The sequence below is a fragment of the Bos indicus x Bos taurus genome, chromosome 15, assembly GCF_003369695.1.
Source record: "Bos indicus x Bos taurus breed Angus x Brahman F1 hybrid chromosome 15, Bos_hybrid_MaternalHap_v2.0, whole genome shotgun sequence".
Lineage (NCBI taxonomy): Eukaryota > Metazoa > Chordata > Mammalia > Artiodactyla > Bovidae > Bos > Bos indicus x Bos taurus.
Window position 1 is genome coordinate 25,556,371 of NC_040090.1, and position 144,179 is coordinate 25,700,549.

General features: G+C 42.2%; 1 protein-coding gene across 5 annotated transcripts; it reads left to right on the forward strand.

Moving 5' to 3' along the window:
- Window positions 1-7,794: 7,794 nt before the first annotated feature.
- BDNF (brain derived neurotrophic factor) lies at window positions 7,795-68,371 on the forward strand. Of its 5 annotated transcripts, none has more exons than XM_027562786.1 (2): window positions 7,795-8,390; window positions 66,596-68,371. In XM_027562786.1, the coding sequence occupies exons 1-2, from the start codon at window positions 8,388-8,390 to the stop codon at window positions 67,367-67,369; spliced, it is 777 nt and encodes a 258-aa protein (XP_027418587.1). In that variant the 5' UTR covers window positions 7,795-8,387; the 3' UTR covers window positions 67,370-68,371. The 5 variants fall into 5 exon arrangements, with proteins under 5 accessions (XP_027418587.1, XP_027418592.1, XP_027418591.1 ...); XM_027562791.1 differs by lacking the exon at window positions 7,795-8,390 and adding an exon at window positions 9,019-9,375; XM_027562790.1 differs by lacking the exon at window positions 7,795-8,390 and adding an exon at window positions 9,378-9,458.
- Window positions 68,372-144,179: the final 75,808 nt, after the last annotated feature.

Below are 144,179 nucleotides of genomic sequence, written 5' to 3' on the forward strand. Positions count from 1 at the left end.
AGTACAGCCAAATAAATAAATAATAAATAAATAAAAGGCCTGCCCCACACCACCTCCCCACCTACTTCCTTCCCTCAAGCCAGAACTACCTAGCTAAGCTCAATAAGAATTCCTGACCCACAGAAAGTATGGGTATAATAAATGTTGATTTTAATTTTAAGCTACTAAGTTTTAGAGTGACTTGTTACACACACTAATTAAAACACCACCTCCGGGGCTTCACAGAGGCTAGTTTCTCTTCTTGGAACACTCTCTCCCCATCTCTTCCTCAGGTTAACCCTTATTCAGGACACAGAGGAGGGCAGGGTAGTATAAAAGTGGGAATAGAGAATTCCATGTTGTCTTGGTGCAGGAAGAGGCAGGAAGAGAGAATAGCATCACACCTTTGCAAGGAGAAGCTAGAGAGAACTGCTTCCTTCTCCCAGTGACTTCCTGAACTACCGACCATTCACAGCAGTTTGAAATCACTTAAAGCAGCGGAGTGTTTGAGTGTTAGTCACTCACTTGTGTCCGACTCTTTGTGACCCCATGGACTGCAGCCCTCCAGGCTCCTCTGTCCATGGGGGTTCTCCAGGCAAGAATACTGGAGTGGGTTGCCATTCCCTTCTCCAGGAGATCTTCCCAACCTAGGGATCGAATCCAGGTCCTCTGCATTGCCGGTGGGTTCATCATCTGAGCTACCAGGGAAGCCCCCAATATATTTGAAGTGTTTATTTAATGCTGGAAATTCACCCTAGGGGACAGAAGGATGTGAAAGGAAAAGGCACTGTAATTAAGCCATTCTTGGAAATGATGAGGGTTTTTTTTTTTTTTTTTTCTTTTTTTTCCCAAATACCTTCACATTAATGTAACTTCAAGCCCAAACATTCTGGGAGGTAAACAGTCTGGTAGCTACAAGGGATGAGAGGCAGGATGTGCCCCGGGAGGAGGGGAGCACTGGTGTCTGGCCACTCCATTGACTCTACAGCAGGGCCTCAGACACGAAAGCCCTGAGCAGCTGGAAGACAAAGGACTCCTCAGGTTCCCACATGAAGGCACTGTGCGACCTAGAGTAATTTCTCTTGCATGGGTTGACTTATTGAAAAGACAGGTCATGGTATGACTAATATTTTCTGGAGAGTTCACTGGGGAATTTTCAAAGTTTCTGGAAAGTGTATATGCTCTAATACCAAATAGACAAAATTGCATGATTATCAACTCAGTGAGTTCTATATTCCCCTGCTATAAAATGATGGGGTTGACAAAAGTAGCTTGTAAGTGCTTCCATCTCTGAGTTTCAGGGATCAGATGAAAATGTTAGGATCTCATATGCAAAACCATGGACAGTACTTTTCTCCCAACTGAAAAAGAATGTTTTCCAGGATTGATAAAGAGGAAAAAGTAAATTAGAGGAAGAGCCTTGCAATTGTAATTGATTATTTACCTTTTTTTTTTTTTTGCTGAATTTATGGAACCACTTGAGGGTGAAGAGGAAGCAGAAATGTGTTACAGAAGCAAAGTCCTTGAGCCTGAAGAGTGTCAGAAAACTCCATCATGGGCTATGAGTGCAGTGCTTCTGTGGGATTAATAAATGCCCATTTGAAAATTTTCTCAATGAAAAAAAGAGATAAGATGCCTCTTTGTCTCCTTATTTTACATCTCTCACTTATTTCCTGATCTAAATTCAGTGTTTACCGCTCCTTTTGTGACCAGTGGAATTTTGCCAGTAGGAACACTGCTAGCTGAAGGCCTTTAGAAAAGCTAGAGCCATTCTTCTGGCCTTCATTCCTTGCCAGAAGCCTTCTACTCTTGTTTCCATAAGGCACTCTTGTCGCATCCTATTACTTCCACTACTTTCAGAATGATATCACCTCAGTGAGGTACCATCTTTTCTCTCCTTACAAAAGAAAACAGACCTAGTTTCTTTAACCTTTCAGCAGAAGCAAATTCCCCAAATCCCTCTGTCATTCTGGTTGCCTTCTGCTATGCCTTCTCTAGTTCCAAAATATCCTATTTATAGAAAGAAACCCAGAATGAGCTCAGGACTCAATATGACCTAACCAATCCTCTTTACATGACTAGAATAATTTTCTCTGACTGCTTTTCAGTTGTGCAATGTGCACAATACATTCCAAGCTGATTCTCTTTTCTTTTATTCCAATACATATGAAATGACAAACATTCAAACTACGGCAGTGTGACTGATTGATGTGAGAGGCTGATGCCCATTATATTCAGGAACTTTCTGGAATTAATGGATTGAAAAGTAAGCTAGACTTTGTGATTTGTGTAACATTAGGGTTAAAGGAACAGGTCTCTTCCTTGAATTATTTCTTGTTATTTGGTATTCACTTCAGTTAATAAAGAGATAGCTAGTTTTCAATGAAGTCATAATGCAAACAATACCATAGGCTGAAGTAGCAGTCACAAAGAGTCATCCAACCTCATCACCAGGGGATTTGTTAAAAATGCCAAAGCTTCATCTTCAGGATCCACTTTTAACAAACTGCCCAGAACACTCATATGCACACTAATTATGAGAAGCATGTTTTAGCATCTATGAACATTTCTTTCCAGATACTCTAGGCAAAGTTGATTTGAAACATACCTTGTTAGGCCCAATCACAGTTTGGACCCTTTTACTAGTTTTTAATTGCCTTTCCATGGTCCTAAGTTATATGAGGGTTTCCCTGGTGGCTCAGTGGTAAAGAATCCACCTGCCAACGCAGGAGATGCAAGTTCCATCCCTGGCTGGGAAAGGTCCCCTGGAGAAGGAAATAGCAACCCACTCCAGTATTCTTGCCTGGGAAATTGCAGAAGAGTCAGATATGACTTAGCAACTAAACAATGACCACAAAGTTATATTACTCCTTCGGGATTTGCTTTCTCTTTTTATTCAATTTCTAATATGCTCTTGTGTTCTTTGGAAGGAATGATGCTAAAGCTGAAACTCCAGTACTTTGGCCACCTCATGTGAAGAGTTGACTCATTGGAAAAGACTCTGATGCTGGGAGGGATTGGGGGCAGGAGGAAGAGGGGACGACAGAGGATGAGATGGCTGGATGGCATCACTGACTCGATGGACGTGAGTCTGGGTGAACTCCGGGAGTTGGTGATGGACAGGGAGGCCTGGCGTGCTGCGATTCATGGGGTCGCAAAGAGTTGGACACGACTGAGCGACTGAATGGAACTGAACTGAACTGAACTGAATATGCTCTTACATTTAGCTCAATGTATTTTCTCACAAGCCCTGAACTGACATGCTCTTGACCTGTCTTAATCTCCTATCAACTTTTTTTATTAACAACATCACTTCTCCTCTACTTGCCACCCAGACTTCCTCTTATTCATCTCTTGTCTGTAGGATGGTTTAGACAGCGTCATTCAGTTCTTCCTCAATATTCCATGTGGTCTTGCTTTGGCCTCATTATGGGGTTGTCTGGTTTTCCTGAAATTGAGTTAAGACATATCCAGATCTTCTGTCTCATGCTTACTTGTCAGGCTCAGGAATGCACAGAGGTTATTGAAACTACATCATGACTTTTCTAAGGTTTTCTCTTGCTTGCTTTCTTTTTGATGCTTGGATTGTTTCCTTTCTAACTAAACTAGGTTTGTAGATGGAAGATTCCTTGAGTTCTTTTTAAATATAAGCTCAACACCAGGTTCTTGGCAATCGCTGCCTATTCTTGTTTTCAGAAAGCCTTCCAAATTGTGCATCGTGATTCTTTGCTTCTCCTTCTATTGCCTGTGGAGAACCATTAGAGATCAGGAAGTGACTAAGAGAGCCAATCTTTCTTCCTACCTGGTCAGAATCACTTCTTATATCATGAGAAGAACTCTTTTGCTACCTATTTTTTTTTTTTTTCCTGAGCCTCCCAGACAGTAGCTATGTCACTATCTGAGGCCTTTCTGTGAATACTTTTCTTCACTGATTACAACTGATCCTTAGGTAATGGCTGGGAGAAGGCAACTGTTGACATCTTGGCAATAATTAACCATGTGCGATGCAGCTGTATCATCTTCACCTGACTCATTGACTCTTTATAGATTAGATATTGGGTCTATTAGACTCTGAGATTCTTTAGGGTAGGCAATTATTAATACAGGGATCATCAGCTTCTATCAAAGTACCTGGCATAGAACAAGTACTGAAGGGGAAGGAGAGGAAATATAAATAAGGGTGAGGAAAGGAAATAATCTATCCAACACATGATGAGATGGAAAGCTCAGTAATTAACTACTAACAGATTTAGGAGGGAAAGCTGGGAGAAAAGAATAAAGTACTCTCGTCAATTCCACCTTGACACAGGGGAGGGAGTACCCAAAATATTCTTTTGAATGTGGCTTGCTGAATTTCCTTTTAGAAATTGAGATAGAGGGGACTTTGTCTCAAGAGATATTCCAAGCATCTGCTAATTGCCTAAACAAAAGAAATCCTTTTTCATTTCTGATTTTGTAGACTCCTGTTTTGTTACCTCTCTCCCATTAATTCCGAGACTCCTGACACATCGACTTAATGATATTTTTGTGCCTCCTAGTCTTGATAAGCTCCTTCTTATTAATTTTTGTACCATTCTTCATAAAGGTACAGGCAGAGGATAAACTTTATGGCTTTGATAGAAAACTGCATGTGAACATCAGACCATGCACTGATAAAGAACACAGTACTCCTGGTCTGAAAACAAAAATCCTTCCTTCTAGGTTGTATTAATACACTTGCCTTTAAATTTGGCTACACTGTTGCATTAGTAATCTTTAAGAAAGCAAGCTTTGTTTACTGTTCAGTTTGAAATGTTCTTACCAGTACTAAAAATGAATGGGGTCAGATGAACCTAGAGAGGTGTGATATTCATATCATAGTTGACCAAGGCTTTGTGGAGAAAATGAGATGATCTCAGGAATAAGTGCTCCTGAGATGAACACTGTGGAAGGTCCAGTGCTTGGCATCTATCTTAACAAATTAAATGAATGCAACTTTTGCTTATATTAGAAACTGGATTTTTTTGCAGATGTAAAAAAAGAAAATATGTAAGTGAGTGGATGGAGAATAAAAGGTGGAAAGCTGATAACATATCAAGAGAAGAGAATTCTTCTTCAGATCACTGAGAAATCAAGAAAGGAAAATATATGTATGTCAAACACCATCTCTTAACTCCTTTCTCCAACTCTCTATAGCAACTCTCTTTATATAACAGCTCCTGTCTCTCACCAAGGGGCTTCCCTGGTAGCTCAGACAGTAAAGAATCTGCCTGCAATGCAGGAGACACAGGTTCCATCCCTGGGTTGGGGAGATCCCTGGAAAAGGGAATGGCTACCCACTCCAATATTCTTGCCTGGAGAATTCCATGGACAGAGAGGTGGTCACTAACAGTTGGACATGACTGAGTGACTTTCACTACTTTTTCGTCCCTCATCTTGATCTATGAGTTATAGGTTTTAGTAATGATTCCGAGAAAGAACAACAATAGTCAAAAATATTCCTTGGGAAATATTTTCAGGACCATCATGTGTTGTCTAAATCATTTCAAACTAATCAGTCATTCATGCTTTGAGTCCCCAGGAACCCAAGCTCACAATTCAAGATATCCCACGTAGTATCATACAAAATATGACATTAATTTTCAGAACAAGGATCCATCAGAGAAGTAACTTAATAGTCTCTATACAGACCACAAACTGTTGAGGAAAAAGTCACATAAATATATCATAGATGATGGGGAATAATCATGTTTATACAGTAATCATCGCCTTGGGTTATTTCAAGATTTCAGATCTGTACATGAGATATTGAATACTTAATAACAGTATTATGAATTGCATTCTCAGGAAACTGGTTTTGTCCACAAAACCTGTACCCCAAGACCTCTGAGGATGGCGTGTGCCAGCTGTTCTAGTCTTAGGGCAGCATCTGCTGGCTAATTCATGGATCGACAAAAAGTGGCAATTTGTGGACAATCTGAACAGTCCTTTTAGTTGGAGGGAACTGTTACACTGGCGATTGTGTAGATGTGTGGCATCTTTTTATAATGACCTATTTCAGGTCTCCAGGAGCCTGGCAAGTCTAGAACTGTCCCTAATGAGGTCTGACAAGCATTTGTAGAATACGTACTTTGGCTGGATCCAAGTATAAGCTAGGTTGGCTCTGGAAACATCTCTTGAGCCATCATCAACTCAACACTGGACTTACTTGTAGTAATAACAACGCAGTACCAATGGAGACTCCGTTTTCCATAATGAAGGCATTTCTGGGATGGGAGGGGCAGGGGAGAGGACCTTGAAGCAGCCACTGAATGCTAATTTTCTCTTGCTTCTAATCATCCTATCGTGTAACTGAGGTTTATTCACCTAAGGAAGCACGAATGTCATTCAGACTCAGCACTTTTGATCGGCATAAAGAAACTGGAAATTGGAAAAGGTTGGATGGTCTGAAACTTAAGAGCTATCCACCATCTTCTGCAGCATCTCTCTGCCTCATCCCTGCAGTCGATAGCGCCGCGGTCAGGGCCTGCGACGCCGTTGGTGGGCTTCCCCTTCCTGGGAACTCTGGGTGGAGAGTAACATCTTGGTGTTGGTGCCAAAACGGCGAAACCTGAAATGCGTCTGGGGACTTTCCAGGGCACTTGCGCTCCTCAGAGCGACCAGCATCTCCATAACAACTGGTTTACAGTCGTCTTCCGTTCCTCTGCTCGGCTGTGGAGGCGCCGACTGGGGGTAGGCAAAGGGCAGCTTCAATGGAAAGCTACCTTGGGTTAGCGCCTCCCTAGGCCCGGGGGACGCTGCGGATGACCGGGTTATACGGCTCGTTGCCTGAAATTTCGCAAGCTCTCCGCAGGTCTCCAGCAGAGAGCCGCGCCGCCTCCCACCTCTTCCTCCTTTACCTTTATTTTACACATGGGGGTGGGGGGGCCCGAGGGAGGTGCGGGTGAGGGGGTGGGGAGGTGGTTTGTTTTCTTTTGCTTTTTTCTCTTCTCCTTGAAGTTCATTCTATCCCTCCTAAGTTACTTTCCGCCAACACGTGACCTCTCCAGCGGGAAGCGCGGGTGCTAACCGCGGGGCTTCCTGGGAGAGGCCCCTCTCGCGGAGCTCAATCCCATCTCCGGCTTCTCAAGCGCCGCTCCGCTTCCCCGTCGCTCTCACCCGGGCACCCTGATGGCCCGGGAGCCCCCGGATGATGCGGAAGCGACTCCGGGGAAGAAGCACCGAGCGGACGCGGAGCGTCAAACCGCTGCGGAGGCACCCCTCCCTGCCTTTGCCCGCGGCTCCACACTTCGCGGTGCGCCATGCCGACCTAGCTGCGCACCCGCGCTGTTAACTCACATTGGAGAAGCCATAACCATTAGAGCAAACGCAGTCAGAACTTCATTCAACTCGGCCGCTCGAGAGCTCGATTTACACAGGTTCCTGTGGGCAACTAGTGGCTCGCTCGGGTGCCTCTCGCCTAGTCATCAATCCCTAAGAGGGAAAGGGAAAGTTGCCGGGCTCATGCGCGCTTCCACGCATGTGGTTGTTCCCAAGGACAAGTCACTCACCCACACCCCCTCCCCGCTTATCCCCCCATCCCCCCACCTCCGACTTGATCGTCACTCACGACCTCATCAGCTGGGGACCCTTAGTCATTGGGGGAAGGGGGAGGGGTACGAACTTTTCTAAGAAGTTTCCTTTTTACCAAAGGAGTCACAGTAAGTTGGTCACGTAAACAACACGGATAGTCGTCGTCGTTGCCGCCTCCCCCGCTTTCGCCCCCCTCCCCCTGCGTTTTTCTGGTATTATTATTAAAGCGGTAGCCTTCTGGCGCTGATAAGCAACAAGTTCCCCAGCGGTCTTCCCGCCCTAGCCTGTCTAGGCGAAGGTTTTCTTACCTGGCGACAGGAAAATCTCCCGAGCCGAGCTCAGCTATGCCAGAGCCCCAGGTGTGACCTGAGCAGTGGGCAAGGGAGCGGTGTGCAGGCTGGGTTATTTACATGAGGGTACCCTGAAACTCCCCACTTTCCCCGGGAACTTTCTGTGCCAGGACCCAGTGACCGGCGGTTGGAAGGCAGCCCTGGGAACCACCGCTATATAGCAGGGCACTTGGGCAGTCATTGGTAACCTCGCTCATTCATTAGAATCACGTAAGAACTCAAAAGGAAACGTGTCTCTCGGAGTGAGGGCGTTTGCGTAAATCTATAGGTTTTTCAACATCGATGCGAGTTGCTTTGTCTTCTGTAGTCGCCAAGGTGGTTGAGAGTTTAAGCTTGCGGATATTGCAAAGGGTTATTAGATTCATAAGTCACACCAAGTGGTGGGCGATCCACTGAGCAAAGCCGAACTTCTCACATGATGACTTCAAACAAGACACATTACCTTCCAGCATCTGTTGGGGAGACGGGATTTTAAGACACTTGAGTCTCCAGGACAGCAAAGGCACAATGGTGAGTAGCAATAAACCCTGCATTATAATTGAAAAATCTTGACATGTTGCTTAACAACGGGCATATCACAGCTCTTCCTAGCACTTCACACGCCAAAGAACAGCAGCTACTCAGGCCAGGAGAATCGGGTTTTTACATAGTGCAACTTTAATTGGAATCATTTGAGATTTAACACAGCAATGTGGAACTGCGTGGAACAAACTTGGAGTTGGAGGGAGGGTGTGTGTGTTATATTGGCTGTTCAAGGCTGATGCTTCTCTCCCAGCCTTCTTGCATTCCATTCTTTGCTTCTATGTGTGTGATATATGAGCATATTCTATGATTTATATGTGGGCATGTAATTGACATTCGCAAGAAGATTAATTTCCATCTAAAACAATAATGCTATTAGAGTTTGGGGTCAGGGGGTGGAGTGGGGGTAAGGATAGGATAAAGACTGGGAGTTTGGGTGCAGATGGGGGTGGGGTTGGTGGGAGAGAAATAAGTCAGAAGGGCATATTGCCGGTAATGAAATGGGTAAGCCTCTCATAGGAGAAAAGGGTCTCATCAACATGTGATCAACTATTAACAGGATGGCTTTGGCAAAGCCATCCGCACGTGACAAAACGTAAGGAAGTGGAAGAAACCGTCTAGAGCAATATCAAATATCACTTAATTACAGATTTTTTAGTCTTTTCCTCCCGCCGCGCCGGGTGTGTAATCCTGGAGATACGAGCCCATTCAGCACCTTGGACAGAGCCGACGGATTTGTCTTAGGTGGTGGTACCTCAGGTAGCTGTCTCGGCCCCGCAGTAAGCCAGCCCTGTGTCGCCCTTAAGAAGCGTCTTTTCGGAGGTTCGGCTCACACTGAGATCGGGGCTGGAGAGAGAGTCAGATTTTGGAGCGCAGCGTTTGGAAAGCGAGCCCCAGTTTGGTCCCCTCATTGAGCTCGCTGAAGTTGGCTTCCTAGCGGTGTAGGCTGGAATAGACTCTTGGCAAGCTCCGGGTTGGTATACTGGGTTAACTTTGGGAAATGCAAGTGTTTATCTCCAGGATCTAGCCACCGGGGTGGTGTAAGCCGCAAAGAAGGTAAGCACCGGGGCGGGGACCCCCTGCAACCCCAATTTTTGAGCTATTTTGATACTCGATCTTCCCGAGAGGACGCGCGGTGGAGGGGAGGAAGTAGAAGGAGAGTATGAGAGGGGGGTTGTTTCTTGGTATTTGCCCAGTTTGAATTGCCCTAGGTGAGAGCCTTAGGGTAAAGCGAGAAGGGGGGTGGGGAAGCTCAGTTTTCCTGCGGATATAATGAGTTTAGTTAACTTGGACCTGCAAATGTCTGATTCAAATGTAAGATTTCTCTTTTTCTCCCCTTCATCTCCTTCTTTTCCGTTCTCTGCTGGTGTGTGTGTGTGTGTATGTGTGTGAGTGTGTGTGTGTGTGTGTACAGTAGGTTCATTACTAATTATGAAGCTTTTACTCAACATTCGATTTCCTAAATTTTGACTTTGTACCATTTAGAATTAGGCGGTGGAGGTGGTGTGCGGTGAGGAAAGGGGCGGTGGAGGTTGGGAGAGGGTAGGAGGTAACGCTAAATCTCCAACACAAAATGCATCAAGGTAATTTCAGCTCTTCTAGGCAGAAGGATTCATTCTCTCTGTATCCCTCCCTCCCTCTCTCTCCCCCTCCCTCCTTCCCGCCCCCCCTTCCACCCCGCCCCCTCCTCCTGCCTCCGTCCCTTCCTTTTTCTCTCTTTCCCTCCGTCGCCCTCGCGCCTGGCTGGATGTTTCTGTTTTTGTTCCCCCCCCACCCTTGCCTTCTTTCCTCCCTCCCGACGAGTTTCGGGTGCTGGCTTAGAGGGCTCCCGCTTTCTCAAGGGAAGGGGAGCCTCCGAGACCGCGCTCCGCTCCCCGCCGGACTGGATGCCTCTCTGAGCCCAGGTCCGAGTCAGTCGGGGTAACTAAGGAAAAGGGGGCCTCTACTTGGGAGGAGAGGTCCTTTACGGGCCGAAGAGCCAGGGAGCGGGCCGGGGAATGGGGTCTGGGCGGCTGGAGGAGGTGGAGGAGAACACGAGTAGCTCCGCGCGGCGGCTGGACCCAGCTACCAATCAGCTGGGTGCACAGACCGCCCAGCACCGCGAGGTTGCACCCGGAGGCGCGTGTGGAGGGCGGCCCGCTGGCCGCCGCCCGGGTGGGCCAGGGGGCGGGGGTGATCAAAGCTGCTCAGAGCCTCCCAGTCTTCCGTTCCACCTCCCCTCCTCGGTCCCAGGGGGACAGAGAGCGGCCGGAGCGCGCGACAGCGTTGTCTTGCCTCCCCTTTGGGAGTCCAGGGACTTGCGCGCCCCTGCGCAGGGGCCACCATCCTCTCCACACTCCTACAACCCTCAACCAACCCACTTCCCGGCCCCTTTGTTCCGGCCTACGAGCCAAGCCGGGTGGTAATTTTCACCCCAGGGCTTGTGCGTTCTGGACTCCTCCTTCCTGGATCAGCCCTCTTTAATTAAGAGACAAGGCTTGAGGTGGGGGTGGGGGAACGTAGGGGAAAACCTATTTCCGAAACTCACTGGACTGTTTTAGAGAACGAAAAAAAAGAATTCCAACTCTGCTCAGGTGAAAAGAATGGATTCATAGGCAACGCGAGGATATTGTGGCGATTTAGAAGGAAAAAAAATAAAAATAAAAACCAGGCACTAGGATCAGATGACGGTGATAGGCTGCTACGCACACAAAGGGAGCGTTGGGCAGGGTTTACGGAGCAAGCCTGCAGCGAATGGGGCACAGATTGTTCCGAGATCCAGTCATTTTCTCAGTCAGATCTACGCGTAGGGAGGGGAGGGGAGGGGCTGGGAGGGGAACGGGGCGGGAGGGGCTGGGCTTGGGGGCGGGGGGATTTCTGATCAGTCTGATGCAATTCCAAGCGTGCTGCAAAGGAACTCCAAGGAGTCCGCATCACCGTCGCCGCCCACCCTTCCCAGATGGTGCTGTTTTAAATACGGATCTGCAGGGCTGAACGCAGAACTGGGAGATTTATTGCAAAATCCCGAGAAGGGGGGGAAACGGGGAACCGAGGGGCAGAATTTAAAGGTGCAACACTTGCTTTTCCCCAAATCAAGCGGCAACCGGTCGGCATTTTTTTTTTTTTTTCCTCGTCTGCCTGTCTCTGGATTCTAATTCACCAAGGAAGAGGTGTAAATATTGTGACATTTTGAGGCGGTTTGATGGATGAGAAAAAAATCATCTGTCACTCTAAATTGCAGAGTTCCCTGTCTCCTCGAAATGCTTTGCTAGCGAATACTCGCTGCTGCCTAATACAGTTGCTAGGGCTTCAAATGAATGCACCGTTAAGGGAATATTATCCTTTTAGTCGACTTGCCAATTTATCTGACAGTCAAATGGAGAAAATTGTAGATTTCGAGTCTTCGGGAGACAAGGAGGGAAAATGCTTACCTAATTCTTGTAACCTCGGGATCTTTAATAACTTAAACCTCAAAAGTGTCACGTCATCCTCTCTCACACGCGCTCACATGCTTATCCTTGACTTGTAGGTGAAATGGTTTCGCCTGCTGTTGTGAAAATGAGTGTCACTTTAAGTATAGTGCACCTGATCGTCACTGTTTATGTGTATTTACATAGAGCTCTTCAGTACGAACGCAAGAAATTTCAACTGTCCTGTTTGAAACTAAAGAAAACATTAGAAGGTGTTAAAGAGAAGAGGGGAAGAAAGAGGAAGGGGGTATTTTGACCTTAAAAAAAAACGAAGAGTGAACTAGCCTACTTTTGTGCCCCCTGGTCTTGCATGTTAAAATTTCTGTGTGAGAGACTTCAGCTTGGTCTAGCTCCCCCAATGGAATATATCAGTATTGATTCAGATGAAAATATATTCGTTTTGCCTGTAGCTTTTTCAGTGTCATTGATAGTAAGACCTACAACACAGCAATTTTTGGAGGATAGAAGAGAATGTCTGAAAGAGCTTTGCAAACTGGGAAGAAGACACTCCATAAGGGGGAGGTATCGCTATGCCATTCTCTGCCTACAGCATTTCCATCTCAACCAGAGTGCTAGTTATTTTTAAATATCATCTAATGTGTATGGTAAGGCAGTAAATGGGATTTGAAAAGCAAGTTCTTGTTGGCTTACAAAATATTGTTTGTAAAATTGCCTATCTGTAAATTGGAAAGAATACCTTTAAAAGATCTAAAATCAACATTCATATGCTGCTTCGTTCATTCACCAGACTCTTTCCCTATCGAATCTGTAATATGTATTCTTAATAAGAGGAGAAGCTAGTGAATTTAGTTTCTTTCCTTTTCCTGGCCTGTCCTCTAGGGGAAGCTTAGTAAGAAACAACATTCCAGTATCAGGCAATGTGAGAGGCAAAGGCCTGGATGACCACAAAATAGATAATAAGCCACAAAAACCAACAAATAGAAATGAGGAAAAAATCATCACTGTGGCATGACTTACAAAGGATTTTCATTTCTAATTCTGTGATTTAGGGACAAGGCTCCAACTTGCTCAAATGACATTCATTTAATCAAACTGCTTACAATATGTCAGTTAAAATGATGTCTAACTGAACATAGTTTTTATTAAATATACTTCTATCAAAGCCAGGAAAGCTAATTCTTTTCTTTAATTAGGAAAAGCTAATCTAACCATCTAACTGATTCTAGTGAATATGAACTGATATAATCTGATTTTAAGATTCTGCTTAAAACTAAATTTGTTCTAAAAAGCACTGACTTGCCAGAAAAATATCTATTTTTGTAGCTTTCTTTTCACTCTATGGATAATTTAATGAGTTGCCTATTTTAATTTTACAACTGCTACCTCAGAAGTATCTCAAATTATCTTTCTTTGGCTGGTGTCTTTCTCTGCTGATCTGCTACTGCTGTGTATGTGTGTGAGTGTGCACTTGTGTGTATGGGTGTGTTTGTGTGTTTCTAGAGAATTTAACAATCGGTGAGTCTCTTAAATTTACATGCCTTGATCCATGTAAAGGATACTTCGTGGCATTTAATAAATAACAATAAACATTAACATTTAGTGAGAGCTTACTGATATTGAGTCCTATGGAAATGGGGAGAGAGGCTGTTACTTTTAAGGGGAGAAAGATTAAATTCCTAAATAATAAAAAGAAAATTTCTCTCCTTTTTGGCCAAAGAGTGGCCATATTTCAAAAATATTAAATCTTCTTTTACTTTGGATGTTAAAGCTACTGCTTGAACAAGTGTGTCTTGAGAGAAACATGTAGTCCCTAAAGACTAATACCCCAAAACACCAGGGTGCAAAAATGAAAATGTCAAATCTTTATCCCTGCCTCCATTGTCAGTTGGCAATTTTTGGAGTGTTCATTCTGAGTTTTCTAAAGTTCAGATTGACGTTTCCCCTTTTTTTCTAACATTCTAAAGGAGTCCTATAAAGAATTCAGGATAATGCAGACTTTATGTGTATTTCTACTAATAATACTTTATACGCACATAGTGGTTTGAAAGTTCTCACAGGTTTCCTAATCTGATCTCAGCCAGGAGGGAAGGGTAGGAATTATTAGTCACCTTTCACAAATGAGGAACCTCAGGTTCAGGGTTTCCCAAGAGCACATTGCCAGTAAGAGGGAAAGACTGACTCAGAGTCTTTCTTCAGATTTCAAGGACCACACTTCAGCTCTCCAGCCCATCCTGCCTCAAACCCCACTCTGGCATCTGAGGGGCTTGTAGGCATTATTTTCTCCTGTTTTGATTTCTTTGATTTAAAAGGGGGAAAAAGTTACCTACAAATCATTCCCACAATTCTATAGGCCAATGAAAAGTTTTTGCCAGTCTATGACCTTTTCTTTCTAAGCCATTCTTTCACTCTCCCATAATTGGAGGCTCAAAGAAGGCAAGGATATTTCTAGGGTTGATATACTGTCTAAGGAACAGGCACTAATTCCCCCCAAAACAACACAGAGAATAAAAACAGCTGAAGACAAAACAGGACTCTTGTGAGTTGTAGAATCTGGGGCCTGGGAAGGTTCTCAGGGGTCGTTTCCGATGTGTGGATTCATGCTGGCGTATTTTCTTCGTGTTGTTTAGTTGTCCAGTCGTGTCCAACTCTTTTGCAACCCCATGAACTGCACCTGGTCAGGCTTCTCTGTCCATGGGATTTCCCAGGCAAGAATGCTGGAGTGGGTTGCCGTTTCCTTCTCCAGGGGGTCTTCCTGACCCAGGGATCAAACCCATGTCTCCTGCATTGGCAAGCAGGTTCTTTACCGCTGAGCCTCCTGGGAAGCCCTGTTTTCTTTTAACCCTCTGGAATTTCATCCTAGTGTTGAATGCCTGGGATCTTGCTTCTCTTAGTAGGTACTCTGATATTTATGGGGATCATGAGCTTAACAGGCCATTTTCCATTTGCCCAAGAGGAATGCTTTCTATAGAGACTCTAATGTTCATAAATTTATTTTGTAAGCATTAACTGACAATCTACTATGTGCCAGGAACTATGCCAAAGTCTGGAAATTCAGCAGTGTGTAAGACTAAAAGGTGTTTAGCTTGGTGGACTTACAGCTTAGAGACCTGATTTGTCCTTTAATTTCCCTAGAAGAAGATAGACTTCTGGATTCTTATCTTTTCCAAGAGAACACAGTGAAGTAGATTAAAAGCCTGAGTTCAAGCTCTGCTCCCAACTAATTACCAGTAGCTAGAAAAATCAATTAGTCCCCCTTGATCCATATTTCCTCACACAGAAAACAAGGAGGATGTTCTTAGGATAAACTCTGAGTTCCATTTTAGCTCCAAGTTTGAGTGATATGATGGCTAACTTATTTCTTGGGCCTAAGTTACCCTAATCTTTGATGATGCACAATTTTGGGTGTCACCAATTTTTAACTTTTTTGTTAGGAAGTACATTATGAAAAATCAGAGCAACTTACTTGAATCTAGCATAGAAAGAATCTGGATATTGAACCAATCATTTTTTGAGAAACAAACTTGGAAAGTTTTCATCTGAATGATGATCTCAAACTTCTGCAGGTTATTTTTTAAAGGGATGGGCTGATGAGAGACTCACTAACAAATTAAATGCTTATTTTCTTTGTGCCAGCAGAAGTTCTCATTTTTCAGGTCATTTCCTTTTAAAATCAAAGATATTACACCCTGAAATTGTCTGGGCCTCATGAATAATGCATTATATACACATGATAATAGGTAATTAGATAGACCAACCAGGAGAAACATGAAAGGGAGCTGGTAGCCCAAGGATTGCAGAAGGTGTGTGGGCATTTTGACATCCAGGAAATGCTATAGGTCTGTCCTTAGCTAACTCAGCCTGGTGGAGATAATTAAGAAAAATGTGGGTGTAGAAAGGCTGCAAGCCATTCCTTGGGATTGGCTAGATCGCTGCAGTAGTTCAAAAACAATTGGCACAGCCACCCACACTGGACATGATTGCCCTTTGATGAGGCAGCTATTGACTTTTATAAAGATGCCATATTTAAAATAACTTCTGATGCACTCAGGATGACATGCATCATTCTCAAATTCTATTTTAGACAAATGGGAAAATATATTCCAAAGTATTAATTTAAAAATAAAAAACTTAAAAGTCGAGTTGCTAAAAATCAACAGTTTAGCAGTGTGTGACCTCCAAATTTAACTTTCGTCTGTAGCTAGGAGAAACCTATGGCCTGTGTGAGGCACTTTTGACCATTTGTGAACATTTTCTGGATCACCCCAGGAGGTAGAAAGTACTTTGCCACTGTTTTTAACCTCTGAGTGAATGTTAAATGCACTTAAAAACCTTCTCACACTGGAAAAGGGAAACCCAATCAATTGCCTGTAACAGCAGAAGAAGATGCTTTGAGATCTTTGTGCCCAGAGTGCATGCTATGATGGTATGGAATTCAGGATTCCTTCAGAGTATGCTAAACCCCATACCCATCAGCACCAGCAGGAGTTGGAACTGACTTGTCTTATCTCCCTCTTCAAGGACAATAGCAACTATTACTATCCCTAGGTAATAACGTGACTGTGGGAAAAAATACCTAAACTGAGGGATTGCAGAAAGGCTCCATAAACATCTGAAGCCTGTGGGATAGGACATTACAGGGCAAGTGAATGGGAAAAAGAGAGGGAACATGGGAAAATTTGAGCAGATAAATAGAAAAGAAAACCAAAACAGGGTTAGTATTAGAATACTGGATGTGTTCTTAAATAGACGTGTCGTTTCTCAGGGTAATCTTCACATCCATTTGTCCACTGAGCTAGATCTCTACCATCCTTACTCATTACCGTTCTGGTTGTGTTGATAGGAAACAATGATTTCTTCTACTCTTACCTTCCTCCTCCAGTAAGGGCTTCTTTCTCCCCCAACAACTTCCATAGCCAGTGTTTGAGAATGGCCTTGCTATTACTTCTCCTTCGGGTGTGTTGGATTCACAGCACTTGGATTACCACCAAGTGGTTGGTAACCACTTCTGTGCCGTGGACTCCCCTCTTTTGGCAGTTTGGTCAAGCCTATAAACCCTTCTCAGAATGTTTCTAAATGAATAAAACTTAAAAGTATACAATCACAAAGTCAATTACATTGAAATATCATCATACAAATATTTAAAAAGTCAATTTGCATGATACAGTAATAGATACACAGTGCTGTGCTTAGTCCTGTCTGACTCTTGCGACCCCATAGACTATAGCCTGCCAGTCTCTGTCCATGGGAGTCTCCAGGTAAGAGTGTTAGAGTGAGTTGCCATTTCCTTTTCCAGGGGATCTTCCCAACCGGAGAATTGAACCTGGGTCTCCTGCACTGCAGGCAGATTCTTTACCAACTGAGTTATGAGTCAGATGCCCAATATATGTGCTTTCTTAAAGACTAAATAAGATCACGCAGCAAGGTGAATACTGTAGTTTTCCAGGAATGATAAGCGTCTGTGTATTTTGGGATATCTGTAACACCTGACATATGGTGTAAAGGTGACTGATTTCTATTGGCGGCAAAGTCTGGCGAATACTATTGAGTTGCATTTCCCAAACATATTTGACAATAGAACACTTGGGGAAGGGGGTACTTATTAACATGGCATAGATTCAGAAATGTTAGTTTAGTCTCTCCCTGCCTTTCAGTATGAGCCATTGAACGTTCCATCCTGGAAAAAGGAAACTGGCATTTGGAGAAAACTTTTAAAGTTCACTTCTGCCATTTAACAAGTTGCCAAGTGGATAAAGAACCAGCAGATGAGATGGCTAAGGTGTAGTAGACATGTTTCTATTAGCTGAGCTTGCTATTGTTGTTGTTTAGTATGTCCGACTCTTTTGTGACCCCATGGACTGTAGCCTGCCAGGGCCCCTCGTCCACGGGATTTCCCAGGCAAGAATAATGGAGTGGGTTGCCATTTCCTCCTCCAGGGGTTCTTCCCAACCCAGGGATCTAACTCACGTCTCCTGCATTGCAGGTGGATTCTTTACCACTGAGCCACCAGGGATGCCCCTATTACTCTGAGGTTTATCCTTATTACCACTAGCACTACCCTCACTGCTCTAGAAGTCCATCACTCCACTGATAAAGAGAAAAAGTTCAGACTCTGGTCATTAACTTAGGGAGCATTGCCTCAGATTCCTGGTGTGGCTTCACTAACCTCAAGAGGTTATAAAGACTTCATTTCTGTCATTACTACACTATGAGAAAGCACGTGCACATTATGATGGGATGGGATAGCATTCATTTTGCATTTATCCAGTACTAAGTTGTTTCCTTTGCATTTGACATTTATTATTTAACCCTCAAAGCAATTCTCTGAGACAGATTATATTATTGTATAAGGAAGGAAACTGGAGCTCAGAGAGTGTATTTACCCCAAATTATACAGCAAATCTTAAATGGAAAAGCTAAAATTCAAACCTAATGTTCTCTAGTTCCAAAGTCCATTATAATATTACACTTCCCTATGGAATAGCTACCACACAGATTAGACTTGGATTCCTCATTGTCAGGTTGGCACACACGTTTTTGTCAAGAGATCTTTAACACAACCCTTTGGTATGGCTGAGAATCTCAACATCAGTGGCCACAAATGCTGCGTTAGAATTATATTGAATCTTTGCTAACTAATGAAAGATTTTCAAACCACTGATTGTCCCCTATCCTTTTTAAAACCCCGTTTTCACAATCATAATATGGAGAAAGTGCTACCTCTTAAAGTGGGGGAGGATCAAATAAATTAATCATTTAATTTAACTTTGTTGAGTTCACCACGATGAGCATTCTACATTCCCATAGCTGAGTTCTTGCAATGATCTTTCTTGGCAGAGATTATTAGTATTACTATTTTAAAGATAAGGAAACAGAGGCAGTTAATTCCTTGAGAGAAGTCACTCAGTCATGTCCGACTCTTTGCGACCCCATGGACTGTAGCCTACCAGGCTCCTCAGTCCATGGAATTTTCCAGGCAAGAGTACTGGAGTGGGTTGCCATTTCCTTCTCAAGGGGATCTTCCCAACCCAGGGACTGAACCCGGGTCTCCCGCTCTGCAGGCAGATGCTTTACCGTCTGAGCCAATATCCTAAATTAGCAGAATCAAAAAGTGGTTAAGCTTAACTAAACCCAGGTCTGTCTAATTCCAAGCCCTTTCTTTTACTCAGTAAACTAATCTGTAAGTCCCTACACAATCTTAGTTGTTCTTATTATAATTGTTGTCATGTTTAAAACACGAACAAGAGAGAAATAAGTATACATTGTCCAGAAATAAGTATATAGTCATCAAAGAGAAAGACTACTCCATGGAATACTTCACCTGCACATTCTTCCTTCCACTTACTTTAGTTTATGAACCCCATGGATGATGTCTGACGCTTTTCTTAACTTGTTTAGGGCAGTTCCAAGATAGTTGACTTCTGAGAGTTATTGAGTAAGAAACGTTATAAATTGTTTAGATTAGGATTTAGTATGTTTAGAAGCCTTTTCATAAATTTGCCTTTTCAAACTGTTACTGGCTATAGCACTGCAGATGCTGTGATGAGGAATGCCTTCTCCAAAAACCCAGTGGATGACAAACTTCCAAAGCTAACATGTTGTTTACAGAGATGGAGAAGAAGGGGATTGACAAGCACAATCCTAAATGTAATTACAAGGCTGATAGTCCCTGCTGGGGACTAAAATGTTTATTGGCTTTTCTTGTGCAATTTAACATTCTTCCTCCCAAAGCCCTACTCCAAACTTGGAACTTCTCTGGAATTAGCATCTCGTTTGGGAGAATGCCAAGTATTGGTATCTGGGTCCTTTGCATCTTTGCACCAACTCAGAACTCAGAATAGCAGCTCTAGAAACTAAGCTGGGGGTAGTCTGGGTAAAGGAGTTAAACATCGACTTGGGCATCTTCCTAATAAATTTCATCCATCTTCCTTCTGGAAAACAACTCTTAGAAAGATGTGGTCTTTAATGAGGGAATGGATGCAAACTGGTAAGTCCAAGATAGTACAAGTCAGTGGTCTTTGCAGAGTTGCCAAAGTCATATACAGAATCAAGGATCTGGAGGCTATGGAAAAACCTCATCCCACTGCCACTGTGATCTATGCAAGGAAGGATGGCCTGAACTCACAATGCATTTGATATGTCCCAGAGCTAAGAAACCAGCCCAGGGGGAAAGGATGATATTAAAGGCCATTTTGGTGTATGAAAAAGTCTACCTAAAACCTCATCATAGATAACTATGTAGTATAAAATGCAGAAGAGTATGACTCCTTACCTTGGCTCAAGGCTCTAAATTTAGGGGAAATAATTACATGAGTTTCAAGTTTAGTTTACCAAAGATATACAGTTCCTGTAAGCAGTTGAAATTTATATGGAAAAAAAGAACCTTAAAGATGATCTAGTTCACAAATTTCCTTAGTACACTAAAATCACCTGAATTATGCATTCCTTTGAGCTGAAGTCTGAATGTGCCACTAGACTTGGCAACCGCGGCTTATAGCCTGCTGTCCTGGCCTCATTCATTGATCAGGTGACTGAGATGCACAGTAGTTAATGCTGTTCCACTTATTCAATAAACATTTCTATGAAACTGATAGCATTGATGTGAACAAGCGTGGGCTGGTGAAGTGACTTTCCAGGTCACATGACCAGAGAGTGATAGCGTTTAAACAAGAACCCAAATTCTCTTGACTACTGAAGGACTTGCAATCATATCATATGATCATGATACTTCTTCTCTTTTCTAATAATCAAACATAAGAAAACAATAAATAGCCTGAGCAAGGTTTTGATTATCTTAATTTTTCAAAATATCTTGATTTTTATGTATATACCTTAATTTCTTAAATATAAACATAATTAACAAAATATTAACAGCATTCCAATAAGACATTGCTAATTTCAAATTGTTAGGACAAAACTAATTATAATATTTTAAGTTTCTTCAATACTCCATTGATCCTACTGGCGGCTCAGATGGTAAAGAATCAGTCTGCAATGCAAGATACCCATGTTTGATGTCCAGGTCAGGAAGATCCCCTAGAGAAGGGAATAGCAACCCACTTCAGTGTTCTTGCATGGAGAATTCCATTCACAGAAGAGCCTGGCAGGCTTCAATCCATGGTTTGCAAAAAGTCAGACATGACTGAGCGGGTAACACTTTCACTTTCAGGACAAAACTAATTATAGTATTTTAAATTTCTTTAATACTCTATAGTTACTTTATGATTATTGAGACACTAACTAAGACAAGATGAATTGAAACCTCAAGTTTTCATTGATTCTTATATTATTCCCAGTGTTTTCAGTTGGTTCTAGATTTTTATCTGAGGTTTGGCAACCGCTTTATTTATTTATTCTTGTAGCATACGCCCCTCTTACCCTAGGAAAACAAAGCAAAACAAAAAAATTGATATATTTTTCTTAAAACAACAAAAAATAAAAATAAGGAAAAAATTCTAAAATTCCTTAAAATCCTTTTTCTTAAAAATGCTAGGAAATGTTCACTAATTTAAACTTTATATTTTTTAACTCATATCATTTTCCAAAGAAATATTCTTTGAGACTGTTTCTTTGTACTTCATATGATATTTATACATGTAATTCTGTTTTCAAGATTAATTTTATTATTAAATACTGTACTGCTCTTATCAATTCATTGAAGGGTAAATTAGACACTTTATAAATTTTTCCAAGGAATGGAGGACAAAATCATATCAATAAATAACAATTTGACTTATCAAAAACATAGTAAAAAAAAGTAAAATTAGAAAAAATGTTAATTAGTCAAGCAAATAGTCAAAAATATGTCAAACTTTGACATATTTTCTGAGATAAATTGGCATCATGTATGTTAGCATGATTCTTTTTTATGGAATTCAACTTATTTTTACTCACTTTAATTAGTTTTTGTGTGCAGATAAAATGAAAGGCAATGGAAATTTGGCTTGCAAAGTAGTTCTAAGATGATCTACATCCACAATCTGGTTGTAATACCATAAAAATATGTTTATTATGTGAGAATGGTAATTCAAGTTAGCATTCATCATAGACATAAAGCAATGAGCAATGCAAGTTAACTTCAGTTATTTATCCTGGGAACTTTTTTTTTTGCTAAAAAGGCCAGAATGCATGATAGCATTGGCTCATTCTTCCCAAAGCCTCCTGGAAAACATGTCTCTGAAATAAAAGCTTCTCAATGCTAAAAATTTTACTGCATTTGGGAGAAGCATAAAATTTGATAATAAAGAGTTGGGTCTTCATTTTTCTAATTCAGTATGGAGTCTGTTTTGAGGAACTGACTGTGAGCTGAATTTGCATCCTAGAAATTATATTTAATTTGTATCATAGACTCAAAATCTGACTTCCAAACTTGGGCATCTATTTTCCCCCACCTCTTATATATCACCCCCTCTCCCAGGTCATGACTTCAGTCCAAGCAGAGAAAAATAAATTTCCCTGAAGATATATGTAACCATAACTAAAATGACAATAATAATAATAATGAAGAGATCTTGGAATTTAAATGTGTGGCTCTGCTTTTCCCCATTCACTTCCCACTCTACCCCATCTCTTTGTCCTCATGTTTTATGAGCTATTATATTTGTCTTGTCCATCTGTATCACCGTCACTCTTTCTTAGGCTCAGCCAGACTTTGCACTTCTTGGTGCCCTTCTTGGTAGACTGAAGTTTTAGAAGCAAATCTCTTAGTAATCTTTTGGCCACAGAGTGCCCTGACAGTTTCTCCAAATGATGTTAGGAAGGGGAAGTAAATGTTACCCATTTCTACTCAGTTTCTTTTTAGGGTATTGATTTCATTCCGTGTCTGGCTTAATTTCTTTTAACCCATTGCTGGATTGATTTTGAAATTACCGTTGAATTCCTTCAACATGGCCTAAACAGACAGCCAGGAGTAGTGGGGATGATGTTTATGCTAATCTCATGCTCTTCAGCTGGGTTATCAAGAATTAGAAGTCCCAAAATAGTTGGTCACATTAGATTGTGAGATCATAACAGAGGTATTCTTGACAAGGGAAATTATCAGTTAAACTTGATTCTAGGAATCATATAGGTTAGCTTGATTCTCTTTTATGGCCTTCAACTTAGTTTTACTGTATTCTAATTAGGTTTGGAATGCAGATGAAATGAAAAGACATGGTTTAATTTAGGAGAAAGTTCAAAGTTCAACAGTCATGTAGTGTTTTGTAGACCTTACCTTCCGAGAGAAATTACTTGAGACTATGAAAGTACTATCCTAATTTATCAGATAAAGTCTACAACTTGGGACATTAAGTGGAGAACAGAAAAATTACCTGTTCTTAAACAATTTTGCTGAGAATAAATAAAAACAAAATGTCCTATTAAAGATCTGTTTCTTTTGAAAAATGTTTCATCTGAAAGCTAAGGATAGAATATATAGCTTTGACATAAAGGCTCATCTTTTTATGAAACAACCACTTCTGTCTCCAAGTTGCAAGGAAAGGATTCATCAATCTGGTTGAATCTTCCCTTTAGTTTTTCCCAACAGCTGTGTTCAGATAATTCATGACTCCCATGTTTCCTGAGCCCTGGATAATTTCACAGACATGTCTAATACAGGCCTCTACATTTTCAGAAGAGTATGGAAATCTTGGAGGAGGTCCAGGGTAGACCAAAGAACATGATTAATGGGTTGGAAGTTGGAGTTTATGAAGAAAGGTTGTGAGATCTGATTTCTCGCTATGAGAAAAGCTGAGGGGTGACTTAATAACACAAGATGGTTAGGAAGCAGCTGGTCTCTATCTTCACTAAGGTTGGATGAAATGAAATAAAATATAAATTGCAACAAGAACAAAAATATGTTACAAGTGGGAACTTCCAAGCACTATGATGACTGGATTCTTAGAAAGGTTGTCAGAAGAAGTATGTGTAGTCTATATTCCTGGTCTGTTGTGATAGACCTATGAGTAGTGAGGAAGAGGAGATGATCTTGAAAGATCCCTTCTGGATCTATCTTTTTATAAGTCTGCATGTGTACATGCTCAATTGCTTCAGTGGTGTCTGATTTTGTGTGACTGTATGGACTGTAGCCTGCCAGACTCCTCTGTCCCTGGGATTCTCCAGGAAAGAATACTGGAGCCAGTCACCATGCCCTCCTCCAGGGGATTTTTCCAACCTACGGTTCAAACCCTTGTGTCTCCTGTATTGGCAGGTGGGTTCTTTACCATTAGCGCCACCTGAGGAGCCCATTTTATAAGTCTACCTAATCATATTTAGAAAAATTATTTTCCCAAGCTATGTCTTATTTTCTCCCTATCACTAACTCTACCCTAATTTCTTATCCTTTGTCTGCCTTCTGTAAAACACTGCTAACCAAAGATGGCTAGGGCACTGATCAACCATGAGCGGCCCTCCCCAGCTGCTAGCTGCCCTTTCAGCTTTGGGAGCAGGTTTCTTGACCATCACTGCTACCCCTTGACCACTAGGGTCATGCTGACGGTCATCTTTCTACACAGTAAACCCATGGCAAGGGAAAACTAAACAAAGCATAATTTCCTACTTTTAACTAACTCATATGTGGCCCAATGGATTAAAACACAAACCTTAGGTGTAGAATTTGAGCAGCTGAAGGGCTAAGATGTGTTTTACTCATTTGCATGGATGCTAGTCCATAGAGCATTGTCTGGCAGGAGGTACTCAGCAAGTTTTCATCAATTGAATGAATGGAACTATGAAGCAAAGGTAGTAAACTGAAGTTAAGAAGATCAAGAGGTTTCTAAATGATTCTGTATGTGACACAAATCTAAAACCTAATCCTTGCATGGGTACCACTGGGGACTTTATTCCTACCACATCTGGGTTACCCAGAGGATTTTGACAAGAGTGCTTGAGTCTTTCCTCCCAAAAAATATTCACCATAGACACTGTGTAGATTCAGAATCATGGAAAAATAGGCCACATTCTTGGTGTGGTTTTTCAAATATGACTTTAGGAAGTTCAGTAATTATTTTTTCTAAGTTATCTTTTTGCATACGTTGCTAACTTTCTCCATGAAGAATATAAAATTTAGCAGTAGAAAATCTCTCACTCCCATCATCACACAACCTAAATAGTTGGGTTTCAAAAATAAAGTAACCTGCTCCTTATAACCTGATTCAATGTCCTAAAACACTTTGGTTTAAACTTGCTAAAGTTCTTCCTGGCTCTTCTCCCTGCAAAACCAGCAAAATCAGCTACCATTGTCAGTTCTAACTTTTGTCCTGAAGCCCACAGTCAGGTCTCTTCTGACTATCCTTGTAGAAACATTGTAACAAGTAAACCAATTTATTGCTCATTATTGGTTTTTAAATGTTCTCAGAGAACTCAGGTAACTTGGAGGGCTTGGAGTTGATGACTCTCATATGTTTGGAAGTTAGTTGTTTCATAATGGTTTTTATGCTTTTTTTTTTGATCCAGCTAAATATTATTCCCAGATGGGATCAGTTTTTGACCTTTTTGCGCTGCTCTCCTAATCTTGGCCCTTCTAACATTTTCTTACTGTGCTTTTCTTTTGTTCATCACTAATGACCATGCTATGCTAAGTCACTTCAGTCCTGTCCGACTCTGTGCGACCCCATAGACGGCAGCCCACCAGGCTCCCCCGTCCCTGGGATTCTCCAGGCAAGAACACTGGAGTGGGTTGCCATTTCCTTCTCCAATGCATGAAAGTGAAAAGTGAAAGTGAAGTCGCTCAGTCGTGTCTGACTCTTAGCGACCCCATGGACTGCAGCCTACCAGGCTCCTCCGTCCCTGGGACTTTCCAGGCAAGAGCACTGGAGTGGGGTACCACTGGTTACATAATTTCTGTAACAGGTGTTGACCCATTTGGATGTATTTCAGTATGGCACACAGTTATTCTTATGGTTCATGAAAAGCTTACCAGTAAGAAGTACACCTCATATTAAGGTACCATCCAGTGAATAGGGATATTATTTCTCCCGTAAGATTCTCAGGACAGGCCTTGCTCAATAATTTGGAGGATTATGAGTGACAGTTTCACACTGTATTGGCCCTTTGAAACCATACATCATGAATTTGAAAACATCTTTGCCACTCTGCTCAGCAGGAGAGTTTTCTGTTTACTTATTATTTCCGTTATGCCAATTTTCAGCAGTTTTTGAGGTCAGTTGATTTGATCCTAGACATGTTTTGGTTTTTTTTTTTTTTTTTTTTTGCAAGGAAGACTGAAGACAGGGGTAACTAGGAAACTTAAGTAAACATAATTAAACACAAAATGCTTATAGTGATAGTAGAATTGACCTCAGCCAATTAAAATTATTAATAGAAAAAAATATGTCAGTGTCACATCTGAGCTTACTGCCTCTGCTCCCACTTGGGTAATGAGGATTAGTTCATATTTCCTGACAAGAATAGATGGGAATTTCTCCCTGACCTTTGTCCTTCTAAATATTCTGTTAGAAGGATTGATTAGATCCTAACCAAAAATAGCGGAGAAGGCAATGGCACCCCACTCCAGTACTCTTGCCTGGAAAATCCCATGGATGGAGGAGCCTGGTAGGCTGCAGTCCATGGGGTCACTAGGAGTCGGGCACGATTGAGCGACTTGACTTTCACTTTTCACTTTCATGCATTGGAGAAGGAAATGGCAACCCACTCCAGTGTTCTTGCTTGGAGAATCCCAGGGACGGGGGAGCCTGGTGGGCTGCTGTCTATGGGGTTGCACAGAGTCGGACACGACTGAAGCGACTTAGCAGCAGCAACCAAAAATAGAGATTTTGATTAATTCAAAATTAATTTTGTAGGTCCCACAAAAGTAGAATCGAGAGCATTTTCTTTTCAAGCAGTGAAATTCTCCCCCCTTTTGGTGACTGAGAAAATATTCAGATTACAAACTTGGAATCTTTGCTCCCACAGCTATCATGTTAGAGACCAGTCTTTAAAAAGAATCAGAAATACGTGCTCTATATTTTCAGCATCACCCTTGATCACAATAGGAAAATGATTTTTGTAAAGCATTTGATCTTAGACCTCTAACACTATCTCTATATGCCACCTGAATTAACCAAATAAAAAAATTATTCAGAATTCCCATCAAGACACTGGTACAACTTTATCTTGGCATCATTGTTTTTAATGTAAGATGTATTTTTAAGGCAAATAGGCAAGCATTTAGTCTGGGTTTTTATTGTTTTGGTAACACCATTATCACAAATCAGAAAGTTGGGAAATGCTCAAAAGTGTCCAGAGGTCTGATTCATCAGAAGGTTTATCTGAATTGGCATTTGATCTTCTTTTATTTCTAAATATTCTTGCCATTTCTGGCTCATCTGTCTTTTCCTCAGTAAAACTGCACCACACACTGGAAAGTAAGGATATATCCATCTGTATAACATAGAGGGAGAGTAGGAATAAGAAGATTGGCTATACATAAAACCAGAAGTGTCAGAAATAAGAACACTCCTTCCTTCAGCAGAAATGCTGACATGGCAATGTGAATTTAGTAGGTAGATTTGCCATAACTTCTCATTTAGCAACATTGAGAATGCTCAGATTCTTGATATTCACTGATTAGGTATTTCTCCAGAAGGAACGCAATTACAAGTGAGCTTAAAAACCTGGAGAAATAACTCATTTTCAAGCAAATTTAAAGTTGGAAAGTAAGCACTGGTTTGAAGTTATCATAAAGTCATAAATATATATATATAGAGAGAGAGAGAGAGAGAGAGCTTAGGGTAGGGCTCCTCCAGTATTTTATAAAGCAGTACAGTTTTTTTTTTTTTAATTTATAAACTAGCCTCTCAAATTGTTTTTCCATATTAAAAGAAATTGTGTCTGCACTCAGCCTACACCCCTAGAAATCAATTTGTTGTTTAGTCACTAAGTTGTGCCTGACTCTTTTGTGATCCCATGGAGCCTGCCAGGCTCCTGTGTCCATGGGATTTCCCAGGCAAGAATACTGAAGTGGGTTGTCATTTCCTTCTCCAGGGGATCTACCCAACCCAGGGATTGAACCCAAGTCTCCTGTATTGCAGGCAGATTCATTACCATTGAGCCATCTGGGACGTCCTAGGGAATCATACAGAGGTTTTTTGAGGGGGCCAAGCTGGGCTTCATGACCTCTGTCCTTCATTGCTCCCAACTAGCCTGTATATTTCACATACGTTAAATATTCCACAATATACTTCACCATCTGTGCTGTAGGGTAGTTTGTGCTGGTCATGTATACTGTCAAGTTGATAGAGGTGCAAAGCTAAATGTGTGACACTCTAAGAATATGCATATATTTGAATAATTTGACTATTCAGTCCAACAATTTGCAAAGAGGCGCTAAAAGATCGCACATCTCGATAACACTTCCAAGAAACATAGCTTCCCTTATTGGGGGTGGGGAGAGGCAGGGATATTTCTAGCTGGAGTTCCTGATTTATTAAAGTCTTGTCTCTGGCATTTTAGCTGTGTGAACTCGGGCAAATGATTTCGTGGCACTCAGCCTCCGGTTTTCATTTATAAAATAAGAATAGTAATTTCTGTGACTGGTCTTTAGAAGTTCTAAAACAGCTAATATAAGTGCACTCATTTTTTTTTTAACTGTAAACCCTTAGGCAAACTGAACTGAGTATATAATGATATTACATATTCAGTTCAACAGCACATTCTTGATAACCACAGAAGGGTTCAGGGGAGGAAGCTGTTTATAATCTTTCCCTTTCCCCAAATTAATGTTGGAGTGTTTAGAAAAATTCTTAAAGCAATGAGTCTTAGCAATGATTAGGTCAAACTCCTTTGAGATTACAGAAGAAATGCACATACTCATAAAAATGCCTACCAAATTTGGGGGGAAATGAGAGATTCCAATGACACCCAAATATGCATTGCTTAAGAAAGAGTGCTTCTCAAAGCTGACCCCAGATTTTCTGGTTCCCAATCGCTAGGGGTGATTGTTAAAATGCTAATTTCTGGACGCTGCTCCGCCCCTACTAAATCACAGTTTCAGGAGGATAAATCTATATTTTAATAGGCAACCCTGGAGGTTTTTTAGGCTTCCCTGGTGGCTCAGATGGTAGAGTCTGCTTTCAATGCAGGAGACCTGGGTTCGATCCCTGGGTCGGGAAGATCCCCTGGGGAAGGAAATGGCAACCCACTCCAGTACTCTTGCCTGGAGAATTCCATGGACAGAGGAGCTTGGCATGCTACCGCCCATGGGGTCTCAAAGAGTTGAACACGACTGACAGGTGGTTCCTATGCTCGGAAGAGGTCCCAGGATTACAAGTTAAATGTCAGGGTCTTTTCCCGTTCCTTACTCTAAAATTTAAGGTCTGTACTCTCGCGCAGGAACTGGTCCAACTAGTGGGAAGAAAATTCCGCCTTCAAGCAGGAACCTAGACAGACGGTTGAAAGCGTTTGTCCGATAGTATATTGAAAGTGAATATGAAGTTCTCTGCAAGAGTCTTGGCTACCTGCAACTAAGAATCCGAAAGACTGCTGCGGGGGAAGAGGGGCGAAGTGAGGATTAATTGAGACAACTGCCCACCCCGAGACACACACACACACACACACACACACACACACATTAAAACAGAAGGCTTTTTATTTATCTTTGCTACCCAGGTTCTTTATTAAAAGGGTTGGTTTATGTGTGTAAGTTTGCTAGGGAGGGAAGTGAAAACATCTGCAGAACCATGCAATGCCCTGGAACGGAACTCTTCTAATAAAAGATGTATCATTTTAAATGCGCTGAATTTTGATTCTGGTAATTCGTGCACTAGAGTGTCTATTTCGAGGCAGCGGAGGTATCATATGACAGCGCACGTCAAGGCACCGTGGAGCCCTCTCGTGGACTCCCACCCACTTTCCCATTCACCCGGAGAAGGCTGCTCGCGCAGCCGCTCCCCCCCGCCCCCCCCCCCACAAGCTAGCATGAAATCTCCCAGCCTCTGCCGAGATCAAATGGAGCTCTTCGCTCAGGGGGTGCGAGTATTACCTCCGCCATGCAATTTCCACTATCAATAATTTAACTTCTTTGCTGCAGACCAGAAGGAGTACATAGCGGGCACCAAAGACTCCCCTCAACCCCACCCCTTCTTTTTAACCAAAGGGAACGTGAAAAAAAGAATAGAGTCTGGGAGTTTCGGGGCCGAAGTCTTCCCCAGAGCAGCTGCCTTGATGTTTACTTTGACAAGTAGTGACTGAAAAGGTGGGTTTCTTTTCTTTCTCTCCGTTTTTTTTCCTCTTGTTTGGTCGACTAGAAAGCGTGTGGCTTGAGTGAGGTCTGTCATTGCCTCGGCTTCCCGACTGGAGCAAGTAACTTGGTGTAACGTTATCTGGGGGTGTTCATGAATAAAAAATGCCGTTATTATCTTGATTGGATTCCTATTAGGCAAACTCCGGAGAGGTCAGTGCACGAACTCTGTTTAAGCCGCGGCGTGTTTAAGGCAGCGGAGTAAACCAATAGCCCCCCTGCTCTGTGCGATTTCATTGTGTGCTCGCGTTGGCAAGCTCCGTCGTGCGGGAAGGTGCGGGAAGGTGTGTCCGTGGCCCGGGAAACGCACGCCCTCTCCCACAGAACTTAGGTGCCGGGATGAAGCGGGGGGGAGTTGCCACAGAGGGGAGCGAGACCCCGGGGGCGCCCGATGCGCGCTCGCTCCCTTCAGTCCCGGCGCGGACCGCCCGGGTTTCCGCGGAGGGCCCGGGACGCGGGGTTCCCCCGGGCCGGGGCTAGGTCACCCATCGGAGCCGCGGGCGTGGCGCCCGCGTCCCGTTGAGGCGCCCCAGGGACGGGCGCGGGGCTTACAGGGCCACATCGCAGGGCCCCGGGGACTGGCCGAACGGGGGTGCGCGGGTCCGGGGCGCTCGGGCAGCCCGGGGACTCCCCGGGGCCGAGCGGGGGCGAGGAAAAGGCACAGCGTTCCCTTTAAGCGGCCGCCCCGCACGGGTCTCGGTGGCGCGGGCGAGTTGGGGGAGGGGGGCGGGGGGCGGTGCCGTTTGACCAATCGAAGCTCAACCGAAGAGCTAAATAATGTCTGACCCGAGCTCCAGACGCAGGCTGGAGCTCCGGGTCCCCGTTGCCGCCGCGCCCGGGCGCACCCGCCCGCTCGCTGTCCCGCGCACCCCGTCGCGCCGCGGGCTTCCGGGCGCGGCCGAGGAACCGGCCCGGCGCGCCCCCCACCTCCTCCACGGGAAGCGTTGATGAGACGCTTGAACTGCAGCTGCCACCGCTGCTGTGGGGCCGGCGGCGAGCGGCTCCGCGACGGGGACCTGGGCTGGGCGCAGGGGCCAGGAGCGGGACGACGATGTGACTCCGCCGCCGGGGACCCGTGAGCTTTGTGTGGACCCCGAGGTAGGCGAGCATCGGACCTGGGGCTTGGCTCGAGAGCCGCCGGTCCGCCGGGGAAAGTTGGCTGGGGCGGAGAGGGGTGGGGGCGAAGTTATGGGGAACAGGCCAGAACTCCTTTCTTCCCCTCCAAGAGAAGGGGGCATTTTGAGTTGTTCCTGCTGAGCTTTCTACTCCCACCGCACGATCCAGAGGGGTAGCCAGGACGCCCGAGAGAGAGCGGGGACCCCGGGAAGTCCAGAAGTGGCGGGGAGAAAGCCAAGAAGAGACGCAGAGCTGCGCGATGGGAGAAGACGGCGCCCCGGGGACCCCCAGCAGAGGAGGGGTCGTGAGAGCGATTTAGGGCGCCAGCTGTGGGGGGCCCCGGCTGAGGTGACGGGGTTGGGGCTGAGATATGAATCTTTCCCAAGGGCTGGGTGGCCCCTGCGCAGGTTTTGGGGGGCCGCTTGCTCCTTCAGCCCGCATACCGCGTCCCCGGGGCTTCAGCAGGGCTGCACATCATCACCTGCTCCCCAGGAGCTGAGTTAAAAGCGGACGTATACGGGTCCAGTACGAGTTTATCTTGGGAAACTTGACACACTCCTGCAACTCGGACCTGAAAGGGGCTGAGGGACTCCGGGGCTAGTTGTGCTCACGCCTCTCCCCACCCCGGGCACCTCCCTTGAGGCACCTTGCAGAAAAGTGAAAAGTTTTGGCTTTCAGGGGCTGGGAGGGATGTGTGTATGTGTGTGTGTTTGGCGGAGGGTGATGTTCTGACTCGGTTAGGTCCCCAGGGATGCCATGCATAGCCGGCAAGAGGAAATGGGTGAATTAGCCGTGCCTGGAAAGAAATAGCTGAGGGTTGGAGGCTCTTTGCTCGACGGGCAGAGAAGGGGACTTCCAGACTGGTGGCACCCCCTAGGGAAGAAAAGCCTTGGGACTGCTGGGGTGAACTAGAGTCACCGTCTAAGGATGCTGTTTGTGTGTTGCGGGTGGAGCGGGTGGAGGGACGCTGATGGAGGGGCCGCGAAGAGGAGGGGGTGGGGAGAGCGGCGCTAGGGAAGGTAGAGGGTGCCCTCTGCCGGCCAAGCTACCCAGAGCGGCTGCAGGGGCGGGAGGCTGGGGGCTGGGGAAGTGGTAAGAGATGGCTTTGCGGGATCTCTTCGGTAGCTGGTAGGAGGGACTTGTTGAATGACGCTTCTGACTCCCGACTCGGATGAATTTCGACTCGTCGCGCCTCCCTGGCTCCAGTGCAAGTTTTCCTTGAGCTGGGGGAGCTTTGACAGGCTATGGTTGGTGGTGTGTTAGGGATTCCTGGATCTCAGTTTAGGGTCCTTCAGGGATCTTACACTTACTCCTCGATGTCTGCAGTAAACAGCGAATATTTTCTGACAAGAGTGCAGGAATGTTCTTGGCCAGAAGCAAAGAAAAGCATATTCCTGAGTGTTTATTAATTTCCTAGTACAGTTATCTTTTTCAAGCAAAGTCATGTGTAATTGGGAACATTGATTTCTTTTTACTGCATATGAAACTGCATATTGATTTTAAATAGGATGTAATGTTATTAAATGAGACCTTCAAATTGGTTTAACTTCTGGGAAAATACCCCCTTACCTTTAATTTTACCCCCAAAAAAGTATTTTTATGTGAGTCTGTTATAAAGTCAGAGGCCATTTTGGCCTTAAAATTATATTTGTATATACTTATATTTTTTTCATTTTAATTTATTGAGGTACTGATTTAATTCGTCTACACGTGTTTGTTTACCCATGCAACATTATGATTTTTAGGTTGAAAATTTATGAGATTATGACATGTAGTACTCCAAATTATTACAAGCAATAGACCATAAAGTTTTGACCCGAGGGACCACACCCCTTTAAAACCGTCATTAATCCTGTTTATCGATTTTGCAAATACCTTGCTTAAGGTCATTAACTCCTGTCCCTTGATTTTGCAAATACCTTGCTTAAGATTCTTCTTTTGCAAGTTTACTGCTGGAGGTAAGGAAAAGGAAAGAGACACTTGTTGAAATGTAACCATAACCTTTACTGGAATTTAAAACTCGTTGGTCACCATTACTGGAATTCCCAGGCCATAAATTCGTCTTTTTTTTTTTCTTCCACTTTATTTTGCAAAATGTGATAAATGTTGGTAAATATAGACCTGTACTAAGTATTATGACAGGAGAAGCATTATGTATGTAGAGTTATTTTAAGTCATTACAAAACGTTTTCTATTTATAAATGATATAAGCAGAAAGAAATGATTTCCAGATAAACAAGACTTACGTACATGTTTTGAAGCATTAGAACATTGCAGACACACTTAGACATCACATTTTTTAAAAAAGGAAAATAACAGAGTAATTTTTCACATACCTTTGGAGCCTTTCATTGCCTATTCAGAGCTGAATTAGTAACTGGAAATCTCATTTATTTTAAGATCATATTTAAGATTATTTAAGACTTACAGCGGGTTAACATTTGGGTGTCCAGAAAATAAAACATTTAGGAACTCTGTTTTAGGATGTCTTTTCAATAAGTGTAACTTTTACTTGCAAACAGAAGGAACCAAGAAAATGATCATTTGCCAGAAATACAATGACCTCACCTCAAATGATTCATTTATACTATCTGAGTTAATTGCCTAAATCTGAAAATAGCCAAAGAGAGGTGGGGAGATGCTGGAATGTTGCTGGTTCATTTGATTCACCTGGAGAGAGGGAAGTTCTGCAAATAATGCAAGTTTCTACAATCCTGGCTCAAAATACTTGAATTTTCGGTTTAATAGGGGCAGCATTAGAATGTAAGTTATTCTCTTCCTGGAATCTTTCAAGAGTTCCAGCTTTTCAATAGTCAAAAAGCAGATGATTGATAATCTCATTTCTTTTAAAAATAAATAGCTCTGGTTTGCAGCTCACAGCAAGTTGAGCATGCCCACCTCATAGTACAGCAAAGAGCTTGTTAATTTGGGGTACTTTTGTCTTTAGAACCTGCTGTTAGTATCCAATACCTCCCTCCCACCCTGGTCATACACACACATCCACAGCCCTATATGCAGGTGTGAATTTGTGGAATGTAAGAGCCAACAGCTTTGGGGCTCAACCATAGACTTAATCTTCTACTAAGCTTTAGAATATTGAAGATGTATGCAATGGAAAGGTAATCTACAAGTACTTCATTAACATTTTAGTTTTAGGAAGTTAGTCCCACAGCAGACAGACTGATTTTAGGCTGCTTGAATGAAAACAGAATGGAAAAGTACATGAGAGCTCAACTCTGAGTATCTTTTAAAATGAAAACCATTGCCGTTTCTGATGTCCATAAAACTGAGTTTATTTTAATGGCTGAAACATTTACATTTACATTTCCCTGTGTAGAAGAGTTCAGCTTGTGTGAGGGGGCTCCCCTAGCCTAGCTCTGCCCAATGCATGTGAATGTATCCCTTTAATAGGGTAATTGCTAACTTGTCTCAACTTGTTGTCAAATGATTGTTATGGTTCCCTCAGTTTCCACTAATTGCAAAATTGCTGCTTAATTGAAGGACTCTCAGCCGTCTAGTGCAGTCATTCAGCCACCAGCAGACTCTGTAATCTCAAGCTGTGAACTGCATTTTAAAAGAGGAATGGAGGAGAAAATTCCGGGGAATTCTAGGTTTCAAACGGCTAGCTGTTGCTTCATGGAGGAAGAAATCATTTGAATGTTTAACTGCATTGTGATGAATTTTCTTTATTAGGATGAATAACATGCCCAGATGGGCTTCAGAATTAAGTGAACTTCTTGGTTACACTCTGCATCCATTTACTCTGTTTAAGATGGAGTCACGTTAAACAGTAAATGATGTTGGCAAATGAAATCCGTATGTCATTTGTACATGGGGTTTAACCCTAGGAAACAGTGGAAGCCTTTGGTATTTTTAAGCTTAGACATGTGCGTCCTCAAAGTCTCCTTAAACTTCCTCTTAAGTCATAAAATTATTTGCTGCTGCTGCTTAGTCACTTCGGTTGTGTCTGACTCTGTGTCACCCTATGGACTGTAGCCCACCAGGCTCATCTGTCCATGGAATTCTCCAGGCAAGAATGCTGGAGTGGGTTGCTATGCCCTATTCCAGGGGATCTTCCCAACCCGGGAAGCGAACCCTGGTCTCCTGCATTGCAGGCAGATTCTTTACCACTGAGCCACCAGGGAAATCCTAGAATTGCTTAATCGTAAATAATGCATCTCTGGCTTTCCAGAATACTCACACCAAAGGCTTAGAAAAGTCATGGACCTAGTTATTAAATATATGGAATCATTATTGATGATAGATATGGAACAGTGGAGTTCACTAATATATAGACTTGGGAAAACTTACGGGAGTGATGGAGTGGTAAATGGGCATGTTTTCTAAGTGAACTGGAAGGTATTCTTGTTTCTGTAAGAAAAACATGAGTATCTTGTCAAAGAAGTAGTGTGAGAGCTTTTTTTAAATGTAAGTACTCAAATTCAAGTACAAACTCTGCGACACTACGCTTTTGGTGAAACAAATCTGACCCGATAACACTGGATGCTAAGAAGTGGCTAATTGCACTGATGTCTCATCTGTACATTGCCTAAGTTTAAGCATGGGTTTCATTAGATGAATTGGGGGGTGGGTGTCGGACAGCAGAGTGACTGGGGGTGGGGAAGCAAAGTCATTTCACAAAGTTCCATGACAGCCATCATAAAATAAAAGTTTATTTCCAAAGAGCCCAGAGAACAACATGTGTTATGCAGTTTTCCCCAAAGGTTCACTTGAAAAAACTTTTCATTGGTTGTCATGGTAGTAATGTCCTGATTTTGAGAGCTCGCAGAACCTAGTAGCTCTTAAATGTGCTTTCATCTTGGTTCCTTTGGTCTGGCTGAAGCTTTATGATGCCCCTCTGTGTTTCTGACATGCGTCTGCATTTTAAAGGGAGGAGGTCAGGCAAAGGAAGATTCCTTAACTCTAAGACAACATAACTAGGAAATGTGTAACATCAAGTGGTGAAAAAGTCACTTTACTTCAAAAGAGCTTATTGAAATCAAACTGGAAGGCAATCTGTCATTTAATTACAACTAGTACATATAAAATTAAGATTTATATGATGGAAATAGAAAATAAACGGACAGTTGGAAGGAATTTAATCAACTCATCAAAAGTGGAATAGCGCCACCTAGAGAACAAAATCACCAGCTTTACCAGCCAAACGGCTTCTGTGCCATATGAGCCTCTTTTCCAAGACTATGGTTACTAGGATTGCCTTGCCACCCTATTCAGATTTGGTGAGTGTATGTGTTGGTAGGGGTGTGGTGTTTGTGTGTGGGTGGTTTAGGATGCACTTGGGGTTGTAGATGAGATTTTTAAAACAGGCAGATACATACCTCAATATCTACACCAAGTCCTTTTAGTGTTTTAATAGTAGCCAAATGTAGAATAACCCACCAGGAAGAAGAGCGGGCCTCCTTTTTTAACATTTTTTATTTTCAACGATATATGCTGAAGCACTGAGTACAAAGGTTCTGATTTTATTTACTTGCTACAGAGAGTTCATTGCCCTTTCTGAGATATAATAACACCAAATAAATTGAATAGAATGACCTTAAGAATGCCTTTGATCTATGATCTAATTTTAACTTTAATGATTTGAGAATAAAAAAAGGGTCATATATGTAGCAAGACTTTAAACACCAAAAAAGTAAGGGGGAAGGTGGAAGACAAGGAGAAGGCATTGTAAGAGCTGCCTCAACCTTAGATAAACCTATACGTCTGAGCCAGCACCAAAAATTTATGGAACCAGGAACCAGTCATTAAAATTAGCTTAAAATTATTTGATGCCAAAATCTGCATTTCCTTCATTTTTGCGTGCTTCCGCAGTAGTATCCAAAATGGTTCTGGTCGTAGAAGAAACACTTCAACAAGTATTGTTGAATGAACAAATAGATTGATTAATAGCTGCCTCAGATTCTGACAGTGTGGACAATGAAGAAACTTTGTAATTACAACAAAAAATATTTTTTGCTGGCAGAGAGGCAGAAATTGGAGGAAATAAGTGTAATATTTTTGTTTTCGTGGTAGGTATTATAAATGTCCTTCAGTTGGATGAATTCTGAAGTTGCTTGTGCACAATTTGGTTCACTCATAAAGTTGTCATGCTTGGAACATATGAAATGTTAAAGCCAATTTAGATAGTAGCAACTATAAACCTGTTGGTAAATTTTCACTTAATGTTTTCAATTTGAGGTACTGGTGGCGATGCTGATCATTGTGCTTCAGGGAACAGAAAACAGTGTATGTTAAGTGAGTGTCAATTTCTGGTAAGCAGATAACCAAAGGAAGGTATTATATTGTCTGTGCATTGTGTCATGCATAGGAGCAATCAGGTGCAGAAAACTTAACTTTTCAGGAGAAAAATCTATATTTCTCACACATACAGAGAGAGTGAGATGGGGGGTGGGGTGCGAGAGGGAGATAGAAAAAGAAGGAAACTCATAGAGTAAAATTTTTGCCACATGGCATTTAGTCTAATCACTCTTGGTTTGGAGCTGTTACCATCAGCATTTGCTGCCTGTTCTGATACTTGCTTTCTGCTTTTGAAAACTGAACCTATGCCCAAACTGAAACAAGTTTCCCTGAATTTTCACATGTTCATTTATTTCTTGAATTATGGGGAGTGTTTTTAAACACAGATAAATTTCTTTTACATCACACAGAATCTGAAGGTCGAGAAATTTGCTTCACACTGCTGGCAGAGATGCTTGGCGGAGTCCCAGGCCACATTCCTAGACCAAACTGTTGAAGGTGTTCTCTCTTATGCAACATGGTGAAGGCACATTCAGCCTTCTCACGCCGGCTGATAATGTATCTGAAGGCACAGACGATGTGCTTATCATTTTGAAACATAAAGCCAGCAGGAGTTCTGTTGAATGATAGAATCTGGATCAGCTAAATGTAAAATACTATGATTAGTTAGGTTAAAAGTCAACTGTACAAATAGAGAGAATATGGAGTTGGGACCAGATTCGGGGGGCTGACTTAGACTGCACAAAGGAAACTCAGAAGTTTTAAACAGCCGCCGGCTATGAGTGTGAGACAGTGGTGTGTCTATATGGCGATGGGGGTGGAGGGACTTGGATAGAACTACTGCCGTTTAGGGCCTTCCAGGCAGCTCAGTGGTAAAGAACCAGCCTGCCCATGCAGCAGACCCAGGAGACACAGCTTCAATCCCTGGGTCGGGAAGATCCCCTGGAGGAGGAAATGGCAACCCACTCCAGAATTCTTGCCTGGAAATTTTCGTGTACAGATGAGGCTGGTGGGCTACAGTCCATGGGGGTTGCAAAGAGTCAGATACGACTGGGCGCACGCGCACACACACACACACACACACTGCAGTTTTGGTCTGCAGTTTTAGTTTGGGGAAACTAATATTTCCCCCCATTTCTCAAGTAGACTATACATAGAATAGCGCAGGGAAGTCTGCTCAATGTTAAGTGGCAGCCTGGACAGGAGGGAGGTTTGGAAGAGAATGGATACATGTGTAAGTATGGCTGAGTCCCTTTGCTGTCCACCTGAAACTGTCACTACACTAATAGGCTATGCTCCCATAAAAAAGAACAAGTTTTTTAGAAAAAGTATTATCTTCAGTTCAAGAAATGAAATAGGTTGCTTTCGGTACAGCACTGACAAAAGGGTATATATTGAGATCAATGTGACCAGGATGCATAGGAAGTTGGAAACCATCGCAAGTAAGCAATGACTGAGGAAACTTGGAATGGGTAGCCTGGGGACAGGAAGACTTAGGCTGGAATGGCGAATGTATTTTTGTCTTCTTTAGTCTAAATTCACATGATGGTAGCTCCCAGAAGTCTGGGTTAAGAAGAATTCTGAACCCAACCCGGCTCAATAAGAAAGAATATCCTGTCGCTGCCCACCATGTCTGGGGGACTAGGGGGCCGCATGTCTGACTTGTTCTTGATGTCCAGTCTAGAGGACCGTCTTCACAATTGTGAAGAACTGGCATACGGAGGAAAGAGAGAATTTACTTTATGTTGCCCCAGAGAGCAGATCTAGAACCAGTGATATAAATTTAAGCACTGTACGTAGTATCTAGAAGAACTTTCAGTTTGATTTAATTAAGTAAATATCACAGGCTCACCACATTCAAGGCATTGAATTGAGTGAATTTATGATTTAACAAAGAAAGAATATGGAATAGGATCAGTTTCCTGTTATAAGCACAGACTGAAACCCTTTTAGAAAGGATGGATATTAACGTGGAAGCTTGGAGTTAGGTATATTCTGAAGTACCTTTGTACTCCTAAGTTTTTTCAAATATATTGGTCATATCATCAGTATGCTCCTTGTTTTAGTTCACATACAATCCTGATGACAATCACGTATTTCTTTGGGTCTTCTGCCTGAGATAGGTGCAGCATCATGAACTGAGCATCAGAAATCCTTCCCATTTCTTTGAAAAGTGCTGGACTTTTGCTTTTTTCATACTTTCACGTGGGTTCTCAAAAGTAGTTATTTTTCCTTTGGATCATACAGAATGGAATGTTTTTAAAAAGAGTCCTGATCAGGTTCAGACACCCAAATTGCTTAAGAAATTAGCTTTTGACATTAGATTTTTTTAGAGTTCAGTAACTGAACTCAAAAAAGCCCACAGCACTCACCTTCCCCTTCTCAAAGTATAGCACCCTCGGCTATTAACAGTTTTCCAAAGAGTTTCCTTTTCTAAATGTAAACTGTCCAAGAATTGGCCCCTCCCTCAACCTTTTCATGTTTCAACATGGATAGATTAACTTTCTTTTTTTTTTTTAATAACTTATTTTGCTCTTCTGTAGAACAGTCAGAAATTAATTAACCCACATTTAATATGCAAGTTTAGACCAGAGGTTACATTCCTAGGAGTCATGACCATTTTATTCTGCATGGTCTCATCAAATATTCATATTTTCAGTCAGCAAAGCAAGCAGTTTACTGTTTACATACTCTTTAGAGCTTCACATATTTTATAGTTCATGTTGCTGCATGCATGTTTTCTCCTGTTTCAAAGCTTTTCTTTAAAGAAAGTAAAGGTGTTATACATGGGGGATGATTCTTTTATTTATTCATTCATCTAGCATTAATTTAGTGCCCAGTGGGTGCCAGGCACTGGTCTAGATGGATCCATCCATCATCAGGTGCTTCCTAGTAAGCCACTCCATTGATTCTCCCAGGTAAGGCTTCCATTACCTCCTTATATACTCACTTCAAAAGAGTATTTTAAAAAGCTGTTGAACAAATTCTCTGAGTCATTTCAGAACTCCCTGCCTGTCCTGTATTTTCAGTTGTGGATTGTAATATTTTGGAAAAACTTACGTCACTCTTAAGAGAATAATCTCCTTTTTATATATAACAATTGAGTATCATTTTGTGTTCAAATTAAGGCAATGAAAATGCTTAGACATTGCCTTAAATATTTTGCTATTATTTGAGGCTATTTCTGGAGGAACTCATGTTAATGATGCTGGTAGAAGGCACAGTCGAAGAATTTCTGGACTAAAAATGCCATTCATTTCCACTGGTGTTATGATGGAGTTTTTTACTTACTTACCAGGGCATGTTTGGGCCTCTTAGTTTCCAGGAATGTGTCTTTTATTTGACAGTGTTTATAAATCCCATGTGTTTCCCCCCTAAAGGAGCTAAAATGTGAGAATGTTTCCATTTACAAGAATCTGGTTTCATGATTATGCTGAGTAAGAAAAAGAAGGAAAGATCAGTGTTGTGAATATTATCTTTAAATGTTAGTCAATACTATGTTTAAGTTTAGTAATGGTATTTTTTTTAAGAGTTTACTGAAAACCACTTTTCAATCCATTGGGTGGTCTCCTTTCACCATGAAGTCAGAAGGTGTTTTTACTCAAATATATGGAATAAATAAGAATCCGTGTGTGGTGTTCATGGATCGTGTAAATATGTCAGTGGAACTAGAGCATAGTTTGGCACCATCAACTCAGAAATATCTAACCTCTTGATATACAACAAGGAAGCAAACTCTCACATAGTTCTCTTGTGAATCTCAAAACAAAACAAACAAAAAAACCCCACACACCACCCAACCCAAAATTAAAAACAAAAAACCCACAGGACCAGGAAGTGGTAAGAAATCCCATTTTCCTGCTAATACCAAACCTACAGCCGTGTTTCTAACCTTCTCTTTCACTCCTGAGCAGGGCAATCAGATTAAACTGTAAATCCTTAAATACAAAAGAATAAGCCGTAAGTACATAATGACAGAGACCTTTGCTTGCGTTCTTTGAGACAAAACCAGAGGAGTAGACACAGATCTTCTAACCTCCAAATTAGTAGTATAGGTGTAAATAAGTAAATTGTAGGACTGGATTTTTCTCCTTCTGACAAAATCTCCAGTAGAACCCCAATGTATAAAACAAAATAAACAGTGCTGGGCTAGTTGAACTATAAGTGGGAACAGCAGAGTCCTGCCTCCTTGACCTTGACTTTGCCCCTTGCAAGAAGCCTCTTGATACTCTTCTCTGCAAAACCCAGTTGGAAAACTGTTGTTCTTGAGAAAAGTCAATAAGTAGAAATCCCCAAGTCCTAAATCTTTCTTCCCTCCTCATGGAAATGACTGTCCTGCCCATTCTTGCAGCCATTCTCTCAAATTCAGGATTGTGTTCATCCACTTGTTTAAATTATTCAGAAATGGTAACTCGGTAACTTAGATATGGATATGTGAAATTTTCCCTACTGGATAATTTTTGGAAATAATCATAGACATGTAATGGCTGAGAAGCAATGCAGGATGACCTTATCTTAAAGATTTTAATAATCATTTAAGTTTATCATAATTAATAAAATTTATCATTAAAATGATAAATTAATTTTAATGATTTATTAATTTATCATTAATAAAATTTATAAGGAATTCCCTGGAGGGCCAGTGGTTACAGGCTTTCACTGCTGGGGCCAAGTTCAGTCCCTGGTCTGAGAACCAAGATCCCCGAAGCTATGTGACACGGCCAAAAAAATAAATAGAATTTATTTTAAAATGTTCTTCCTAAAATACAAGTGTATTTTTCTGGTTTTCACATCTCTGGCAATGATTTTCTTAAAACTTGAAAGTGTCTATTATTCCACAGTATTTGATTGTTCTTCAAAACTAATCTCATGTTGAAATTTAGGGGAACCCTCGCCATCACTGCTTCAAGCAGTATCCGAGGTTTTGATAGCTTGTCCTAGTACAGTGCCCCGGTAGGCATTGGTACTGGCACCAAAATGTAGTTGACTTGGCATCATTAACATTCCTACATGGATTTATTGTCATATGTAGGTAAGATTGTATGTACATTAAGTCACTTGGGTTGTGTCTGACTCTGTGACCCCATAGAAGGTAGCCTGCCAGGCTCGTCTGTCCATGGGATTCTCCAGGCAAGAATACTGGAGTGGGTTGCCATGCCCTCCTCCAGGGGATCTTGCCGACGCAGATATCATAACCCACATCTCTCACATCTCCTGCATTGGCAGGTGGGTTCTTTACCACTGGCACCAAGGTTGTACATTTCAGTAAAAATCTTGTCCAAAGGTATAGTGTTCCATACATTAAGAAAATGCATCCACATGTTCCACTTGATCCTATAAATAACCCTTTGAAAAAAACTGGGCACACCTTATTCCCATATAACAGTTGAGGAAACTGAAGCTTGGAGTAAATAACTTGATCTAAGTGGCACAGCTATAGAACCAGAGCAAGGATTACAGCTCTGTGATCCTAATCCAGCCCTCTTACCATCACACAGGCTCTCTAAACCATGACCTGCAGAATTCAAGTAAGACATCATATTTCACCCTTGTTAATGTGAGTGCTTGGCACAGATGGAGACCAGTGTCATCACCGTGGCCTCGTCTCTGCTCTCTAGAGAAGAGATTGGCAAAAAGTGATGGTGGGAAGATAAAAAAATGTTTATTTTAAGGACTTTTTAAAGTTCCTTGTTTTAAGGAAATTAAATACTTGAAGAGAGAAAAAGGGTATGTCTTGTTCTTTGAGCTCCTTAGTAATCATTTTGCTTAAAGCTGAGGATCCTGTAAGTGAACTATTGGAGAGCATAGCATGGAGCAGTGGTTCTTAAAGATGGTGATCATCAGGGCCTTTCCTTGGTGGTCAGGTGGTTGGGAGTCCGCCTTGGAGTGTAGGGGACGCTGGTTCAATCCCTGGTCCAGGAACTAAGCCTGTGTACCACAACTACTGATCCTGTAAGCCCTAGAGCCTGTGCTCTCCAACCAGAGAAGCCACTGTGATGAGATGCCTTGCTGCTGCTAAGTCACTTCAGTCGTGTCCGACTCTGTGTGACCCCATAGACGTCAGGCCACCAGGCTCTCCTGCCCCTGGGATTCTCCAGGCAAGAACACTGGAGTGGGTTGCCATTTCCTTCTCCAGTGCATGAAAATGAAAAAGTGAAAGTGAAGTCACTCAGTTGTGTCCGACTCTTAGCGACCCCATGGAATGCAGCCTACCAGGCTCCTCCATCCACGGGATTTTCCAGGCAAGAGTACTGGAGTGGGGTGCCATTGCCTTCTCCAGAGATGCCCTGGCATCACAACAAATAGTAGCCCCTGCTTACAGCAGCTAGAGAAAGTCCTCGAGCCACAATAAAGACCAAGCACAGCCCAAATTAACTAAATAAAAAAAAATTTTTTTTAAAGGTGATGATCATCAGAATTACCTTTGAAACTAAAAAAGAAAATTCACAGAGACTTCTCTGGTGGTCCAGTGGTTGACTCCGTACTTGCAATGTAGAGGGTGCGAGTTCAGTTTCTGGTTGGGGAACTAAGATCCCAAATGCCACCCGGTGTGGCCAAAAAATAAACATTAAAAAAACAAACAGATATCAGGTCCTAGTCCCTGAGATTTGGAGGTTTGGGCTGCGGCTTGGGCATGTGTTGTGTTTAGAAACTTCCACAGGTGGTTCAGACTTGCAGGAAGGTTGAAGAATTGCTGAGCTTGAACCCGAATACATTTTAAAAGACCCATTTACTTCGTCATCCAAATACTTGGATTTGAGCATGGTTAGAAGGGATTTGCAGCCTTGTAAATAATCAGAAACTCCAAAGCTTTGAAGTGCGAAGCCTGTTGAAGATAATCTCCTGACTTGAAAGTTGTTTCCTAATCACAGACTTCCATACGGCAGCAGAAGGCCTGGCCCAAGGATGGAGTAGGATTCTATGGCCACCACTTACTTACAAGGTCTGGGACCTTGTACAAACTACATCTAATCTCTGTGCCTCAACCTCCTAACAGGGTTGCTATAGGGATTGTTGTTGTTTAGTCACTAAGTCGTTGACTCTGTGTGACCCCATGGACTGCAGCATGCCAGGCTTCCCATGGTGAAAGATTCTTCACCATCTTCCAGAGTTTGCTCAAACTCGTGTCCATTGAGTCCATGATGCCATCCAATCATCTCGTCCTCTGTCACCCCCTTCTCCTGCCCTCAATCCTTCTCAGCATCAGGGGCTTTTCCAGTGAGTCAGTTCCATCAGATGGCCAAAGTATTTTAGTTTCAGCTTCAGCATCAGTCCTTCCATTGAGTATTCAGGGACATTTGACCCATGTCCTTTAGGATTGACTGATTTGATCTTTCTGTCCAAGGGACTCTCAAGAGTCTTCTCCAGCACCACAGTTTGAAAGCCTCAGTTCTTCAGCACTCAGCCTTCTTTGTGGTCCAACTCTCACATCCATGCACGACTACTGGAAAAACCATAGCTCTGACTATATGGACCTTTGTTGGCAAAGTGATGGCTCTGCTTTTTAACAATCTGCTTATGTTTGTCATAACTTTTCATTTAAGGAGCAAATGTCTTTTAATTTCATGGCTGCAGTCACAATCCGAAGTGATTTTGGAGCCAAAGACTTATTATTGAGACTATTAAAAATTTTATCAGTGGGCTTTCCCGTGGTCCAGTAGTAAGAATCCACCTTGCAATGCAGGGGGACATGGGCTTAATCCCTAGTCCGGGAAGATCCCATGTACCATGAACAACAAATCCCACGTGCCACAATTCCTGAAGCCCGAGCGCCTAGAGCCCATGCTCTGCAACGAGAAGCCACTGCAATGAGAAGCCTTCATAGCACAACGAGCAGTAGCTCCCGCTCTCTGCAAGTAGAGAAAGCCTACACACAGCAACGAAGACCAGTAAAATTAAAAGAAAACTTTATTAGCATGCTCCAGGTCTAAATCTGCTTCACTTTGTTCCTGCGGTAACAAGACCAGAACCCTTTTGTTGTCATCTTTGGAGGCTAATTTACTTACTCATTGACTTTCTCTTCCTGTCATCCATCTAAATCCGACTCATTGTTTAGACTCATCTCGAATTCGACTTCCTCTGGAAAGACTTCTGCTCAAGAGAAACCTACCCTATTTGGATTCCTGAATCATTCACAGTCTCTATCTTACAATAGTTAATTATATAAGCAATACTTGTGCAACTGTTAAACATTGGGTACCTTCTCTGTATCAGGTTCTCTGCTAGGAGCTGTGGATGTGAAGTTTAGTCTAGAAAAACATTCTAGAATATCCTGCTTAGGATAGTCTGTGACTTTAAAGAAACATTTCTTTCTCTCTCTCTCTCTCTTTTTTTTTTCGGTATACCTTAAAGGTACATTGTGTTTTTATTTTTAATTTTTTTAATATTTATTTATTTATGGATTTTTGACTGCATAGAGTCTTAGTTGTGACATGCTGGGTCTTCCTGCAGCCTGTGGGATCTTTCATTGCCACACACAGTCTTAGTTGCTTCATGGCTTGTGGGATCTTAGTTCTCCCACCAGGGATTGAACCCCTGTCCCCTGCTTTTGGAAGGCGGTTTCTTAAACAAGGCCACTAGGGAGGTCCCTAAAGAAACATTTCTTAAATAGAAAGTTCATGAAACAGTCTCAGCCTGGGACCCTGCATCTCTGGAGCTGATGATTGAGTTTCATTCCATTGCTCAATAGATCTGTGATCTTGGGCAAGTTACTTAAATTCCTTGTGTCTAAAATAATGAAGGAAATCCTCTTCCCTCTCCTGTGTTTCCATGAGGGGACTTGATCTGAGGTAGACTTCACTTTCCCTTTTCACTTTCATGCATTGGAGAAGGAAATGGCAACCCACTCCAGTGTTCTTGCCTGGAGAATCCCAGAGACAGAGGAGCCTGGTAGGCTGCCGTCTCTGGGGTCACACAGAGTCGGACACAACTGAAGCGACTTAGCAGCAGCAGCAGTAGGAAATAGGCCCCACTGCATTTTCTAACACAGCTTTCCTAACATGACTCTGACCCTGTATTATTCCCATTTGGCATCTTATTTCTATTCTGTTCTCAGCAGAAAATCCCAAGGGGATGAGGTGTGGTTAACCCAAACATGTACTAGTGGGAAGTTGAAAAGAAGTGGTAATTTTTTCAAAGTTGAATGAGCTATATGTCCCAAGGAAGTTGTGTTTTAAGTTAGGTTTTTTCTTTTGTGTATTTTAATCAAAAACTTTTAAGCAAAAGCTTTATCTCTTATATTGTCTTTAGTCTCCATAGCGCATAGCTGACAAAGTAAGGGGTTCCACAGCTATTTGCTAAATAATTTAGCATGTCTTTTTCCCTGGAAAAGATAAAGATTCCAGCATTGTGATATTCAGCTAAAAAAGCACTCTAAATGGGAAATTGGTTCTATGTAAATATTCATAAATGAGCCTTTTGGTTTCCAGTTTATAAAGCTCATCAACTCTGGACTTTTCGTGGGTCCTTCATGGGTAAATCCCAGAGATTCACCTTCACTACATTACAAGCAGGTAATACAATCTTTTAGTCTCTGAAACATGGTCTATTGTAAACAAAAACTTGTACTGACAATTTCCTATTCTCTCTCACCTTACCTTCCTTTACATTTTCTCTTCGGGGAATCCCCATGTGCATACATCAATTACAGTGTGTTCTACATTGAACCATAATTGTCTGTAATGTGTCTAACCTGTTCTCCACCCCTCACCCTCCTGCCCTGCACTTTAATAGTGAAGTCCTCAAAGGCAAGGATTCTGTCTCATTCCTTTTGGTGTTCCCAGTATCTGTGCTCAGAGAATGTCTAGTAAATGAACAAAAGTTAAAATGTCGATTTTAAGAGAATGCTACGTCATAGTCATCCTAAGTTATAGTCACCCTAAGCTATAAATTTGACAAGTTGACATCCAAATAGAAGATAATCCAGCCATAGAAAGATGATGACCTTTGTAGCTGTGAAGGGAGAAGAGGCCAAAATGTAGCTTTAAAAATATTTGTAGGTTTTTTTCCTCATGGAATAAACATGGAGTACAACTTAGTTTCCTTCTCATGAGGAAATGACAGAAACATAGCCTGTTATGACCTTCAACTTCAGTCAAATGACCAGAGCTCTGCTGATGAAATATGAGCTTGTATCCTTGACCCTGACATATACCTTGGAGGTGTTAACGCATTGTCCCTGTGTTTCTATGAACATTTTTTTAAAGAATTGTTTTTGATCTAGTGAATCTCTAACTCAGTATTTAACCATATAGACCATTTAGGGGTAACATTGAAACACCTCCCTTGAAAGCTATTGAGTTAGCTGGGAGTGCACCCACTTCCATAACCCATTTTTTTGTTATATTTGAAAATCAGTGAGGATTTAAACTCAGGATTCAGTCACTTGAAGAATCTATTAAGAGTTACCAAGTTAATTATTCCTACTTTACAAGAAACTTACTTGAAAATGGTTTTCCTAAAACAAAGTACATCTAAACTTTGTAAGTTCTTAATAACCTGTGCTGAATGAATAAATGAATCCTGAACTAAAACAGAACACATTCTGATTCTTAATCAGAGGTAGTTTAAGCCTTTTGTGCAAGAGGGGACTCTGACTTGAAATAATACAGGATAGTAAGCCTCCTAGAGAAATTTCTGTAAGGAAACATGGTTGATTGTGAAACATGAAGCTGAAAGTGAGAGGAGATGGCATTTGACCCCAAGCAGCCTGAGAACATCTCAGCAGGGTTCATCGAAGTCATTAAGTGGTGGTCTCAGAAAGCATGGTACTGTTTCGACCACCTAGACCCAGCTGGAATGAGGAACCTTGTCCAAAGACCTTCCTTAATCAAAGCAGAAAGGAGTTCTTCACTTTCTTCTGAGTTCCAAAGAGGCTTCTGGTTTCCAGGCATCTAGATGGCAGTACCAGGTTAGGGCACCACCAGTGAACTTCCTCCTGTGGTTATTTCCTACTTCTTGGAACGTTTTACTTCAGGCAGGTAAAGGAAAGCAACCTTGGGGTTTTCATGATGAGTTTAACACTGTGGTGCAGCTTTGGCCATCCATTTCATAGGAGATCTGCTTTCCAGATGATGTTCAGATGTACATATGGAGATGAGTGTTTTTTTTCTTTCTTGCCTTTTTAAAGAGTTTTGTTTTTTTTTCATCCTGTTTCTAAATTTGGGGTGTAAGGTCCTCCAGGGAGCATTTTTAAAAGTATCTGAAGTTTGCCTCTGATTTTGGAGGAAAGTTGGGGGCCTACCTGCATGTGACAGACACACGGCTCCAACAGCTATACTGATTGCAAAGATAAGGGCCATCCTTTTGGATCATTTGTTTGACATTGATCATGCGTCTGTATTCAGGTCTGAAAGTTTGCTCCATATATGTTTCCCTGATTTCCCTGTTGAGGCTTCTGGATTTTGCAGTATATTCCGTTGCAGATGACCACATATGGAGTCATTTAACCACGTGTTTTTCTCTTCAAAGTCTTTCTTTGGCATTCTACTCTTATGTTCCGTTTAATTTAGGTTCCGTCTTTTAGAAGTTTTCTTTCTTCGCCACCATCTGACTTTGGGGAATGGGTCTCATTCTCCTCCTATGTTTGGCCATGGTCACCACTCAGCTTGGTGTTATGCTTAACTTACAAAGGTTCTTTATAGGATTGCCCTTTGTTGGTGACCCTTGGCATGATGCTGTGGCAGGTGGGGTGAGAACTCTAACCCTCTGCCTGTCACAGAGCTGAGGCAGCAGAATCCTTGAATGGGCTCACTCAGGAAGGTTCACCCACAAATTTGTCTACTTTGTTGGTTAAAAAAAAAAAAAAAGGCCAGTTATCAGCCATTTCATAGGGTCAACTTAATAGCAAGTGGGAAAAGTAGGACCAGAACTCAAATCTTCAGCCCCTAGCCCCAGAGACTGTTTTCTACATCCAACCATTCTACTTTAGACTGGTTTATTCCAGGGAAATGTCCCCAAAGTTGATATGGGTTGCCCCCGCCACCCAGAGTTTTTCTTTAAATATATATATGTTATATGGACCATTTTTAAGATCTTTCTTGAATTTGTTACAATATTGCTTATATTTTTATGTTTTGGTTTTTGGCCACGAGGCACATGGGATCTTAGCTCTCCAACCAGATGTTAAACCCCCTGCACTGGAAGGTCAAGTCTTAGCCACTGGACCACCAGGGAAGCCCCCCTTCCCCCGACCCAGACTTTTTATTTTAGTTACCACCAGGCACCAGAATTCTGAATCTCTGAAGTGTCTGTTGCATCAGAGCATTGTGAAGGATTCTTTGGGGCCAAAAGTGAAGCCTCTAGGTTAAACATTTTTTTAATTGGTTATTTTTTAAAGTTTTTGATAATTTATTGACATGATTCAAAAATCAAAATAGTATTAAAATGTGTGCATTGAGAAGTCTTGTCCCACCTGTGCTGTGCTCACTTGTAATCCCACCTGACACATACTTCCTGAGGGGTGGTTATTTGTTTCCATCTCATGTGAATCCTTTACAGTGTGTTTATATGGAAATACAGGTAAATATGGATATTATTTACATTACCCCATTTTAAAGCAAAAGATAGTGTGTATATGTATACATGTGCTGATCTGTATCTTGCTTTTATTTCCATTTCAGTATATGGAAGCTAACTTGTTCCTTTCAATTGCGTGAATTTATTATGAATATGTACTATAGTTTATCTATTTTCCTTTAGCTAGAAATGGGGCTTCTTTTAGTTGCTATTCTGTGCTTTATTGCAATTAATAACCTTGTGTATTCATCATTTTGTACATATGTACCTACTTGTTGCTGCTGCTGCTGCTAAGTCGCTTCAGTCGTGTCTGACTCTGGGCGACCCCATAGACGGCGGCCCACCAGGCTCCCCCGTCCCTGGGATTCTCCAGGCAAGAACACTGGAGCGGGTTGCCATTTCCTTCTCCAATGCATGAAAGGGAAAAGTGAAAGTGAAGTCGCTCAGTCGTGTCCAACCCTCAGCGACCCCATGGACTGCAGCCTTCCAGGCTCTTCCATCCATGGGATTTTCCAGGCATGAGTACCTCCTTGTTACTGTAGATTTATTCTCAGTAGACTTGCTGGATCCATAGGGAAATTCATTTAAAATTTTGATAAATATTGCCTTATTGTACTGCAGGAAGGTCTTGAACTGTTTGTGTAGCCACCATTGGTAAATGAGAATGCCTGTTTCAGTACCAGCCTTACCAACAGAGTGCATATTAGTCTGAAGGATGAGAAACAGGAGGGGACCTTATAAGTGAGGTCTCCATCTCTTCCCTGGCCCCTGGTTTGCAGTGGGGATGCTGCCCAGTTCCAAGAACTGGTGCTGGCATCAGTTCCAATGGAAATAATGCCTCGCCATGGCCGTGGGTTTGTGCCGGCTCTAGTGACACACGTGGAATGGACCCACGTTGCCACTTGCAGAATTTCCTGCAGTGGAAAGTTACACCTGCATTCATTATTCACCTAATGGCAATACTGGGTCGAAAGAGCCCAGCAGTGTCTGCTGGGGCAGAAAAGGCAACTGTCCCACTGCAGCGTGCTGCGTACCCTGCTTTCAACACTTGTTTCCCAGCTGCTAACCTTATTTCTTGGAGAATGCAATGGCACCCCACTCCAGTACTCTTGCCTGGAAAATCCCATGGACGGAGGAGCCTGGTAGGCTGCAGTTCATGGGGTCGCTAGGAGTTGGACATGACTGAGCGACTTCACTTTATTTTTTCACTTTCATGCACTGGAGAAGGAAATGGCAACCCACTCCAGTGTTCTTGCCTGGAGAATCCCAGGGACAGGGGAGCCTGGTGGGCTGCCATCTATGGGGTCGCACAGAGTTGGACACGACTGAAGCGACTTAGCAGCAGTAGCAGCAGCAGCAGCAACCTTATTTCTAGGAACTGAGTTCAAGAGAGAGATTCCAAATCACAGTGGAAGTCTCCCTAAGCTTGAAACTTTCATTCCCACGGGGACACTCTTTTGAAAACTAATTTTGCACTTCCCCTGAGAATGGCAATCCACTCCAGTATCATTGCCTAAAGAATCTCATGGACAGGGGAGCCTCGGGCTACAGTTTATGCGGTTGCCAAGAGTCAGATACAACTGAGCAACTAACACTACTAGTACTAAGTCCTTTATAAGATAAATTAAAACTATAGGATACAATGTTACAGTATTGCTAGACTTCTCCAGCCGTAGGGAGTTTCCTGCATGATGCAAATAGACTATCCTGTAAATGCAAGATTTATACCCTAGACAACATCTCCAACTGTTGAAGAACATACATATATTCCATGTCACCTTCGCAGGACTCTTTGGCATTTTCACTGGTAAGATTGATTCTCCGTTAATTTTCTCTGTGAGTTCCTGAGTTTAGGGGAAAAAACTCCCTTGCATTCCACTGCATAGAAAAGTTTGCCAAATGAAACTGGCAGGATGGTTATTCAGTCCAAATGAACCTTCTTCTTTCTCATAATTTGTGATGGGGCCACTTTAAAGCAGAAAGCCACTCCTCTTCCCCTGTGAGGACCAGTTGCACTTGGGGAGTTGATTGATGACTGTATCTGGCTACACGAGAAACACGAAATGATTCCTGGGCATAAGGGTGGACTGCCAGAAGCTGGCTGACACACCACTGACGAATGTGGATACACATTTTCTTTTGTTAATACCTGTCAAGGCTTCACAACAGGCATTTCCAGTTTTGTTCTCAGGTTCCTTACGGCTGCTTCTCTAGAAGCTTGCTCTCTTCTGAGGGCTGACTATCGCCAGAAGCAAAGTGTTGTTTTATGCCATCATCATCTGACCCACCACACACGTTCAGGACATCATCCCAGGTATATGTTCTGCATCTGCTCTGTGGAGCCATGGGGTCTGTTTTGCCTAGTCATTCACATGGAAGGCCTCAGGGTACCAGCTGGGTGGCAGAGAAGATGCATGAGACCTGCATTCCATTACCCTTGTTCCTTTGGCTTTTTGACACGATGGTTCCTATTAGCACAGTCTGAGAGTCCGCTGTTCTGTCTGCACTGGACCATCTGGTCTCCTGTCTTTGGGGCCCTAACTTGTCTGAACTGCTCCCTGAGAATAAATTTAACACTCTCTAGCCTTACTTTCACTCCTGTCTCAGACCCTCAGCTCTACTCTTTTTTTTTTTTTTTTAAATTTTTGACTTCACTGGATCTTTGCTGTGGTGCTCAGGCTTTCTAGTTGTGGAGCATGGGCTTGGTTCCCTGTGGCATATGACATCTTAGTTCCCAGACAAGGGATCAAACCCGTGTCCCCTGCATTGAAAGACAGATTCTCAACCACTGGACCACCAGGGAAGTCTGCCCTCAGCCCTGTTCCTGAAACAGGAAAAACTGCATGAATCAGAAGCGGGGTAGCCTAGTTTGCCAGGTCTCTACACTTGGAAGGGATCAGGTTGAGATACTAAAAAGAAAGGTTTTTATGTCACAAGTATTTTTTAAAGGCACTCGGGTGCTTCTTGATTGAAGTCATTCTTACTCATGTGGAGTTGACAGGCGTGGCCTTGGTAGCTGTGGCTCCTAGTCTGAAAAGCATGTGGTTCTTTTCCAGTGCCTGAAGAGACCTCAGGGGGAAATGTCCAGCAAATTCTTGCAGAATTTTGACACTCTGCCTTGTTAAGTATGCATGTATGGTTGGTACCTTGAGGGATAATTCAATATTGGGAAGAGGATAGCGAGGAGGAAACCTTAGGCTTATATTCAACCTCTGTGGAATTAGCATGTAAACAAACTACTTATCAGGAATGATCACATGGGGCTTTGCTTAAATAAATAAGAAACTGGGGCAATGGACCTCCCTCAAAATATAAGACACCACATCCACATCTGACCCCGTATGGATAAAAGCACGCGAGCCAGCCGGGTTCACATTCCATTTCCACCACATGCCGGGCATATGGTGTTAGGCAATATGATTTATAAATCTCTCTGAGCCTCAGTGTTCTCAGCTGTAAACTTACTATTCATAATTAGATTACCTCCAGAACCAATAAATGTTAGCTATTATTTTAAATCACTTTCTAATTCGAAGAGAAGTTTGACATTACTTATTTAATGTAATGTCCCAGAGCATCTTCCCCAAATCCCCACTGTATACACCGCTACCAATACTGTATGTCTTTATGGTACTGTGTGGAAACACAGCCTTCCTTACCTTGCTTAGATTAAATATATTAGTGTTAAGAGTTTGCATGTCTTATGTAGGAGTCAATGTTGAGTGAAAAGGATTGGAGGCAAGCAGATGTTCTCACAGTCCTCATACTCATGAAACCACAGACTTGAATGTTTCCTATAGGTACAGTCTATGATGTGGGTATTTCCTGACCAGCCATATAGATCTTTTGCCATCTGAGATGTTAGTATTTTCCTTGTATCTTATAGTAGCTCTGGAGCACAGCCAGTTTCTAGAATAGGTCCACACCTGGTTCATTATGTTTCGGGCCCAGAAACTAGATTCCTTGTGCTCTTCAAATGAACGGTGACACACAGAAGGGTTAGGGGCTGGGGTGAGGGCAGTGGGCGGGGGACTGCAATTATTCTTGCTCCTGCATTAAGCTACAAATAATGAGCACTTTCCTGTGCTTTACAGTAAGCAATTAAAAGAAATTATAGTTAGATGCAAAAATAACCCGAAGGACAACTCTGTGTGTGGAGCCACCAGTTTGCTCCATTTGTGGAAAAGGTTAATCCTCGTGAACGCGCGGAACACTGTGTTGCTACAGAAAGGGTGGCGTGTCCACACACGTTTCGGCCTCTACCCACACGCTCCTGTATATGACTGTGCATCCCAGAAGAAGGGCTGTGGAGTGTGTATTGGTGCTGCAGTGGAATTTAACAAACTGATTCCTGAAAATGGTCTCATAAAGGTGAGCTTTTCTTCTCTTGCTCACTTTATCTTTCCCCTAGGATTTCTTGGTAGTGGCTTCTAAAGGAATGTTATTCTTTTGATTCTAGAGGCAACTTATCCGTCCACGTTCTTCCCCTACCTGTTTTCACCTCCTTTGCTTTGTTAAATATTAAAATTTTGTGTATTTCCAAGGATGGGGTCTAATCTAGAGGGAGATCTCTTCATCCATCCTATTCTCTTTCCACCCCTTCTGACTTAATGACGTTGAAGCCTTCCGGTTTGGACCTAAAATGGGTCTAATTGTGTGCAGATATTCTTTATGGGAATTGCTCAGATAACTAATTAACCACAGGCATACATTGGGTATGGAAATTTCCAGGAGCACCATCTGTGGAAACACTGAGAAGGGCATGCCTTTACCGCAGCTCTGGGGTCCATTAAGAGCGTGTTTGTGTGGCGACGGTGTCGAGTGGGTGTTGGCTCACAGCTGTCAAAGTCCCCGTAGCATCTCCTGGCAGAAACTCCAGAGTGTCAGTCCAACACCACCCTGAGAGCAGCCTGTCGATGTGACATTGCCACTTCCGAAGAAAGAGGCAGAAATAGGACAGACGGGTCTTAACTTTCTTCTCTGCTTTTTTTTTTTTCCCAATTGTTCTGGCATGTTCCCAGTCTCCACATTGTGGCAAACTTCTTAAAGAGGGCTTTTCTTCATCCTCTGGTTTGAGTTACTGCATGTTCTCCCCTTAGGGACAGAGAATGCAGTTGTGTTACCCCTGCATGTTTTTTTAGTTAAAGCATGCTCCTTCCTGGATCCAGAAACTGGAAGAAGATCCGAGTTCTGTGCTTTCACGACAGCCCCTGTCAGTAGGTGCCACCGCCTTGTTTAGGGAGGCAGTCCCTAACAGTGCTGACATCTGTGTCAACTCTGTGGGGCTCAAGGTGGATCTCCTGGGAGAACAGGGTCTGTGGCATCTCAGCCCCACCCATTCGCCAGTGATTTAACAGCCACAATATCGGGGTTCTCCGTGTGAGTCATTTGCATTTGTACCGGTGAACTTGGTGACTTCTTGGGCTTTGGAAATTAGCCATCTTTTCAGTCCTTTGTAAAAAAAAAAAAAAAGCCTGAACAGTGGACCAGTCTCCAGTTCTGTTTATGAAACTACCCCATCAACTTCCTGATAATGTCATTCAACTCAAATTTTTTACTTTTCTTTAGAAATCTTTTTTTTTAAATCATTTTTGGTGCTTCCATCTTGAAACAAATGATCCTAGATGCTGGAACTCAATTGAGAAATGGGTTGCTGCTGGGTACCTTATTGAAATAAAGACCGACTTGAGTTGTGGAGGGGATTTTGATGCTTTATACTTTCGAGTTGGACTATTTGCTGCTGCGGCTGTTGTTTTTGTTTGTTTGTTTGTTTTAGTCTCACCATTTGGCTTGCAGGATCCTAAGTTCCTCGACCAGGGATTGAACCCTGAGCTTGAGCCTCAGCAGTGAAAGTGAGGAATCCTAACCACTGGATTGCCGGGGGATTCCATGTTGTAGTCTTCTTTTGTGAGTTTTTGTTTTAATTTCATAGTACTTGGTAGGAGAGAGCTGGATCTGTTTGTTTTAGGACAAGCCTAGAAATAAGACATCTCCATTGAGTGGGTGAGTCTGTTCTTTCTGCCTCTGTTCCATTATTTCAAGACAGAAGAACTTAGAAGGATCAGAGACATCTGGCTGAAAATATTTGCCTGGAAATCTACTAGCTGCTGTAACTAGTCATATCATTTCCAGTGTCATTCTGCTTGAGTCACTGGTGTTAAGGTTGCAGTGATTAGGGAAGCCAATTATGCTTGCCCTTGCCTTGTAGCATTGAGATAAAAATTAGCGACTGAGTGGAAGTCCAGATTTAGGTCAGTAGTGCTCTATAAATTTTCATTCAACCTGTCACATTTATAGGTATCCTGCACTTTATGGTATAAACACAATAGTGGAAAAGCCAGTTGACATAAAGGGAACCCAAATTTTACTTAACGTTACAGAAGCAAAACTACTTTCCCACCTAATAAATGTCCAAACAAAACAAGTTGAACCAAGGAAGATACTTAAGTTGATGTTAACCCTATCATTTCTGTGTCTTATCACTTAGTCCGGTGCTTCTCGACTTTTAATAAGTATGTGAATCACCTTGAAGTTTATGAGCCTTGTTGAAATGCAGATTCTGACTGAGTGGGTGTGTGGATGGGATGGAGGCGGGGAAGCCGAGAGTCTGCTTTTCTTACTAGCTCCCAGGTTTTGCTAATGGTATAGGCCTATGGATTCCACTTTGGAAAGCAAGACTTCATTTAATTTCAGCCCGTGGAAACTGATCCCATACCTCTATTTCCTAAAACTTATTTCAGGCTTCACAGGTTTTTCCTTCTGTTGTAACAGATTGGAATTGCATTAATACACTTAGCTTATAAACATAGCACTAAAAAAATTATCTGAAGTTTGAGACTTTAGGTTGCATGAAATAAATTTTATGAGTAAATTTTTTCTGTAAATTCAAAGCCTGTGTGATTAAATATAACTTAAATGCCTATGTTATAATGAGGTTTGCATCTCCTTATTTACTATCTCCACAGTCATTTCCCTTTGTAGGATAATTTTCCCTATGATTTCACAGCATTTGTAGAGATCAACACTTGATAATTTTTTCAGGCCCTTCCTTACACAGTGGATTACTAAAACTTCACAGCACCAGGTAGACAGTGTCTTCATAATTAATATTACTGTCTATCCTGTGTGGAAATTTGATAAATAATTCCTTGCTTTTGGCCTTTTAATAGTCAGAACATTATTAAACATGAACTTTATTTTAGTTCATTATGACAAATTCCACCAGAAATTCTAAGGAAAACAAAATCCTATTAATAATTAAAGAGGTTAGTTTTTTAATTGAATGTTAACTGCCATTTGGTTCTTATAATCTAACAATTGGTAGTTTTTTAAAAGCATTTTTTAAACAGTCTACTTACTTGATATGCATGTGACTTGCATATGCTTGAGACTTCTTTATTAGAGGCTAGAGATGTGCCCTGTTGGGGCAGTATTAGGGTGCAGAGCATGGGTAAGACTGCCAGCTCTGGGCGGCTGTGGCTTTCAGGGATGCTCCCTTGGTTCCAGTAGAACAGCAGGTTTCCCAGCGCAGTAATGATGGGAGCTCTTGGAGACCTTCACACGGTGACAGCTGTGCCCGGGGTTAGACTGCCAGGTGGGATGTTTTCTGCCCAGACTTGGTTCATCTGCCGGGCATTTTCTGTCTCTTATTCCAAAATTCATTCCATCGTTGTCACTCACTTGAAGTCTTACTGCTCTTATTTTAATTGTGCTCAGTCGCTTCAGTCCTGTCCAGCTCTTTGCGACACTTTGGACTGCAGCCCACCAGGCTCCTCTGTTCATGGGATTTTCCAGGCAAGAATTCTGGAGTGGGTTGCCATGCCCTCCTCCAGGGGATCTTCCTGGCCCAGGGGTAGAATCTGAGTCTCCTCCATCTTCTGCATTGCAGGCGGATTCTTTACCTGCTGAGCCACCAGGGACGCCCCTTACTTTAACTGCACCTCCCTGCTTTACTCGTGCCTCCCTAAAAACCACGCAAATATTGCCAGCACAAAGGGAACGGAGTCATTTAGCATGTGTGAGGACGTAGTTTGTGCAAGGTACTGTACAAATTGCATTCTTTCAGAAAATGCCTAATCCTTAGCCTAATGGAGAATATGATCTAGTTTGACTCCTGGATAAGGTAGGTCTCCAACCAGTGGAAAAAAATCATTTTTCAGAAATAGGGTGGTAAATACAAAGAGTGAATAAAGGACCAGAGTTATACGGCTTTCTATCAAAGGAGTATGTACATCTACATATTAAATTTATGCTTCAGGGAAATATACTTTCTTTTCACGGTACTCACATGTATGTGTCACTCTGGGTTTGAACTAAGAATCAGCAGTTTCTCTGGCACTCCTGGTGAGGCTAATGTCTCCAGGTGTCACTCGTCACCATGGGCATCCTTGGGGATCAGAGAGTAGTGTGAAGGACTGTGTTTCATAGGAAGTATAATCAGGTGCTCTTGGACGTTAACTATGTTTTGGTTAAAAAGAACTACATTTTTAAAGGAACTTTCTTCACAGCTTTGGAACATATACATTATCAGATATCGTTTACTGAAATATTTATTAGTTTCAATTGATTGGTCATTCAGGTAAGTAGGTGAACGTCTGAGCTTTTCCCTCTCCATTTTATTTGTGGATTCCAGCGACCCATTATTTTAGTTCAGGAATGTGAGGTATTTCTGTTTTTAAGTCTTCTGGGCTAAGCAACATGTACCTAATGGGCAAACAATACAAAAATAATGCAGAGGGATGGAAGAGTCTAGTCCCTGTAAGTGAAAGCCTGGTTTTCCTTTGGAATCTGAGATTCTGACCTTGTTCTATCAGGGGACCCACAGCGAGTAGATGAGTTGATTAAAAACTCTGATTCTCTTTCCTCTTAGATGAAATGGGGATAATTATAGTTACCTGCACCTCTAGGGTACTATGAGTCTTAATTACTTAATATTTGCAAACCATTTAGAGATCTTTGAATTAAAAGTGCTGAGCAGTAGAACCCAACTTCAGTGTAATCATAATTGGAATGAGAGTTTATATTCTTGCCTTCCCTCCATCTCTCTCTCTGTTCTGTTCTTTTGGCCAAGACAGACATGGCTTGTGGCTACCACCTAGCTCTGCATACTTCTCTCTAACCCCTTTGCTTTTGGCAACTTAAGCCTAAAAATACATACATAGAATAAGTTAAAAGATATGTCCAGGCTTTTAACCCCTACTCCATATGTACTCCTTAATATTTATTTTCAAAGCTCAATAGCCACTAAGAATAAAATCAATTAATTAACTTGTCTCTTCCAGTGCATCATTTCTTTCAGTTTCTCCTACATATGGTGATAAACTGAACTTCTCAAAGCATTCCTCCCACTCAGAAACTCTGGTTGATTCTTCCATGCTTGTTTGGCGGGTTCCAAACTCTTGAGCATCACCCTGAAAGAGCCTTTCAAAACCTGTCAGTGATTCACTCTTATTCCTCACTGTTCTAGAACTCTTCTCCCCAGAAATGTTGATGTTGTTCAGTTGCTAAGTTATGTCCAGCTCTTTGCAGCCCCATGAACTGCAGCACACCAGGCTTCCCTGTCCTTCACTATCTCCCTGAGTTTGTTCAAACTCAGATCCATTGAGTCAGTGATGCCAACCAACCATCTCATCCTCTGTTGCCCTCTTCTTCTCTGGCCCTCAGTTTTTCCCAGCATCAGGGTCTTTTCAAATGAGTCAGCTCTTCGCATCAGGTGGCCAAAGTATTGGAGCTTCAGCTTCAGCGCCAGTCCTTCCAATAAATATTCAGGGTTGATTGCCTTTAGGATTGATGTTTTGATCTCCTGGCAGTCAAAGGTACTCACAAGAGTTTTCTCCAGCACCACAGTTTGAAAGCATTAATTCTTTGGCACACAGACTTCTTTATGGTCCAATTCTCTCATCCATACATGACTACTGGAAAAACCATAGCTTTGACCATATAGACCTTTGTCAGCAAAGTGATGTCTCCGCTTTTTAATACATTGTATAGGTTTGTCACAGCTTCTCTTCCAAGGAGCAAGTATCTTTTAATTTTGTGGCTGCAGTCACCACCCGCAGCGATTTTGGAGCCCAAGAAAACTGTTTCCACTGCGTTCCCATCTTTGTGCCATGAAGTGATGGAACCAGATGCCATGATCTTAGTTTTTTGAATGCTGAATTTTAAGCCAGCTTTTTCACTCCTCTTGCGCCTTCATCAAGAAGCTTTTTCATTCCTCTTCACTTTCTACCATAAGGATGGTATCATCTGCATGTCTGAGGTTGTTGATATTTCTCCCTGCAATCTTGATTCCAGCTTGTGAGTCATCCAGCCCAGCATTTTGTATGAGGTACTCTGCATAAAAGTTAAATAAGCAGGGTGACAATATACAGCCTTGATGTACTCCTTTCCCGATTTTGAACCAGACTGTTGTTTCATGTCCAGTTCTAACTGTTGCTTCTTGTCCTGCATACAGATTTCTCAGGAGGCAGGTAAGAAATGTACTCCATGCCTCTAATCCAGCTGCTGTCCATCAGTGGGGTCCTTTCTGGATACATTTAAATCCTTTCTATCCTTTGATATCTTTGCTCACAAAGTATTCTTCATTCTCTTGCTAGAAGTAACCTCTTTCTCTTTATAGAATTGTACCTGTAATTTCCTGGGTCATTTCTACCTTTATATCTTAGTTACTTTACATATATGTCCTACTTCCCTCCTAGACTGTAAAGCTTGAAAACAGATCCATGTCTGATGAATGAACAACAACAGTAAGCCTAACCTATGAATGGAATGAAACTGTATACAAATTAAAGATTATTGATGTTGACTTGAAAGATTTTGTTAAGGTGGCTCTTAATTGATTTGCATCATGTATGTTAGAAATTAAATATTAGTTGATAATTTTGCCAACATTACCATTATTGTTGCTTATGGAACTAACATGAGCAAGTATATCTTTAAACTGTGTTTTCTTTGTCTACATGCTCATAGACAGAACTCAAAGGGATTGGGGAACAAACAAAGCTTTGTAGTTTTCTCCCTGTATGCCCAAATTATCCATATTATTGTTTGGTTCCCCTTCTTAGCTCTGGCATGAAAACTTGGCTCCAGCATGCATAAATTTTTGCAAAGCTTTCTTTTAGAGGAGGACTGAATTGTCTGAAATTCCATCTGCTGAACTAATCAAGCCTTAAAATTGAAGGGTCTTGAAGGTCAAAATATCTTAATGGTGCTGCCTTTAGAAAGTTGGACTCCGAGATATATATAACCAGAGAAAATTGTGTCCACACTTTATAAGCTTCTTCTTTGACCACTTTTCATAGCACTGCCTCTCCTCCCTGCAGTTAAATATTTTAAATTAAAACAATATTTAGAAATGTTTTTTTCTGCCTCCTGATGGTAAAAATGTAGACAGTGAAACAGGTAACCTTTTATTAATAGCTTTATGATGTCTGATAGGTTACTTGACCTCTCTGAACAGTAATTGTCTCATCTGTATAATGTGGATTATAACACCTGTTCTATCTCCTTGTGACAGTCAAATGCTGATTGTGAATGTTCCATAGTCTTTTAGACAAATAAAAGCTATTACTACAGCATGCTATCATGGATATTCATCTGGTTGAATGTTTAAAACTTGTGAGTAAGGCTTAAAAGCAAACCTCATTTCTATTTCATTAATTTTCTTTTTAGCCCTGTGCACTATGTTTAATTTTTCAAGAATGGGGCTAAAAACAACTTGCCTAGCATTTTATGGATGTGGTTGAGTTGATTGTTGTAAGGCTTGGAACAGAATTAGCAGCAGTGAATTTTGTTGTATATAAATAGATATATAGACTAAAAATCTACTTAGTAATTTTGCATAGCCTCTTTTGTATCTTGCACAATAAAGGCTCATCTGAAGACATTGTCAGAGAAGAAAATTGTCACGGAAGCACTTACTTAACCTTTTATGATTTGCTAATATGGTATATAGAATTACTCATTAAAGAGGTAAATAGAAGAAAGGACATTAAAAGATTGAAAGTTCTAATTTTTGCTATAATTATTGTTACTGCCCCCTTTTCAAGTCTTCTCTTAGAAACAGCTATACAGGAAGTAGTGGGGGCAGTTAGTGTGTTGTAGTACTATTTGTTTTTAAAAATTATTACTCAAGTAAAATTTTATCCTATTAGAGAAACTCCATGGCTGATAATTACCATCTATCAAATACTTTAGAGCTTATAATTTGGGATTAGCACAGCCTGTACTTGACCTAATAATTTCAGTGAGTTCACTGGTATGTGCCATGTGGAAAGACTTCCTATGAAAATGATGTCAGAACTGTGTCTTCTCATGATTTAATAAAATCGTCAGTACGTTTTGACTGAGTACTACTGTATTATTCTGTATATACTACTGTATATATGTTAAGCATTATGGGGGAATCACCTATGATTCAGTGAGCTTATCATCCAACTGAAGACTTGGCATAATTAACAAACACTGTTAACAATTAACAAGTGAGTACGGAATGAAGTACTAAATGAGACGTCAGGTGGAATTTTATTTATTTTTTAAAATTTAAATTTATTTATTTTAATTGGAAGCTAATTACTTTACAATATTGTATTGGTTTTGCCATACATCAACATGAATCCGAGAGGCAAAGAAGGTCAGTGTGTGCTGGAGCAATTAGAGAAGGTGACACGTGTGATTTGATGCTTGAAGTGGGTCATGAAGAATAAGCAAGATTTAGTCAGATAGAGAAAAAAGAATTTGCCAGAAGAAAGGAACAAGTCACTTCCAGGTAATGATGTGTATGGGACTCCCAAGGACACTGGCTTGATCAGAGCAGAGGTGATGGAGCACTGAGTAACATAAGAAAGTCAGCTAAGTAGGATGACGCCAGGTTTTGGAAGGTGTTGAATACCAAGTAAAAAAAGGTTGGATTTGATCTGGTGGAATAAATAGTCATTGCACGTCTTCATATAAGAGCCTAAGATGAGAGGTTAGTCAGACAATGGTCATCAGAGTTAAGTGGAGCAGAAAGGATGTCCTGCACACTGAAGGGGATGAGAGGATTATAGTCAAAATAAGATTGTGAGGGCTGTGTGCCGAGAGAGTGGCAGTGGGATGGAGAAAATAGGATGGACAGGAGACATATTTTAGAAAAATGAGCAGGATTTCTTCATTGACTGGATTTAAAGGCTTTGAAAGAAATACATTATCAGAATTGATTCCAAGATTTCTAACCTGCACCCTGGGTGGTCCAAAGTATCAAAAAACCATTGTCAAAAACAGAAGAGTTAGAAAGGAACATTGTTCCTACAGGAAATATTGACCTTATAAGCCAGCAGGCAGGCAGCATTGTAGAAATGTGTTGGGGGGCGGGCGGGGGGATGCTGGGAGGGCTTTATCACCAGGTAGGTTAATTACTGAATGTCTACAGATGTTCTGCTCTAAGGAAGGCCCATGTTTGGGCTCAGGGTGAAAGCCAAATTATATTTACTCAGATGCCATTTGTTCCTCTGAAGTACTTGCTTGTGGAACTGATGAGAAAGTGATATATTGGCCACCTCATGCAAAGAGTTGACTCATTGGAAAAGACTCTGCTGCTGGGAGGGATTGGGGGCAGGAGGAGAAGGGGACGACAGAGGATGAGATGGCTGGATGGCATCACTGACTCGATGGATGTGAGTCTGGGTGAACTCCGGGAGTTGGTGATGGACAGGGAGGCCTGGCGTGCTGCGATTCATGGGGTCGCAAAGAGTCAGACACGACTGAGTGACTGAACTGAACTGAACTACTTTTATAAGCAAAAAGTTTTTAATAAAAAGAGACAAATGAGACAAGTGAAAAGCAGTAACTTTACAGTGTCAGCTTCTTTAAGCTAAGTATAGAAAAAAGGATCATTTAAAGACTCAGTATGATAGTGATAATAAAATAATTTTCCACCTGTATAGTTTAAGATATCTCAATACCTTGGGCCATTTTAAGCAGCGAGTGTGGACACTTAGTAAACACGAAACTTACCCATTTTGTTAATTCTAAGATGCACATTTTCTGATTCATTTCTTTAAACATCCCTGAATTGGGTCATGTCTTACAGTTAATGTCATTTTATTGTCATGGGCTGTGCAGCAGTTGCAACATAGTTGTCATTGCCTTAACCAAGTTATTTTGCTTAATTTTCTTTTTTACATTTGTACAAAAGTTATCTATGATAAAATATGTCCAAATAAGTCTAAAAGAGCTCTTTTCCATTCTAAGTGGTAATGAAAGCAATAGTTTATCTGGCTGCATTTTTTTGTATCCTAGTGGTACCTAAAATGATATGTTTTATGAGGATGGCAGCTTAGATTTCAGGGAATATGGTACTAAAAGATAGCTCAGGGACTTTCTGGTGGTCCAGTGGTGAAGACTCTACACTCTCATTTCAGGTGACCCAGGTTTGATCCCTGGCCAGAGAACTAGATCCCATAAGCTGCAACTTTGACCTGGCACAGCCAAAATACAATTTTTTTAAAAAAGGTAGCTCATCACAGCAAATCTCAGCCAGTATGATATAGAGGGCAGGAGTAAAATATTCTAAATTTGTCTTTTTTTCAGTGACCTGCATTTGAGGTGCCCCTCGGGTTGCTTTAATTTGGACAGGGAATGCTAGGAGAAAGGGTTTTCATTCAGTGTGTAAATACCGCCTGCCAGGAGTAGAAATCTCCTTGGAGGATCTAGTTCTTTGATGGTGTAGAATCCAGAATCTTTCCAGAAGTTCAGGTATTAGCAGAATGGATATCTGTGTTTTTTTTTCAAACCTTTGTGTCTGTGCTAATCTGAGACTGTGCACTCCAAGGAGCTCCAAGCATGCTTGCTGTTTGCACAAAGCAGGATTGAATCTGCAAGGAAATTGGTTGGTGTCTGGGGACAATAATTAAGTCTCATAGTAGTAGAAACTGTGATTTCAATAAAAGTGGAGGACAGACACCTTGGTTCCTTATGCCCAGAGTTTCAGCTCTTTCTGCAGTATGACCTACTGACTGGAGGTAGGTTACCTTCCCTGGCAAGTGACACTTCATGGGCAGACAGGCAGTCCCCTTTCCTACTGATTGACAATATAACAGCTATGGCACATGAGTATCTTTTTGTAAGTCCTTGCTCCAGAACTGAGGAGTAGGAGTAAGTTAGAGTGTCCAGGTGGGGGGCGGGGAGGATGCTTCTCGTTACTACTCAGGGACGCGATGCTTCAGGTAAGTGACTCTGATGTCCTCCACCACCCGACGGTAACCTTGTGTCTGTAGGTATGTCCTCACTTCACTTGTTCGCTCATTCTAATTGGCTTCCCAGAGCATGCTTGCAGAGAGAGAGTCAAATTTAGAGTATAGCTACCCTCTGGCAAACAGGAAAAGATTAATTTTGTGGTGTGCTCTTAAGGGACTTCCCAGAAAACTTCAAAAGCCCAGAAAGAACCACCAGCTGCCTGTACCAAAATGTATACAGTGCTACTCGGCCTTTTAAAGGTACGATCAGCTTAGGGCTTGCACGCACCCACACGTGCACACCGGCCACATTCCAATAAAAAGAGGCTACGCTCTCTTAGATGGGTCTGCATATGCGCCAGAAAAGCCGAGGGGCAAGGGGCCAGGGGAGCTGACATACACATGGATGTGCATATGGCAGGCACTGGAAATTGCCTTCCAAGCTTTTCGACGCCTCCTTCTTCAGCTCTCTCTTAAGCAGACACGTTCCTTTCATGATATCAGCCCCAGGCATAGACACGTCATTAAAATTAACATGTAGAAAATGACTTCTGTTTGGGAATAAGCAAAACTTATATTCATTACGGCCACCCAAAGTGTAGTAAGAAAAACAAGTAGAAAGACACTGGAGCTTGACTTGGGAGCCCTGAGTTCTAACAGAAACTTTCTTCATGATGGGAGGCAAGTCCTCCGTGGCCTTTGGTTTTTTATCAGTAAAACTGGATGGCTTGATGAAATGATCTTTCTCTGTTCTGGGGGGTTTTTTTTGGCCATGCCACACAGCTTTGGGGACCTCGGTTTCCTGACCAGGGACTAAACCCAGGCCACAGCAGTGAAAGTGCCAAGTCCTAACTCTAGACCACCAAAGAAGTCCCTCCTTTCTTCTAATGTATTATCTCCGTGGGAGGAAAGAGAGTCAATGGGAAGCCTCCTTGTAGCTCCCTGACTCGTTTTCTCGTTCATGCCTGGATGGTCTGTAGGTAGAAAGGCCCACCCCGCACAGGCACTACTGGTCCCATCACACATTCCTGCCTTAGAGCCATGCTGCCAAGTTGAGGGGGGAAAATTACTATTACCCGTGCAGTTGTTGCTTGGTAACATTTTTGATGTGTTTCTTGTGACAGCCTGAGCAGAGATCATTAAAAATTAAACTTACAAAGCTGCTCAAGTGGGAGGAAGAAAGCACACTCGAAGCCATAGTTCTTTTTCACTTGCTCAGGAGCCATCTAATCTAGGGTTTACATGCTCAACCTTGGGACCAGGGCTGCACAGCTCTGGTTTATATTAAAGCCTATTGGGCACACTACTGACATTAACCCGTGCCTGGTGCAGCTGCAAGTTTATCACCAATACAGCAGAAACCTTGACCTTGCAGAATGGCCTGGAATTACAATCAGATGGCTGCCCTGCCTCCCAGCAAAAGAAAGCCCTAAACCGTCTTTGTGTCCTGTTTCTGCTCTCTCCCCACAGTTCCACCAGGTGAGAAGAGTGATGACCATCCTTTTCCTTACTATGGTTATTTCATACTTCGGTTGCATGAAGGCTGCCCCCATGAAAGAAGCCAACCTCCGAGCCCAAGGCAGCTTGGCCTACCCAGGTGTGCGGACCCATGGGACTCTGGAGAGCATGAATGGGCCCAAGGTGGGTTCAAGAGGCCTGACGTCCTCGTCGTCGTTGGCTGACACTTTTGAACACGTGATCGAAGAGCTGTTGGACGAGGACCAGAAAGTTCGGCCCAGCGAGGAAAACAATAAAGACGCGGACATGTACACGTCCCGGGTGATGCTCAGCAGTCAAGTGCCTTTGGAGCCCCCTCTCCTCTTCCTGCTCGAGGAATACAAAAATTACCTGGATGCCGCAAACATGTCCATGAGGGTCCGGCGCCACTCGGACCCCGCCCGCCGCGGGGAGCTGAGCGTGTGTGACAGCATCAGCGAGTGGGTGACCGCAGCGGATAAAAAGACTGCAGTGGACATGTCGGGCGGGACGGTCACGGTCCTTGAAAAAGTCCCCGTCTCAAAAGGCCAGCTGAAGCAGTACTTCTACGAGACCAAGTGCAATCCCATGGGTTACACGAAGGAGGGCTGCAGGGGCATAGACAAGAGGCATTGGAACTCCCAGTGCCGAACTACCCAGTCGTACGTGCGGGCCCTCACCATGGATAGCAAAAAGCGTATTGGCTGGCGGTTCATACGGATAGACACTTCTTGTGTATGTACACTGACCATTAAGAGGGGAAGATAGTGGCTTTATGTTGTATAGATTATATTGAGACAAAAATGATCTATTTGTATATATACATAACAGGGTAAATTATTCAGTTAAGAAAAAAAATAATTTTATGAACTGCATGTATAAATGAAGTTTATACAGTACAGTGGTTCTACAATCTATTTATTGGACATTTCCATGACCAGAAGGGAAACAGTCATTTTTTGCGCACAACTTTAAAAAGTCTGCTTTACATTCCTCAATGTTGTGGTTTGTTGCCGTTGCCAAGAATTGAAAAACGTAAAAAAAAAAAAAAGTTTAAAAAATACTACTAATAAATTGCATGCTGCTTTAATTGTGAATTGATAACAAACTGTCCTCTTTCAGAAAACAGACAAAAAAAGAAAGAAAAAGTCTAACAAAAATTTGAACCAAAACATTCCGTTTACATTTTAGACAGTAAGTATCTTCGTTCTTGTTAGTACTCTATCTGTTTTACTGCTTTTAACTTCTGATAGCGTTGGAATTAAAACAATGTCAAGGTGCTGTTGTCATCGCTTTACTGGCTTAGGGGATGGGGGATGGGAGGGGTATATTTTTGTTTGTTTTGTGTTTTTTTTTGTTTGTTTTGTTTTGTTTTTTAGTTCCCACAGGGTGTAGGGATGGGGAAAGAATTCCTTCCATCTATATTCTGGTTGATAAAAGATTCATTTGTCAAAGATTCATTTGCAGAGATGTTGGCAGTATCAATCAGATGACTGGAAAGTGAATAAAATTATGACAAACAAATGAAGTGCTCACTCCACTCCCCATGGCGCACCACTTAGGCGCCCACTCACCCTCTGGGCCTTGGTCGGTGGGTGGGGGTGGGGAGGGCATCTTCTTTGGTCAGAAAGATCTTCATTTACTCTGAGCACATTCTTTCCCCCCCACCCCCTCTGGTCCCCTCCTTGTTTTGTTTCCTCTTAAGGGAGAAAAACCAATCGCAAGCCCTGAAGTAGTTTACCACTGCTGCAAATGAGTAGACAGGTTTGTCACACCATGGCACTCAGAAGCCTAGAGAATAGTGATTTCTTTTCTTTTCTTTTCTTTCTTTCTTCTTCTTTTTGTTTAGAGGAGAGAAAAACAACAAAAAATAACTCGAAGATGAAGATTCTTTTAGATGAGGGGTAAACATTTGGGTCAATCATTATAAGGATTAAAAAAAAATCATGGTAAAGTTTAAAACTGCCTTGGAAGCCAAAGGAGAGTTCTATACAGACCCAGAAACACCTAGATAGAGCAGGAGTCCACACTGCCAGTGAAATGAGACTAAACAGCCATCTGGAGGCTGTGTGGAGCGGATGTATCCTGTCCAGGTCGTGCAGGAGAAATTTCTGAGTGGTCATGCTGAGGCCTAGGTGGGGGTGGGGAAGGGTACTTGAGACATTCCAGAAGGGAGACCTCTAAAGGACTCATCAGGGGTGGCTCTGGCATGACACGTGTCAAGTTGCTTGGACCTCAAGCTTTAAGTGCCTACATTATCTAACAGTGCTAAGAGGTTCTCGCTGGAGGATCCCGCTCAAGCTGATTATACCCTCTGCCCCTGAATAATTTTGCGTAAAGCTGGATTAGCCCGGAGCATTTTTGGAACCACATGGGTGGCATTGTGATCATGAAATGGATTCAATGAAATGGGAGATGTTTGCTACATGAACATTGATTGCTTTGAAATTAGACATGAGGAAACCAGGGTTTTGTTTTTTGAGAACTTCGGTAAAGGGGAAAGAAAAACAGGAAAAGGTCCCCCCAAAACTCAGGTTGGATGACCACAGTTACCAATAGAAAATCTTGTCCAGGGACAAGACTTTGGAACAGTGTCTGCCCATCCAAGATACCAAAGGCTTAAAGGCACCTTGCTCGGTGGGAGAGACCAGGACAAGCTGACAAAATGTTGCTCCCTGGTGAAATGATGCTCCCCGCCTCCTGACCACCCTGTCTGTTCATGGAGAGGGTCCCTACCTTCCCTCTGCCATCTTGGGTTAGGAGAAATCGAGTTGGGAGCTGGAATAGTGGTCCTGGGCAAAAGGGATCCCAGTGAAAATTAGTGCTAAGGTGCATTTAGCCCATTGTGTAAACTTGAAAATCTCCTGGGCCAGTTCTGGAGTATCAGAAAGCCTCAAGAAATTTGCTGCATCTTAGGGTAAGAGATAAACAAAAGAGGCTGTCTACCATGACCCAGGGAATGAAGATACCATCAGCAAATAATGTGTAACTTGTTCAGTCTTTCATTTAGAACAAGCCTATATTTTATGGTACCATCCGAATACCTGTCTTTAAAAGAAGGGATAACTTTATGTAGTATAGTTATGTTTTGTGCTGTTTGAAATTATTATCTTTGTAATTATTTTTAACATGTAATGAATTCTCAGAATATCTGCTGTCAATTTTTCCCAGCCTCTTTTTGAGGGGCAAAATTCTAAAACCAGAAAAAGTCCCCTTCACGGTTTCAAAGAGTATTGCAAAGGCCGAATCTGTGGCTGAGTAGGAGACGTTTCAGCAACCATGTGGTCAGTGGCAGTCTCTTACTCAACAACCTACATCACAGTCACATGCTTGGTGGTTTACATTGACCTAAGGTTGATTTTGTTCAAATCTTTCTCTGTTGCTGTTCATTTGTGTTCTGTTTTGTTTGGTTTTGTTTTTTTTAAAAGTCTTGCTGTGGTCTCTTTGTGGCAGAAGTGTTTCATGCATGGCAGCAAGCCTGTTGCTTTTTTTATGGTGATTCCCATTGACAATGTAAGTAAATGTCTGTGGCCTTGTTCTCTCTATGGTAAAGATATTATTCACCATGTAAAACAAACCAACAAAAAAATATTTATTGTATTTTAGTATATTTATATAATTATGTTCTTGAAAAAAATTGGCATTAAAACTTAATCGCATCAGAAGCCTATTGTAAATACAAGTTCTATTTAAGTGTACTAATTAACATATAATATATGTTTTAAATATAGAATTTTTAATGTTTTTAAATATATTTTCAAAGTACATAAAATCTGGGGGTTCTGGGTTTTTTTCTCTTCACTGTGAAACAAACATGAAAACGTGTTTTGTTAAATACGTGTGTTCCTTGCTTTAAGATCAACCTGACCAGTTTCAGCAATTGCACAGCCCTCCAGAAGGGCTGCTTATTTCAAAGCATGGGAGGCCAATCCTGCAGTCTGCAAGCTTTCAAGAAGCTCTAGGATTGGGCCTGTCTTCCACAGTTGAAGACGGGGGAGTGTCATTTTCTAGGACACTTGAAAGATTTCCCCTTTGAAGTGATATACTTTCATCAAATACCAAGCCATGTATCCTAGCAACACCAGGATCCATGAATCAGGGCTGGCTGGCTCTATTTGATTATAAAATAACTGTTTAAAAAAATCAAAGTAGGTTTACTTAGGGATAATGAGGATAAATTGGCCCAAATTTAGAAAGTCAATGACTGAAAAAAAACATAGAAATTCAATATTTAGAGGCAGGTCATGTACCCTTGGTTTAGAAATGGTGCCATTTGCATTATGTGCTCACATCAACTGCACTGATTTAATTTTTCTACGTGGAACATGCAGATTTTATATCACAGTACCCACAGTCTAACAGATTGCTAGGATTTCTAAAAAGATTTTGCCTCATTCATGGCTGCCAAGCCACTGGGTAATTTAGTTAAAGTGTTTAAAGTTATCACTAAATCTTAGGGAAATAAATGGAAGGATTTTACATGAGAGAAAGGGCCATTAAGGGAAAAAAGCATCTGTTCCTACTCTTTAGACTCCCCGTTTGAACACTGGCAACCCACCCCAGAACGTGGTGAACTATATCTGTGCAATGTATCATTTCTATTTCAAACATATACACACATGGTTTCCTCTTGTATTGTCTTATAAATAAGGATCAAGGAAGTCATAACAAACAGACCTGTGGATTTGGAAGAGCAGATCCAAAGATAGAATTCCTCAATCCTAAACAGTCCAGTGAGTTTGCAAAATACTCTAAATTCTAGAAGTCCCAACAGCCAATGAAGCCAGGAGCCCAGCCATGGAATTAGAAGTTTGGGAAACTTTGAATCTTGAGTGAAAAGACATAAGAATTCAATGTGACATTCAAACTCCTTAAAGGAGTTTGGTAAACATGATGGGAAGTTTTCATCAGAAGAAGAGGTCCAAGGAACAAACAAACAACAAAAGATGGAGACATCAAAAGTATCCAACTTGAACATAACAGGAGTAGTCAATAGGTACTCAAGTCACTGGGTAAGAAGGTAAACCTCCTTCATCACAAAGATGCCTGGAAATAACCCAGACCATTGCTGTTGTTTATCACCTTATTGATAAGCCTCTTTGGTCATAAGCAGTGTCCATGAAGTCTTTTTTATTAGCTATACTGATTCTGAATACTGAATTCTGTCACAGTTCTGAGTGAGAATCTGAATTCTTAGAATGGATCAGTGTTAAGTTTTCCCTGGTTCAGTGGTTATTAAACTCTGGATAAAATGTCAACACCTTATGAACTGTAACAGAAGCCTTCATGCCTGGCTTCAGCTCAGCCAGTACCCCAGCAGCATTAGGGCTTAGGCTTAATTAAAACGTACATGTCTTCTCCATGTTCATCAAGCCTGTCCTGTAAGTCAGCTAAAGTGGAGGTGGCTGTATGTTTTGGTAAGCCATGGTTAAATAAAGGAAGTTGATAACTCGGATAAGAAGCAACTTACGTACATAATGTAGGTAGATAAATTATTTAGCTTGGAAACAGTGATCCACAGATTTGCGCTAACCTTAAAATGTTGAACAGCAAAATTAGTGATGGAATCTGGGCTTTTTCTTTTTTAAGCTGTGGGTTGTTTTAACTTGTTTTAAAGATTAGGTGGTTGGTTTTGGGGGAGAAATAATTGGGAAACTGACTGCTGTTGGTTACAATAAGCTAACTGGTGACTGGGGCTATGAACTCCCCACCTAAGAACCAAACTCTGGTTAGAGTAGATGCAGCCATTCCAAACCAGCCAGCCTTTATGTACATTTCAGCTAATAAATATCTGACCCACACCTCTATCCCTTGTTCCTTCAGTTCTAGCCACTGTTTAACTTGCACAGGGTATGTGGTGTGGTGGGAGAGGAAGGAGGCAACCTCCTTGCTTTTTGATTTGTGAGTAGATGCAGTAAATTGCCTGAAGAATGTATTTAAATATTACAAAAGTATGTGGTTTTACCCATGATGTTCCTCATTAAGAAAAAAAGCCATTTATGTGGCTCTATAGGATTTCCATAGGCCTTTACCTCAATCCCTCTAATTATTTGCTAGGCACAAAATCCTAGATCAGGACCTGTGCAACCTGACATGTGCTTTTCTGATAAACAATCCTGTGTGCTTAGTAATGTCAGTAGCATAGACTTGTAAAAGCTGGTCTTCCAGTTCATTAAATCTTATCCCACCCATCACACACATGCAAAATAAACAAATAGGACCTTTGCATTCATTGTATATATAACTGTGAGCTGCTGATTTTTGTATCTGGCAAAACAAAAGTACTTTTCCTTTGCAAAAATAAGCCCTTCCGTCCTAAAACACCGCAAACAACACTGTAGTTAATGACAGGGTATTAATAATCATAAGCCTGTAAGTGACAAGAAAAAAAATGTTGGTTGAAAGACTGAGCTTGGGGTACATGTTCTGCATTTAGAAATCATCACCAGGATGCTTCTGCAGCATCGCATTGTGGTGCTGTATGCTGTTCAGATGGTTCCTTAGGAACCAGGAGCTGGTCTGCCTAGAATGGCTGAACTCAGGGGAAATATTTTTGTCCAGCTTAAGTGCTCACATTTTGGAAAAATCCATATCACATACCGAGGTACACAGTCAAATTAATTTAGTCTACAGTCTCCATTGAGCCTTAACATTAAAAAATAATCACAATAGTTTCTAAACTCTAATTTGGTGCTTAGTGTCAGGGGAAAAGCGAAAGACACAAAACGAAATAAAAATCCTCAGACAGTAAAGAGTCCGCCTGCAATGCAGGAGACCCAGATTTGATCCCCGGGTTGGGGACATCCCCTGGAGAAGGGCATGGCAACACATTCCAGTATTCTTGCTTGGAGAGTCCCATGGACAGAGGAGTCTGGCGGGCTCCTCTGTCCCAGAGTTGGACACTACTGAGTGACAAACATCGGACCTTCTTCAAAAAGTACCGAGCTGTGTTTACTTGGAGATCGTTCTACCTTTTGTAAAGTCACTCGGTCGCCCCACTCTCTGCGATCCTACCTGTATGTGCCTCTCATTCAACTAAGCAATGGTTCTCAAGGTGCGCTCTCCAATCAGCAGCAGCAGCACCCCCAGAGACTTGTTAGACATGCACATTCTCAGGCCCTACCCTAGACTTACTGAATCAGATGCTCTGGGGGCAGGGCCAGAAATCAGAGTTTTTAACAAGCTCTCCAGGCAATGCTCATGAATCCCTTGCCTGAAGGGAGTAAACAGCCTGCTTCATATGCTAGACAATAGGAAGACTCCACAGCCCAAGAAGTTGGAACTGTGAGTTTCAATCCCAGCCACACCTCGACCTCTTTCCAGGGCCCTGAAAACATCACTCAAACCATCTAGACTGTCGTTTCCTAAAAAACACCAGAGCAATGGCTGCTCCCAGGTGGAGCAGTGTTCAGTGGTGGGAGATGGTAATGTTAATTTAAAAATCGAGCACGAAAAAAGTGCTGGGAAAGCTCACTGCAGTTGACAGTCAATATTTTTTTTTCCCAAAGCTATAGCAATAGTGGATTCAGGACCCAGAGCATGTAGTCGTTTGTAACACATTTGGAGTGACTGTGAGAAATGAGAAGCAACATACAGCAAATTAATAAGAAAAAGATTATTCCATCTGGGGAGCTGGTCTCTGCATCTGCCAACACAGCCCTCTCTTTGCGAAACAGAGCTATATTGGTCACAAATTAAATAAGCTTTCTGAATTAATCAGCTATTAACGTCCAGCTGAAGAGTCCTAGGTTCACCCCTCCAGAATGACCAGATTGCAAATGCAAAGGGCTTCTCCAGTCTCCGTGGCAAACCTTTTCCTAATCGTAGGAACTATTTCTGGAAAGGAGGACAGGAGAATAATGTGTTCTCACCCTCACCCCATCTGTGTGTGTGTGTCTGTGTGTGCATATTCCTGCACATTTAAGACACTGCAAACTGCATTTGAAGAGTCTCCATTTATGGGCTGGGGTGGAGGGTGTACACCTATGTTACCTATTTATTAAACCACATGGAAACCTGAGCGCTGACAAGCCTACCTTAGGAGCCAGGAATCCTGGTAGTCCAGTCTTTAACTAGAATGGCCAAAGCCATTTCTGATTTCTGAAACTTCAAGCCCTCATCTGTTGCAGGAAGAGGCTGAATTGGATGGTCTTGGAGGTAACTTCCACGCTGAGTCTATCATTCTGACCTGGGTTCGATCCCTGGGTCAGAAAGATCCCCTGAAGAAGGAAATGGCAACCCACTGCAGTATTCTTGCCTGGAGAATCCCATGGACAGAGGAACCTGGCAGGCTACAGCCTATGGGGTTGCAAGTGTCGGACACAACTGAATGACTAAGTGCACAGTGCAGCATTTATCATGAGATTGAAATCAGGAGGCCCTGTCAAAAGGAGAGTTGAGGAAGCGGGGGAGATGCCCCAGGAAGTTTTCCCTTCACACATAACTATGAAAATGTTACCAACTCTGACAACTGGGCAGGAAATTCCTTGGCAAAGGTACCCATATATTCTTCAAGGTGCAAACATTTTCTGCCTGGCTCTAAACTTGCTTTTGAAGCCAGACAATGATATGTGCCTATGTCGTATGTCACTCTGTGATGGAAACGGTTCCTGGGAAAGAGAGATCTGGTGTGTTTTGCTGAGTTATGGTCAGGAAACCCCGGATCAAACTGCAGGATTTGCATCCTGTGAAGTCAGGATGCAAGAACCTCCAAAACAGAAGAGACTTGCCTTTTGATTCCTTTGGGTTTATAACTTCACCAAGGTCATGCAGCTCTCAACATGCTTCTCCCTGCAGCACTCTAGGTATAGCCTCTTTCTGGAGACAATGACAGTGAAAATAAGGGTGTCACATGATAAATCATGGCAACACCACACCCAATAGACTTGTTAACAGCAAACTTTTAGGGAAGGTCAGTCTGAAAAGAACTTTGGCCCGCTTAGGAGACAAACCTCTCTAGGTAGGCGAGAGTCTGGAATTCCTCGTCTAGTCTCCCAACTTTGACTTATTCCTGGCCCAGAACCCTTTGGGCCTGAATCTCTGAAAACATAAATTTTCTTTCTAGTTCCATGTATGTCTGCTCCCAGTTCATGCTGATTTTCCCTTCTTGGTGACCTCAGGACACTATTTATTCTGGGATCCAACTTATCACCCCCATCAGAGCACAGGACCATGGATTTTGAAACCTGAGGGCAGGGTTCTGAATTTTAGCTCTGATACTAGAGCTGTGTGTCTGTGGGCAAGTTACTTAACTTCTCTGTGTCCCAATTTCCTTGCTTGGAAAGGATAGGTAAAAAATACTATCACTTACCTCATAGTATTTTGTGAAAATCAAATAGGTCAATACACATGAAACCCTTAAGAAAAATTATGGACCCATGGAAAAGTCTCAAACTCTATTGACTGTGGATAAGCTGTGCTCATCTAGAGCAGATATTAGAGACTGTTCTCTAATATTCTCTGACCCCTAGAGGGTATCCTATTTCATCTGTGTTTCATTAGCATCTAAGACTACTTTGTCTTTTCTGGAAGACTCAGGAAGGCAACTCTAGTGTAACCCCTTGCAATATTCCTTGACAGTTAAACTGTGACCAATACTCACACTTAGGCAAATGGAGAAGGAGATCTACTACAGTCAAAGATATCTTTCTAGACTGTATGTTAGAAATTATCTTTTAAGTGTCCATCCCAATTGAATGGAAAAAATGGAAGCCAGGGTAAAATGGATGAACTCACAGAGTCATCCTTGGAAAGAGATACAAGGCACCAGAGCCACACTTATAAAAATAGTCATGTCCCATGAGGAAGATCCCACCTCATCGTTGAGCTGCAGGTCATCCAGCCCTTCACACAGTAAGAATGATTTGTGCTGACTGCAAGCAGGCAGCATGCAAGGCACCTGGTGAAGACGTGCTCACTTAATCCTCCTAAGAGTCCATAGACTAGATAGTTGGATTAGGTCTCCCATTTTAGAGATGAAAACACAGGGTAGAGAGTTCACTGAAGTTGCCAAAGGTCACTAGTGAGTAGCTGAGCAGGGTCTGGGATCCAGACAGTCTTGGTCTGGAGCCAGTCTGTTAATCCCTGTAGAATTTAATAGAAGCCGTGTAAGGGCTAGTAAAGTAATGCTCAAAATTCTCCAAGCCAGGCTTTAGCAATACATGAACCGTGAACTTCCAGATGTTTAAGCTGGTTTTAGAAAAGGCAGAGGAACCAGAGATCAAATTGCCAACATCTGCTGGATCATGGAAAAAGCAAGAGAGTTCCAGAAAAACATCTATTTCTGCTTTATTGACTATGCCAAAGCCTTTGACTGTGTGGATCACAATCAACTGTGAAAAATTCTGAAAGAGATGGGAATACCAGACCACCTGACCTGCCTCTTGAGAAACCTATATGCAGGTCAGGAAGCAACAGTTAGAACTGGACATGGAACAACAGACCATTTCCAAATAGGAAAAGGAGTACGTCAAGGCTGTATATTGTCACCCTGCTTATTTAACTTATATGCAGAGTACATCATGAGAAACACTGGGCTGGAAGATGCACAAGCTGGCATCAAGATTGCCAGGAGAAATATCAATAACCTCAGATATGCAGATGACACCACCCTTATGGCAGAAAGTGAAGAGGAACTCAAAAGCCTCTTGATGAAAGTGAAAGTGGAGAGTGAAAAAGTTGGCTTTAAGCTCAACATTCAGAAAACGGAGATCATGGCATCTGGTCCCATCACTTCATGGCAAATAGATGGGGAAACAGTGGAAATGGGGTCAAACTTTATTTTGGGGGGCTCCAAAATCACTGCAGATGGTGACTGCAGCCATGAAATTAAAAGATGCTTACTCCTTGGAATAAAAGTTATGACCAACCTAGATAGCATATTCAAAAGCAGAGACATTACTTTGCCAACAAAGGTCTGTCTAGTCAGGGCTATGGTTTTTCCAGTGGTCATGTATGGATGTGAGAGTTGGACTGTGAAGAAAGCTGAGTGCCGAAGAATTGATGCTTTTGAATTGTGTTGGAAACGACTCTTGAGAGTCCCTTGGACTGCAAGGAGATCCAACCAGTCCATTCTGAAGGAGATCAGCCCTGGGATTTCTTTGGAAGGAATGATGCTAAAGCTGAAACTCCAGTACTTTGGCCACCTCATGCAAAGAGTTAACTCATTGGAAAAGACTCTGATGCTGGGAGAGATTGGGGGCAGGAGGAGAAGGGGACGACAGAGGATGAGATGGCTGGATGGCATCACTGACTCGATGGACGTGAGTCTGAGTGAACTCTGGGAGTTGGTGATGGACAGGGAGGCCTGGCATGCTGCAATTCATGGGGTTGCAAAGAGTCAGACATGACTGAGCGACTGAACTGAACTGAACTGAACTGAAGGGCAAATATGGAAACAAGAGAAATGGAAGTAGCTACATATCTCAGAAGAGCTGGACCTCCATCAAAAAGGTGGCGCACTAGTGGTGCTTACAGCTTTTACCTTTGAAAGAACACTGGCTTGCTCTTTTAAGGGTTAACATGCCAAGAGGCTCATATTGGCTGGTGTCCCTTCAGAAGTGGACACATTCTAGTCTGTGCTGAACAACATGAGGGTATGGTTTCTACAACTCTGTACCAGCTGTTTCCAATACCTGAAAATGAGACAGCTGTCACCCCTTCCATCTCATAGCAGCTCAGAAGGGTTTCCTGTGAGTGGCCAGGACTGAGTAGACAGGCAGACTAGTAAGTAGACTTACTAAACTTAGGAATGCCCAATCCTTCTAGGTCAAAACTTTATAAAGTTGTTCTGTGTTTGGGTTTGGTGGAGGAGAGAAAAGGTGGTGATCCAGTCCCTGCTGGGTTGGCATCAGAAGAGGGCCTATGTCCCCTACTCATCCATGTTGTCCTAGCAGAGTTTAGGTGTTACGCTCTGTGACCTTAAATGGAACAGAACTGATGCAGGAGATGAACTCAGTTTGCAGTTCAGATTTCCTCAATTTCTCAAGAACAGATCCAATAGGTGATGGGATCCATCAGGCAGCAAAGTCAACATGCCAAGGATTGGATGTGCCCATCAGGCTGGAGCAGAATTGGGGCATGAAAGGACAAAGCATGTTCTACAGATGTGTTCACAGAGAGTGAATTCCATGAGCTTCAGACAGGTGATCTATACGGGAGAAGCCCAGAAAGAAGTGATGACTCTAGGACTTGATTGAACATGGGAAAGAGTTTGACATTCGAAATGATTTACATCGCTATTTTGTACCAGATGCCAGGCTAGGTCCTTTGCATACTATCTAAAATACTTGTCAACTGTGTGATACATGTAATTTTAGAGACAAGGAAACTGACAATAGATAGCCTACATAACTTTCCCCAAGGTCACACAGTTAGTAAATGATAAAGTCAGATTTGAAGCCTCATCTATAAAATCTCAAGATCCCATTTTTTTCAAATCAACTTTGTTTCCTTTCGTTGTTCATATGCTACCTACAAGTTGCTGCTGCCTCTATGTTAATAATCTCTTGGCATTCTCATTATGACCCTGGCATTTTTCTCCCCATCTAGCTTTATTAAGGCAATGGCACCCCGCTCCAGTATTTTTGCCTGGAAAATCCCATGGACGCAGGAGCCTGGTAGGCTACAGTCCATGGGGTCGCTAAGAGTCGGACTCGACTGAGCAACTTCACTTTCACTTTTCACTTTCATGCATTGGAGAAGGAAATGGCAACCCACTCCAGTGTTCTTGCCTGGAGAATCCCAGGGACGGGGGAGCCTGGTGGGCTGCCGTCTATGGGGTCGCACAGAGTCAGACATGACTGAAGTGACTTAGCATAGCATAGCTTTATTAAGGTATAACTGACATGGAACATTGTGTAAATTAAGTACAATGTGTTCTTTTGATACACTTATATATTGCAAAATGATAACCACCATAATGTTAGCTAACACCTGCATCACATCACATAATTACTGTTCTTTTTTGTGGTAAAACTATTAAAGATCTATTCTCTTAGCAACTTTCAAGTGTACAATAAAGTATTGTTAACTATAATTGCCATGCTATACATTAGCGTCCCCAAAACATATTCCTTCTAACAGTTGAAGGTTGTATCTTTTGCCTTGACCCCCAACCCCTGGTAGCCATCATCTAGTCTCTATTTTTATAAGTTCAGTTTTTTATTTTTGTTTATTGTAGAATTGATTTACAATATTGTGTTAATTTCTGCTATAGGGCAAGTGGTTCAGTTATCTATATTCTTTTATAAAAGAATATAAAATGCACATATACACATTCTTTTTATATTCTTTTCTATTATGGTTTATCATAGAATATCAAATACAGTTCCCTGTGCTATAAGCTTGCTGTTTATCCGTTCTATATATAAACGCTTACATCTGCAAACCCCAACCTCCCAGTCCAACCCTTCCCCAACTCCCTCCTCCTTAGCAACCACAAGTCTGTCCTCCATGTCTGTGAGTCTCTTTCTGTTTCATAGATAAGTTCATTTGCGTCATATTTGAGATTCCACGTATAATTGCTATTATATGGTATTTGTCTTTCTCTTTCTGATTTACTTCACTTTGTATGATGATCTCTAGTTGCGTCCATGTTGCTGCAAATGGCATTATTTCATTCTTTTTACGGCTTAGCAGTATTCCATTGTTTATATGCACCACATCTGCTTTATCCATTCATCTGTTGGTGGACATTTAGGTTGCTTCTATGTCTTGACTTTGTAAATATTGTTGCAATGAACATTGGGGTGCATGTGTCTTTTTGAATTAGCATTTTTTTTTTCTGGACGTAGGTCCAGGAGTGGGATTGTTGGATCATGTGGCAATTCTATTTTTAGTTTTTTGAGGAACCTCCATACTATTTTCCATAGTGGCTGTACTAACTTACATTCCCACCACAGTGTAGAAAAGTCAAAGTGAAAGTCACTCCGTCGTGTCTGACTCTTGTGACCCCATTGACTGTAGCCCGCCAGGCTCCTCTGTCTATGGAATTTTCCAGGCAACAATACTAGAGTGGGTTGCCATTTCCTACTCCAAATAGTGTAGAAAGGTTTCCTTTTTTCTATACCCTCTCCTGTCTGTTATTTGTTGACGTTTTAATGATGATCATTCTGACTGCTGTGAGGTGGTACCTCATTGTAGTTTTGATTTGCATTTCTCTAATAATTAACAGTGTTGAGCATCTTTTCCTGTGCTTATTTACCATCTGTATTTTTTCTTTGGGAAAATGTCTATTTAGGACTTCTTCCCATTTTTTGATTGGATTATTTGATTTTTTTGTTATTCTTGAGTTGTACATGCTGCTTGTGTGCACGTGTGCTGAGTTGCCTCATTGTGTTTGACTCTTTGTGACTCTACGGGCCACTCCTCTGTCCATGGGATTCTCCATGTAAGATTACTGGAGTGGGTTGCCATGGCCTCCTCCAGGGGATCTTCCTGACCCAGGGATCAGTCGTGCATCTCTTAAGTCTCCTGCATTGGCAGGCAAGTTCTTTACCACTAGTGCCACATAGAAAACCCAGCGGCTTATGTAGTTTGGAAATTAAGCCCTGGTTGACTGCATTGTTTGCAATATGTTCTCCCATTCTGTAAGTTGTCTTTCCATTTTATTTATGGTTTATTTTGCTGTGCAAAAGCTTGTAAGTTTAATTAGATCCCATTTGTTTATGTTTGTTTTTATTTCTATTGCCTTAAGACTGACCTAGGAAAACACTGGTCTGATTTAAGGTTCAGCTTTTTTAGATTCCATATAAAAGAGATCATATAGTATTTGTCTTTCTCTGTCTGACTTATGTCACTTAGCATAATGCCCTTATGGTCTATTCCTATCGTTGCAAATGCTAAGGGCCCCAATCTTAATCACCAGACCAGTGGCTCTTGATCAGGATCTATACACTTGAATCATTAGAGAACATTTAAAAAATATTTATGCCCAGGCTCTACCCCAGATGAGTTAAATCATAATCTCTGGAGAGGGGTGCAGGCATCTATTAAAGTTGCCCAATGGTTCTCTTGACCAGCTAGGGCAGAACCACTGCACCAAACTCCACTTCCTTCAGGTAAGCATGACTAGGAAACATCAGAGAATTCTAGTCCTAACCTGGTGCCTAGGACTTGGGCATGGGAGTTAAGGCCTATATATTAACCAGCTAGGAACCTAGGCCCAGAGGAAATCAAATAAAGTAGAAGCCTTACCATAGAAACAAGAAAAACAATTCTAGATGTAAAAATCAGCATTCAGAGTCAGGATGGGATGACCAGAAAGCTCAAACACTGAATCCCAAACTAGGGTCCTCAAATTTCTTCAAATTCACTGTGATCAGCAACAGGAGACACGAACTCTGAGGGCTGAGGCTGCAGTTGAAGGCCCGGTGGCGGCAGTGCAGAGGACAAAGCTCCACCGGCCAGAGGGCAGACAGGTCACCACCTGTCCCACCTCCGAGCAGCCTGCTCTGAGAGAGATGAACTCCCATACGTCATTTCACTAAAGCTTGGATTGTTCTGCGGGACTCCTAAGGCCTTTGTAAAGCTCAAGCAATACTAAGATTCAATTGTTTGAAATATCTTCTCTGCTTTCAGATTGACCATTAGGTTTACACTTGGGTTTGTCTTCTGCCCCTTCTAATTTTTCTGTCTCCCTCCCACCTCTACCTCAAATTGCCAAGCAATCAGTCTGATTGACTCCTAGCAGGAAAAACATCTCTCCTATCTCACCCCTTCCAGGAGGGCTTCTTGGAGCAGCAGTGCAGGACACAGCCAGCTTTGCTAGGCCACAGGGCTCATCGGAATTGGCACATGCTCTATGGCAGCAGGCAGCAGGGTCAGCTGGTGAGAGCGTGAGTGGGCAAGTGCCTGGCTTCTTCCCCGAATTTTTCAGAACAGGAATCTGAGTCCCAGGAATCACCCGCCTGTGGGACCAGAGGCTATTTTGGGCTTCCACTCATCCAATGGAAAGTCAGGGGTGGTGTCATCTGAAACTGCCAAGGAATATCCGATTTCACCGTTATCTAGGACATGTCCCTAGAGGAAACGGAAGCAATGTCAAAGGGACCAACTCCTGGGGTCAGAACTTTCCTTTGTTTTTATTTCAGGGTCATTTCTCCTCATCCATTTCTTCCACTTTCAGCTCACCCTTTCTACTACTCTGGTTCAGGTCTTCATTACTTCTAGTCTGGACTCTCAGAATAGTCTTCTGGTGCATTCTCTACCTCCACTCTGTTACCCCCATCCCAATCTATTCCATCAAGATAGCAGAAGGATCTCCCTGAAGATTCAATGGAAATCACGAGAAAACAGTTTGTAGCACATCTGAAGGAATAGCAACACCTGTATACTGACTTGGCAGGAGAGAGAGATGCTGTCCTTACATACTGGTAAGGGCGCTGGTAAGGGATAAAGTCCAGTGCTTTTGCAAAAGGTTGAAACTGACAGACTGAGTGGAATGTTTTAGGGTAATAAGGGTAACAGTTGGTAAACACAGTATTGGAGCTTTTGAGGAAGGCCTCAAGAAGTCATTCAAGATGACCTTGTTTGCTCAGCACTTGTATGATAGCATGATAATCCTGATGAAAAGTATAGGATGAAGACCTAATTATGCCCATTTCTCAAGAAAGAGAGGCTGAGGGCAGCTGGATGATTTGCCAAACATCACTCAGTGAGCACAGAGCAGAATGAGAATATAAATTCAGAGGATGTGTGCTTTCCCATATGCCATATTCATACAGATACATTGATGCAATGATGGATGGATGGAGCGATGGACAGATGAATGGATAGATGGATGGGCCACATGATTTCCCTTCCTTTGACATCTTGAAAGGATTTCCATTGCTGACAGAGTATATATCAGTCAGACTGGCATTCAGAGCCTTATATTTATGTTTATAGATTATTTTCCTACTATATTTCTCAGACAACTCCCAGCCTACCCTTCCCCATCCTCTAGTACACTTTTCATTCTCCCTCCTCCATGCCTTTGTTCACTTCCTGACTCCCTGATTGTGAAAGCCCCACCAAGCATAAACCACTGCCAGATAAAATAAAGGATTCCCAGTTAAATTTGAATTTCAAATAAATATTGAATAATATTTAATATCAGTTCAGTTCAGTTCAGTTGCTCAGTCGTGTCCGACTCTTCACGACCCCATGAATCGCAGCACGCCAGGCCTCCCTGTCCATCACCAACTCCCAGAGTTCACTCAGACTCACGTCTATCGAGTCAGTGATGCCATCCAGCCATCTCATCCTCTGTCGTCCCCTTCTCCTCCTGCCCCCAATCCCTCCCAGCATCAGAGTCTTTTCCAATGAGTCAACTCTTCACATGAGGTGGCCAAAGTACTGGAGTTTCAGCTTTAACATAATTCCTTCCAAAAAAATCCCAGGGCTGATCTCCTTCAGAATGGACTGGTTGGATCTCCTTGCAGTCCAAAGGACTCTCAAGAGTCTTTTCCAACACCACACTTCAAAAGCATCAATTCTTTGGCACTCAGCTTTCTTCACAGTCCAACTCTCACATCCATACATGACCACTGGAAAAACCATAGCCTTGACTAGACGGACCTTTGTTGGCAAAGTAATGTCTCTGCTTTTCAATACACTATCTAAGTCGGTCATAACTTTTCTTCCAAGGAGTAAGCATCTTTTAATTTCATGGCTGCAGTCACCATCTGCAGTGATTTTGGAGCCCCAAAACACAGTCTGACACTGTTTCCACTGTTTCCCCATCTATTTCCCATGAAGTGATGGGACCGGATGCCATGATCTTTGTTTTCTGAATGTTGAGCTTTAAGCCAACTTTTTCACTCTCCACTTTCACTTTCATCAAGAGGCTTTTCAGTTCCTCTTCGCTTTCTGCCATAAGGGTGGTGTCATCTGCATATCTGAGGTTATTGACATTTCTCCCGGCAATCTTGATTCCAGCTTGTGCTTCTTCCAGCCCAGTGTTTCTCATGATGTACTCTGCATATAAGTTAAATAAGCAGGGTGACAATATACAGCCTTGACGTACTCCTTTTCCTATTTGGAAATGGTCTGTTGTTCCATGTCCAGTTCTAACTGTTGCTTCCTGACCTGCATATAGTTTCTCAAGAGGCAGGTCAGGTGGGCTGGTATTCCCATCTCTTGAAGAATTTTCCACAGTTGATTGTGATCCACACAGTCAAAGGCTTTGACATAGTCAATAAAGCAGAAATAGATGTTTTTCTGGAACTCTCTTGCTTTTTTGATGATCCAGCAGATGTTGGCAATTTGATCTCTGGTTTCTCTGCCTTTTCTAAAACCAGCTTGAACATCAGAAAGTTCACGGTTCACGTATTGCTGAAGCCTGGCTTGGAGAATTTTGAGCATTACTTTACTAGCGTGTGAGATGAGTGCAATTGTGCTGTAGTTTGAGCATTCTTTGGCATTGCCTTTCTTTGGGATTGGAATAAAAACTGACCTTTTCCAGTCCTGTGGCCACCGTTGAGTTTTCCAAATTTGCTGGCAAATTGAGTGCAGCACTTTCACAGCATCATCTTCCAGGATTTGAAATAGCTCAACTGGAATTTCCATCACCTCCACTAGCTTTGTTTGTAGTGATGCTTTCTAAGGCCCACTTGACTTCACATTCCAGGATGCCTGGCTCTATTATATTTATATTATATACATATAATATAAATACTTATATTTAATATAAGTATGTCCAAATACCGCATGGGACATACTTAAAATATTATTTGTATTTATTTAAATTCAAACTAAACTTGATGGAGTTGGAGTCTTTGTTGCTAAATCCAGCAGCCCTGCCCTTGAGATGTTGCCTCATATGTATCCTCTGATTTTACTCAGCCCATCTCAAAATGGGACTCAGCATCCTCTTTGTATTTTCCACACATAATTCACTCTTACCAAATCATTGGTGAACAGTGCGGATTTTATTGAAGGTTTCTTAGTAAACATGAAAGGTAGAATTCCCATTCCACAGTACCTAAACTTTCATCTTCAAATATCTTATTTAAAATGGACTCCTGAGCCACATTTTTTTAAATTGTCTTTACATTTTTAAAAACTTTTCATTTTGTACTGGAGTATAGCCAGTTGACAATGCTGTGTTATTTTCAGGTGCACAGCAGAGAGACTCAGTCATACATATAGAAGTATGCGTTCTCCCCCAAATTCCCCTCCAGGCTGCTGCATAACACTGAGTAGAGTCCCACATGCTATACAGTAGTACCTTGTTGGTTTTCCATTTAAAATATAGCAGTGTGCACATGTCCACCCCAAACTCCCTAACTGTCCATTCCCCTCCCCTCCCCATGCCCCCACGCCTCCAGGCAACCATAAATTCACAAGTCTGTGAGTCTGTTTCTCTTCTCTCCGTTCAATTGTATCTTTTCTTTTTAGATTCCACATATAAGTGAAGTCTTACAATATTTCTCCTTCTCTGACTTCCTTCACTCAGTATGACAGTTTCTAGATCCATTCATGTTGCTGCAAGTGCTGAGCCCTAGTTCTTGGTGAAAAAGTTGCCAAGTGTTCTTTTGAGCTCTTCTCTACAGGGCATTCAGCCCTACCTTCCAGCTCCCACTCCCAGTTATGCGGGGACACTTCCATCTTGCAAATCCAGACACTGGCCCAAGGCGCTTTTGAACACAATAATGGACTTATCAAAGCACCCTTCCCATTAGGCAGGCCTCTTCTCCCTATAAGTGAATCATCTACTAAGAAGATAAAATTGTTCCCACATGTTATAGAATCTTCAAGGTTCAATTTTATAAGGCCTTTAGGATTTTCCCAGAAAAAAAGTAATTGCTACCTTCCCAGGCAGTGGTTATTAATGTCGAGGAGATTGAGGCCCTTGTTTTACCCTATGTTCTTGTAGGACCACGGGCATTTTCATTCATCTGTTCACCCCCTGCAGTCCATCTAACCATCAAGCACTCAACAAGTGTCTATGAGATTGAATGACGCAGTGTAACACCACATTTTAAGGGCATTTAACCCTAAGTGGATACAAAAAACTTAGCAGCAGCAAAAGGAATGCGTCCCAGCAGTCAGGGAAAGCTACTGGATCATCCAATTGAGTGGTTTTCCATCCTAGTTGCATGTTAGACATCTGGGGAGTTTTGTAAAAAATCTTGAGGTCTAGATACCATCCCAGATCAAGTGAACCAAAATCTCTAAGGGTGGAGCTCAGTCATCGCTATTGTTTTCAAAGCTCCCAGGTGATTTTACTGGTCAGACAAGGTTGAAAATGATGACTGATTGGTAGAGATCAGGACCAATATTCTTCTTTGGATCTAATCTATTTAAAGGAGTTAGAATGGAGTATGAGGGAGATATGGATTTCTTTTCATTTTTTCCCATATATTGTGTTTACTAGTCCACACAGTGATTTCACACATACGCCTGCCACACCCACGACCCAATCTAGCCATTGAGACTTCATCATGTGTTTGCTTTGTGAGTATGAGAATTGGGTGGATGCAGCCATGCTGTGCAAATATGAAGTTTTGTCTTTGACTGGGTTGGGCCCAGTTCAATGTTCCCGATTCCACTTTGACTGGCTTGGGCTCTGGTTTCATGAAGACGTCAATAACTGGGATACATTTCAGGGAGGAAAGGATGAAGGACTTTCCAGAGAAGAATTGGCCAGCTTCCCACACCTCCACCCCACCACACACCAACCTGAACTGACCATCTCAGGAAAACCAAGGACACAGCTTCATCCTGGTATGGATACATTCCACTTGAAGCTCCTCCAGGCTTTGTGCAGCAGAACTCCTTTCAGTGTGTGTGACTGCGAAGAGATGGATTCTTGAAGTGGAGACTCTGAGGAATAAGGATGAGCATGTACAGAGAGAAAACATGGGCCTGAGAGTCCGTGGACTGGAATCCCTGACCTTACTCTGTCCCTCTCCAGCTGTGAGATCTGGGCAAGACCCTCTTCACTTCTCTCAGTCTTGGTCATCTCCTCTGCAACAGGAGGATAGTGGATTTGATGATCTTAAAGTTCCCCCCAGCTCTAAATACCCCATGGATTCTATCTTGAAATAGCACATGAGAAGTCTGTTGGAATTCTGCGAACCAACCACTCCTAAGAAACTAAATTCTCCCCCGAGCCCTGCTTATACATGTGCTCAGATGTTGTGCTAAAATGAGCACGGGATGGGGAACAGAGGATAAGGTCAGAGTCCAGCTCTGCCTTGCTGTTGTTCGGTCACTCAGTTGTGTCTGACTCTCTGCAATCCCAAGGACTGTAGCATACCGGGCTTCCCTGTCCTTCACTGTCTCCCAGAGCTTGCTCAAACTAGAATGGGTGTCATGTTCTTGAGAAAGACATGCTCCCTGTCTGCACCTTCGTCTTCTCAGCTGTAATCTGAGGTTATATCCTCTCTGGACGGTACCTTTCAGCTTGGTCATGCCAGGGATATTGGGTGTGCTGGTGGCTGAGAATTCACGTTGCAGTGAATGTGAAATTTATTTATTTATTAAAAAAATTTTTCATTGGGGTATAGTTGCTTTACAATGCTGTGTTAATTTCTGCTGTACAGCAAAGTAAGTCAGCTATATGTATACATATATCCCCTCGTTTTGGATTTCCTTCCCATTTAGGTCACCACAGAGCACTGAGTAGGGTTCCCTAAGCAACACTGTAGGTTCTCATTAGTTACCTGTTTCATACATAGCAGTGTATATATGTCAGTCCCGATCTCCCAGTTCATCCCATCCCCCTTCCCCCTTTGGTATCCAAACATTTGCTCTCTACGTCTGTGTCTCTTCTACTGTTTTGCAAATAAGTTCATCTGTACCATTTTCTAGATTCCACCTGTAAGTGATATTATACAATATTTGTTTTTCTTTTTCTGTCTTCATTCTGTATGACAGTCTCTAGGTTCATCCACGTCTCTACAAATGACCCAATTTCACTCCTTTTTATGTCTGAGTAATATTCCATTGTATATATGTACCACATTTTCTTTATCCACTTCTCTGTTGATGGACATTTAGGTTGCTTCCATGTCTTAGCATGAAATTTAAACATAATACAACATTGAAAATGTGAAAGAGAGAGCAGAATTAAAGTTGGAGAAGACACCAGTTGTCCAGGACAAAGGGGTAAGCCAAGTCCAAATGCAAGCAAAAGGAAGGGACAGAGAGAAGGAGGGTAGGAGGAAGGCAAAGAATTCACAAATAAAGTGTAAGTTCTAGGTGTATTTTATCCAGCCTAGGAAAAATACCCACAATAGTATTTTCATTTAAATAATGGAAACTATATCACATTTCAGAAAGAAAGCTCTTCAAATGAACAAGTATTTGTTTGCAAAATCATTTCTCTTTGTGGTTAAAAAAGGCTTTTTTTCTCTGTAAACTGATGTGACTTTTTCAGAAGAGATCTGACTAGATCCATAAGCTCATATTTTGCCAATTCTCACTGATAAATGATAACCATGTCTCAGACTCTTGGGTCTTAATTTTTTGTTTTTGTTCTTTTTTTCCTTTCATCTCTTTAAGGGCCATTTTAGGCAACTTCAATTTGAGATGCACACTTTTTAGCTTGGCACTTGAGGCCGTGGTGATCTGGCAGCACTTAGGGTTTCAGAGCCCTTGCCTCCATGCTCCCCTGCACAGCCCTCAGGATCCAGTTTTCCTGAAACACCCTTTGCCTGCTTCCCATCACTACCTTGCCCTTCTCACCCCTGGCTCTTTGCTTGTCCTTGCTTACTCCTGTCCTTGGATAACTAAGTCCTTCAAGACTCAACTTCAGTGTCACATCCTGCATGACATTGCTCCTCATTTTCCAAGCTAGAAACCATCGTCTTCAGGCCCTGTCCTAAAGCCTCCATCCCACATTAGCTCTTGGTCTCACTGGACCTTGAGCATTTTCAGTCCTGCCATAACACTCCAAGAACACAGTTTTCTTTTTTACAATTTATTTTATTGAAGTAGAGCTGATTTACAATGTCATGTTAGTTTCCACTGTGCAGCAAAATGACTCAGTCATACATATATATACAATCTTTTTCAAGTTCTTTCCATTGTGGTTTATCATAGGATGCAGAATAGAATTTCCTGTGCTACACAGTAGGACCTTGTTGTTTATCCATTCCACGTGTACTTGTTTGCATCGGTTCATCTCAAACTCCCAATCCATCCCTCCCCTAACTCCCTCCCCCTTGTCAACCACAGTCTGATCTCTGTGTCTGTGAGTCTGTTTGTGTTTTGTAGATAAGTTCATTTGTGTTATATTTTAGATTTCACATATATATGATATCATATATCTGTCTTTCTCTTTCTGACTTACTTCGCTTGGTAAGATAATCTCTAGTTGCATCCATGTTGCTGCAAATGGCATTATTTTATTCTTTTTATGGCTGAGTAGTATTCCATTGTATATATGAACCACATCTTCTTTATCCAATCATCTGCTGGTGGTAATTTAGGTGGTTTCCATGTCTTGGCTACTGTGAATTGTGCTGCACTGGGGTGCGTGTATCTTTTTGAATTAGAGTTATTTTTGGATATATGCTCAGGACTGGGATTTCTGAATCATGTGGAAGGTCTATTTTGAGTTTTTTTTAGGAATTTCCTTACTGTTCTCCATAGTGGCTGCACCAATTTACATTCTCACCAACAGTGTAGGAGGGTTCCCTTCTCTCCACACCCTCTTCAGCATTTGTTATTTGTAGACCTTTTAATGATGGCATTCTGACTGCTTTGAGCCAGTACCTCATTATAGTTTTAATTTGTACTTCTCTAATAATTAGTACTGTTAGCATCTTTTCATGTGTTTGTTGGCCATCTGTATAGCTTCTTTGGGAAAGTGTCTATTGAGGATCTCTGCCCATTTTTCAATTGGGCTGTTTGTTTTGTTGTTGTAGTAGAGATGGATGAACTGAACACAGCTTTCTTGACAGCAAATTTGCTTCTCAGGACAGTACACAGAATATTGGGTATGAGAACAGGCCTGGCTGTCAGACAGACCTGGGTTTGAATTCTGGTTCTGCCACTGGTTTCTGGGTGTCCTTCAAGAGGTTACTTGCACTCTCAGCACTTCAGTTTACTCCATGTAAAAGGTGGAGGGTACCAACTTCATAGAGTTGCCAGGAGACTCAATGAGATAGTATGTGTGAAACAGCGATACAGCTCTTACTGTATATCATGCACTGTGAACACCTGCTCTGTATTAAAATCAAATAAACCCAAGTAATATCTTGCTTTTGGCAATTTAATAGTCAGACATTGGTAAATATGAACTTTGCCAAAAGAATATTTAAATCACTGCTACTCCATCAGATCTGCTAGGTGAAGCCCATCTTGACACAGGAAAAAGCAAAAGGAAATGGTATTTATCAGTGTCCATTCCATATGGGGGCTTTCCTGGTGACTCAGTGGTAAAGAATCCATCTGCCAGTGCAAGAGACATAGGTTCAGTTCCCCGTTGGGAAGATCCTCTGGAGAAGGAAATGGCAACCCACTCCAGTATTCTTGCCTAGAAGATCCCATGGACAGAGGAGTCTAGCAGGCTACAGTCCATGGGGTTGCCAGAGAGTCAGACATGACTTAATGACTAAACAACAAAGACTCAGTATTTAATTTGAAGAAGGTCACCTGATTAGATGCCTGTTGGCCGGAATGCAATTGGCTACTTGAATGGTCTATTTGTGGTCAACTAAGTGGTGAGCTTGCAAACTTTTCTGAATTCTGTCTACTGCCTTATTTCTACCATCTCCATTGGTGAATTTAAGATACATATCATTACCCTTGAAAGAAAGGATTTCACTTTAAAAATTGTTTTCTTTCCAAGGACATGTCAATATACCAAAGACATCAAATGTTCCCAAGGAAGAATAATGACATACAAAGGTTACATTTCACAGTGTGAACTTAGGCAAGTCATTTCATGTCTCTCAGACATAGTCTTCTCATCCATAAAATAACAGAGCTGAACATAATGATCTTTAAGCTCTGAAATTTCATGATTCTGAGTTGTTATACATTTCTCTCTTCTTTTGATAGCTCAATATGTGCCCTAAGGCACACAGGATACAGAAATATAGAAATTTGACCTATATAGGATGTTTTTGCCAAATGCAAAGAACAAAACAGAAATAAAAGCAATTTTGCTTATAGAGTTGTGGTTTCCATTGCTACTCATAAATTCGTATAGTATTAGTAATAATAGCACCTCCTGAAAATTTAATAATACCTTTGCATTTGAACAGGGCTTTTTGAGATTTTTCAAAGGCTTTTAATACTCATTGTTAAGAGGTCACCAGACTATTGAAAAACATTGCTACAATAACATGAAAGACCAATGCAGAGAAAGCCTGAATTCTATCTGTATATCTAGCATTTATTAGGCATCCATCATTTCTAAGTTTTGTAAAGAAACTTTAAAGACGCACCCTAGGCTCAAGACTCGTGCCATCTAAGAGTTTAGATGTGCAAACACATCCAGCTACAAATTAAGAGTATGAAAGCACTGTGCAAACAATGCCTGCCTAAAACATCCCGGCAACCAGGCAACAGGCCAGGAGGTCATTCTAGGATTTTTCTGCCTTAATAATAATCTCTTCAAAGTGAGCAGTGCCTTAGAGGTTCCAGAACATTTCCCATGCCTTTCTTAATTTAATCCTTAGAACAGACACACACATATACCATCACTGCCACCACTTCTATATCTTTGCAGTATTCTAGTCTTCTTATTTTATAGATGGGAAAACTATGATTCAGCATTGTCAAAAAACCTGCCTGAGGTCAAGAAATTAATTTAATGCTGACACAAGATTCAAATCCACATCTTCTGACTCCTAATACTGCTTTCTTATCACTTTTTTCTAACCTGAGAATTCATGGAGAATGAGAGGGTGGTTGGAAAATTCTGGAGGATTTGGTTACCATAAGGTTGAATGAGAGAACAGGTGTACCTGGATGAGGCAGGGAAGCCCAGATACATGGAGGAAGAGAATGATAGTCTTTAGTCGCTTAAACCTTTTAAATTGAAAAGTTATTTTTGTGTCCATTTACAGGTCAGGGAACTAGACTCAGATTAGTCCAACATCACATATCTAGTGGCAACCTCAAGATTTGAACCTAGATGTGCCAGACTTTAAATAAAATAACTAGAAGCGTAAGTTTTGGCTTGAGCCCTGCTATCTACAGAGATCTTGGTCCAGCCGGCTCCCTAAGCCTTGTGTCTTCATTATGAAATGAGGCTAATAGTAACCACTGATACGATCTGGTTTTACGTATTAGGTAAGATAATTCCTGTGACACACTCAGTATGGTATCTGGTGTATAGGAAATGTTCTGTAACTACTAGATACCAAGATTATTTGCTAGATCTCACTACTTCTCTTAAGTACCATCCCTCCCCTCCTCAGTGCCATTCCAGGAAGATTTAAGTGAATGTAAGAGATATGATCAGGTAGAATGATGGATGCGTATTACTGCACTGAGACTATCTGCCTAATCCTGTCTTCCCTTGGACTGAGTTTTTTTGTGTGTTTTTTCTTTTGTGTGTGTGTGCAAGTCCTTACTATTGTCTTGCCCACTAGGCATGCCTGGATGTCAGTGCTGAATGTGGCTCAGAGTCCGTTGGAACGCCTGAAATCCCCTGAACCCCTTCTCTGAGGATGGCCTTTGATCCATTGACACAAACATGTGGGTTGGACAGAGCTGGGTAGATCAGAGGTGACTATGGATCTAAGTAGAAACAGCCAGGTTCTACTCCCTGGAAGCTTGAAAGTGGCATTGGGAAAGACGTGACAAGTTTGCTTCTTTCTGGAACTCTCACATGTAAACTTGAGATCTCTGAGATGGCCAGACACCTTCCTGTCAGCTGAGGATGACTGTCTACAGAGAGAGGGGGTGAAACCAGCCTGCAGAGGAAGGCAGTGGTGTGAGGGTTTCCTGCCTCTGTCTCCTCCTAAGGCCTGGCTTTAACCTGTCTTTGGGTTCCATGTCTTGTCCTCCATGTCACCTCAGGAGTTCCACCTATTACAGCAGCAACTGGGGCCCTGGGGCCCTGTTACTCAGCCCACACAGTGCAGGAATCTAAAGCCCAAATCTCCTTTGAGTCATGAGGCTTTCTTCATTAGGAAACAGGACACTGAAAGTGCATACCCAAGCACCCAGAGGAGCACTTAAGCCAACCTGTGTCTGGACTGAAGCTGTAAGATAAGCCTATTTCAGATGAAATAAAGCCTATTTCTTTAAGGCCATGAGATAATATAAAATACTACCACCTAAGATTTCAGGGGTTCCAACTGAACTCTGAATCACATTCGTCACTACCATCCAGACATGCCTAGAACGGGTAAGATAATAGTAAGGGTTTGCACAAAAAATTCAGTCCTAGGGAAGACAGCATTAGGTGGACTGTCTCAGTGCAGTAATATAGGCTTAGTCATTGAAGGAGAAGGGCAGACTCCAGCTCAGTATCATGCCTCCCAACCCATTTCTCCTGGGCATCGCCTCTGGGTTCTATAGAGCAATGGGAGGGTATATCTGGAGACAGAAGAGTGCTGTGATAAAAACCATCAAGCTTAGGACCTCCCTGCTGGTCCATGGTGCCTTGCCACCCAGAGGATATGGGTTTGATCCCTGGTCAGGGAACTAAGATCCCACATGCGGCGAAGCAACTAAGCCTGCACACAACAGTTGGAGAGTCCCTGTGCTGCAACAAACCATCCTGCGTGATGCAAGATCCCTGGGACCCGCTGAGACTCAGCACAGCCAAATACGTAAACATTAAAAAAACAAAACAGGCTTCCCTGGTGCCTCAGTAAAGAATCCGCTTATAATGCAGGAGACCCAGGTTCCTTCCTGGAGAAGGAAATGGCAACCCACTCCACTATTCTAGTCTGGGAAATCCCGTGGACAGAGGGGCCTGATGGGGTCGCAAAGAGTCGGACATGACTGAGTGACTAAATCACCACCAAATAACCAAGAAAATTCGAGGTCAGACTCTCTAAGAACTGAGGCTACTGGCAGTTTGGTAGCCACCCTAAAACACCACACAGAGAAGAGCCATTGGTTCTACCACTACTGCACAGAACTCATATGACCTTGACCCCCCTTGGCCAGGGTGTCAGGTGAAAGACTGTGGTGTTTGGCAAAAGCAGCTCCCCAGGAACTTGGATAGAATGAGGCAGGTGTCCCATAGAAACCCAAAGGGTAAAAGTCTGATACACACACAGTAGGCTCTATGGGCTCTTGGAAATAATTAAGGGAGGGGAGTCTTTAAAAAATAATGCCAGAAGTACTTCAAGAGCAATTAAGGCTAGTGGGGAGGTGGGAGCAGTAAAGCACAGGTTGAAAAATGAGTCTCTCCTAGGACATGAATATGAACTCAGGCAACACTAAAGACCTGACTAAAGACAAGACTAAAGGACCTGAAAGAATGTAATGGGGCTGAAAATTCAGGCCCGTGATGTCAAGTGCAGATGGCTGCTGAGCTGTGGGACTGAGTCATCCAACTTCTTAACCTGAACCTCTTCACCTTAAGGCAAATGGTAACCTGGCTGACTTACAGAGAACCTCTCCTCTTTGAATATCACTACACACATCCTCATTAGGGATTCAAAGAGCAGAGAAGATGCTAGCCAGAGCAAGACTCCACTTGGATTTTCCTGGTATCAAGGATGGTGTTTGGTATAATATTAACTCTGAAGGGCCTGACAGGTGCCCTAGGGATTCAGGAATGAGTGGGTATCCTATTCATAAGGAGGAAGAAGATCCCCAGTGAGGTCATTGCGGTGGAAAGGCAGAGTGGGATTCTGTGGTTGCACACCTCAAATGACAGTTCTACCACTTACCAACCACATAACACTGAGCCTAATTAACTCCTCCCATCTCCACTTTCTCTTTCTGCAAAACTCAATAACCATATATGAAGGCAATAGTTAAAAAGTGCCTTTTATTTCTCCTGTTATAAACTGTGACTCTCTTGTAATCCCATTGCTACTTTCCTTTGCTCTTTCAAAGCCAAAATGCCCAGGGGACCAGGCAAATAATCAGGCAAATAACTTCAGAGCGTGTGGAGCCATGAGCACCGATCCAAGGCATGCAAGGGAGTGCCTGTCCTGTCTGAGGAGGCTTCCTTAGATCCAGCCTACTCTCACTGTGGAAATGCCAGCCTGGGATCATCAGATGTGATTTTTCAAGAGATGCCAGAAATGTGGAGTTTCATATGCAGTCTCTCATTTTAAATGTCGCAACTAATTCGTTGTTTTTTTGTTTTTTTTTAACAAACACTTTATGAGGCAAATCCACAAGCTGCACTCAGTGCGTGGCTGCTGGCTTGTCTTGAGAGAAGAGGGAGCCTGAGATCCAGCCTTAATCTTTCCTCAGAAACCAGTTCAAAGCCCTGAGGCATCACTGGTTTCCTCCAAACCTAAGGCCAGAAACTGGGAGAGGAGGGAAGACTAGATGCAGGATTGTTCCTGGAACTCCTAGAGGGGCTCTTGGTGACCCATGTTGGACCAAGGAAGGGCTCCTGGGTCCCACCTGCAGTTTTGAGACGTCCCAGGGTATGGATGACATCTCTTCAGTTCCCATCTTCCTGCTCTGGGACTCAAGTGCTATGAAACTCAAGTTCCCCCAAGCATGACATTCCATGCTCTAGGAAGTGTTCCAGCCTCCTGGTTCTTTTCTGGGAGCCCTCACCACTCTCACAAGAATTGGGTTGTCGAGATTATCCTCTACGCAAACCCAAGGGATGTACAAAGTTTGTGGAGGGATTGATGGATTTTGACATTATCTCTCAGGTTGCTTAAACTCAAATGATAAATCATGTCGGGAATCAGGTAGAAGAGGAAATGCCACTGAGAGAGTCAGGTGCAAACCAATGCAGATGGAGGTCTCCTAGAGGAATTACCAGCAGAGAAATTCAGCACATTACAATAAGGTCATGTGATTTCTATAGATTAAGATGCTATCAAATTCACAAAAACATGGCAGTCTTTGAACAAACCCTAGACCAGCAGAGGGGGAACACTCTTCCAAGGATTTGACTTTAAAATCGTCTATGGCTAGTATTGCAGGCAGAATGAAAGCTGAGAACTCACGTGTGTTAAACACATACTGTGTTAAACATGCATGATGATTATATATGTTCTCTAGCTATGGGAGATGACACAAGTTACTTCACCAGACTGAGATTCAATTTGCATCTGTAAAACAAGAATGATAGTATATCTATCTTGTAGGATTATGCTAGGAAATAAGGCGAAGTGTATGAAAACCCCTGGTACTGGGCTTGGTACATACTAAGAATTCAATAAATCATCACTATCATTATCTTATTACTTTAGTGATTCCTCACAACAGCTGAGGGATATTATTTGCATTTCAAGATGAAAATTTAAGTGCACAGAGATTACTTCTCTGAATTGCTTGCCCAAATTCTTTGAGCTACTACATTAAAGAGCCAGGATTGAAATTTGAGTTTGCTTTTTTTTAATTGAAGCAGAAGATATTAAGAAGAGGTGGCAAGAATACACAGAAGAACTGTACAAAAAAGATCTTCATGACCCAGATAATCACAATGGTATGACCACCACCTAGAGCCAGACATCCTGGAATATGAAGTCAAGTGGGCCTTAGGAAGCATCACTACGAATAAAGCTAGTGGAGGTGATGGAATTCCAGTTGAGCTATTTTAAATCCTGAAAGACGATGCTGTGAAAGTGCTGTACTTAATATGCCAGCAAATTTGGAAAACTCAGCAGTGGCCAAAGGACTGAAAAAGGTCAGTTTTTATTCCAATCCCAAAGAAAGGTAATGCCAAAGAATGCTCAAACTACCATACCATTGCACTCATCTCACACACTAGTAAGGTAATGCTTAAAATTCTCCAAGCCAGGCTTCAACAGTACGTGAACCGTGAACTTCCAGATGTTCAAGCTGGTTTTAGAAAAGGCAGAGGAACCAGAGATCAAATTGCCAACATCTGCTGGATCATCGAAAAAGCAAGAGAGTTCCAGAAAAACATCTATTTCTGCTTTATTGACTATGCCAAAGCCTTTGACTGTGTGGATCACAATAAACTGTGGAAAATACCGAAAAAGATGGAATACCAGACCACCTGATCTGCCTCTTGAGAAACCTGTATGCAGGTCAGGAAGCAACAGTTAGAACTGGACATGGAACAAGAGACTGGTTCCAAATAGGAAAAGGAGTACATCAAGGCTGTATGTTGTCACCCTGCTTATTTAACTTCTATGCAGAGTACATCATGAGAAACGCTGGGCTGGAAGAAGCACAAGCTGGAATCAAGATTGCCGGGAGAAATATCAATAACCTTAGATATGCAGATGACACCACCCTTATGGCAGAAAGTGAAGAAGAACTAAAAAGCCTCCTGATGAAAGTGAAAGAGGAGAGTGAAAAAAGTTGGCTTAAAGCTCAACATTCAGAAAACGAAGATCATGGCATCTGGTCCCATCATTTCATGGCAAATAGATGGGGAAACAGTGGAAACAGCGGCTGACTTTATTTTTCTGGGCTCCAAAATCACTGCAGATGGTGATTGCAGCAATGAAATTAAAAGACGCTTACTCCCTGGAAGGAAAGTTATGACCAGTGTAGATAGCACACTGAAAAGCAGAGACGTTACCTTGCCAACAAGAGTCCATCTAGTCAAGGCTCTGGTTTTTCCAGTGGTCATGTATGGATGTGAGAGTTGGACTGTGAAGAAGGCTGAGCGTCAAAGAATAGATGCTTTTGAACTGTGGTGTTGGAGAAGACTCTTGAGAGTCCCTTGGACTGCAAGGAGATCCCTGTGTCCTTGTTGTTTATCTATGTTATATACAGTAGTGTGTATCTGTTAATCCCAAATTTCTAATTTATCTCTCACCCTACTCAGGTTTGCTTTTGCTTTTTTTTCCCTACAAAGTTCCTTTTCTGATTTGGTGATGTTAGAAGCCAATTTGCTAAATTTTTCTTGTCAGAGTTATGTTTCCCTTCAACCAAAATGGAATGAGGCAGCATTTAGCACCTGACTAAGAAGGCAATGGCACCCCACCCCAGTACTCTTGCCTGGAAAATCCCATGGACAGAGGAGCCTGGTAGGCTGCAGTCCATGGGGTCGCTAAGAGTCGGATACGACTGAACGACTTTGACATATCACTTTCGTGCATTGGAGAAGGAAATGGCAACCCACTCCAGTGTTCTTGCCTGGAGAATCCCAGGGACGGGGGAGCCTGGCGGGCTGCCGTCTATGGGGTCGCACAGAGTCGGACAGGACTGAAGTGACTTAGCAGCAGCAGCAAACTTCCCTGTGGCCCTTGGTTCATCATTGCTGCCTTCCCCTCCCCCACCCAAACTATATCACCCCCTTGAGGCCCGGGCCCAGGCCCACTTCTCTCAGTGCCACTTGGCAACGAATCTTGGTCCTGGGGTGTCCATCCCAGGCCAAGTTACTCTCACACCATGCAGCTGTTTTCTCACACAGGAGGACTTCCTGGATGGGTCTGCCCCTCAGCACAGGGTTCATCCTCTCATTTCTTGTGACTCTCCCTCCATTCCTGAACTTTGTCTCCTGTGCATCACAATGTCCCTTGCTCCTTCATCCTGGCATCTGATCAGGCTTCTTCATCTTGACCCTCAGACCCCTGGTTGGCATGGCTCCAACAAGCCTTGTTCCACTCTTAGAACTCAACCCCCCCTCCACCACCTCCCACAACCTGCCATGCTCATCCTTGACTGAGGTGAGGCTGAAACTCAGTGAGCTCAGCATATCAGCTCCTAAAACAAACATCGTCAATTTTAATGGGAGAGCCCACCATTTCTTTAATAACAGCTGATTTTCTGAAAGCAAAGCAGATAGGGTGACAAAACATTTCAGTGCTAAGACTAACTCAACCTGATTTCAGAAGCATTAAAAAATGTTTGCTTCTCTCTCCTCTGTGTGAGTGTGTGTATATGTGTTTTCTTGGGGGCACTGGTGGGAGTATGTATGTTAGGATAAAGGAAGCATATTACTACACTTGAGTGAAATTTTTGTTTTACCCAGAGTGATTCTTAAAACAAAGCATTTATCCGTAAATGAGTAAAATCAGAGTCTCTGTTTATTACCTCTGTTGCGCTTCCCAGGCAGCACTAGTGGTAAAGAACTCACCTGCCAATGCAGGAGACAAGAGATGGGGGTCAAATCCCTGGGTTGGGAAGATCCCCCGGAGAAGAGAGTGGCAACCCACTACCAGTATTCTTGCCTGGAGAATCCCAAGGACAGAAAAGCCTTCGGGGCTATACAGCCCATAGGGTCTCAAAGAGTCAGACACCACTGAGCAACTTTCACTTTCACAGAAAGTCAGGCTAAGCCCCGCACTCACTACAAGGGATGCAGGCCTGAGGAAGAACTCTCTGTCCGTAGAAAAAGACAGACTCATATGGAAAATACCAGCATGATGTGTTCAGAAGGGGCCTGAGCCCTTAACCCAGTTGGGGGGTCTCAGGGCTAATTCCTTCAATGAACTTTTGAAGGGTAATAAAAATGATAACTACACATATTAGAGAAGTATTACGTAGTAGTAGGCACTGCTCTAAGTGTTTCCCATCCATTACCATTTAATCCTAAATACTGTTTCATGAGATAAAATATCATGTCACTCTACCTATCACACAAAAGAGGAAACTGAAGCACAGAGAGCTTAAGCAACCTGCTCCAAGTCACACAGGTAGTGAGGCGCAGAGGCAGGATGCAAACCCAGGGTGTCTCAGGGTTGTAAGTTAACCAGATAAAGAACGGAGAAAGGAGAACACGAGCAAAGGCAAAGACGAGTTAGGTAGCAGACACTGGTCGTGGCGTGCTCATATCCCAAGGCTGTGTTCCAGAGAACTCTTCCTGCACTTTTTAAAAAAAATTATTTTACTTATTTATTTGACCGCATCAGGTCTTGGTTGCAGCAGGCAGTATCTTTCTTTGTTGCGGCATGTGGGATATTTAGTGGTGGTATGTGAATGCTTAGATATACAGCATATGGGATCTAGTTCCCTGACCAGGGATCAAACCCAGGTCTCTTGTACTGGGAGCGTGGAGTCTTAGCCACTGCTCCACCAGGGAAGTCCCTCTTCTTGTACTCTTGATTGATTTCCTCTCACCAGGGGAGGCAGAGATGCTGTGTGTAGTAGGCTAAAGGTGCTGCTAATTAGCACATTATAGTATGATGGTGAGAGGTGGTGTATAAACACCCCAGCTTCCTTGCCCTTCAGGCAAGATAACTCGACGGCAGGTGCTTTATACCTTTTCCCAGGACTGCCTTTGGGAATAAGCTCCAGACATCCACAGTGACAGCTGTCCGCATCCACCCTCTAATGGCCACTTTCCTTCACTGCAAACTTTCCCTACCCTTTTAGAGGTATTTCCTGAACTTCCCAAATATCAACTCCTTGAACTTGAATTCTGGTCCCAAGGTTTACTTCTAGGGGAACATAAGCTAATACAAATACAGTATTGCTAAAATATAGTGTAAGAGGCTGAAGAGGTATGCACGTGTGCATGCTAAGTCGCTTCAGTCGTGTCTGACTCTTTGTGACCCTATGGCTTATAGACCACCAGGCTCCTCTGTCCATGGGATTCTCCAGGCAAGAACACTAGAGTTTGTAGCCATTCCCTTCTCCAGGGGATCTTCCCAACCCAGGGATCTAACCCACATCTCTTATGTCTCCTGCATTGGCAGGTGGGTTCTTTATGATGTAAGCACCTCCTAGGAAGCCCCTGAAGAGGCATAGTAGGATCCAGAGCAGCCCAAGGTCAGCCATATACCCACAGATGGATGCTGGTTACCGCCCTAGGACAGTGGATGTTTATGGACTCAGAGAGCATGTCATATGTATAATATCATGATATCATAGCAGGAAGACCCTGGGAGATCATCTGTGTGACTCATCTCCACTTCACTAACAACACACCGAAGACCTTGAATGGGAAGTGATTTGCCTGTGTCATGTAGCAAATTTGTGGTGAACTCCAGGTTCTTGTTGCCTAAACACAAATGGTGAGCTCCTACTCCAAGTGGCAAACGAGGGAGCTGTTTGGAATAAATTTTGGACCAACCACATCTCCTTTATCAAACTTACAGGAATTAGGAACTTGAGAAATTCATTTTAGGGGCTCTGTCTTTCTCTAAAACCAGCTTGTGTCAAACCACCACCAGAACAGGCCATAGCCCATGGTACAGGATGCAGAGAACTCAGTTGCAGTTTGCAAATAAATCTGAGTACTTAAGCTGCGTTAACCACTTGGTCAAGCCAGTCAGTTCACTCCTAGGAAGCAATGGCAGGAAAATGAACAAAACAAAGACATGCATATACGTGGATAACACAGCATGGTTTGTAAGAACAAAATCACAGAAGCAACCTGAATATCGATCAATGGAGCAATACCCAGTCTCATCAAATATAATAAGATTAATCTAGGAAGATGCTATACTAAGCGAAAAAATGAATTTGTGACTACATATGATTTTTTAAAAATCCCTTTTTGTTTAAAAAAAATAGCTTATGTGTAAATGGATATTTTACTTTGTAAGCACAAGAAAATTCTGGAAGGATACTCACCAAGCTTTCAACAGTGTGTGGTGATTTAGTTTTGGGAATATTAATTTGTGTTTGTCCCACCCTGTGTTCTTCCTTTCCTGCACTGTAAGCAGATGGTCAGGCCTTTCTGTGGCCTCTTGCCATAAGGGAGACTTTCCTCACAGGGCCAGAGGCCAAAGTTGTTTGCAAGACATTTCTGATTTTGATCCAGAATTTTATAAAACCTAAACCCATTGAGGAGATTACCTTTGGCATTCTGGAAGGAGCAGAAGAAAGAAGAGAAGAACTTTGAAATGGAAATGAAATGGAAATCTGTGTATCCTGGAGTACTCCCTGGAGGAGGAAGATCTCAGATGGACAGGCCTAGGGAGGTGGGAATGCTAAAGCCTCAACAAAGATTTTCCTGGCTTTAAAAGAAGCAGCATGGGACCTCCTTGGTGGTCCAGTGGGTGAGACTCCGTGCTCCCAGTGCAGGGGGCCTGGGTTCCATCCCTGGTCAGGGAACTAGATCCTACCTGCAGCAACTAGGAGTTTGTATGCTGGAACTGAAAAAAAAAAAAAAAAGATCCTGCATTCTGCAAGCAAGATCGAAGATCTCACATGCCACAACCAAGACTAAACACAACCAAGTAAATAAATTTAAAAATAAATAAAAAAAAGAGGCAGCAGAGGAGCCAGTACTAGAAGAGGTCATGTGGTCTGAGATTGTGGATGCCTCAGCTGTAAATATCACAGATGAAATTCAATGGCTAAAGAGACCTCCCGAGAACCTGTGTAAAACTCTGGCACCCTCGTCCACCCCAGGAGGATGACAGTAATGGCTGATATCGAATTCCTAATTACCTGATAGGGTGAGGAGAGTGACTGCGGGTTCCCATGTGCCTGTGTGCATGCTAAGTCACTTCAGTTGTATCTGACTCTTTGTGACCCCATGGACTGTAGCCCACCAGGCTCCTCTGTCCGTAGGATTCTCCAGCCAAGAATATTGAAGTGGGTTGCTATCTGCTCCTCCAGGGGATCTTCCCAATCCAGGATCCAACCTGCATCTCTTAGGTTTCCTGCATTGGCAGGCAGGTCCTTTACCACTAGCACCACCTGGGAACCCCAACTGTAGTCTCATAATTATATTTAGTTTACATAAAAGGAATAAAATGCTATTCCTTGCACATCTGAGTTTGTAACATAAGATTCATACTCAGCACAAGAAACAGGCTGGGGATTCAGAAGGGAGAACTTTACTTCTCACCTCATATCATTTTCAAGTAATAGGATTGTGGATAGTTTTGATTCTCCCCCACCACAATGCCAAATCCCCAGTATTTTTCTAATAAACCCATTGTTAGTGTTCATTAAGGCATCTTACCCTCTCAGGCTGGTGACAACCTCTCCGGAGGGCCAGAGTCAATTGCATAAACATCATTTCTGACCTTGAGACACGAGTTCTGTTTATTCGTTTAAATGTCACTTGAAAGATCCTCTTGCTCAAACAGTCTGTGACACTGGCAGCAATAAGAATGCTCGTTCTCCTGGTTCTTGAATTTCTGGTTCTCCAGGATGCAATTTCTCTGCTCTATCAGAAAGGAACCCTCGTATCTCTTCATCCATCTCCTGACTCAAGCATTCCCCTCAATGTTCATCAAGTTGTGAATTTACCTTCATACTCTTTTGGATTTCCTCAGTGAGATTCTTTTACAGTTTCTCTAGAGGGCTTTCCACTTAGGAAGAGAAAATGCCTCTGTGGTGGGTAGGAAGGAGAGAGGGTATGCTGATGGCTGGAGACAGCTGCAGGCAGTCTGACGTGGACGCTGCTGTCAGTGTGCGACAGAAATGACCACTCTGTTTGAAAAATGCAGTGATTCCATCTAAGCCCCTGCAGGGAAGAAAAGGAAGAGGCACTCTTTTACACATCAGCCCTTGGGGCCCCCACCCATCCAGTCTCAGTGCCCACTGCTCTCCAGGGCACAGCCTCTCAACTATCAGGCTGAGGCTCTCCATTGATCCTCTCAAGGGCACAGGACCAGTCTCCAGGTCTTACACAAGCTGTTCCCCCCTTTTTTTTTTTCAGATTTTATTGGACTGTAGTTAATTTACAATGTTGTGCTAGTTTCAGGTGTACAGTGAAGTAATTCATTATACCTACACATTTTTATACTCTTTTCTCATATAGGTTATCACCGAATATTGAGTAGAGTTCTCTGTGCTATACAGTAGATCCTGTTGGTTATGTCGCTGATACATGGTAGTGATGTTCATCCCAAGCCATATTTCCCCTTTGGTAACCAGAAGTTTGCTTGCTGTATCTGTAAGTCTGTTTCTGTTTTATGAATAAGTCCATTTGTATCCTTTCTTTAAATTAGATTCTGCATATAAGTGATATCATATGATATTTGTCTTTCTCTGTCTGACCTACCCCACCCAGCACAATAATCTCCAGGTCCATCCATGATGCCACGAACGACATCACCACTGGTTTCCTTTCTGATGAACCACTTCCATCACACTTCTAAACTGGTTTATTTCTCAGTGAAGCTTTTTCTGTCCCTTCCTGGCCATAGTCAACGTCTCTGAACACAGATGTTACCTATACACACCTGTATTAGTCAGCATTCTCCAGAGAGACAGAACCAGTAGGAGGCGATTTTATGTGTGTATACAACTGACCTTTGGACAACTCAAAGTTGAACTGTGGTTTTGAGTAGTAAATATTTATAGTGCTTCATGTTCTATGGTCTATATATGTATGTGCTTATGTGCTTAGTCACTTAGTTGTGTCTGACTCTTTGCAACCCCATGAACTGCAGCCCGTCAGGCTCCTCTGTCCATGGAATTCTCCAGGCAAAAATACTGGAATGGGTTGCTATTCCTTCTCCAGAGGATCTTCCCAACCCAGAGATAAAGCCTGGGTCTCCTGCTTTGCTGGCATATTCTTTACCATCTGAGCGACCAGGGAAGCCCAATATGTATGTATATATGTATGTATGTTATATATATTATATATAATATGTATGTAACACATTATGTATATATGATAACATACAGTATAATATAATATATATCTGTTTTTCCAGAGAGAGAGATTTATTTTAAGGAATTGGCTCACACAATTGTGGGGGCTGGCAAGTCCACAATCTGTAGGGCAGATTGCAAATTCAGATAAGACTTCAGTTGCAGTCTTGAGTCAAAAATCTAAAAAGATGACCTTTACAAAAATATATTGACTGGACTGATGCTTGATCAGACAACTGGGCACTATAGCCTAGCCAACTTGACACATGAAATTAACCATTAGAGTCCTTCTATTCTATTATTTTACATATTTGATTCATATCTCCTCAATGGGATTTTAAGCCATTGGAAGGCAGGGAACAGGATAACATCATGAATCAGACAGGGATGAGTCTATTGAAAGCCCTCATATAGTAACCAGAATCTCAAATACATTTCCTGTGACTGTGAACTTAGCCTTTCAGGGATGGAAAACGTGGGCTTCTTATTCTTTCTGCTACCACCTTCTGGAGCTTGCTGTGGAAATGGAGTTTTCATCAAAGTGTAGTTCAGGAAAAGAAAAGCAAGCAATCTCAGCTCAGCCTTTAAGTTAGCAACTGACATTAGGGGTCAGTGGGAGTAGATGGTTGAAAGTTGTGATAGAAATACAACTCATTTCTGGATTTCAACTAGATTTCTTTAAGCCATGCTGACCATGATGGAGAGTACTCAGTTGGACAACTGGTCAACAGTAAGTCAAACATTAATTGGTCCATCCTCCCTTCCCCATCTTCTCTACCCTCACCTCTACCTCCCGATACACACCACCCACTCACACCCACACCCACACACATTGCTACAGCTGGATTTTTGCCTGGTTTAACTGAAGATTGACCAATTCATGGGAAGTCTGAGGTCTTAATCTTAGGCTCTAGCTTCAAGGAAGCTAGTGGGGTTCTGGGTCAGAGAAGATGGGTACCAAAAGCAAAGGGACAAACTTGTCTCTTTTGCAAGTGTTCAGAGTTAACCACAGTTCATAGCCACACTTTAAAAGGGTCCCCACTGCAGTTGACTGTGAGCAGAGATACAACTCTGTTATAAAATATCTCTGGTGTGGCAGCATTGAAATGTCTCCTGGCTTTTCTTGTCCTTTCCCTAAGACCTGTCATTTCCCAGAGGGGTGGTATGTATAATACTTTAATATTTAATATAAGACACTTTCCAGTAGCACTTCATCTGCCTGTATCGTGTTCCTAGAAATATATTTAGAATTTTAAGCTCTTCCAACTATTACGCATTTTGCAAATTTTAGTCATTGAGGGAGTTGTGTTTAAACATCTGTTGACTGCAGATGTTCGACAGTGTGAAATATTCCTTTAAGATGCCAAAATGCAATTAAAATCATAATATTTTTCTTAGTAACACATCATGCCACATCAATGAAAATTCAGAAAGATAAAACTCAATGAACAATGAATGGTGATAATTCTCTAAACAAATCAGCTGTGGCTCACAGCAGGCAAGAATTAACTTGTAACTAAATTAGGTTAAATTAATCAATGCCAATTTGCCTAACTCTTGAAGAGCTGAGGTTTTTTTTTTTTTTTTTTGGTTTTTGTTGTTTCAAACCAGACAATGGTTAGGTAGAAAAAAACACAAGAAAGGACATCTTTTTTTTGCTCAGAGGATGAAGATAATTAGATAACAAACTTTTTCCCTTACGTTTGGCTAGGCCATTCATTCAGATGTCAGTATTTAAAAAACTCAGTGTTTCTCTTGAATGACAACATGGGGATGTCTGATTAATGCCCCTGGGCTCTGGATTCAGAGGAAGGAGTGTGGAATATGGCCTGGACATGCCTCAACCTGAATGATGATCTCCACCCCAAACAGTGGAAGAAACTGATCACAAAAGCAGAGAGGATTCTTCCTTTGACTTTCTTAGGACCTGTAGCTGCCTTCTTTTACTTGCTGGGTGTGGAGGTTGGAGCAACACCAGAACTTCCAGAATGGAGGACAGAGCTTTCTCTTTAGTGTTAATTAAGCAGTACCAAGAGATCTCACCGTTCAAAATAGCTTTCTCTCCCCTGTCTGAAATTCCACTGCTAGAGTTTTTCTTTAGGTTTAAAATCTTGAAAGCTCCATAATGTTCCTGAGGAGAACAATGAAGCCATTAGGAGTCAATGCCTTCCTTGAATGTTTTTTCCATTTCAATTTTAGATCTAATTTTATCTGCTTCCTAAGCATAAGTTTCATATTTTCATGAAGATTGGGCCTACATATGTAATTAGCTTGAACATCTTAATTTGTTGCCTAAATCAATCCAAAACTCAATTAAAATTGCTTTTGGAGCAAAAGTGAATTTGTCAAATTGAGTGACCCCATATTTCTTAAAATCATCATTGATTTATTGAGCATCTGTTATGTGCCAAGTCCTACACACTTGTCCCTGGGTAATAGAAATGAACATTTCTGGCACCCTGTCAGCCTGATAGGGACATGGGCACATAACCAGACCATCAACACGCAGTTTGGTACCTGATGGAGGAGGTAGGCGTAGGTGATTTTGAGCACAGAACCACAGCCTAATCCTGGAAGTGCACTGGTGATTCTGTCCTTGGGTTTCTAAGTGTATTGTAAAGGTATAATGAGGAAGTGCATGATCAGGAGAGAGTATTTATATGAAGTTCCACAATGTTTCTACTCCTAGGCCAAGTGTTTGGCTTAAGCACGAGTATTAGAGAAAAGAACAGAAATTAGGAAGCAAGAAAACATCATGTCAGCCGTCAGAGTTCACAATTTACCTGCAGGAAATAATATGGAAATAGAAGTGGAGGGAACCACAACAGTCTATAACTCTGTAAAGTGTAAGCATCAAATTGTGTTGGCAAACTGTAAGTGCTATGGGCGAGGGAAAAGGAAGAGAGTGGTACAGGCTGGAGTCATCTCAGAAAGGCCTTCCAAGAGTAGAGAAGTGTGAACTAGACCTAGAGGGACTGGTCTGTTTGACACTGGTGAAACTACAGGGCTCAAGTTATCTGTGCAGCGGGATAGGAGGGGTACATGTCCAGAGCTGGGAATGAGGCGGGTAATGTTTTTGTTGTACGATAGGTATTGCAGGGGCACGGGGAGGGGATTGTGCAATAAGGGACCAGAATAAGGGTCTGAGGTTGAGCTTTGTACAGGGTCTTTTACTCATCCATTTCTGAAGGCCATACTCTGGGCTCCATACGATAATTATAGGAATTAGTTAATTTCTGCCATCTTGAGTCTTGTGATGTAGTCCTAAAAAGATACTCAGATTTCTCAGAGCCTTAGTGTGTCAGTGTCTGTGCTCCTTTCATTTCATCCTTCATATAGGGTCCACCAAAGGAAAGTTCTCTGATCTGTTCAGCCAGAATAATGTATAATGACGATAATAACTAACATTATCAAGTACCTCATAGACCAGGGACTATACTAAACACTTTGTGTGCCTTATTCACAATAACAGTTAGCATTTAAGTGTTTTGATGTACCAGGCACCATGGTATGTTTACAAAGATTATATAATTTAATCCTTACAACAAACTTTAAGATCCCATCATCTATGAGAACACTGAGGCTCTGCAGGGTCAAATGATTTACCCAAGACTACCCTTAATTTTGGAGGGAGGAGAGGAAAAGATGTTCAGAGAGGGTGATGACCGACACTATGAATCTCCTAAAGTGACAGAATGTGTAGCACTCAGGACCACTTCAGAAGCGTGCTTGCCAGAAAAAAGACCTAATTGAATCGTTAGATCTAACTTTTGGTTTGTTGAAAATAGAGGGATAAAGAATCAAGAGAGAGACTTCCCTGGTGCTCCAGTGGTTAAGAATCTGCCTTCCAGGACTTCCCTGGTGGCTCAGTGGTAAAGAATCTGCCTGCCGATGCAGAAGACACAGGTTCTATCCCTGGTGCGGGAAGATCCCACACGTCACAGGGCAACGAAGCCTGCAGGCCGCTGTTGAGCCTGCGCACTCAGGAGCCAGCATGCCACAACTGGAGAGAAGCCCAAGTGTTGCAACAGAGATCTCGCGTGCTACAACGAAGACCCAACACAGCCAAATAAATAAATATTTTTAAAAATCAAGATAAACGATACCATGAGGAAGTAGACAGAAAAATTTAGAATCTGAGAGTGCAGGGATTATAGGACAGCTGATCTGATTTCTTCAACATGTCAATTATGTATATTTAAATAAAATATAATATAATATGATAATGAATAGGCAGGTAGAGAGAGAGAGAGGAAGTAGAACTTGGTTTGGATTGAGCTGAAGTTTGGCTTTGTTTCCTAATTTGAGCGAACAAATTTAAAAAAAACCTTTTTTGTATAAGTGGGGAAAACTGAATGTGGACTGATTATTGAAGAATGCAAAGGAAACATTCTTAATTTTCTTGGGTGGTGCGATCATGGCACTAAGATTATGGAAGGAAATGCTAACATTTTTGAAGATATGTACACGTGAGTTAGGAAATGACATGAAATGGATTTGCTTTAAAATATTTAGCCACAGTAACTATAACAAGAAAGGATAAATGATGTAAGCATGGCAAATGTTTGCTAATTGTTGAATCTGGGTACTGGATATTTGGAGGATGGTTGTATTAGTCTCTCAGCTTTGCTGTGTATTTGAAATTTTTTTAAATAAGAATGTATTTTTAGAAAGGCTTAGCTTAAATAATTAACAAGGCTGAAAGTGAATCCTCCTGTACCACTGAGCCCAGTTTTGCGGCCAGAGTAGCTGATCAATAAGTACATGGTGAGTTATTGGCTTTGGAGCCTGGAAAACAGCTGCAGCACGAATGGGAAAGGCTCTGTGTTCCTGACGAACAATCTCAGCTTTTTAATGAAATATTCTCTTTCTCTGTTTGCCTTGAAGGCTGCCCTGGATGTTAATTTTGATCAGAATTCACACAGGTAAGATTTTAAGTGGGAGAGAGATGGGCCTTTGCAGTGTGGTTCACCTTGTAAGTCTGGCTTGCTTGATTACAGTGAACTCTGAATGCAGACTGGGACTTCAGCCTTGTCTCTGAGGATAGCAAACAACAGCCATAACTTAAACATAGACGTGATGAAATCAGTGCTTTAAGGGAATCAGTTTCCAATTCCTCTGCCTTTCACAAAGGCATTTCTCTTATGCTAGCATGAAAACACCCCTAAAATGTGACTGCAGAGGTTGGGGGCTACAATAGACAGGAAGACCCTGCCCATGCTCATCTACTGCTTTGAACATGACCAGACGATTTGTTCCATATCAAATTTTCAGGCAATAAGAAAAATGATGTCAATAGATATTCTTCTGGAAATTGATTTATTAGACCAAATATGATATTACAGATATTTTCCCTAGGGCAAGCAAGACAGAAATCTCTGTACATAGCTTATTTATAATAAGACATATTATTGTGTCTCAGTTCCAGAAGCTGGTGATTGAACTCCCAGAAATGAACTGGCACCAACTCCCATGAATGAAATGACTATGAATCATTTCATTCTTGAATATTAAACAAAGTTGTGACTTAACAGGTGATGAGATGGATGGATGTGCAATATTTCCACAAACACTCAGCCATAATACGTGCTCATATTATTGGTGTTTCGGAACCCTTAAAGCCTTCCTGCATCTGTGCTTTACAAGAGAGAAGAAACAGAATGTATCTGTTTAAACATGTTTAATGAATAATTTTGTGAAGGTCTATCTTTGAGTGTTTCAGATGAGCTGTTGTATAATTTTTACAGCATGGAATGTCCCATGTAGCCAGAGATCCTATTAGAAGCAAGTTTCTACTTTAGAATTGTTCCTTCACCTACATAATAAATAGAAGGGAGAGAGGACCAAGATTACCAGTCAATTCTTTTTTTTTTTTTTTTTTAATTGAAGTAGAGTTTTACATTTACAATGTTGTGGTAGTTTCTGGTCTACAGCAAAGTGATTCAGTTATACATATATATACATTCTCTTTCATGTTCTTTTCCATTATGGCTTATTACGGGAAGCTGAATATAGTTCCCTGTACTATACAGGAGGACTTTGCTGTTTATCCATCATGCCTGCCATGGTTTGCAACTGCTAATCCCAAACTCCCCGTCCATCCCTCCCATAACCTCCTCCTCCTTGGCAACCACAAGTCTGTTCTGTGTCTGTGAGTCTGTTTCTGTGTCATGGATAGATTCATTTGTGTCATATTTTAGATTCCACATGTAAGTGATATTGTACAAAATGCCAGGCTGGAAGAAGCACAGGCTGGACTCGAGATTGCTGGGAGAAATATCAGTAACCTCAGATATACAGATGACACCACCCTTATGGCAGAAAGCAAAGAGGAACTAAAGAGCCTTTTGATGAAAGTGAAAGAGGAGAGTGAAAAAGCTGGCTTAAAACTCAAAATTCAAAAAACTAAGGCCATGGCATCTTGCCCTGTCACTTCATGGCAAATAGATGGGGAAACAATGGAAACAGTGAACATTTTCATTTTCTTGGGCTTCAAAATCACTGCTAACAGTGACTGCAGCCATGAAATTAAAAGACATTTGCTCCTTGGAAGAAAAGCTATGACAAACCTAGACAGCATATCAAAAAGCAGAGACATCACTTTACTGACAAATGTCTGTATAGTCAAAGCTATGGTTTTTCCAATAGTCATGTATGAATGTGAGAATTGGACCATAAAGAAGGCTAAGCACCAAAAAATTGATGCTTTATGAATTGCGGTGCTGGAGAAGACTCTTGAGAATCCCTTGGCTTGCAAGGAGATCAAACCAGTCCATCCTAAAGGAAATCAGTCCTGAATATTCATTGGAAGAAAAGGACTGATGCTGAAGCTGAAACTGCAATAATTTTGCCACCTGATGCGAAGAACTGACTGATTGGAAAAGACCCTGATGCTGGGAAAGACAGAAAGCAGGAGAAGAAGGGGACAACAGACGACAAGATGGTTGGATGGCATCGCTGACTCAATGGACATGAGTTTGAGCAAGCTCTGGGAGATGGTGAAGGACAGGGAAGCTTGGCATGGTGCAGTCCACAGGATCGCAAATAGTTGGACACGACTGAGCAACTAAAAAACAACAATACGTGATATCATATGGTATTTGTCTTTATCTTTCTGACTTACTTCACTTAATATGATAATTTCTAGGTCCATCCATGTTGCTACAAATGACAAATTTTCATTCTTCTTTTACGGCTGCAGTGGGCATGCCTGCATGCTCCGTCATGTCCAACTCTTTGCGACCCCATGGCCTATAACTGGCCAGGCTCCTCTGTCCATGGAGTTTTCCAGGTGAGAATACTGGAGTGGGTTGCCATTTCCTCCTCCTGTGGATCTTCCCAACCCAAGGATCGAACCCACATTTCCTGTGTCTCCTGCATTGGCAGGCAGATTCTTTACCACTGGGCCACCTGGGAAGCCCAGCATGGCTGACTAGTATTCTGTTGTATTATGTGTGTATGTATATACACATATATATACTCTACATCTTTATCTATCCATTTGTTAATGGACATTCACGTTGCTTCCATACCTTGGCTATTGTAAATAGTGCTGCTATGAACATTGGGGTGCATGGGTCTTTTCAAATTAGTATTTTGCCTGGATATATGCCCAGGAATGGGGTTGCTGGATCATAAGATAACTCGATTTTTAGTTTTTTGAGGAACCTCCATATTATTCTCGATAGTGGCTGAACCAGTTTACATTCCCACCAAACACTGTAGAAGGGTTCTCTTTTCTCCATACCCTCTCCAGCATGTATTATTTGTAGACTGTTTAATGAAGGCCATTCTGACTGGTCTGAGGTAATATCTCACTGTAGTTTTGATTTTTATTTCTCTAATAATGAGCTACATTGAGCATCTTTTCATGTGTCTGTTGGCCATCTGTATGTCTTCTTTGAAGACATGTCTATTTAGGTCTTCTGCCCATTTTTTAAAAAGATTTATTTATTTATTTTTTGCGGCACTGGGTCTTCGTTGCTGTGAAGGCTTTCGCTGGTTGTGGCAAATGGAGGCTACTGGTGGTTTCCATGTGCGAGTTTCTCATTGAGGTGGCTTCTGTTACTGCAGAGCATGGGCTTTAGGCACATGGGCTTCAGCAGTTGCGGCCTGTGGGCTCAGTGGTTGTGACACATGGGCCTAGTTGCCCTGAGGCATGTGAGATCTTCCTGGACCAGGCACTGAACCTGTGTCCCCTCCATTGGCACGTGGATTCCTAACCACTAGATCACCAGGGAAGCCCTTGTCCTTTTTTTTTTTTTTTTTTGATTGGATTGTTTTCTATGTTGTTGAGTTGTATCAGCTGTTTGTATATTTTGGAAATTAAGCCCTTGCCAGTTATATCACTTGCAAATATTTTCTTCAAGTCTGTAAGTTGTCTTTTTGTTTTGTTTATGGTTTCCTTTGCTGTGCAAAATCTCATAAGCTTGATGAGGTCCCATTTGTTTATTTTTGCTCATATGTCTATTGCCTTGGGAGACTGACCTAAGAAAATATTGATATGAGTTGTGTCAGAGAATGTTTTGCTTTTGTTCTCTTCTAGGAGTTTTATGGTATCATGTCTTATATTTAAGTCTTTAAGCCATTTTGAGTTTGTTTTTATGCATGGTGTGAGAGTTCTACCTTTAGGGATTTACATATGGCTGTCCAAATTTCCCAAAACCATTTGCAGAAGAGATTATCCTTTCTCTATTGTATATTCTTGTCTCATTTGTCAAAGATTAATTGACTGTAGTATGTGGGTTTATTTCTGGGCCCTCTATTATATTCCATTGATCCATATGTCTGTTTTTGTACCAATTCCATGCTGTTTTGATTACTATAGCACATATGAAGATATGCTCATGTAAAACATAATCCTTTATCTTATGTGGTAGGAGAATTATGCTCTAGCTTTGTTCTTTCACCTCAGGAATGCTTTGGCAATTCTGGTCTTTTGTGGTTGCATATAAATTTTAGGATGTTTACACTACTTCTGTGAAAAGTGTTATGGGTAATTTGACAGAGATTGCATTAAATCTGTAGATTGCTTTGAACAGTGTGGCCATTTTTACAATATTAATTCTTTCCACCCAAGAGCATAGGATATCTTCCTATTTCTTTGAATCACTTCAGTTTCCTTTATTAATGTTTTATAGTTCTCAGCATATAAGTTTTTCATTTCCTTGGTCAGGTTTATTCCTAAGTATTTAATTTTTTAATGTGATTTTTAAAGGGATTAGTTTTTACTTTCCTTTTCTGATATATCATTTTTAGTATAAAGAAATGCAACAGATTTCTCTATGTTTGTTTTTTATTTGCTACCTTGCTGAATTCGTTTATCAGTTCTAGCAGTTTTTGTGTGAGTTGTTATGGTTTTTTTGTATATGGTGTCATGTCACCTGCATATTGACAATGTTACTTCTTCCTTCAAATTTGGATAGTTTATATTTCTTTTTCTTGTCTGATTGCTGTGGCTTGGACTTCCAATACTATATTGAATAGAAATGGTGAGAGTAGGCAACAGTCACTTCTTGATTCCTCTTTTACAAATCTAGAATACCATTTATCTATCACAGCAAATAAGCTTTGCTGTGACATACAGTAGCCACTAACCACATGTGAGTGTTTAAATTTAATTATAACATTCAGTTTCTCAGTTGCACTAGCCACATCTCTAGTACTCAATAGCCCCACATGGCTAGGGCTTCCCAGGTGGCTCAGATGGTAAAGAATCTGCCAAAAATTATGGAGACCTGGGTTTGATCCCTGGGTCAGGAAGATCCCCTGGAGATGGGAATAGCTACCGACTCTAGTATTCTTGCCTGGAGAATTCCATGGACAGAGTATTGAACAGCAAAGATTTAAAATATTTCCACTGTTGCAAAAAGAGCGACCAATATTAGTGGTCACTGTACTAGGCACTTAGATGAGGAGACACAAGCATTAAAGAGATAATCAAATGAATAATTAATTGCAACTGATACAAGTATCATAAAGACAGAATAAAGGGTCCTATAAAAGCATAGAATAGGAAGACCAAATCTACTTTGGAGAGTCAGAGAAGGCTTTTGTAAAGACATGGTGTTCAAGGAAATAGCCAAAGGATGAGTAGAATTTACCCAGGAAAGAATGTACTGGGGAGGAGGATATGCGTGTAGACTTCGTAAAGTAGGAAACAGCATTAGGCATTTGTTGCGTGTCAGAGTGTAGCAAGCGAGAAATAGGAGGGTAACATGAGGCTAAGGGGTAAGTGGGCATGTGAATAGGAAGGGCACATGCAAGACCTTTTAGTACCATGATCAGTGAATAGATTAATCAACTACATATGCATTTATATAAGTCTTGCTTGTATTTTGGTGAAGCAGTATAATACATAGTAAAAGACATAAGTATGCAGAAGTACATAAAATGGAATGCTACTTAATCATCCAGATCTATGAAAAGAAGGATTTCCAGATGGAAGGCAACAGTGTTTTCAAAGCTATGGAGGAAAGAAAGAATATGGAAATCATTTTCTAGAAATAGCTAAGGGAAGAGGAAAAGTTAAATTATAGATGAGGCCAGATTGTTGAAAATTTTAAATGACAGGATGAAGTGAATGAAGTGAACAGGGAACCATTGATGATTTCAAAGAGAAACTTTATTTAGGCTTATTTATCAAGTGTTAGGGACTGGTTAGCTGCAGTCCATGGGGTCTCAAAGAGTCAGACACAACTTAGCGACTGAAGAACAACAACAGGGCAAGATTGGGGAGAGAAAATGTAAATGATATAGAGATATAATTGGATGTTGTGGCCAAAGGCAAGTTATATTACCTTCTTGATGTGAGGATGAAAACTTTAACGAGCAAAATTATTGAGTAGGTAAGTGAAATAAAGCTGTTGCAACAATGAAGTAAGAAAGGATTGAAATGTGTTTTGGGGGACTTCCCTGGTGGTCCAGTGGTTAAGACTGCACTCCCAATGCAGGGGGTGCAGGTTCAATCCCTGGTCAGGGAACTAGATGCCACATGACCCAACTAAGTGGTTGCCTCCTGCAGCTAAAGATCCTGAATACCACAACTAAAGAACCCACATCCTGGAATGAAGATTGAAGATCTCATGGCTGCGAATAAGACCCAGTGCTGCCAAATAAGTAAATAAATATATATATTTTTAACTGTGTGTATGTATGTGTGTATGTATTGGGATGAGGAAGTCAAGGGGTTGTGGCTCTGAAGGGCCAGAATCTGGAAACAAACGAGAATGGGATAGCACATTATTGGTGGCCTCCTCAGCCTCGACTCTCCTCTTCTCCCTCCAAAGCATCCAAATTTTCCTTTGAAGAGCTGCTCGCACCTTAACTTCAAGAAATCTCCAACACCTGGTAATAATAATTGGCTCATAAATATACAGGTGACCCTATTTGCAGGCATGCTCATGTTCAGTCGTATCTGTCTGTTTGTAACCCCATGGACTGTAGCCCACCAGGTTCCTCTGTCCATGGGATTTCCCAGGCAAGAATACTGGAGCAGGTTACCATATCGTCTTTCAGGGTATCTTCCCAACCCAGGGACCAAACCCACGTCTCCTATGTCTCCTGCAGTAGCAGACAGATTCATTACCACTAGTGCCACCTAGAAAGCCCAACCCTGTCTAAACAGGTAAGAAATAAGGAGATATTTACTGCAGCTTCCTGGGTAAGGAACTTCCCCATGGTTCCTTAGGAGCTATCACAGGTGAGGGTCTTTCTTCCTCTGGAGAAAGTGAGATGAGGATGTGAAGCCTGGAATAGCTGCGGGTTTTTTTGTGGAAAACCTAGGTTCAATCCCTAGATTGGGAAGATCCCCTGGAGAAGGGAATGGCTACCCACTCCAGTATTCTGGCCTGGAGAACTCCATGGACTGTGTAGTCCATGGTGTCACAAAGAGTCAGAAACGACTGAACGACTTTCACTTCCACTTTTTTGGGGGCTTCCTGGTAGCTCAGTTGGTAAAGATTCTGCCTGCAGTGCAAGAGACCTGGGTTCAATCCCAGGGTCAGAAAGATCCCCTGGAAAAAGAAATGGCTACCCACTCCAGTATCCTTGCCTGGAAAATCCCATGGACAGAGGAGCCTGGTGGGCTGCAGTCCATGGGGTCGCAAAGAGTCAGGCATGACTGAGTGACTAACACTTTCACTTTTTGATACAAGGGTGAGGAACAAGGATGAGAATGACAGGCCTGTCACAGGAAGGAGAGCAGAGACCATTGACACAGAGACACAGGTCCAGTACTTGAGGACACCGAGAACATCTACACTCCAGACACGTGAGCTAGTTAACTCCCTTTTTTGAATGGATTCTTTTGTGCAGATTTTCTGTAGGTCGATACCACCACAGTAAGACAAAAGGATACAAAAGGCAGACAAAAATGAGTTTATTTTGAAAAATAGAAAATTGATGACAAATTGACTCCAGGGAGGGTTAATTCTACAACTATATCATAATCTGAGAATTGTCTTTATAATCAAGATGGATTATAATCTCTACATGGTACAGGAGCCCATAGGATTAAAACCCAAGATCCCATTTACAGCGATGTGCTGCTGCTTGCTTTTTCCAGAACTGTTGCTTGCAGTAAGGACCCATGAGTGAAAAATGAAGTTAAAAAATGTAAAGAATGTCAAAAAGTATTGGTAACTGTTATTAAGATTTAGGGGGTCTATCTTTTCAGCCATTTTTGAACATATACCATTTTCTTTTTATAAAACTGGGGTTTATACACTGTATTATACCTTGAGTTTTGCACATAACAATATGTAATAGATGTATTTCCATGTTAATAAATGAAGATTTAATCATCTTCTCACGAGCCATTTCACATACATGTCTTTACAAAGAATATCCTCAGAGTTCTAAAGGGAAAGGATCTAAAGCCAATGCGCATGCTCAGATCCTGCCTCTGCCCCTCACCCCTCAAGCACTCTCTGGTTCCTCACTTCTCTTTGGCATTTTAAATGAAATGATGCCTCTACATTCCTTAGTATGATGCCTGGCATAAGGTAACACTTGATAGTGAGAGTTGCTATCATCATTTTTAATATTATTAATGTACTGTGTGCTGTAGGGGCGAAGGCGAGGAGATATAGAAGATATATATCAGATATAAAATAGATCTGTACACAAGAGAAACAAATCAATAAGAGAAGTGAAAAGGAATAACCAGGAATTATCATATTCATTCATTACTCATTTGAAGGTCAAATAATTTTTACAGCATAATTGATGTAAAACTTGAACAATGAGATTGTTAAAAGAGAGCTGAAGTCTTAAGCCTTAAGCCCCCTATTTAACTCCTTCCCACCTTCCACAGATGAAGATGAACAGAAACATGAGAGTGGAGTTTATGGTCTTCATGAAGAAGTGATTTTCTCTGTGTCCTCAGGCAAAATGCCTTCAATTGACACAGGCTCCATCTGTACTCCAGGCAAAATTGCACGTTCTTCTTTTTTTAAATGTGTGTTTTTAAAATACCATTTGGCATCCTCCCTACGAAGCTTAAAAATTAGCTTTTGAAAAAAATAAAGTCACCCAAAATGTTGCCTTGCGTGTAGAGGCAAGCAAATTGAATTCATGTAAATGATCCTTAAGAAATATCTCTAAGTCTATTCCAACAACTGCATTTTTTAAAATACACATTGATCTGCTTTGAAAATTCTAGGCTCCTTATATTTTTCTTCCTCTTTTAGAAATGGCTTGATTTATGCACATATATCTTGCATTAAGAAACCTAGTAAATGAAAATTTCTACTTGAATCATATAAAAATTAGGGATTCATGATCTACTCTTCAAAATGATTTTCAAAAATAATTCAAAGTTCTTTATATAGAAAATATACCAAGGAAATTCAAAACAGGATTTAAATTTAATACAACATTTCTGAAACTCATCTACTATGTATAGTAACACGACAGAGAACATGAAAAAAAATTGTTAATATATCCTGTGTTATACTCCCAGCAGTATATGTGTGTCTGTAGATATTCTGAGCCAGAGAGAGTGGTGTATGTGTAGCACAAATGGCCCTGGTGATATAAGAAGTTGATCATATCCAGTGTAGGTTGGCACATGGTAATAATAGAAGTCATTTGTTCATTGGGCTGTAAGGTCTTCCAAGACAGGGACTACGTCTTATTCATATTTGTATTACTGCTCTTTTCCCTATAGAATATTGACTCTTTGCATTCTAAAACTGACATCTTATGAATTATTCAATAAATAATTGGGTTAACTGAATGACTTTAGGAAAAAATGAAGCCATTCCCTACCACACTCTTGAATATTTAAAAATTAATTCCAGCTGGATCAAAGATGTAAACAAAAAAATCATAGACTTTTATTTCAACAACATGAGACACTAGGTCCTTGGAGACTCCTTCATGGTATAGAACACCTAAAACTTTGAATTAACTTGCTAAAATATATTTTAATACATGAATGAGCTGTCAGGGAATTTTTAATCCTTGAGGCTAGACTCAACAGTAAAAGGAAATAATCTAGTGCTGAAATTGCTTATTCCTGGTCATTCAAAGCCTTGGTTTCATTGGGCCACGTATGCAGTGAGAAGTTGGAAGGGAAAAAAGCAGAATGAGAAAGTAAAGCAGAAAGTCTCAAATAAAGGAGGGGCCCCATACCCCAAAGGTTGACGTCCTTGTTAGAGAAGAAGTAAACCTGGCCTGTCTCAGACGTGACTCTAAGTGGAGCTGGGGTGGGGAGGACAGCTCGCTCCAAATTCCTAATCATAGGCTCCCACTCACATTAGTTTGGGGGATGAAATTACAGACATACATTGTAATTGACCTGTTTGATTTCCTTGCTGTCCAAGGAACTCTGAGGAGTCTTCTCCAGCACCACAATTTGAAAGCATCAATTCTTCAGCACTCAGTCTTCTTTATGGTCCAACTCTCACATCCGCACATGACCACCAGAAAAGCCGTAGTCATATAACTTATTACTCACAAATAATGGATCCTCCAAGGATTATTATTATTAGGTTCTTTTTGGTGGAGAGTGGGTAGCCTGTAAAACTTAAATGTAGTTGAGGGCTGTGGATTTCCTCCTCCAAAATCTGTCAGGTGCTACTTCATAGTGAAAGGAAATCTCAGACCAAATTCTGTCACAGAATGAGGAATTTTGAATTTAGGCTTTAGGTATATTCCTAGTAGTGGGATTGCTGGGTCACATTGTAGCTCTATTTTTAATTTTTTTAGGGAAACTCCAAACTGTTTTACATTGGAGATATTGTGGATTCAGTTCCAGACCACCACAATAAAGCAGTATCACAGTAGAGTCACACGAGTCTTTTGGTTTCCTGGTGCATATAAAAGTTATGTTTACATTGTACTATAGTCTATTGAATGTGCCATAGCACACTGTTAAATGTATACAAACCTTAATTTAAAAATACTTTATTGCTAAAAACTTCTATCATCTGAGCCTTCAGCAAGTCATAATCTTTTTTGCAATGGTAACATCAAAGATCATCAATCACAGATCACCAATGCTTTTGAAGTGTGGTGTTGGAGAAGACTCTTGAGAGTCCCTTGGACTGCAAGGAGATCCAACCAGTCCATTCTGAAGGAGATCAGCCCTGGGATTTCTTTGGAAGGAATGATGCTAAAGCTGAAACTCCAGTACTTTGGCCACCTCATGTGAAGAGTTGACTCATTGGAAAGGACTCTGATGCTGGGAGGGATTGGGGGCAGGAGGAGAAGGGGACGACAGAGGATGAGATGGCTGGATGGCATCACTGACTTGATGGACGTGAATCTGAGTGAACTGCGGGAGTTGGTGATGGACAGGGAGGCCTGGTGTGCTGCGATTCATGGGGTCGCAAAGAGTCGGACATGACTGAGCAACTGAACTGAACTGAACTGAAGGATTACCAAAATGTGACACAGACAAGAAGTGAGCAAATCCTGTTGGAAAAATGGTTGCAATACACTTGTTTGACAAAGAGTTGCCACACACCTTCATTTTGTAAAAAAACAGATGCAGTGTCTGTTAAGTGCATACAATAAAGCTCAATAAAACAAGTTAATGCCTGTACGTTCTTATGCAACTCCCCCCAAAGAAACTCTAGTTGAGAACTTAATTCAAGGCTGAAGACCTAAATAGATATCTCTCCAAAGAAGACATACAGATGGCCAACAAACACATGAAAAGATGCTCAACATCACTAATTATTAGAGAAATGCAAATCAAAACTATAACAAGGTGTTACCTCACACCAGTCAGAATGGCCATTATCAAAAAAATTTACAAACAGTAAATGCTGGAGAGAATGTGGAGAAAAGGAAACCCTCCTACACTGTTGGTGGGCATGTAAATTGGTATGGCCACTGTGGAGAACAGTATGGAGGTTCCCTAAAGAATTAAAAATAGAGTACCCTGTGACCCAGCAGTTTCACTACTAGGAATATACCTGGAGAAAGCCTAAATTCAAAGTTCCTAATTCTGTGACAGAATTTGGCCTGAGATTTCCTTTCACCATAAAGTAGCACTTGACAGATTTTTGAGGAGAAAATCCACAGCCCTCACCTACATTGAAGTTTTACAGGCTACCCCCTCTTTAAAGAACCTAATAATAATAATACTTGGAGGATCCATTATTTGTGAGTAAGCAAGTAGTCATATGACTATGGTTTTTCTGGTAGTCATATACAGATGTGAAAGTTGGACCATAAAGAAGACTGAGTGCCAAAGAATTGATGCTTTCAAATTGTGGTGCTGGAGAAGACTCTTCAGAGTCCCTTGGACAGCAAGGAGATCACACCAGTCAATCCTAAAGGAAATCAACCCTGAATGTTCATTGGAAGGACTGATGTTGAAGCTGAAGCTCCAATACTTTGGCCACCTGATGCAAAGAGCTGACTTATTGCAAAAGACCCTGATGCTGGGAAAGATTGAGGGCAGGAGGAGAAGGGGACGACAGTGGATGAGACGGTTGGATGGCATCACCGACTCAATGTACATGGGTTTGGGTGGACTCCAGGAGTTGGTGATGGACAGGGAAGCCTGGCAGGCTGCAGGTCATAGGGTCACAAAGAGTCAGACATGACTTAGCAGCTGAACAACAACAATAAGTAGTCATACGTCCGTTTGCCACAGGTAGGTATCATTATCCCATTTTTAAGAAAAGGAAACTAAGGTTTGAGTTGTTAACTCACTTCATTAAATTTTCAAAATTAGTAAGTAAAGGAACTGAGATTTGAGAGCAGGTCTGCATGACTCCACAACCCTCATTCCAACCACTTAGCATTATATAAGTATGAAACTCTGTCCCACATAATTGGGCATGTGGCCCTCTGGTACACTCTGGCCTTTGCAGGTGGAGCTTGTTTCTCAATCCATGGGTGAGTTGCATGCCCAATTATAGTGAGATTTACTAGAATACACACTTATTCTGGTTAGCCTCCTGTCCGTATTACCACTCCCGTGATTTTGGCCTTTCTCTGGTTCACTTTTTGAGTGCATAGGTGGTTCTGGGCAGCAGACATAGAGGTCATTTTTAGCTGTGTCTGTCTCAGGATGGAAGATGCAGAGCATCCTGAAATCCTACTGCTTTCCTAAGGCATTTTTCTCTAAACTATTCTGAATGGAATCCTGCAGAGAGAAAAATGTAAGAAGGGGACAAGTTGCTAATCTTATTAAAACAGTCCAATTGTTTGAACTCAGATGCTTGACAGCATATGAATAGGCACTGATCAGTTTACAGCCATGTAATCCAATCCACATAATATCCTGCCTGAAAAAGATATGGCTCATACCCACTCTGACTGCAGCCCAGGCTGGAAGCTTTCCGGTGAAAGCAAGATGCCCAGGTCAGTGGACTCTAGGGCTTTATCCCTGCTGGGTAAGACGGCTGGCTTCTCCCTACATTTTGATATTGTGTACATGTTGTGCCAGGATGATATCTCCTTTCTGCCAACTTCAGTGCTCACAGCTGATTTCTATTTCACTCTTCATCCTTAAGCCTTTGAAGTCGTCTTGCTGAATGGTACCTGGTGCCAAGGGGAAGGACTCACTTTGACAATAGTAATAATAAGGCAGTAATTTACTGAGTGTTTATTATATGCCAAATATTATGATAAATGGTTTACATACATTATTCTAGAAGAGCTCACAACAGCCCTTTGATGTGGCCATTATTATTATTACTATTATTAGTGGTGTCATTCTCATTTTACAAAAAAGGAAACTGCAGCTCAGAGTGTCCAAATGAGTTGTTGGAGCAAGAAATTAATCTGAGTCTGCTTGACAGTTTACCCTTCTCTTAAACCACTATTTTTACAGACAATCAACCCCTCATACATGAGACTTTTCTATTGCTGTTGCTCTGATTTAAGCCATTTCTTGTGAAAAAAAATAAGCAGTGATCTACCTCAGTATGGTAAAGAGATCATAGTATTTGCAATCAGGGAACCTGGGATCATTCCTGGGTGTACTATTGGCAAGCCATCTTACCTTGAACAGATCAATTTCCCATGCATGCCAAGCTGCTTCAGTCACGTCCCACTCTGCTACCCCGTGGACTACAGCCTGCCAGGCTCCTCTCTGTCCATGGGATTCTCCAGGTGAGAGTACTGGAGTGGGTTGGCATGCCCTCCTCCAGGAGATCTTCAGACCCAGGGATCAAACCCAAGTCTTTTGCGACTCCTGCACTGGCAGGCAGGTTCTTTACAACTAGTGCCACCTGGGAAGCCCCCTTAGTCTGTGGCACCTTTTTTTTTTTTGTCTTTAAGATGATAATGATACAACCATCCTCCAGTTATTTGTGAATCAAGTACAATAACAGGTTCATAACGATCAGGTCCGGAGAAGGCAATGGCACCCCACTCCAGTACTCTTGCCTGGAAAATCCATGGATGGAGGAGCCTGGTTGGCTGCAGTCCATGGGGTCGCTAAGAGTTGGACACGACTGAGCGACTTCCCTTTCACTTTTCACTTTCATGCATTGGAGAAGGAAATGGCAACCCACTCCAGTGTTCTTGCCCGGAGAATCCCAGGGATGGGGGAGCCTGGTGGGCTTCCGTCTATGGGGTTGCACAGAGTCGGACACGACTGAAGTGACTTAGCAGCAGCAGCAGCAGCAGCAGCAGCAGCAATGATCAGTTCTCTCCCTTCCACATATCACTTAGCTTATTAGTAACTATACTAGAATCTAGATCTTCTATCTGTCAGTCCTCTATGCTTTCTAGTTGACTGGGGAAACTTTTGACTCTCTGGTTATTGTTATTAGTATGCTGGGCTAAGGGCTTCCCTGGTGGCTCAGAGGTTAAAGCGTCTGCCTGCAATGCAGGAGACCCGGGTTCCATCCCTGGGTCGGGAAGATCCCCTGGAGAAGGAAATTGCAACCCACTCCAGTATTCTCACCTGGAGAATCCCATGGAGGGAGAAGCCTGGTAGCCTACAGTCCATGGGGTTGCAAAGAGTCTTGGACACAACTGAGCTACTTGACTTTATGCTGGGCTAATGTCTGTGGCTCTTGTCTAGTTTGGCAAGTTGGTGATGTCTTTGGCACATTGACAACTGAAGCCTACCAGTAAGTGAAGAAACAGTAGGAAAACTATGAAACACAGGCACAACACACAATAAGCATGGGCTTCCCTGGTGGTCCGGTGGTTAAGAATCCACCTTTGCAATGCAGAGGACACCAGTTCAATCCCTGATGCAGGAAGACCCAACACACTGAGAAGCAACCATGCCCAAGGGCCACAACAACTGAGCCTGCACTCTGGAGCCCTTGAGCTGCAGTTACTGAGCCCATGTGCCACAACTGCTGAAGCCCTCATGCCCTAGAGCCTGTGCTCTGCAACAAGAGAAGCCACCACAGTGAGAAGCCCTTGCACTGCAACTAGAGATTAGCTCCCACTCGCCACAACTAGAGAAAGCCCGCGTACAGCAATGAAGACCCAGTGCAGCCAATAAATAAAGACATGATAAGCAAAGGCCACTCAACACTAAAGACAAATGCCTCAAGAGCTTCAGAAAGCATCCCTACTTAGCACACAGAACTAATTATGTTTATTCAACAATGCCAATAACAGTGCGTGTGCTCAGTCACTTCATTCGTGTCCGACTCTTTGTGACCCTATGGACTGTAGCCTGTCAGGCTCTTCTGTCCATGGGATTCTCCAGGCAAGAACACTGGAGTGGGTTGCTGTATCCTCCTCGAGGGAAACTTCCAGACCCAGGGATTGGACCCACATCTCTTATATCTCCTGCACTGACAGGCAGGTTCTTTACCACTAGCACCACCTAGGAAGCCCAGGTCATAGTGTAATGTCTTTTAGAAATCCATCCACTATGTATGCTCAAATTTTAAAATAAAAAGATTTACTGCCTAGTAAGCTTTACCTGCTATCTGGCTACCTTGAAAAATCTTCAAAGCCTCCCTATTCATTTCTCCAGCAATTATTGAGGCATCTACCATCTGCCAGATACTGATGTTGGTGCTAGGAATGCGACAGTGAACAAAATACACAAAAGTCTTGCTTTTAGAAAGCTCACACTCTCATTGTGGGGGTAGGGGTGGGAGATAGGCAATAAATAGAGAGTGCTGATTACAAGTCAAACAAGAAAAGAGGCTGTGAAATATTGAGGTTGAAGACTAAAACTTTAGATAGGATGGCCAGGGAAAGTTTACCTGGAGAGTGACTTTTCAATGAAGACTTGAAAGGCATAAGGGAGCCTGCTATTTCCACACTTGGGTAGCATCATGCTCAGAAAAAAAGAAAAGGAAATGTCTCCAAGGAGGAGCATTTCTGGCTTGTTAAAGACCAACAAGACCAGGAGCAGAGCAAGAGGAGGGGGATACAATAGAGGGGGAATGGGGCAGAGGAGACAAATCAGGTAGGTCAGAGCTTGTAGGTTATACTAAGAACTTTGGCTTTTACTCTGCATTAGAAAATCTGAATCAATATATTTGCAAGATCTGTCTGGTTGCTTCTTGAGAATAGATTACCAAAGGGCAAGGGGCAAAAGCAGGGAGACCAATTAGAAACTATTTCAATCAGCCGGGCAAGAAATGATGAGGCATAGACCAGAGTGGGGGTAATGGGTGTGGTGAGAAGGAACCGGAAAAAAACAGAAGTAAATAAGTAAGTAAATAAATATTGTTGTCCTTTTTTTGGAACTCCTAGGATTTCATGACTGACTATATGTGTGGTCTGAGTGCAAGAGATGAATCAACAATGACACCAAAGTGTTTTGCCAAAGCAATGGTAGGATGATGGAATGATGTCAAGACAAATCTCAGGCTCTGCTGTGTGGGAGACAGCGCCCTTCACAAGCTCCTTCTGCTCTGCTCCCAGCATGTTCCTTCTTAGGTTCTGATCCATTTTCAGTTCTCTGAACTCATCCATGCTCTTTCTTGCCTACAAGCCCGCACACATGGTGTTCCTTCTTCCCATAACACTTCTTAACACCCCTTCTTATTCCCTGAAACTCAGAGAGGACTTATTCTCAGCATATGATTGGTAGTGTTCAAAGAATAAATAATTGAATCCGTACCTTAATATTCGAGATAACTGAGGTTTGTCCCTAGGCGATTCAGACACTGGAAAGAAGTTTGGCCAAGGCTGAGAGGGAGGAAAGGAGTTGACTTGCAAGGATATGGATGCCATAGTCACCGAAAGGCCTGGGTGGGTGGGCATGGAATAAAGACCAGAGTGCTTTATTCAGATCCCCTATGGGGTCAAGGTGTTCATCTCTCAGTTGTTGGTTATATTGACTAACTCTCTGACTGGAAATTGTCTCAGTCACAGGGAACTTTCTCATCCAAGGTGATGCTCACTTTCAGGGAGCAGCCTGTGTCCGATGACCACTGATATGAGGTTATAACGGCCAGCTTCCTTGACTCCATTTGGGACAATCTGAGGGGGCTTCCTGGCTGCAGAGATCCTTATAGGATGGTGGAAGCCTGAGTAGGAACCACCTTGTAGGTTAGTTTTCCCCTCTGCCCCACCCTGCCTTACTCATTTCCTTGCAATAGCATGTCCTAATAAACCTCCTCCAAGTAACTCCACAGGCTTCCCCAATGGCTCAGTGGGTAAACAATCTGCCTGCAATGCAGGAGACACAGGAGACATGGGTTCGATCCCTGGATCAGGAAGATCCACTGGATAAGGGAACAATAACCCACTCCAGTATTCTTCCCTGGAAAATTCCATGGACAGAGAAGCCTGGCGGGCTCTAGTCCATGGGGGTCACAAAGCATTGGACGTGACTGACTGATGGACATACTTTATGAAATTCCCAGTCTCACCCTTTTTCCATAGAACTGGACCTAGGACTGGACATATCTTTTCAAAGGACAGTCATGGTAGACTCTAGCAAGTAGGAGCCCGGTGTATCTCAGGGGCTCAGGGAGCCATGGCAACTTCAGGAGATAAGCAAGCTATGAGGCTGAGGTCCTAAAAATTGGAAAGGTTCATTTAGTGAAATGATGCAGTATAATTTCATAGAAGATTATTCTATCTGGAGGCTAACAGATGGCTCTGCAGCCAAATTCGGTACTCTAATTCAACAGAGGGATTCTGCTGATGTCACCAGCACTTGAGCTGTGTGTTCCAGTGTGGGCTTTTTAAGGGTTTTGGTTGTCTTTTTTTTTTTCCTTCCACAAACAGCCATAGAGCCTCGAGAGTTAATTCAGCCTTGTAGTCACTCCAAGCCCATCTGTTGTTCAAATTAAAATACATATTTTTAACTTTAACCTTTCAATCTCTAAAGTTTTAAACCTTTGCAATAGAAACAGTCATTTTTGCAACAGCTTTTCAGCTTCCTGATTCAGTGACATCAATGAAAGGGTAATGTCAGTTTCGAGGACGTCAGTAAGGAACTTGGCAGGGCTGACATCGGTAGGGGGACCTGGAGAATTTACCAGGCTATTTTCTGTTCTTGCATGACATGGTAACATGCTCTGCTCTTGTTAGCTGGATTTAATGGAAACTCTGAATAGATTTCATGAAGGATAATTTAAGAATTCACATTTATTCTGAGACATTAATAAATAAAGAAGGATCTAGAAAAAACACTGCAGAATTTAGGCTCCTTTGTTAGTTCTACTAATCTGTTGGTGTGTCCTAGGGTAGACACCAGAATAAAATGTAACTGAAATGTTAATTTCTTTGTGAATGATTTTTATTCTCTTTTTAAAAATAATGCATGTTTACTGTAGAAAATATGGAAAATGCAGAAAACTACAAAGATACTCATAATCCTGCTGTCTAGAGATAAATGTTTTTAAGGTCTTGGTATATTGTATTTGTATTTTAAGAGATTAATTTAAATACCTCCTCAGTGCAGAGATGAGGGGGTCTTTGTAACCTGTGGTGCCTTGTATTTGAAGTGAAAGTGAAAGTTGCTCAGTTGTATCTGACTCCTTGCAAGCCCATGGACTACACAGTCCATGGAATTCTCCAGGCCAGAATACTGGAGTGGGTAGCCTTTCCCTTCTCCAGGGGATCTTCCCAACCCAGGAATCAAACCCAGGTCTCCTGCACTGCAGGCAGATTCTTTACCAGCTGAGCTACAGAGGAAGCCCAAGAATACTGGAGTGGGTAGCCTATCCCATCTTCAGCAGATCTTCCCAACCCAGGAATGGAACCAGGGTCTCCTGCATTGCAGGGGATTCTTTACCAACTGAGCTATCAGGAAAGGCCCTGTATTTGAAGATGCTATTGCTAATCCTTGACTAAAGAGGGCATATGTCTTGAATCTATTTTATCTTATTTCTTCCAAATACCACATCCACCAAAATTCATGATTTTCGGTGCCATTCCATCTACTTCATCTGCAACAAATGGATAAATTTTTTTATAAGTATTTGAAACTACACAAATTAAAATGCTCTACTAACATTCTTGCTAAGTCATTTCAGTCGTGCCCGACTCTGTGTGACCCCATAGACGGAAGCACACCAGGCTCCGTCCCTGGGATTCTCCAGGCAAGAACACTGGAGTGGGTTGCCATTTCCTTCTCCAATGCATGAAAGTGAAAAGTGAAAGCGAAGCCGCTCAGTCGTGTCCGACTCGCAGCGACCCCAGGGACTGCAGCACCAGGCTCCTCCATACATGGGATTTTCCAGGCAAGAGTACCGGAGTGGGGTGCCATTGCCTTCTCCATTCAATTGAATTCAGCAACCCTTCTTACTTAAAATAGTTATTATGTATTTTGTGCTGTGCTAGGTGAAGTGTAAGAATGGAGAGGGATAAGGAGATACAAGTTTTATTTGTATTTTATTTTTATTTATTTATTTTTTGTTGAAACAGTGACAGATATTATTTTCTTGGGCTCCAAAATCACTGCTAACGGTGACTGCAAGCCATGAAATTAAAAGACGCTTGCTCCTTGGAAGGAAAGCTATGACAAACCTAGATAGCATATTAAAAAGCAGAGACATCACTTTGCTGACAAAGGTCTGTATAGTCAAAACTATGATTTTTCCAGTAGTTGTGTACAGATGTGAAAGTTGGACCATAAAGAAGGTGGAGTGCCAAAGAATGGATGCTTTTGAATTGTGGTGCTGGAGAAGACTCTTGAGAGTCTCTAGGACTGCAAGGAGATCAAGCCAGTCAATCCTTAAAGGATATCAACCCTGAATACTCATTGGTAGGACTGATGCTGAAGCTGAAGCTCCAATACTTCAGCCACCTTAAGCGAACAGTTGACTCATTGAAAAAGACCCTAATTCAGGGAAAGAATGAAGGCAAAAGGAGAAGAGGGCAGCAAAGGATGAGGTGGTTAGATAGCATCACCAACTCAATGGACATGAATCTGAGAAAACTCTGGGAGATAGTGAAGGACAGGGAAGCCTGGCATGCTGCAGTTCATGGGGTTGTGAAGAGTCCGACATGATTTAGCAACTGAAAAACAACAAGAAAGATACAAATGTGCAGACCACACAGTTTCTGACTTTAGAAGCTCATAAGTATTTATTCACATATTGCTGAAGCCTGGCTTGGAGAATTTTGAGCATTACTTTACTAGAGATCAAATTGCCAACATCTGCTGGATCATCAAAAAAGCAAGAGAGTTCCAGAAAAACATCGATTTCTGCTTTATTGACTATGCCAAAGCCTTTGACTGTGTGGATCACAATAAACTGTGGGAAATTCTGAAAGAGATGGGAATACCAGACCACCTGACCTGCCCCTTGAGAAATCTGTATGCAGGTCAGGAAGCAACAGTTAGAACTGGACATGGAACAACAGACTGGTTCCAAATAGGAAAAGGAGTATGTCAAGACTGATTATTGCCACCCTGCTTATTTAACTTATATGCAGAGTACATCATGAGAAATGCTGGGCTGGAAGGACCACAAGCTGGAATCAAGATTGCTGAGAGAAATATCAATAACCTCAGATATGCAGATGACACCAGCCTTATGGCAGAAAGTGAAGAGGAACTAAAAAGCCTCTTGATGAAAGTGAAAGTGGAGAGTGAAAAAGTTGGCTTAAAGCTCAACATTCAGAAAACGAAGATCATGGCATCCGGTCCCATCACTTCATGGGAACTAGATGGGGAAACAGTGGAAACAGTGTCAGACTTTATTTTTTTGGGCTCCAAAATCACTGCAGATGGTGACTGCAGCCATGAAATTAAGACGCTTACTCCTTGGAAGGAAAGTTATGACCAACCTAGATAGTATATTCAAAAGCAGAGACATTACTTTGCCAACAAAGGTCCGTCTAGTCAACGCTATGGTTTTTCCAGTGGTCATGTATGGATGTGAGAGTTGGACTGTGAAGAAGGCTGAGCGCCAAAGAATTGATGCTTTTGAACTGTGGTGTTGGAGAAGACTCTTGAGAGTCCCTTGGACTGCAAGGAGATCCAACCAGTCCATTCTGAAGGAGATCAGCCCTGGGATTTCTTTGGAAGGAATGATGCTAAAGCTGAAACTCCAGTACTTTGGCCACCTCATGTGAAGAGTTGACTCATTGGAAAAGACTCTGATGCTGGAAGGGATTGGGGGCAGGAGGAGAAGTGGACGACAGAGGATGAGATGGCTGGATGGCATCACTGACTCAATGGACATGAGTCTGGGTGAACTCTGGGAGTTGGTGATGGACAGGGAGGCCGGGCATGCTGCGATTCATGGGGTCACAAAGAGTCGGACACGACTGAGCGACTGAACTGAACTGAACTGAACTGAAGTATTTATTCATACAACAAATATTGATTGAACACCTACTATATACCAGGTACTGTCCTAAACACTAGCAATATAATAAAGAAAAATAAGAATGATGTTCCCACCCCCATGGGGCTTACCTTCTATTGGAATAGGCAGAATAATGCATCAATAGATGATGTGCATCTATTCAAGATGTGCATATTAATGATGTGTTTTGTTTTCTGTACCTTATGATTTTTTTCTTTTAAAACTGATTAATTTTTATTTAGGTATAATTGACTTACATGATCTTATTAGTTTCAAGGGTACTACATATGATTTGTTATTTGTATATATTGTGAAATGATCACCGTAATAAATCTAGTTACCATTTGTCATCATCAGTTCAGTTCAGTTCAGTCGCTCAGTCATGTCCGACTCTTTGCAACCCCATGAATCGCAGCACGCCAGGCCTCCCTGTCCATCACCAACTCCCAGAGTTCACCCAGACTCATGTCCATTGAGTCAGTGATGCCATCCAGCCATCTCATCCTCTGTCGTCCACTTCTCCTCCTGCCCCCAATCCCTTCCAGCATCAGAGTCTTTCCCAATGAGTCAACTCTTCGCATGAGGTGGCCAAAGTACTGGAGTTTCAGCTTTAGCATCATTCCTTCCAAAGAAATCCCAGGGCTGATCTCCTTCAGAATGGACTGGTTGGATCTCCTTGCAGTCCAAGGGACTCTCAAGAATCTTCTCCAACACCACAGTTCAAAAGCATCAATTCTTCAGTGCTCAGCCTTCTTCACAGTCCAACTCTCACATCCATACATGACCACAGGAAAAACCATAGCCTTGACTAGATGGACCTTTGTTGCCAAGGTAATGTCTCTGCTTTTGAATATGCTATCTAGGTTGGTCATAACTTTCCTTCCAAGGAGTAAGTATCTTTTAATTTCATGGCTGCAGTCACCATCTGCAGTGATTTTGGAGCCCAAAAAAATAAAGTCTGACACTGTTTCCACTGTTTCCCCATCTATTTGCCATGAAGGGATGGGACCAGATGCCATGATCTTCGTTTTCTGAATGTTGAGGTTTAAGCCAACTTTTTCACTCTCCTCTTTCACTTTCATCAAGAGGCTTTTTAGTTCCTCTTCACTTTCTGCCATAAGGCTGGTGTCATCTGCATATCTGAAGTTATTGATATTTCTCTCAGCAATCCTGATTCCAGCTTGTGGTTCTTCCAGCCCAGCGTTTCTCATAATGTACTCTGTCATCATAAGTAGTTACAAAAATTTTTTTCTTGGGATGAAAATATTTAAGGTCTACTCTCAGCAGCTTCAAGTATGTATTACAGTATTATTAAATATAGTAACCATGCTCTACATTATATCCCCAAGACTATTTATTTTATAATTGGAAATTGGTACCTTTTTTTTTTTATGTGAACCATTTAAAAGTCTTTATTGAATTTGTTACAATATTACTTCTTGTTTTGTTTTGTTTTTTTCCTGGAGTGGCAGGAAATTTTTTCCTGAAATGGCAACCCACTGTAGTATTCTTGCCTGGAAAATTCCATGGACAGAGGAGCCTGGTGGGCTACAGACAGTCCAGGAGATCTCAAAGAGTTGGATGTGACTGAGCACACACGCACGCGTCTGTTTTATGCTTTGGTTTTTTGGCCACGAGGCACATGGGATCTTAGCTTACTCCCTGCATTTGAAGGTGAAATTTTAACCTCTGGACCACCAGGGAATTCCCTGTTACCTTATCTTATGGTGTTGTAATATCTTAAAAATCACTCAGTGTAGTATCTTAAAAATCACTCAGTCACCTCCAGAAATTAAAATTATTGAGACACAGTGATAAGTGCTATGAAAGTAATAAAAACAGAGGTGTTACAGAAAAACCGGAGGCGCACCACCTGAGAGTGACAATAAGGAAATATTTCGTGCTGCGGCTAGGTTGCTCAGTTGTGTCTGACTCTTTGTGACCCCACGGACTGTAGCTGCCAGGTTTCTCTGTCCATGACTGGATTCTCCAGTCAAGAATACTGGAGTGGGTTGCCATTTCCTCCTCCAGAAATATTTTGCTAAGAAGGTGTCATTTGTTATCGAGGAGTCAGTCAGTAGAGAATATTTAGAACGTACTGTATAGTACAGGGAACTCTACTTAATGCATTGTGGTGCCCTAAATGGGAAGGAAGTCTGAAAGGGAGGGGAAGTGTGTATATATGGGCTCAGTGGTGAAGAATCTGCCTGCAGCGCAAGAGGCAGGTTTGAGCCGTGGGTCAGGACGATCTCTTGGAGAAGGAAATGGCAACCCACCCCAGTATTCTTGCCTGAAAATTCCCAAGGACAGAGGAGCCTTGTGGCCTACAGTGCATGGAGTCACAAAAGAGTCAGACAGGACCTAGCGACTAAACGACAATGACAAATATGTATATGCATGGCTGATTCATTTTGCTGTACAGTTGAAACCAACAGTGTTGTAAACTGACTGTACTCCTATAAAAGTTGATTAAAAAAAAAAAAGAAAGGATTGCAAGTGTTAATATCCTGAAGCAAGACAAGCTTTACTTCCCTTGAACAGGAAGGCCTGGCTGGCTGGAGCAGCGCGATCAGGGGCAGAGTGAGACAGGAAGAGGTGGGAGGGGGAAGTGGGGCAAAGTTCATGGAGGGCCTTGGACCGGGTGGGCCATATAGACACGCATGTAAGTGTTCCCATGTATTGTGAAGAGTGCATGATATTTGCACTTGCCTCAAAGTCTTTGCAGGTACTGCTGCTGCTGCTGCTACTGCTACTGCTGCTGCTAAGTCGCTTCAGTGGTGTCCGACTCTGTGTGACCCCATAAACGGCAGCCCACTAGGCTCCCCCGTCCCTGGGATTCTCTAGGCAAGAACACTGGAGTGGGTTGCCATTTCCTTCTCCAGTGCATGAAAGTAAAAAGTGAAAGTGAAGTCGCTCAGTCATGTCCAACTTTTCGAGACCCCATGGACTGCAGCCCACCAGGCCCCTCCGTCCATGGGATTTTCCAGGCAAGAGTACTGGAGTGGTGTGTTGCACGTACTAGTGAACCTAAAGGTTTGGATCTCAGGTGCAATTCCAGGAACCAGAGTAGCAAGAAGAGTGACAGTTCTAAGTGAATGTATTTGGTGCTACTGCTGCGGCTAAGTCGCTTCAGTCATGTCCGACTCTGTGCGACCCCATGGACTGCAGCCTACCAGGCTCCTCCGTCCATGGGATTTTCCAGGCAAGAGTACTGGAGTGGGTTGTCACTGCCTTCTCCGAATGCATTTGGTAGCAGTCCTTAAATCTTACTCTGGCTTTTCGCTTATATTTCTTGTAAAGTGGGTCTTTGTAAGTTGAGAGAGGATCACCTTCATCCAGCCGTGCTGAGTGAAATTATAAATGTCACGATGTGTGCATAAAAAGGGCAAGAACCAAGTGCTAGGTGCAATCTCCATGTGAGTAAAGGGTAGAGGAGGAGTGGTTTTCTTTAATAAAGTTTTTGTTGAAGCTGAGCTTACCAACTGTTGGGTTCAGAGCCTGCATGTGAATCAAATTTCCCAGCTAGGCTTGAATCCTGATTAGAATGACAGCTAACTGGCTTAGTCCTCACAGCTTTTTAAAATCAGACACCAAGAGGTCACAGCCACCTTTTTGGTTTAGAATGACATAATTGTGTTTTCATTTACCTATGAAGGTCATAAGAATATTAATTTCTAGATTCAGAAAACAGATTCCAAATATTATAGGGAAAATTTTCATCTGAATTCCTCTTTTCCCATAACACAAAATATTTTCTTTTGAGCCATGCTTGGGTTGCAGATTTTCACATGAGAGGGTATGGTGGGGAATAGTTTATTAATGACAATAAATGGGTAAGGGTACCACAGCTTAATACCTTTATTATTAGTAAAACTTGGTTTTGTAGCTGCTATTGTTTGCCCCACTTTATAGATGAGAAAACTGAGACCCAGAGAGTTTAAACTACCCAAGACCAAACAAGTAGTGTAGCCAGGGATCCTTGGTGGAACTGCCTTCAGTCAGGTTTGTTTGCCTCTAGCCTGTGTCTCCCACCACAAAGTCTCCCAGGGCCTGGTTTAACCACCCGCCCCAGAAGAGCAGGCCTGCCTCACCTCACACAGGTGTGGGTAGGAATTGAGAAGGCCAATCAGGTTTGCCAAGGACTCTACAGGTGGCAATTGTAAAACAGAATAAAAGGAAGCCACGCATTGGGCTGCACCCACTCATGGACAGACGTCATCTCAGAGGCGAGGCAAATGGTTGAGATAGGTGCTGAGACAGGTGAGACTACTCCTTCTGAGGACAAGGACTCAGCAGCAACTCCCGGTGAGCTTTCCTTTTTACTGAACTGGGTGAGGGACATGTTTCAAGGTAAAGGAGTTTCCCATTTAGTAGAGAAAATAGCAGTTTTAAAGTGTTTACAGAAAAGCCTAGATCAAGAATATAATATAGTATAATAGATTCTATAACATATTCCCTAATATATTCTTTCTCTAATATAGTCTCTAAACAATATATTTTATATATAATGTATTCCATGCATAATTTATTTCCTGTGTAATATAGTCCATGTATAATTCCCCTAGTATGTCTCCCCAAGACAACAGTAATCATAACTATCCATTAAATAATAATTTTGAGGATGTTTGTATTTACTGTATATCATATTTCAAAAAGAATAGGATGCACCTTAAAATGTATGATTTAACATTATACAGAAGATTGTAAATACGTTTTGACATAATAAAGAGAAAACTAAAGGCAGGAAAGTAAAATTGAAGCAGAGACGGGTCATATTACCCCATCAATTCAGTTCAGTTCAGTTGCTCAGTCATGTCCGACTCTTTGCGACCCCATGAATCGCAGCACGCCCAGCCTCCCTGTCCATCACCAACTCCCAGAGTTCACTCAAACTCACATCCATCGAGTCGGTGATGCCATCCAGCCATCTCATCCTCTGTTGTCCCCTTTTCCTCCTGCCAGCAATCTCTCCCAGCATCAGAGTCCTTTCAAATGAGTCAACTCTTCACATGAGGTGGCCAAAGTACTGGAGTTTCAGCTTTAGCATCATTCCTTCCAAAGAAATCCCGGGGCTGATCTCCTTCAGAATGGACTGGTTGGATCTCCTTGCAGTCCAAGGGACTCTCAAGAATCTTCTCCAACACCACAATTCAAAAGCATCAATTCTTCGGCACTCAGCTTTCTTCACAGTCCAACTCTCACATCCATACATGACCACTGGAAAAACCATAGCCTTGACTGGATGGACCTTTGTTGGCAAAGTAATGTCTCTGCTTTTCAATATGCTATCTAGGTTGGTCATAACTTTCCTTCCAAGGAGTAAGCGTCTTTTAATTTCATGGCTGCAGTCACCATCTGCAGTGATTTTGGAGCCCCAAAAGATAAAGTCTGACACTGTTTCCACTGTTTCCCCATCTATTTGCCATGAAGTGATGGGACCAGATGCCATGATCTTCGTTCTCTGAATGTAAAGTTTTAAGCCAACTTTTTCACTTTCCTATTTCACCTTCATCAAGAGGCTTTTTAGTTCCCCTTCACTTTCTGCCATAAGGGTGGTGTCATCCGCATATCTGAGGTTATTGATATTTCTCCTGGCAATCTTGATTCCAGCCTGTGCTTCTTCCAGCCCAGCATTTCTCATGATGTACTCTGCATATAAATTAAATAGGCAGGGTGACAATATACAGCCTTGACGTACTCCTTTTCCTATTTGGAACCAGTCTGTTGTTCCATGTCCAGTTCTAACTGTTGCTTCCTGGCCTGCATATAGGTTTCTCAAGAGGCAGGTCAGGTGGTCTGGTGGTATTCCCATCTCTTTCAGAATTTTCCACAGTTGATTGTGATCCACACAGTCAAAGGCTTTGGCATAGTCAATAAAGCAGAAATAGATGTTTTTCTGGAACTCTCTTGCTTTTTCCATGATCCAGCAGATGTTGGCAATTTGATCTCTGGTTTCTCTGCCTTTTCTAAAACCAGTTTGAACATCTGAAAGTTCACGGTTCACGTATTGCTGAAGCCTGGCTTGGAGAATTTTGAGCATTACTTTACTAGCGTGTGAGATGAGTGTAATTGTGCAGTAGTTTGAGCATTCTTTGGCATTGCCTTTCTTTGGGATTGGAATGAAAACTGACCTTTTCCAGTCCTGTGGCCACTGCTGAGTTTTCCAAATTTGCTGACATATTGAGTGCAGCACTTTCACAGCATCATCTTCCAGGATTTGAAATAGCTCAACTGGAATTCCATCACCTCCACTAGCTTTGTTCGTAGTGATGCTTTCTAAGGCCCACTTGACTTCACATTCCAGGATGTCTGGCTTTAGGTGAGTGATCACACCATTGTAATTATCTTGGTCATGAAGATCTTTTTGTACAGTTCTTCTGTGTATTCTTGCCACCTCTTCTTCATATCTTCTGCTTCTGTTAGGTCCCTACCATTTCTGTCCTTTATCCAGCTCATCTTTGCATGAAATGTTCCTTTGGTATCTCTGATTTTCTTGAAGAGATCTCCAGTCTTTCCCATTCTGTTTTATCCTCTATTTCTTTGCATTGATAGCTGAGGAAGGCTTTCTTATCTCTCCTTGCTATTCTTTGAAACTCTGAATTCAGATGCTTATATCTTTCCTTTTCTCCTTTGCTTTTCACCTCTCTTCTTTTCACAGCTATTTGTAAGGCCTCCCCAGACAGCCATTTTGCTTTTTGTCACTTCTTTTCCATGGGGATGGTCTTGATCCCTGTCTCCTGTACAATGTCACGAACCTCAGTCCATAGTTCATCGGGCACTCTATCTATCAGATCTAGTCCCTTAAATCTATTTCTCACTTCCACTGTATAATCAAAAGGATTTGATTTAGGTCATACCTGAATGGTCTAGTGGTTTTCCCTACTTTCTACAATTTAAGTCTGTATTTGGCAATAAGGAGCTCATGATCTGAGCTACAGTCAGCTTCGGTCTTGTTTTTGCTGAGTTGTGTCCAACTCTTTGCAATCTCATGAACCGCAGCACACCAGGCCTCCCTGTCCATCACCAACTCTCGGAGTCCACCCAAACCCATGTCCATTGAGTTGGTGATGCCATCCAACCATCTTATCCTCTGTTGCCTCCTCCTCCTCCTTGCCCTCAATCCTTCCCACCATCAGGGTCTTTTCAAGTGAGTCATCCCTTTGCATCAGGTGGCCAAAGTATTGGAATTTCAGCTTCAACATCAGTCCTACCAATGAACACCCAGGACTGATCTCCTTAGGATGGACTGGTTGGATCTCCTTGCAGTCCAAGGGACTCTCAAGATTCTTCTCCAACACCACAGCTCGAAAACATCAATTCTTCAGGGCTCAGCTTTCTTTATAGTCCAACTCTCACATCCATACACAACCATTGAAAAACCATTGCCTTGACTAGATGGAACTTTGTTGACAAAGTAATGTCTCTGCTTTTTAATATGCTTTCTAGGTTGGTCATAACTTTCCTTCCAAGGAGTAAGCGTCTTTTAATTTCATGGCTGCAGTCACTATCTGCAGTGATTTTGGAGCCCAGAAAAATAAACTCAGCCACTGTTTCCACTGTTTCCCCATCTATTTGCCATGAAGTGATGGGACAAGATGCCATGATCTTAGTTTTCTGAATGTTGAGCTTTAAGCCAAATATTACCTGATATATGTGCTTTAAAGCCCTTCATCATTACTAAAATTTATGTGCATTGTCCCATCTGATCCTTGAGAGAGTCCTGCAAAGTAGAAAGTTTAGGCATTATTAACCCAGTTTTACAGATGAGAAACTGATGTATAATGAGGTTAAATGATCTTCCCAAGGTAACTGAACTATTAAAGATGAGTCAGGATCAGATTAAGGTTTCCTAATATGCAGATGACAGCACCCTTATGGCAGAAAGTGAAGAAGAACTAAAGAGCCTCTTGATGAAAGTGAAAGAGGAAAGTGAAAAAGTTGGCTTAAATCTCAACATTCAGAAAACGAAGATCATGGCATCTGGTCCCATCACTTCATGGCAAATAGATGGAGAAACAGTGGCAGACTGTATTTTTTGGGGGCTCCAAAATCACTGCAGATGGTGATAGACAGCATATTAAAAAGCAGAGACATTACTTTGTCAACAAAGATCCATCCAGTCAAGGCAATGGTTTTTCCAATAGTCATGTGTGGATGTGAGAGTTGGACTATAAAGAAAGCTGAGAGCTGAAGAATTGATACTTTTGAACTGTGGTGTTGGAGAAGAATCTTGAGAGTCCCTTGGACTGTAAGGAGATCCAACCAGTCCATCCTAAAGGAAATCAGCCCTGAATATTCATTGGAAGGACTGATGTTGAAGCTGAAACTCCAATACTTTGGCCACCTGATGCAAAGAGCCGACTCATTTGAAAAGACCCTGATGCTGGGAAAGATTGAAGGCGGGAGAAAAGGGGACGACAGGACGAGATGGTTGGATGGCATCACCAACTCAATGGACATGAGTTTGAGTAAGTTGGTGATGGACAGGGAGGCCTGGTGTGCTGCAGTCCATGGGGTCGCAAAGAATTGGACATGACTGAGCAACTGAACTGAACTGACTGAACATCTAGCCTAGCACTCACTGAATTCTGATGCCTGAAGCAGCAGACTGGGGGAGATCCCAGGGGAAGCAAGGTCAGTCCACTTGACCTTTTTTCAGCCTGTTTCTGGGCATCACTCAGGTCTCTCTTGCTGCATGCCGGCTGCCCACCCCACTGCAGAGCTGTTGCCCCCGCCACTCCTGCAGGTTACCTCTGCCCAGTCTCATTTAGACCTGCATCCTCCAATAGCCTGAGCCCCTCCTGTGTCATGAAAACCAACCCATCCCATTTGCAGGTCCTTTTAAATCCTAGCCAAGTGAGGACCAGCTGAGTGCATATATTTAGGATTAGATATGTATTGTGACTGAAAAAAAATGCACAATCTGAAACTTGAGAATTAGGTTTTATTTCAGGGACAAAACTGAGGACTTAGGCCTGGGACACTGCCTCTTAGATAGCTCTGAGAAGCTGCTCTGAAGAAGGGAAGGGAGGAGCCCAGAATATTATGAGTTTTTGCAACAAAGACCAAGTAGTCAGAACATCAAAAAATGATTGTTAATTAAAGAAGTTAGAGTTTAGCACTTTTCTATGTATGAGAAGGGGAGAAGGAAATGGCACCCCCACTCCAGTACTCTTGCCTGGAAAATCCCATGGATGGAGGAGCCTGGTAGGCTGCAGTCCATGGAGTCGCTAAGAGTCGGACACGACTGAGCGACTTCACTTTCACTTTCCACTTCCATGCATTGGAGAAGGAAATGGCAACCCACTCCAGTGTTCTTGCCTGGATAATCCCATGGATGGGGAAGCCTGGTAGGCTGCAGTCCATGGGGTCACACAGAGTCGGACATGACTGAAGCAAGTTAGCAGCAGCAGCAGCATGTATGAGAAGATGCAAGAGTCTGGGCTCATTGAAATCATTTCTTTAATGTGTACCTCAGCTATCTAGAGCCAGTATCCTGTGCTTTCTCATCCTGATTCTTCTCAGGGTGCATTGTTGAGGGACGGGGGTGGCTGCAGTTGCTGATGGCTTGATGGTGAGCATCCTGTTTCTATCCTGTGTTCCTTCAGGGCTCACCATTGACATGGCTGTAACATGGTTTGATGGCTGCAGCATCCTTTGTTTACTAATATGGCAGGCAATATTTTTCATTCACAGTATGTTAAGGCAAATCACAACGCAAAGGCAATCATCACAGAGAGTGATGCTTCATTCTCAATAAACTAGACTCTTCTAACCACAGGGCTGACTCCCATCCTGGCATCAGCTCCTACAGAGGATGGAAGCCTCTCACTGGGCAGTGAGAGGTCCCCTTGGCCTCTACAAGTTGGATTTGATGGCTCTGAACTTGCTTCCAACTTCTCCAGAATCTAATGGCTTCTAGGGGAAGCTGTGTTGCGGTGTGGCTCTAGCCCAGCCTCACTCCACCCTGGCAATCGTTTCACAAGAGCTTTTTGGAGTTAACACCCTCAATCAAAAGTGTGGCTGCACGTGGGAGAATTCCCCAGGACTGCTGCAACAGAAGTTGGAAAGACTTTTAACACACTTTAATTATACGTGGAGAAGCCATCAGCCTCGTCTAACCTCACCTCCTGGGACAACCTGGCTTTCTATATAGGTTCTTTGCAAAGCTTCTTTTTTTAGATTGGTGTTTAAAGGTTTTCACTCCAAGCGTGGAATTGGATTTCGTTTTTTTTTTTTTTTTTTTAAGTTTAAAAGCATTTCTCAGTGAATTTGAATATTGGGAAATGTCTGAACGTTAAAGCAGCCATAAGCTTAGACTCCTCTGATATCACAGTGCTTGCCCCCCCAATCCCCCTGCCAAGATCAGCAGCGAGGCTGGAAGAGGAAGGAGGGGAGAAAAGAAAGCAATTCCTCAGTTTGTGTGCTTCCTCCAAAGGTGCCTGTTTTAGTACAGTCAGCCCTCCTATCTGGTGTTCACGTCTTCAGATTCAACCAACTGTGGATTCAATGAATCATCTCTGGTAAGTATGGGTGGAGGGGCCAAGAGAGTTCCAAAAAGCAAAACATGAGTTTGCCTAGAGCTGACAACTATTTACATTGTATTTATAACTATTTACATAGTACTGACCTTGTATTAGGTATTATAAATAATATAGAGATGATTTCAAGTATAAGGGATAATGTGTGCAAGTTATGGTCTCCCCAGGTGATGCAGTGGTAAAGAATCCACCTGCCAATACAGGAGATGCAAGAGATGCAGGTTCAATCCCTGGGTGGGGAAGATCCCTTGGAATAGGAAATGGCAACGTGCTCCAGTATTCTTGCCTGGAAAATTCCATGGACAGAGGAGCCTGGCAGGCTACAGTCCATGGGGTCGAAAGAGTTGGATACAACTGATCATGTGTGCACACACAAATTAAACATACCATTAATTTTTAATGCATACCACAGTTGAAGAATTATAAAATCAAATATTTTTAGGAAGCAAACAGGTAGCATACACATTTGAAATGGCAAGTGGTATTTACATCAGTGAATGGGTATGTTTGTGGCAACCAAGAGACTGTATCTTGGAGAAGAAAACGGCAACCCACTCCGGTATTCTTGCCTGGAGAAGCCCATGAACAGAGGAGCGTGGTGGGCTACTGTTCATGGGGTCACAAAGAGTCAGACACGACTGAGTGACTAAGCACATAAGCACAAGAGACTATAGGCCTGGCCCGAAGGCGTTCAGATTCTATTTTTAAGAAGCCCTAACTGAACTAATAAAATGTGTCCTCAGCCTCAGTCACCTGGAGGCAATATTTAGTCACATGGACATCAAATGTTACTGGTTGGCTAGGAGGGCCGCACAGATGTGCCTGAAGCTCTCTAGCAACTACTGTGAAAAGAGCAAGTTAGCCGGTTACACAGTTCACAGGGTGGTGAGATCAACACCAAACAGTTTTTCAGAATTGCACATGCTGTGGAGACTGAGACAGAAAAGAAATTTCCCCTGAGAATCTCAAAGAACACAGAAATGTAATAAACAGAGGTTAAGACAAATTCCCTGGGCATTTTTCTCATCCCATTGCTCAATGAGGCCCTTCAATTCATAGAACAGTGTCATAAAAGCAGTTCCCCTAAAGAAACTGGGTCCAGGGAGAGGCAAAGTGGTGCAGAGTGAATGGTTGAGGCAACACACACACAATCGGTGCTCAAAGGAGGGCCAGTAACTAAGAGTCCATCAGTAGGGAGAGGCTGTCTAAAGGCTGGGGGGCAGCAGCTTACGCTTTTGGAAAAGGGGAGTTAGATTCCTGCCTGGTACGTAGTGGATGCTCAGGAAACTTTTGTTGCATGGTGAGTGGGTAGAGAAGAAAAATGCAGGCATTTCAAGGCCAAAGGTCTAGAGAGAATATTCTGGGGAATGATCTGGCTGGAGGATATTAGTCAAAGCTTTCTTGGTGGCAAGTGGTAAAAATCTACCTTGACTTTAATTTGGCAAAAATAGAAATGTGTTGATAGCATAATAGAGTACGTCCCATAATCAAAAGAAAGAGTTGAACGTCAAGCAGAAGGAAGGTAGACTGAAGGTGTGCCTCTGGCGGACTCAAGATGTATGGCCCAGACTCCTTTCAAAGGAAGGATGTGTTGTTCCAAATGCTGGCAATGTGGTCTGTAGGAAGCCTTCAGCAGTCAGCTTCTTCTCAGATACACAGCGTTGCCTCACCCAAGAACATGCTCTTCCCTGGGCAGCCCACATCCAGCGACCAGTCACTGTGGGAGTATAAAGCCTAGGCCATCTCAGCCAATGCAGGACAATTCCAAGGGACGACATACGTACAGAGCGCTCTGGGGTCAGACAGAGCTTTCTTAGAGCTGCCTTGCAGTTCAGTTTGGCCCTCTACCCAATCCTGCTTCCTCCCCTCCTTCCTATAAGTGCTGCTTCCCAGTCAATGTTCTCCACCCCAGCTCCATCTCAGGGTCTGATTCCGTAGAACCCAACTTTTGATGTCCAAAGAAATATATAGAACCAGGGGTTCAAAGGCCACCAGGATGCTTTTTGTCTCTCATCTCCCTTTCTCTCTGTGTCTTTGCTTCTATCTCTTCCACAGTTTTCACCCACAGAAAAGGAATGATTGTTATTGTATTGTTTGTTTTTTAAAAAATGTTTTAAACCCCAAGAAAGGATAATGAAGAGCCTGCTGCTGCTGCCAAGTCACTTCAGTCGTGTCCGACTCTGTGCGACCCCATGGACTGCAGCCTACCAGGCTTCTTTGTCCATGGGATTCTCCAGGCAAGAACACTGGAGTGGGTTGCCATTTCCTTCTCCAATGTATGAAAGTGGAAAGTGAAAGTGAAGTCACTCAGTCGTGTCTGACTCTTAGCGACCCCATGGA